This window comes from Lampris incognitus, chromosome 4 (assembly GCF_029633865.1).
Source record: "Lampris incognitus isolate fLamInc1 chromosome 4, fLamInc1.hap2, whole genome shotgun sequence".
In the NCBI taxonomy this organism is placed as follows: domain Eukaryota; kingdom Metazoa; phylum Chordata; class Actinopteri; order Lampriformes; family Lampridae; genus Lampris; species Lampris incognitus.
In genome coordinates, this window is record NC_079214.1 from 47,090,504 (window position 1) to 47,234,682 (window position 144,179).

General features: G+C 44.4%; 3 protein-coding genes and 1 long non-coding RNA gene across 6 annotated transcripts; 3 read left to right on the plus strand and 1 right to left on the minus strand.

The window, feature by feature from the left end:
* Nucleotides 1-31,086: 31,086 nt before the first annotated feature.
* On the plus strand, nt 31,087-56,110 carry ero1a (endoplasmic reticulum oxidoreductase 1 alpha). Its single transcript, XM_056278980.1, has 15 exons — nt 31,087-31,292; nt 33,299-33,418; nt 33,507-33,590; nt 33,680-33,721; nt 34,493-34,569; nt 35,586-35,659; nt 36,430-36,550; nt 50,704-50,765; nt 50,864-50,890; nt 51,079-51,171; nt 51,759-52,005; nt 53,126-53,195; nt 53,720-53,806; nt 54,669-54,805; nt 55,167-56,110. Exons 1-15 carry the CDS (start codon nt 31,203-31,205, stop codon nt 55,225-55,227), a joined length of 1,392 nt encoding a protein of 463 aa, XP_056134955.1. The 5' UTR covers nt 31,087-31,202; the 3' UTR covers nt 55,228-56,110.
* A 7,097-nt stretch (nt 56,111-63,207) lies between these two features.
* Nucleotides 63,208-101,181, plus strand: pacsin3 (protein kinase C and casein kinase substrate in neurons 3). 3 transcript variants are annotated; one of them, XM_056278342.1, is made up of 10 exons: nt 63,208-63,318; nt 75,462-75,562; nt 76,324-76,480; nt 77,065-77,300; nt 77,886-78,041; nt 79,723-79,898; nt 88,983-89,103; nt 95,032-95,174; nt 97,181-97,350; nt 101,040-101,181. In XM_056278342.1, the coding sequence occupies exons 2-10, from the start codon at nt 75,509-75,511 to the stop codon at nt 101,153-101,155; spliced, it is 1,329 nt and encodes a 442-aa protein (XP_056134317.1). In that variant the 5' UTR covers nt 63,208-63,318; nt 75,462-75,508; the 3' UTR covers nt 101,156-101,181. The 3 variants fall into 3 exon arrangements, with proteins under 3 accessions (XP_056134317.1, XP_056134316.1, XP_056134318.1); XM_056278341.1 differs by lacking the exon at nt 63,208-63,318 and adding an exon at nt 65,512-65,586; XM_056278343.1 differs by lacking the exons at nt 63,208-63,318; nt 101,040-101,181 and adding exons at nt 65,512-65,586; nt 99,108-99,575.
* Nucleotides 82,902-84,219, minus strand: LOC130111236 (uncharacterized). The gene is made up of 3 exons (XR_008810154.1): nt 84,208-84,219; nt 83,981-84,105; nt 82,902-83,018 (listed from the first exon to the last, which is right to left on the minus strand). It is a non-coding gene; the product is annotated as an uncharacterized LOC130111236 (long non-coding RNA).
* Nucleotides 101,182-106,609: 5,428 nt separating the features above from the next.
* Nucleotides 106,610-114,189, plus strand: LOC130111432 (hatching enzyme 1.2-like). The gene is made up of 9 exons (XM_056278621.1): nt 106,610-106,749; nt 108,882-108,924; nt 110,214-110,270; nt 110,617-110,766; nt 111,095-111,212; nt 111,676-111,854; nt 112,318-112,399; nt 112,520-112,650; nt 113,676-114,189. The coding sequence occupies exons 1-9, from the start codon at nt 106,684-106,686 to the stop codon at nt 113,678-113,680; spliced, it is 831 nt and encodes a 276-aa protein (XP_056134596.1). The 5' UTR covers nt 106,610-106,683; the 3' UTR covers nt 113,681-114,189.
* The last annotated feature ends 29,990 nt before the right edge of the window (nt 114,190-144,179 follow it).

Below are 144,179 nucleotides of genomic sequence, written 5' to 3' on the forward strand. Positions count from 1 at the left end.
TTTCATAAAACGTTTTAACAAAAGAAGAGATATCTTTTTGATTTTCGGAAATGTGTGTTAGGGTTTGTGGAAGACCCCAAGCGCACGACACCAAGCAGAGATAGAGTTCGTCGAAACTGGCGTACTTTATTAACAGTTCATACAAAGGTCCAACGGGACAACATGCAAGGCAACGAAAAGAGTCCGGCGAGTCGCTTCGCTGGTAGTCACCAACGAACAGAGAAAATACGGGAAAACTCACGGGTAATCCAAATTGCGGACGCGGCAGGATGATTCCGCAGGGAAAAAAACTCCGCAGAGAAAATAGCAAACCACTTCAACGAGGATGTTACGGCACGAACTGGCAACGGGCTCTGGGAGACCAGCAAACTTAAGCCCAGCTCTGACGAGCTGATTGGCTGCAGGCACGGGATGGGCGAGCCGTAACAGTACCCCCCCCCTCCACGGGAGCCATCAGGCGACTTGCCAGGCTTGTCGGGATGGGAACGATGAAACTCCGTGAGCAGCCCAGGGTCCAGGATGAGCTGACGGGAGACCCAGCTACGTTCCTCCGGACCGTAGCCTTCCCAGTCCACCAAATACTGGAACCCCCGTCCTCGGCGCCGGACTCCATCAGCCGGCGGACCTTCAACTGGGGGTGCCCATCCACGATCTCAGGGGGAGGCGGAGCTGGGGCCGGAGGCATCAGAGGACTGTGGGAGACAGGCTTAACCTGAGACACATGAAAAACAGGATGGATCTTCATGGAAGCCGGAAGCTTCAGACTCACCACCGCGGGACTGAGCACCTTCCTGATCTCAAAGGGCCCGACGAACGGGGGTTCAGCTTCTTCGCGGTGGGCTGAAGCGGGAGATCCTTCGAGGTCAGCCACACCCTTTGGCCTGGTTGGTACGTAGGCGCTGGGGACAGGCGTCGGTTGGCTCCCCGACTGGCGCGCTCAACTGACCGGAGCAGAGCAGCTCTGGTCACCTCCCAGACGCGACGACACCGGTTCAGGTGGGCCTGCACGGAGGGAACTGCCACTTCCGACTCCTGCGCAGCAAAGAGAGGCAGCTGGTAGCCCAGGGACGCCTCAAAAGGTGAGAGGCCGGTGGCAGAGCTGACCAGGGAGTTGATGGCATACTCGACCCAGGGGAGGAATGGGCTCCAGGAGCTGGGCTTCTTGGCAGCAACGCACCGGAGGGCGGACTCCACGCTCTGGTTCATCCTCTCCGTCTGCCCATTAGTCTGTGGGTGATATCCAGAGGAGATACTAACAGAGGCACCCAACCCCTTACAAAAGGCCCGCCATACCTAGGAGACGAACTGGGGCCCTCGGTCCGAGACAATGTCCAGGGGAAGGCTGTGGAGACGGAACACGTGGCTCGTCAGGAGGTCCGCCGTCTCAGAAGCCAATGGGAGTTTGGGGAGGGCCACCAGGTGCACGCCCTTACTGAAGCGGTCCACCACTGTCAGGATCACAGTGTTACCCTGGGAGGGAGGCAGTCCGGAGACGAAATCCAACGCCATATGGGACCAGGGCCGGCTTGGAGTTTGGAGGGGCTGCAGCAGACCCGCGGGTGCCTGGCGAGAGGCCTTGCTGCGAGCACAGGCGGAGCAGGCCTTTACGAACTCCCTGACGTCGTTCTTCATGGTGGGCCACCAGAAAAGCCGAGCAAGGAAGGTGAAGGTGCGGTGGACACCCGGGTGGCTCGCAAACTGACTGGCATGGCCCCACTGAAGAATCCGGGGCCAGACTGAGTCTGGGACGAACATACGGCGTGGAGGCATGTGGCTCGGGGCGGAATGGGAGCGCAACGCCTGCCTGACCACGGTCTCGATGCCCCAGGTAACCACGCCCACCACCCTGGCCTCAGGAAGGATGGGAGCCGGCTCCTCTGTAGCTGGCCGGGAGCAGCCTGGAGACATTGGGCATGACAGGAGGAGCTCCACTCCATGATGGTACCGGAGGCCCAGGCGATGTGTGGCTCATGCTGCACAAACCAGGGGCGCCCTAGGATCACAGGGATTAACGGGGACTGGATAATAAAGAACTGAAGTCTCTCCACATGGTTCCCGGCTATGGTGAGAGAGACAGGGTGGGTGCGTTGGGTGACACTGGCCAGGCAGCGCTCGTCCAGCGCGAAGGCCTCCATGGGCTTCTCCAGCGTCTCTAGCGGGATGTTGGCCTGGGCAGCAAATTTGGAGTCCAGGAAACATTCATCAGCTCCCGAGTCGAGGAGTGCACCCATCATGAGCCACTGGTCAGCCCAGGCCAGGGTAACGCTAACCAGATGGTTCTGTGGGGCAGGACGGCGGGAACAGGGTAGGCGGCTCACTAGGATCTCCCGGGGTCCCAGTGAGCCTAGTCTTTTGGCGGAGTGGGGCAACTGCTGATCAGATGTCCCTTCTGGCCGCAGTAGAGGCATTGACCCGCCTTGAACCGGGCCTCCTGTTCAGCCGTACTAAGGCGCGTGCGCCCCAGCTGCATAGGTTCCTCCCCCGTCGTGGTCTGGGGCGCGGAGGGAGAAACGGCCACAGGGAACATGGGGCAAGCAGGAGTAGGGGTCCTGTCAGGAGTGCTGGATGACTGGGGAATGGACGGGGATCCACACAGGGCTCGCTCGCGCCTCCTCTCCCGGAGGCGTCCATCGATGCGGATGGCGAGCTTGATCGGGTCATCGAGGGAGGTGGGCTCCTCCCGGGTGGCTAGCTGGTCCTTGACAGCCTCACTGAGACCTCGCCGGAAGGTGACCCGAAGTGACTGGTCGTTCCAGCCGCTTTCAGCTGCGGCCAGCCTGAACTCCACTGAGTAGTCCGTGACACTGCCACTGCCCTGCTGGATATTGCTCAGCCGAGCACCAGGGTCCTGGCCACAGACTGGATGGTGGAATACCTTCCGTAGTTCCACCACAAAGTCCTCGTAGGTGAAGCAGAAACTGGCCCTCATGGACCAGGAAGCAGTGGCCCACTGAGCTGCTCGGCCTGTGAGCAGGTTGGTCACGTAAGTGACACGGGCAGCATCAGACGTGAACAGGCTAGGTTGGTGCATGAAGACCAGCTCACACTGCATGATGAACATGGCACAGGTCTCGAAGTTGCCATCAAATGGTCGTGGACTGGAGAGGCAGGGCTCCCGGGGAACTGGGTTGAGCCCCACAGGGTTGACTGGGGCAGTGGGCCCAGGGGGCGGGTTACCCAAGACTCCAGGAGCAGGCTGGCCCGGCGGCTCGGTGGCGAGAGCCGCCGTGATGGTCTGCAATGGCGGCAGGATCTCTGCTTGTTGGCTCACCAACGCCACCTGCTGGCCCGTTAGGTTATCCACAGAGGCCTAGAGGGGCTGGACCCGAGTCTGGAGATCCCTCACAGTGACAGAGGCCACCTCTAACTGCAGGGTGTGGAAGTTGGTCAGGCGGATCTGTTCGATGAGAGCTGCTTGAACCGGACTGGTCGGTACGCTCTCTGTGCCGGCAGGGGTTGTCATGGCCAGTTCGTACTGTTAGGGTTTGTGGAAGACCCCAAGCGCACGACACCAAGCAGAGATAGAGTTCGCCGAAACTGGCGTACTTTATTAACAGTTCATACAAAGGTCCAACGGGACAACATGCAAGGCAATGAAAAGAGTCCGGCGAGTCGCTTTGCGGGTAGTCACCAACGAACAGAGAAAATACAGGAAAACTCACGGGTAATCCAAATTGCGGACGCGGCAGGATGATTCCGCAGGGGGAAAACTCTGCAGAGAAAATAGCAAATCCATGGGTTGAGATAAACTCGAAGAGAATACACAGGGAGGGAAGCGTAACCACTTCAACGAGGATGTTGCGGCACGAACTGGCAACGGGCTCCGGGAGACCAGCAAACTTAAGCCCAGCCCTGACGACTAAACCCAGCCCTGACGAGCTGATTGGCTGCAGGCGTGGGATGGGCGAGCCGTAACAATGTGGCCGTTAATATTGAGTTTGATCAGGGGGGAAAGTTATGCATTGCATTTTTCCAAATTGAAAAAATATTTTGTATTCTTTTCTCCTTCCAACCATTTCCTCCTAGATCTAAGAAAAGCTCCTCTTGCTTTATCTTCATAAATTTGGTCTAATTCCCACTGTAATTTGGTTAAATTATCCTTATCTTGTAGACAAATCTTCTTTTTCATATATTGCAATTATTTCTTTGGTTATAATATCCTCTCTTAAACGTTTGGCCTTTGCTATTTCTTTTCCTCTCTGGATAGCCAATCTTCTGATTTTATATTTCATAAATTCCCATTGTCTGCCGTAGGATTTCAATACATTAGCCTTATTACAACTCTCCATAATAATCGGTTTAGCATCATCTATAAATTGTTTGTCACCTAAAAGGGTATTGTTTAATTGCCAATAACTTATGTTGGGATTCTTTCCTTCCGTTGTGTTATCAAGGCTAACTGATATTTAAATACACTTATGGTCAGTGAGTACAGAGGGTTCAATATGAACATCCAATACTTGTTTTTCTAATTCTCTAGATATTAACCAAAAATCAATCCTTGAATGTTTAGCGATATCTTTGGTACACCATGTAAAATCCTTTTTATCAGGATTCCTCTGTCTCCATATATCAAAACAGTTTAGACCTATAAGCACAAGTTATCAAAATCTGCAGCATTATTCACTCTTGCGGGTCGAGGAGGTATAAAATCCAGCTGTGGATCTTTAATGGAATTCCAAACTCCGATTAATTTAGCATTAAGAAAAGTTCCCAAGAATGTAGAAATTTCCTCCTCAAACTCTTGGAAAAGAACTATATTTCTAGAATTATTATTAGTGGCATAAATATTTCCCAAAATGAAAAGGACATCCTTCACTTCTACAACTAAGAATAACAATCTACCAAAAGCATGAGCTTTAATTTTCAAGACTCTACCGTTAAACTTTCCTCTCATAATGGCAACACCTGCAGACGTATTACTACCATACGACATCCAAATATTGTCACCCAATTGGATCTTCCAATAATTAAAATCAGATACTGACGCATGTGTCTCTTGTATAAAATAAAAATCAGTCTTAAATCTTTTACAAAACAAAAAATAGCCTTTCTTTTCAACAGATCTCTGATACCCCTAACATTGATTGAACATATTGATAACGACAACTACTCTCAACATAAAGATTAACAATACCTGTTAATAAGATGAAAAATATTCAAAAATGAAATACCTGACCATATCGAATTGTCCATAAACACTGGCTTAGTGTTCAACGTTCAAGTCCAATCGTTAGCGCTGTCATCTTTAGGCACAGAACTCCTTCCCATCGATGACTGCTTTCGCTCCAACGAAGAAAGCTTTCTTCCCTTCTTTGCGCGCGGCCTCCAGCAGGGGCCACAACTTGTTGCGAGCATCCTTGTCCTTTGCTGTCAAATCTTCCCAAACCCTTAGCTTCCTGGACCTGAGGTACTCGGATCCCTTCGCATTTGGTTGATCTGGATGTGAATCTTGTGATCACTGGTCGAATCTTGTCACCATTCCTCCTTCCAACTCTGTGACTGACGTCGATGAGGAAGTGAAGATTATCACCAGCCTCTGGAATGACGGCCCGGCAGATGTCGATCATACGCCTTTTGACATCTTCACCTTCTTGTTCTTGTAACCCATAAAGCCTCAGATTCCATCTTCTTTGATAGCGCTCAGCCTCATTCACCTTGTCTTCACGCTCCAAACCCTCTTCTCGTGGTCGACGGCTGCCGTCTTCACTGCTGTGACATCTTCTTTCATATCTTGGATCTCTTTGAAGAGAAATTCTGAGTTTTCTTTCAAGGCGTCAATAGTATCTGAATTTTTCTTGATCAGCTTCTCCACATCATCACTCTTCTTTTCTAAACCATCGGCCCTCTCGTTTATTTTGTCCACCAGTAGCCTCACAACATTGTCTTGCACTTCAGCAAGGGTTGGTTCAGACTTCCCTTTTTTCTGCGCGGGAGAGCTGGGCACGGAGTCAGGAAACGAGAAGTCAGAAAACGGCACACATTCACGGCTAATGTGGCGTGCATAAGAGTGCGTATCTACAGAGGTGACTTCCATCTCAGGATCGATAGTCTTATCTGTCTTGTTTTTTCTATCCATTCCCTTGTCGCGTCCTCTTTTCTCAGACATTGTCGTATTTTCAGTTGCATGAGCGAAGACAGTTAATCACAGAGCTAGCTAGCAAGCCAGTTAATTCAAGGGCTAACGTTAACTGAGAGTTCAGTCAGCTAAAGACTCAAGTTGAAAAGGTATAAGATGTTAGCTCCTGTGTTTTCTGCTTCAATACAGCCTCAATACAACTTCATATCATATATGTGGTCATATACTAATCAAAAGATTGCTAACAGGATTGAAAATCAAAGAAACTTCTTCAACCACGAGTGAATGCTACCGGAGTGGTCGCCATGCTTTCCTCTATCATGGGACATTAGCTTCTATCCGGACTTTAGCACTGACGTAGTGCGGAAGAGAGCTGAGTTTAATCCGGTAAAGAAAATGCCTCGCGAAGCCGGCCTGAAATACTCCCTCCATATCCTGCAATGCTCCGGTTCACATTTGAAGGGTCCAAACAAGAGTTCAAGTCACCGTTGGATGCGTCTACCTTTGTTAAGGCTAATATCGGCAGGACTCTGGAAGCGCCGAGAGGCACGGGGAGTGAAGATATGACCCTGCTGGAGAAATAGCCGGCTACCTGTCCATTGAAGTGCAGACGGTCCGTCACAATATGTGCACGGGTAAAAAAATAATTTCCTCGTCATCACCTAGACAATGATTTGTAAATTGTGCCTATTCCCTATGTCAGACACTTGCCAATAATAGATCTGTAAGATTTGTTTGAGTCTTTGACAGCCTTTTTCAGTTCACAATTGTAATTTGTGTTTATTATCCATGCCAGACTGTTGCAAATGACATGATCCAGTCTTAGATATATGTTAATTCTCACTTGTTCCTATGTTTGAAGGCTGCCACTAATAGCGAAGGCTGGGTGTTCTGTTCTAGTTTATTTTCTCCGATGCTATAAGTTTACACCTCCATTTCTGGTATTTAGTGAGGCGTGCCAAGATGCAAGTGTTAAGGCATCTTAAGCGGTTGTGTACTATGTGGGGCTTTATAGCACTTAATTTGGGTAAGAGCTATGGGGGCGGGGCGTATCCCATTGTCTGAATTTTGTTTACCTTTTCGTAGTTTTTTGCCTTGTATTTTGTAAAGTTCACCATTACAACTTCAACCATCTTCACCTAGATCAGTCTCTCTTTGAGCAAAAGGCTTTTCCTTCCCTGGATTTAACCAATCTATATGGTTCCACTGCCCTCATTAATGAATAAAGTTAGGAATAGAAAGCTTAATCTGATCTCTTGGAATGTGAGGGGCCTAAACAACCAAGTGAAAAGAAACAGCATATTAGCTCACCTCTCAGTTAAACGTGAGTATATCATTTCTTAAATAAAAACACTTTCGTAACGCTGATGTCAACAAAAGTCAGAAAAGCTGGGTAGGAAAGGTTTTTCATTCGAAATTTAAGTCAAGGGCCAGGGTAACTGCTATAATTATACACAAAGATATTTCATTTGAAACTAAAAGAGTTGTAGCTGACCCGAATGGTACATCTGTGCTAGTTACTGGCAAACTTTTAAACAAACATATGCACCTAACTGGGATGACGATGCTTTTGTTATTTATTTTTTCTCAGCTCTACACAATGTGGACAGCCATTTTTTAATTATTGGTGGAGAGTTTAATTGTGCCCTTAATTCCATGTTATATCGCTCCGCCACCAGACTTGTACCACTGTGCAAGACAGCTAAAGTAATTAATAATTGCATTGAACAATATGGGTTATTTGACCCCTGGAGGTTTAGTTTCCCACCCAGAAGAGCATTTTCTTTTTTCTCGCTGGTTCACCACATCTATTGCCGAATTGAGTATTATCTTCTTGACACTCGGCTTATACCGGTCATCGACCACATTAAGTGTCATAGTAATGTAATTTCTGATCATGCCCCCTTTCCTTTGAATTGTCTTTCCCTGAACAACCCACGCCATGCAGAGAATGGCGCCTGAATTCTCATTCAGTTTAAGCTTGTTGACCGTGTCCACCTTACCAAAGGTAAACTGGCCAAAATTTACCCCAACATCGACCTCACTTGTGACAGATGTAAACATGCACCAGCTACCTTGTTGCATGTTCTGGGCATGCCCTGATATACAGTGCATCCGGAAAGTATTCACACTCCTTCAGTTTCCCCACATTTTGTTATGTTACAGCCTTATTCCAAAATGGATTAAATTCCTTTTTTTTTCTCATCAATCTACACACAACACCCCATAATGACAAAATGAAAAAGGTTTTGTAGAAATTTTTGCAAATTTATTAAAAATAAAAAACTGTAATATTGCATGTACATAAGTATTCACACCCTTTGCTATGACACTCAAAATTGAGCCCAGGTTCATCCTGTTTCCACTGATCCTCCTTGAGATGTTTCTACATCTTGATTGGAGTCCACCTGTAGTAAATTCAAATGATCGGACATGATTTGTAAAGGCACACACCTGTCTATATAAGGTCCCACTGTTGACAGTGCATGTCAGAGCAGAAACCAAGCCATGAAGTCAAAGGAATTGTCTGTGGACCTCCGAGACAGGATTGTATCGAGGCACAGATCTGGGGAAGGGTACAAAAAAATTTCTACAGCTTTGAAGGTCCCGAAGAGCACAGTGGTCTCCATCATTCATAAATGGAAGAAGTTTGAATCCACCAGGACTCTTCCTAGAGCTGGCCGCCCAGCCAAACTGAGCAATCGGGGGAGAAGGGCCTTGGTCAGGGAGGTGACCAAGAACCCGATGGTCACTCTGACAGAACTCCATCGTTCCTCTGTGGAGATGGGAGGACCTTCCAGAAGGACAACCATATCTGCAGCACTCCACCAATCAGGCCTTTATGGTAGAGTGGCCAGACGGAAGCTTCTGCTCAGTAAAAGGCACATGACAGACCGCTTGGAGTTTGCCAGAAAGCACCTAAAGGACTCTCAGACCATGAGAAACAAGATTCTCTGATCTGATGAAACCAAGATTGAACTCTTTGGCCTGAACGCCAAACGTCACGTCTGGAGGAAACCAGGCACCCCTCATCACCTTGCTAATACCATCCCTACAGTGAAGCATGGTGGTGGCAGCATCATGCTGTGGGGATGTTTTTCAGCGGCAGGAACTGGGAGACTAGTCAGGATTGAGGGAAAGTTGAATGGAGCAAAGTACAGAGAGATCCTTGATGAAAACCTGCTCCAGAGCACTCAGGACCTCAGACTGGGGCGAAGGTTTACCTTTCAACATGACAACGACCCTAAGCACACAGCCAAGACAATGAAGGAGTGGCTTCGAGACAAGTCTGTGAATGTCCTTGAGTGGCCCAGCCAGAGCCCAGACTTGAACCCCATTGAACATCTCTGGAAAGACCTGAAAATAGCTGTGCAGCGACGCTCCCCATCTAACCTTACAGAGCTCGAGAGGATCTGCAGAGAAGAATAGAAGAAATACCCCAAATATAGGTGTGCCAAGCTTGTAGCTTCATACCCAAGAAGACTTGAGGCTGTAATCACTGCCGAGGGTGCCGCAACCAAGTACTGGGTAAAGGGTGTGAATACTTGTGTACATGCAATATCTCAGATTTATATTTTTAATAAATTTGCAAAAATTTCTACAAAACCTTTTTCGCTTTATCATTATGGGGTATTGTATGTAGATTGACGAGAAAAAAAGGAATTTAATCAATTTTGGAATAAGGCTGTAACATAACAAAATGTGGGGAAAGTGAAGGGGTGTGAATACTTTCCGGATGCACTGTACATATATTTTGGTCAGAAATATCTAAATCCTTAAGCGAAATTTTTAGTACAACTATTGAGCCGCATCCTTTAATTGCCATACTTGGTGTGAGACTGGAAGACTGTGACTGGCCATCTAACATGTATAAATTGCTGGCCTTCACTACATTACTAGCTCGGTGCCTAATCCTCTTAAATTAGAAGAGCTCAAGACCCCCATCCCATGTCAGATGGATCAGGGATAATATGTTTTATCTCAATTTGGAAAAGCTAAAATTTACCATAAGGGGTAACAGGGACAAGTTCGAGAAAGTCTGGATGCCTTTTCTGACTTACTTTGACACTTTAACCAGTATAACAGACTGGGATGCCTCTTGACTCGAGTCAGAAACTGCCCAACTAGTATAGACTGTAAACCGAGAGATTTTTTTTTTGTGTATAGGTGAACCATGCTGATTATTTATTTTTCTTTAACTTTTTTTTTTGTCTTCGATTTAGTTGTATGTAATTTCATTATTTCTTTAATCTCTCTTTAAGTTGTCAATCATTGATGATTGACAACTGGAAATTCCTTAATGACCCAGAATCCTAGATGTTATGTTGCAGGCTAGTGACGTGATGAGGTCAGGAGGTACGAACACGGAGTCTGGCATGTGGGATAAATAAAAGCTTCGACGTGAATTTGGAAAAGGTCACGGTCCATTCATTTTAAAACAACAAACAAAACACTAAGTACACCGGCAAATCAGACTGGGAGGCTTTCCATGCCGAATTGGAACTGTTAGCCTGGGCAAGCACTTGATCGGATGAACAGAAACCCCTCCAACTTGCTCGCTGTTTGACAGACGATGCGCTGTCTCGTCTGCTGTTGTTGGATCCTATCGAGTGGACTGATTACGATGAGTTAACCAGCGCGCTGGAGTGACATTTAGGACAGGCCCTCGACCAGAGCGGGGAGGAGGGAGGCGCGGTCCTGTTACAGGTGTGGCCAGATGGAGAGAAAGTTGTGGCCTATTACAGCAAAACACTGAGCAAAGCTGAACGGCGCTATTGTGTCACGTGCAGGGAGCTGCTGGCAGTAGTCTTTGCCATCCAGCACTTTAAATATTACCTGTGTGGCCGGTCTTTCACTATACACACTGATCATGCCTCTTTGCAGTGGCTGATAACATTCAAGGAGCCAGAGGGGCAGTTGACAGGAGAACGGCATGGCAATGCAGATGTGCTGTCTCGTCGGCCATGCAGCTCAGAGGGCTGCCACATTGTGATCGCAGAGAAGCCAGGGAACATGAGCTAGTCCTGGAGGCATATGGGCAGGACAGAGAAGCGCATTAGGTAACAATACTGGTGAGTATAGAACTGCAGGTGGTGGATGTTACGTACTGGTCTACAGAGCAGAGATGGGACCGGAACCTGCAGCCTGTAATGCTGTGGGTGGGTGCGCAGTGGCGACTGCCATGGTTACAGCTCTCTCCATGTACAAAAGGGCTGTGGGCCAAATTCAAGACTCTGCCGCTGCTAGATGGGGTCCTTCAACGAGCTTGGGTGGAACCAGTAACTGATGAGAAGAGGTGGCAAGTGGTGGTGCCCAGAGGGATGCAGGAGGCGGTTCTCAAAAGACATGCATGGCTCTGCAGGCTCAGGTCACTTTGGGGTGACGAAGACGCTCCACTGGCAAGTCAAGCCTTCTACTGGGGACATCTGAGGAGGGACATTGATGACTTTTGCAGGCACTGCGACCTCTGCACAGCTCACAAAGGGCCACATGACCGGTTGAGAGCTGACCTACAGCAGTTTCCAGTGGGAGAGCTCATGCAGCTAGTGGGTGTTGACATTGTCGGGCCATTCCCACGCACAGCACGGGGGAACTGCTTCATACTCACTGCTGTGGACTACTTCACTAAATGGCCACAGGCCTATGCACTCCCAGACCAGGAGGCCAAGACTGTCGTGAATATCCTGATTGAAAGGATGTTTAGCAGGCTGGGGGTCCTGGAGTCCATTCATAATGACCAGGGGAGAAATTTTGAATCCAGAGTTTTCTCCACCATGTGTGAGTGGCTGGGAATTACTAACCACACCCTAGTTGAACAGTTTTCTATCCTAACATCCACCCATCAGCTCGACTGGGATATGCACTTACCCCTTGTCCTCATGACATGCCGCTCTGTGGTCAGGACTCCACTTCATGCACATCGAGCCTCCTCATGTTGGGCAGGGTTTCATAAAGAATTTACTTGACTCACTGGATTATATATCTCATCTCATCTCATCTTCAGCCGCTTTTCCGGGGTCGGGTCGCGGTGGCAGCAAGCTCAGTAGGGCACTCCAGATGTCCCTGTCCCCAGCAACGCCCTCCAGCTCCTCCTAGATAGATTAAAATAAATTTAGAGTGTGGCTATTTCTGTTAAAAATATAAATACCAAGATCTGTGTAAACACTGCCATTTTTTAAAGAAATGTACACTACCGTTCAAAAGTTTGGGATCACCCAAACAATTTTGTGTTTTCCATGAAAAGTCACACTTATTCACCACCATATGTTGTGAAATGAATAGAAAATAGAGTCAAGACATTGACAAGGTTAGAAATAATGATTTGTATTTGAAATAAGATTTTTTTTACATCAAACTTTGCTTTCGTCAAAGAATCCTCCATTTGCAGCAATTACAGCATTGCAGACCTTTGGCATTCTAGCTGTTAATTTGTTGAGGTAATCTGGAGAAATTGCACCCCACGCTTCCAGAAGCAGCTCCCACAAGTTGGATTGGTTGGATGGGCACTTCTTTGAGCAGATTGAGTTTCTGGAGCATCACATTTGTGGGGTCAATTAAACGCTCAAAATGGCCAGAAAAAGAGAACTTTCATCTGAAACTCGACAGTCTATTCTTGTTCTTAGAAATGAAGGCTATTCCATGCGAGAAATTGCTAAGAAATTGAAGATTTCCTACACCGGTGTGTACTACTCCCTTCAGAGGACAGCACAAACAGGCTCTAACCAGAGTAGAAAAAGAAGTGGGAGGCCGCGTTGCACAACTGAGCAAGAAGATAAGTACATTAGAGTCTCTAGTTTGAGAAACAGACGCCTCACAGGTCCCCAACTGGCATCTTCATTAAATAGTACCTGTTAGAGCCTGTTTGTGCTGTCCTCTGAAGGGAGTAGTACACACCGGTGTAGGAAATCTTCAATTTCTTAGCAATTTCTCGCATGGAATAGCCTTCATTTCTAAGAACAAGAATAGACTGTCGAGTTTCAGATGAAAGTTCTCTTTTTCTGGCCATTTTGAGCGTTTAATTGACCCCACAAATGTGATGCTCCAGAAACTCAATCTGCTCAAAGAAGTGCCCATCCAACCAATCCAACTTGTGGGAGCTGCTTCTGGAAGCGTGGGGTGCAATTTCTCCAGATTACCTCAACAAATTAACAGCTAGAATGCCAAAGGTCTGCAATGCTGTAATTGCTGCAAATGGAGGATTCTTTAACGAAAGCAAAGTTTGATGTAAAAAAAATTTATTTCAAATAAAAATCATTATTTCTAACCTTGTCAATGTCTTGACTCTATTTTCTATTCATTTCACAGCATATGGTGGTGAATAAGTGTGACTTTTCATGGAAAACATGAAATTGTTTGGGTGATCCCAAACTTTTGAACGGTAGTGTATTTGTGGTGTCCAGGTAGCGTAGCGGTCTATTCCGTTGCCTACCAACACAGGGATCTCTGGTTCAAATCCCCGTGTTGCCTCTGGCTTGGTTGGGCATCTCTACAGAAACAATTGGCTGTGTCTGCGGGTGGGAAGCCGGATGTGGTTATGTGTCCCGGTCGCTGCACTAGCGCCTCCTCTGGTCGGTCGGGGCGCCTGGGTTGTGCTGGGTTGTGGCTAGATGGGTTGCAGCCACGAACGAAAGCGACGCAAAATCTCGCCGGGCGTATTTCGTTGCCATGGTGATAGCTAACCTAGCTAACCTCCTGAGCTACCGCGAGTTTGGACTTTGGTTTTAAAGCCAGCTGAATGATGAGTCGGATGAATTAGTTCTACTTAAAATAACTACAATTTCACTTAATAAAAACTGGTAATTGTGTATTTTAAATGAAATATCACTGTTGCTTGTGTGTAGATACTGCTTCCCAATGCTAGCAAGCCAGCTAAATCTTTTTATAATGGTAGCTAACGTTAGCTAATGTCTGCGACACTGTAGCTATTTATCCACAGAGATAACATTATATTTAAAATGTTAATTCTGTGCATTTATCCCTATTAAGTAATCGCGTTTGCCACGCTCCGCCAGGAATGAGGGGTGGGAAATACACTACAATGTATCAGATTCATCGCCAGCGCATGGACACCGTATAACCAAACATTTGTTCTGCTAAGTTACATGCCTAATGTAGTCTGTCAAAGTAAAACAGCCCTACATTTATTACCATCTGTTATCTGCACATACTGCCATACCTTGCATGGTTCAGCCAGAGAGTCAGACGTATACGTATCTTTGGTTCGGCTCATTCCTTCAGATGGATGGCATTGCATGTCATGCTCTCCACAATATCCAAAAACATCAGAACATATCAAGATAATAATTTATTTCTTTTATAGACTGTAATATAACAGACCATAAAATAAAAATAAATTAATAAAATATCAAGCAAACAAAATGAGACTGTTAAGAAGAGAAAGAACAAATGAGATTAAAGTTTATTATAGGCTATTCTATAAAAATGTGTGTTAAGTTGGGTTTTTTTTTTTTTTTAATTTTATTTCTGATTTTTCCCTTTTTTTCTCCCAATTTAGTGGCCAATTGATCCCTATTTTAATTCAAACACCCACCCTCGTATTGCATGCGTTCGCCAACTGCATCTCTCCGGCCGGCAGTCTCGAAGGAAAGCGCCTCCCCACTTTCGTGACAAGGCGAATCCAAGCCGAACCACTGTTTTTCCGACACACACAGAGACGCATTCACATGACGAACACAAGCCGACTCCGCCCCCCTCCCGAAGACAGCGTTGCCAATGATTGCTGCTTCATCGAGTCCGGCCATAGTCGGATCTGACGAGACCGGGGCGCGAACCCCAGTCCCCAGTGGGCAACTGCATCGACACCAAGCCGACGCTTAGACCGCTACGCCACCGCGGACCCAAGTTGGGTTTTAAAAGACGACAATGACACAGCTGATCTAATTTCCAAAGGAAGGTTGTTACAGAGCCTAGGAGCTGTGATCAAGAAAACATGATCACCTTCCATTTTCAACCTAGACTTTGGAACAACCAACAGTGCTTTATGTTTATATGTGGATCAAGGTTGTAGAGTCATTTCGGTGGATTGCATGACCTCTATTGTCATCCCAGCCTGACCTCCTTGGGAGGGGAGGGGGTATTATTTTTTTTAATGTCTTAGTAAGTACTGGTGTTCACGATGTCATCTATCTTAAAAGGTCCTCCAGGGCCTGTAGACGCAAAACAAAAAAACGAATCATAAATTAGTCATCAATTTAAAAAAAATGGATGGACCTGTAGATGCAAAAAAAAAAGACCACCTGCCATATTTCAGTCTAGGCATGGGGTCTATTTAAACATCAGTTTCACCTCATTGGCATGAATGAAATAGATCCCATGCCTAGACTAAAATATGGCAGGTGGTCTATTTTTTGTTTGTTTTGCATCTACAGGTCCATGCATTTAAAAAAAAAATGATGATGACTGACTAATGGTTTCTTATGTGTGTTGCATCCTTTTGCAACACACATTAACACAGGTGGTCCTAACACAGGTGGTCCTAACACAGGTGGTCTCCATTTAAGCTTTAGTGTGATCTCTCAGGGAAATTGGATGTATCTGAGCTTATTTTAAGGCGTTGCAGCAAAGGGGTGAATACTTATGTAAATGGGATATTTCAGTTTTTTTTATTTTTAATAAATTTCCAAAAAAATTTTAAACTGTGTTTCAGTGGAGGGGGGGGGTTGAGGAATTCAGAGATGTTGCTGTGCTTGCCTGATTATTTAGCGCATCTCTCAGTCACTCAAATGGAGGACTTACTGCATCTCGTGGACTCGCACTAAGCATTGTTACCCTCGTGGAGCATGAAATGTTAGAAAGAAAACCAAAAATTTGTGTGATGAACATTTTTATTGTCATGGATCATTGGCTTCCGTGTTTGCCAGGTACTGACAGGAGGTGTGACAAGAACGCTGATCCATTGCTACTCAAAAAAACTGACTGTATAAAAATCCTCAAGGTTTGACAAAAACTGATTATGTAAAAATCCTCAAGGTTAGACAAAAACTGATTGTATGAAAATCCTCAATGTTTAAAAGTTTAAAGCCTGAAACTTAAATGTTTCAGCACGACGGCCAACCCTACCAGAGAAGGGGTGTTTTTTGGGGACTATGTTGAGAGGTTTGAGGTGTCTTGCTTTTTTAGCTGGTGGCGTGTAAGAGACAGGAATTAATTCAATTATGTGATCTTGAGATTTGGTCTGCTTGCTAGCTACAATGTTTTTCCATTTCGTTTCAAGCGTCATAGCTTATGTAACATTATATTAGAGAAAATGTGAACTAACATTAGCAGTAGAATACTACAGTGACTACAGTAGGACATGACATCTTATGTGTGTATGGAGTTGATGATAGTCAACACTCCACCCCACCCTCCTCTCCTCATCCCACTCACCTCCACAGCACCCTCCTCTCCTCATCCCACTCACCTCCACAGCTGCTCACGCCCATAATACACATCATTTGAAAACCTGGAATCTGATTTCCAGCATGAAAACAGAGGGTTTCATCCCCCTTTGATGAATTCAAATTCTTACCTTGGAACTCTGCCTCCAAGGCACCAATCTCTGCCTCACTGAAGTCGACCATGAAGTGGCTCGGCTTCCAATTAGGGTTCCACTCCCTGAACACAGCAAGAGCCTCCCTAATGTCGGCTGTTGTTTCTGTTTGGGTGACAAATACACCAACCACAGCATAGCTGACGTTGGTGCAAACACACAAAAAGAAAAGGGGCACAGAATACTGACAGGTGCAGTAAGTGGCATCAAGGAGGCACATCTGTTGCCCATATAGATGCAGCAGCCTTTGCTGCTATACGGTCTGTCGGCAGAAGAGCAGCTTAGTAGAGGAGCCATCATCATCTTCCTTACTGGGTCGGTATTTGATCAAGCAGTCATGGTGTGTTGTCCACGTGCCCACTAGCCCCTATAAATTCATGTAACAAGGCTTGTCTTATTATAGGCACCAAAATACTGGCTCTGTTCACATCCTGGTTCAAACATATTCTACCTAATAAGGGGTGAGTGGCCTACATTATTCAGTGGCATGGAGGTTAAAGCTAAATGCAACCAATGTTGTCTCAATGCTATAAAAACATCTCATTACATAACTTAATATTTTCCCTATTTTACATCCCTATTTTCTTACATTTTCTTACTTACATCCCCATTTTCCTCAACATGCATGGCCAGTCTGTATAGTTAGCATTAAGTTACTTTACATAGTTTCAAACAGATAGCTAGCTAGCTATGTAGCGTACCTTAATAAAATGAAATGAAATCATGAACCGTGTGATGTAGCTACGTGTGATGTAACGTTTATCTTACAAATCCACTTCAAACGTTTAGCTAACGTTAGCTAATGTAACGTCACATTTGTAACATTAGCTAAGCTATCGACAGCTATGCTAACTAGCGAAATAATTAACGTTACCTAGCTATGAAAACTCACCCTCCTAACCAAAAGCCTTGTTTTTGTCAAAACAACGAATTTCGCGGTTAGCTAACGTAACGTCACATTTGTAACATTAGCTAAGCTATCAGTTATGCTAACTAGCTAGATTATTAACGTTAGCTTGCTATGAAAAACTCACCCTCCTGACCAAAAGCCTTGTCTTTTGTCGAAACAATGAATTTCGTCAGTGTGTCCTCCTCATATTTTTTTTTAAAATCCCCTCAAAAGATCTATGTGAAGGGAAACAGTGAAAATAGCTTTCGTGGGCTTCTTCTGAATTTGCCGCCATATCTCCCGGGAGGTTGGCTAGGGTTGTGGCTAGACGGGGTGCCAGGCAAGATTTTACGTCACTTTCGTCCGCGGCTGCACCCCATCTAGCCGCTGTAGGTAGACGATCGGTATATCTTAGACCAGGGGTCTCAAACTCAACTTACCTGGGGACCGCTGGAGGTAGAGTTTGGGTGAGGCTGGGCCGCAAGTATTCACAAAAAAAGTACAACCGATCCAATGTTCTCAATCTTTTTTTATTTTCTATTTTTATTTATATATACAGGTGATCAAAACAAGACAGGTAACAGTACAAGTGCAGGAACAAAAACGAACAGTGTGAGACAAAAAGGGGACACCAGGTTCTGTTATGACAAGATGGAATACTAATAAGCTAATAAGCTAAAAAACAAAACAAAACAACAAAAACAAACAAACTATCAAATAAGCTGCAGGTCAATGAGCTCCATTTGAAGCACAGGAGGGGCATCTTGCACATCAAAGGAGAAGGGGTCAGCAAAAATTTGAAAAGTGGCTCTGTGTGTCTTGAACTCTGCAAACCTGTGATCAAATTGCTCCTGTAGCTTCACAATGGCATCAGCATACTTCTCACCACTGAATGGTGTGCCTGCATCCATGAGTGCCTTGCATGCTGGGAAATGGCAGAGGTTTGTCTGAGAGAGCTGGGCTTTCCATAACACAAGTTTTGTGGAGAATGACCTCACGCTGTCATAGGCAGCACTGACAAGCTGCCCCTGGTTTTGTAATTTCTTGTTCAGTACATTCAGCTCATATGTGATGTCAACAAGGAAAGCTAAGTCCATGAGCCATTTGGGATCACTTAGCACAGGAACAGCCATCCCAGCCTTCTCCATGAAGGCTTTCACTTCTGCTCTCAACTCAAAAAACCTCTTCAAGACGTTTCCCCTGCTGAGCCAACGTACCTCAGTGAAGTAGAGCACATCATCATATGCTGACTCTATTTCCTCCAAAAGGCGCGGAACTTCCGGTGCTTTAAACCCCTGGATCTGATATGGTTGATGCATTTCACAACGACAGACATCACATTGTCAACTTCAGGCATTTGCTGCAAAGGGCCTGCTGACGGATAATGCAGTGCAGAGCAATGGCCTCCTCCACACCCTCCTCTTCCAGTTTTTTTTTTAACAAATGCCACCACTCCATTTCTCCTCCCTGTCATTGATGGCGCTCCGTCGGTTGTTATTCCAGCAAACCTCTTCCATGGCAAACCCGCATGCACAATGGCATCACACAGCTGGCGGAATATCTCCTGAGAGGTGGTCTGGCCACGCATTGGAATCACTGTGAGCAACTCCTCCATCACTTCAAAATTGTCGTCAACACCGCGCCATAGGTTGCGAGCTGCGCAGTGTCAATGATGTCTGTGCTCTCATCAAGAGCGACTGAATATGCACAGAAACGTTTGGCTTTCTCACGCAGTTGATCATATATGTTACCTGACAGGTCAGAAATGCGCTCTGCCACTGTGTTGGCTGAAAGGCCGATGTTGCTAAACTGACCCTTCTTTTCCGGACAGACTATACTTGCAGCCTGTAACATGCACTTTTTAACAAACTCCCCTTCTTTGAATGGCTTTTCCGACTTACCAATCATCCCACTCACCACGTAGCTAGCTCCGACTGCTGCATCATTATCTTTGCTAGCTTTCTTGAAGAAATCTTGTCGCTTCGGTAAACATGTTTTAAGATTGGCGACCCGTTTCTCTCTCTCGTCTCCCTGGTATTTTGTATACTCATCATCAGCATGTCTAGTCGAGTAATGACGTCTGATGTTGTATTCCTTGTGCACCGTAACTTTCTCGGTGCATATAAGACACGTCGGGCTGCCTCTGTGCTCAACAAAAAAATATGCCGTCTCCCACTTTTCCTGAAATTGTCTGTGCTCGTCACCAACTTTTCTCTTCACGGCAGGTTTTGAGAAAGACATAACTGGGGCTTGCTGACAGGATATATTGTCCTTCCACTTGGTGTCGCTCCGGAATCAAGTTTCAACCAAGTTTCAACCGTTGCTAATTCGCGCTGCCCATTATGGTGCGTTCAAGTTGTGCTCGGAAGTCGGACTTTCTGAGCTCCGAGTTGGACATTTCAACTGGAAGTCTGAAATCCGAGTCGTTTCAATTTACAACTTCCAACGTTAACGGGAACGCACCATGACTTGACAACAAACGCGACACCGGAAGCTGTCATGAGTCTGCGCTATGGTAGCTCATAAGTGAAAAATAAAAGCCCAGGGCAAGCGCGGGCCGCACTAACACTAAACTTTGATGTCAAGTAGGGGGCCACAAAATAACGTCCCGCGAGTTTGAGACCCATGTCTTAGACGATCCGTATACCCTTAGGGTTAGGGTCTCGGTCCTACTGTGCCTTAACGTTATTAATAGCATTACACGATTACCATTATTATTATTGTTATTGTTAGTATTATACTATTAATGTGCCGTTGGCTACTACTACTACTTTGCCGCCAACGTGACAGTTTAAACACAGGTAGCAACCGTTCAAAGTAGGCTGGAAGGCCCCTTTAACCGACTGACCAATAGAATTGCTTCATAACAACTTCGACAGTAAAGCTGTGCTCACGGTCGGGTATCCAAAGGAGTTGAATCAAGTGCAACTGGACTTGGTATATATCCGTGAAGACGTTTCGCCTCTCACGGTCGGGATCCTTAAAGAGACAGAGTCCTATTGTAGCGAATTCGGGGGACAACGCAACCACAGGAACTGCCACGGCCGGGAAGCGAATCCGTGTCGCCCGCACCGCAGGAGGCATCGCTAACCGCTCGACTAAATGGTCAGACCCGCGAGCCAGCGGCCAGCATGTCTTCTTATCCGTGCTCATCACAGTACCCCCCTCCTTCGGGAAGAGCGTCCCGCGCTTAAGCATACCAGCTCCTTCACGCCTCAGGGCGCCTACGCTTCCGATGGCCTTACGGTCCCCCATCCCACTTCTGACACCAATGTAGCGAATTCGGGGGACAACGTAACCACAGGAGCTGCTGCGGCCGGGAAGCGAACTCGTGTCGCCCGCACCGCAGGAGGCATCGCTAACCGCTCGACTAAAGGGTCAGGCCCGCGAGCCAGCGGCCAGCGTGTCTTCTTATCCGTGCACGTTACACTATTAACGCTGAATCGACTGACTAAGTAACTGCTGGGTTACATGTACAGTATGTCGGGGTCCCCCCTATGGGGTCCTCCCTATAGTCCCCGGGTCCTATAGGACCCGGGTCCTATGTTCCCCGCTTTGTATGAGACCGGGGAATATCGGACCTTTTTAGGGGAAAACGGGGAATATGGGACCCTTTTTTTTTCGAAAGGGTGAATATAGGACCCGGGGACTATAGGCACGGCCCCAATAAAGCTGAGCGATAGAGACACAGAGAGAGAGAGAGAGAGAGAGAGAGAGAGAGAGAGAGAGAGAGAGAGAGAGAGAGAGAGAGAGAGAGAGAGAGAGAGAGAGAGAGAGAGAGAGAGAGAGAGAGAGAGAGAGAGAGAGAGAGAGAGAGAGAGAGAGAGAGAGAGAGAGAGAGAGAAAGAGAAAGAGAGACTGTCTGGCTCCACTCTCATACTTGGCCTGACTAACCGGATTAATCTGGATATTTCTTACTAAACTAAACTTGACCAGAATGCAATTCTTACATCTGATGACAATAAAGTCCTATCTTCAAATAAAAGTCCCCTATACTATGTCATACTAATATCATCTAAAAACGAACTCTACACATGAAATCACTGTCTAATCAATAAACAGGAATTATTTCTTAAAATTTTATCTCCTGCAAATACTATACTGTATCTATTTATTATCATGAATTATCTTATTTAAATCCCATGAACTAAATGTACAAAATTATTTTCTTATTCATAAGAAATCTTGTAAATGAACTTAAATTATTTTTATTTATACAAACTATGCATTTAGGCACCTACACTACCAGCCCCTAATTGTTATCAACGGCCTTGAAACAATTACTAAAACATCAATTTAAGGCGTCTAAATGCCATCCAATTTAAATATCACCTATCTAAAGTCTCTAAATTAAACTAGACTGAAGAGGTGAAGCTCTTGATCTTCGCCCTGCCTGAGACGAGGACTTTACTTCGGTTCATCATCTACTCCCCACCCGAGGTGAGGCTTTGCCTTCAGATACAGTTCATCAAAGTCCTCGGACTCATGAAGAAGGACAAGCTTTGTTACAGGGCGACAAAGCTCGTTGGCCTTGGTCTTGACTCTCACTTGGCGAACGAAACCCTTCTTGTCCGGAAAGGTCTCAACAATCCTCCCAAGTGGCCATGAATTTCTGGGTGAAGTGTCGTCCACGATCAGCACCACACCACCTTCACTGAAGTTTCTTCTAGGTGTGGCCCACCTTTGTCGTTCTTGGAGCTGTGTAAGGTACTCCTTGCACCAGCGTTTCCAGAAGACATCTGTGATGTACTGAACTCGCCGCCACCTGCGGCTAGCGTACTGATCATCTTTGTTGAACACTCCAGGTGGTAGCTCGGGCTTGACCTTGAGTAGCAACAAGTGGTTGGGCGTTAAAGCCTCCAGGTCGTTGAGGTCTGGCGATGCCTTTGTGATGGGTCTGCTGTTTATGATGGCTTCGGCTTCACACAGCAGGGTATGAAGCCCCTCCTCATCCAAAGTTTTTTCCTTCACTGTGGTGTTCAGAACTGTCCGCACAGAACCGATCATCCTTTCCCAGCTCCCTCCGTGGTGAGAGCCCACTGGTGGGTTGAAGCGTCACTGGATACCTTTCTAGTGCAAGGTTTTTTCGATCTTGCTGGTATTCAACGCCTTCAACGCTTTCTTCAACTCAGTGTCAGCTGACCTGAAGTTGGTTCCGTTATCTGAGTACATCTCTCTTACTTGTCCTCTTCTCGCAAGGAATCTCCTGATTGCATTAAGGCATGCATCTGTGTCGAGTGAAGGCGCTACTTCTAGATGTACGGCTCGTATGGCGAGATACGTAAAGATGACTCCATATCTCTTTGCCTCCCCTCTTCCTCTTTTCACCAGGAATGGGCCGAAGTAGTCGACGCAACTCTAGTAAAGGGGGGGTCGACTGGCAGGACCCTGTAGGTCTGCCATGAGTTGTTGTCCTGTTGTTCGTGTAGTCTTTTGCAAGTGACGCACTTGAGCAAAAAACATCTGATGGCTCCATTTGCTCCAGGTATCCAGAACCTTTGACGTAGCTGAGCCAACATGTGATTCCTTCCTGCGTGAGCTGTGGTGTCGTGGATATGTCTCAGCACAAGCCTTGTGATGTGCGAGTCCTTGGGCAAGATTACTTGCTGCTTGGCTTCATCAGGCATTGCCGCTCGGCTCAACCTTCCTCCTACTTTCATGATTCCATCCTCCAGTATTGGATTCAACTTGAAGAGTGAGCTACTTTTCTTCACCCTTCCTTGTTCCTGTAGCATTGTCAGGTCTTCCTCGAAGGTTTGTTTCTGGTAGTACTTGACAATTTCCTTTTCCATCACGGCTAGATCTTCACAGTTGAGACCTGTTCCTTGGAAAGCCCTTTTGAACCGTCTCACTCTGCTTTCTCCATCTGTTGCCTTTCTTTCTTCTTTCAGCTCTTTAAGCAGTCCCTTAAGCTCTTCCACCTGGATGACATGCACTTGAGCTACTCTTTTGATCTCCAGATCATCAACATCCAGCATTCCAGAATCTGGATTCTTGGGCCACTGGTCTTGTTAGCAGTGGTCCTGACAGCCAGCTTTCTTCTTTCAGGAATGCGTCAACAGTCTGTCCTCTTGAGACGAGATCTGCGGGATTCAGAGCGGTATTGACATACCTCCACTGTGAGGTCTGAGAGTGTTCCAGGATAGCTGTGACTCTATTAGCCACGAATGTCTTTCACTGTTCAAGTACTTCAGCACAGCCGTGCTGTCTGTCCAAAAGATAGAATCGTGCAGCTCGAGTTCAAGCTCTTTCTTGAGAAACTTGTCCATCTTGACTGTGACCGTGGCTGCGGTCAACTCCATCCTTGGTATGGTTGGAGACTTTAAGGGTGCGACCCTCGCCTTGGCCATCATCAGGGCAGTCTGAGCTTCGCCAGTCACGTCGCGCAGCAGCAGGTAGCTTGTAGTTCCGTAAGCCTCTTGACTTGCGTCGGCGAAATGGTGGAGCTGTGCGGAGACTGGAGCTCCAAACTGCTTTGTCTTGATGCATCGGTCCACTCCGAAGTTCTTGAGCCTTTGCAGTCCTGAGATCCACTTTTCCCAAGTCTGGATGAAGTTGTCTGGTAGCTCCTCGTCCCAGCCATACTTCTGCCTGCAGAGATCTTGTAGGAGTATCTTCGCGGGCAGCACCACTGGAGTGAGAAACCCCAACGGGTTGAAGATGGAACTGACGAGGAAAAGCAGGCCTCTCCTAGTGTGCGGGCGCTCTTTGAGGTCGATCTTGAACCTGAACTGGTCTGATTCGGCGCACAACTGGATCCCCAATGCTCTCTCCATCGGCAGGTTGTCTTCGTCCAAGTCCAGGTCTTGAAACCCTTGGGCTCTTTCCTCTTCGGGGGTTGAGTTGAGAAACTTCTGGCTATTGCTTGACCATTTCGTTAAACGAAATCCACCTTTTGCCAACATCTTCCTCAAGTCGGCACAAAGAGCGATTGCTGTCTCTTCATCAGCGGTCGACTTAAGACAGTCGTCTACGTAGAAGTTTTTCTTGACTGTTTAGCAGCTTCATGGCCAAACTCATCCTCCTGGTCTGTTTCACATTTCTGCAGCGCAAACGTTGCAACACTTGGCGATGATGTTGCACCGAAGATGTGGACCAACATCTTGTGTTCAACGAGTTCCTGTTCGTAGTTCCCTTCAGGCCACCAAAGGAATCTGAAGAGATCTGTGTCTTCATCACTGACTCTGACCTGGTCGAACATAGCCTCCACGTCGGCCATGACCGCCACGGTCTCTTGTCTGAACCTTGTCAGGACCCCCACTAGGGAGCTTGTCAGGTCCGGTCCCTGCAGAAGCTGCTGCTTCAGCGATGTTCCTTGAAGGCTTGCTGCGCAGTCGAAGACAACGCGCAGTTTTTGTTTGACTGGATGTCTGACTCCGTGGTGAGGCAGATACCACTTTCTTCCCTTTTCTGACTCCTGATCAGCATTGTCAAGTCTCACGGCATAGCCCTTCTTGAGGACATCATCCATGAATGCCACGTATTCTGTGCGAAACTTGTCATCTTTGCAGAATCTTTTCCGTAGGTTCAGTGCACGTTGCTCGGCGACTGATCTATTGTTGGGAAAGCACAGTGTGTTGATCTTGACTAGCAGGCAAACACTGTAATGTCCATCCACGAGTTTTGAGGATTGTGACACCATGTTCATGAACTGGTGATCCTCCTTTGACATCTCGATGTCTTCATCTTGTCCTGCGTCCGGAAAGTCCAGTTTGAACTGCTGCTGCCAAAGCTCGTCAAGCCTGGCGACAGAGATCCAATTTGCAGTCACTGCTGTCCACTTGCTCTTCTGCCTTGTGTCGCTTCCGCCTCTGAGTGGTCCATTTACTGTCCAGCCTAGGATCATCCTGACGGCATATGGTCCTTCGTGCATGCTGCTCACCACTTGGAGCGGCTCCATTGCCTTTGGGAGGTTTGCTCCTATGAGCAATCCAACCTGGGCGTGGATAGTGGGAAGCTTCACCTCCTTTAGGTGAGGCCATTGGCTGACATCCTCTTGCCGGGGGATGTTATCCTTGGAGACGTGGATGGGTTTCTGAGAAAACACCTCTGGAAGCTCAATGAATTGTTTTCCATCCAGGCTGCTTATTTCCAGTCCAGTAACAATACTTGTGCTCATAACAGATTCCGATCCCATTGTTCGCAGCAAGATGCCTGCTTTGCGTCCATCCATATTCAGTTGTGCTATCAGTTACTCTGCAGCAAAAGTAGCCGAGCTACCCGGGTCCAGAAACGCGTACGTCATGACTTCTTTGGTTCCCTTTTGTGCCTTGACACGCACTGGAATAATTGAGATAGCACAATCTTCTCTTCCGGCCCCTGTGACACCAAAAGTCTCCATCATTTGTACAAGAGCACTTGTCACCTCTTGTTCAGTACTTTCCTTCGTTGCTTCTTCTTCTTGAGAGTCTTTAGAGTCGTCTTTAGAGTCGTAGTGCAGCAGCGTAGGGTGTTGTTGAGAGCATTCTTGACACTGCACTTTGTTTGTGCAGCTGATACTCATGTAACCGTGTTTCAGACATGCAAAACACAGACCTTTGCTTTTTAGGAAGTCTATCTTCTCTTTGTGTGGTTTGCTCCTGAGTTTTATACAAACGGTTAGGCTGTGCTGCTCTCCGTTGCAATAGCCACAGGGCCTGCTGTTTGCATCCACTGCAGCTGTTGGTGTTTTTGGCGACGCTTGTTTGTCGCTCTCTTTCTTGGCTTTAGACTTTTCAGCCTTGGGGGAATCGACTGCTGTCGCGAACACTTTCTGCGACTTGTGTGTCTTTGTCTTGTGTGGTTTTGATTTCTGTTGGCCTGGTTCTTTTGTGGCTGGAGTGTTGTCTTTTATGTTTCCGTAGAGTGGGTGTAGAACGTATCTAACTTGCTTGTTGACAAAGTCTATGAAATCCTTGAACCTTGCTCTTTGGTTTGTTTTGTCTTGTAAGTCACAGGCGTGTCTTCTCCATGTTTCTTTGAGTTTGTACGGTAGCTTGTTAGCCAGCGCCCTTATGTTAGATGCGTGTCTGTGAATGTTCTCATTCATCCAGGTCATGGTTATCCAAAGGAGTTGAAGTGCAACTGGACTTGGTATATATCCGTGAAGACGTTTCGCCTCTCATTCAAGAGGCTTCCTCAGTTCGTGCCTTTCTGACTAGACCAAGCTAGTCTGACTGGCTGGTGATGAGACTCAGAATTTATCCTCTAGGAGTCGTTGTCAGAGCTATTGATATGCGTGGCTCTTTGTGATCCGAAGTTACCAACGCCCGTTGCTAACAGAGCCATAGATATGGGTGGCTCTTTTGTGTACCGATGTTTGGCCGCGCCCGTCGTTATCGGAGCTATTGATATGCGCGGCTCTCCTGTGCTCCGATGTCCAGCCGCGCCCGTCGCCATCGGAGCTATTGATTTGCATTTGTTTAGCAGCGACGGTCGTTGGGGGTGTTGGATTCGACTTCATTATTCAGTGGTCATGAGAGTCGTTGGAGCCGTTAGTGACCGACTGTTGTTCTTGGAGGCTAGGCTTCTTGAGTCTCCTGGGTAGAGATGAAAGGACGCCATTGTAAGTGGGAGATAGGTGGTGTCGCAGACCTACTCGTCTGTTGAGGGATGGTTTTTCCAGTTTCGCATAGATGGCTTCCTTCACCCCTCTTTCAAACCATCTATCTTCTCTGTCCAATATGTGTACGTTGCTGTCGGATGCGTTTTCCATGTAGCTAATATCTGTCATTGTGTTGGAGCAGCCTGTGAGAAACAATGCAAAGGACTGCAATGCTGCACCATCTTCTGGCTTGATTGTCTGCCACTCCAGAGCCTCTTTTATGTAGGCTTCCGCTCGCTTGAAGTCATCGCCGAAGAACTGTCACAGCATTTGTTTCGCTTTGGCGTAGCCTGCTGTCGGTTCCATGTGAATGCAGCTTTTAACCAGCTCATGTGGTTGTCCACTTGTGTACTGCAACAGAAACTGTAGGCGGTCACGATTGTCACTGGTGAGGTCTTCAATTCCATGTTCCATAGATCTGATGAATGTCTTGTATTCGAGATGGTTACCAGTGAACGTTGGAATGGTGAGATCAGGAAGTAATGACGCTTTGTGATTCTTCAGGAGGTATTTGGTGACGTTGGCCTGTTGATAGATAGCCTTGCTCAGACTATGAAGCTCCAATCCATCATTGACTTCCCTTTTTGGTGCCTTTAATGTGCTGGTCGTTGGTGGCGCTGCTTGAGGCTGCACATCGTGTTTGATACTGGGAGGAGGTGGTGAGGCATGTTGATATTGTGGTTGGAAGTTCGCATTCTCTTTCGTTTCTTCAGCCTTTGCCATGTTTAAGACAGTCCTGTCTATTGAAGTATATTCATATTTTTTCAGAACTCCCACTTTTGCGTCTGACTCAGCAAGAGCTGTCTCCATTGCATGTATTTCTTTCCTTCTTTTTTGTTCTGCCTCGAACCTCATTTCCTCAGCTTGTAGTTGAGCCTCCCTGCATCGCTTTTGTGCTAACCAGTCTGCTTCTTCCTGCTCAATAGCTAACTTTTCCTTTAAAGCTGCAGCCTTTGCTTGTAGAGCTGCACGCTCCATCTCTGTATTCAGTCTGACTGTGTGTGTTGTGTCTTACTGATCCAGAGGCTTTACCTGATTATCACACTCTTCAGCCTGCTCAGAGCGTTTTGCGACCTCTTTCATCCATTCCTCACATTTCCAGAAGAACTCATTCAGTGATTTAATTTTAGGATCAAACAAATTCGTCTGATCATCTTCATAGTCTTCTGCAGACATAAAACGACCCAGTTCAGCATTTAGTTGTGTGATTTCTTGTTGCAAACCACTGAAGTCAACACGCACTTTATTATTAACAATGCCGACCTTTGCATCGTCTTCCATTAACGTCTCTATCTCTTTCATCATGCTAGTTAGCTGAGATAACTTGTGCCTGCGTGCTTGTACATGTTTAATGCCTGCTCTGCCATGGCTTTCTGAGTAATTTTTACTATCCGTCTTCCAATTCCAGTGCCTTTATCTTGATCCGCCATCGTAATAAATCAACACTCAAACTTTCCACACTTAATTAGTAAATATGTCGAATCGCCGTAGCGCGAGCAGGCTAGCTAGCATTTTTACTTTCACTTTCAGACCGCATGAGCCTACCGTCCACGTGTGGGCTATTTTCCATCAACAATCCGTTGCTAGCTTCAATCGGCAGTTCCAGGCAATATAGAAAAGATACGACTTACAGATTGACGTCTTCTCTTTCATTAAACGACCAAATGTCCGTGAAAAGTTTCCTCCTGAGTCAGGCCAGTCCACTTGAGTTCCAATTTTCCCACGAAGAGCGAGTCTTTTGACTAGAATGTAGGTTCCAAACAACGATGCCATTAGCTTCTGACGCTCCCAATGCGAAACTTCAATCTCCCGTGTTCCATTTCCACGTAAAAGGAAATCCACTGACCACGAAGTAAAATTAACTGTTTAATTATCAAAATCAAAAAGGTTCATGCATATTTTCACGATTCCTAAACTTAAAGAGAGGGGGGTAAATAAAGCTGAGCGATAGAGAGAGAGAGAGAGAGAGAGAGAGAGAGAGAGAGAGAGAGAGAGAGAGAGAGAGAGAGAGAGAGAGAGAGAGAGAGAGAGAGAGAGAGAGAGAGAGAGAGAGAGAGAGAGAGAGAGAGAGAGAGAGAGAGAGAGACTGTCCGGCTCCACTCTCATACTTGGCCTGACTAACCGGATTAATCTGGATATTTCTCACTAAACCAAACTTGACCAGAATGCAATTCTTACATCTGACGACAATAAAGTCGTATCTTCAAAATAAAAGTCCCCTTTACTATGTCATACTAATATCATCTAAAAACGAACTCTACACATGAAATCAATGTCTAATCAATAAACATGAATTATTTCTTTTTTAAAAATTTATTTCTGATTTTTCCCTTTTTCTCCCACTTTAGTGGCAGATCGATTCCTATTTTTAATTCAAACACCCACCCTCGAACTGCATGCGTTCGCTAACTGCATCTCTCCGGCCGGCAGTCTCGAAGGAGACCGCCTCTTCACTTTCGTGACAAGGCGACTCCAGGCCGAACCACTGTTTTTTTCCGACACACACAGAGACGCATTCACGTGACGAACACAAGCCGACTCCGCCCCCTCCCGAAGACAGCGTTGCCAATGATTGCTGCTTCATCGAGCCCGGCCATAGTCGGATCTGACGAGACCGTGGCGCGAACCCCAGTCCCCAGTGGGCAACTGCATCGACACAACGCCGATGCTTAGACCGCTACACCACCGCGGACTCCCCACATGAATTATTTCTTAGCATTTTATCTCCTGTAAATACTATACTGTATCTATTTATTATCATGAATTATCTTATTTAAATTCCATGAACTAAATGTACAAAATTATTTTCTTATTCATAAGAAATCTTGTAAATGAACTTACATTATTTTCATTTATACAAACTATGCATTTAGGCACCTACACTGAGTCTGTACATGGTCAAAGATGTCCTTCGTTTTTGATCAGTCACAATGCTCGGATATTCTGCCACTCTGTTAAGGGCCAAATATCATTCCAATTTGCCCCCCCCCCATAACACACACACACATACATACACTAACACATTTATGAAACTTCTCTCTCTCTCTCTCTCTCTCTCTCTCTCTCTCTCTCTCTCTCTCTCTCTCTCTCTCTCTCTCTCTCTCTCTCTCTCTCTCACACACACACACACACACACACACATACACATACACACATACCCTCTCCTCTCACTCTCGCCCTCTCTCTCTCTCTCTCTCTCACACACACACACACACACACACATGCACCCATACACAAAAACACAGACATTTCCTGGCTGTATTGCCGAGGAGTAACAGCATTTCAATAGTCTCACAGGTATGATCCATCCATCCATTATCTGAACCGCTTATCCTGCTCTCAGTGTCGCGGGGACGCTGGAGCCTTTTCCGGCAGTCACTGGGCGGCAGGCGGGGAGACACCCTGGACAGGCCGCCAGGCCATCACAGGGCCCCACATGTATGATGCACAGGCCAAATGACATGGGAAATTTCATAGAAATAGTGAGTGTGAGTACTACATGGATGGTCACAGTGATGAACACACTGTGTGAAAAACGATTATTGGGGCATTTAAATGTTAATTTGGCTGGAAAAAAAGCCAGACATATAAAGCCATGGGACCGCGGTGTCGTTTCCCAATGTTGGTGGTAGTTAACAAGTTTTAATATACGCCACCAGTTGTGAATTTAACATTTCTACTGCCATCTTGTGGATGATCGATGGCGCTACATCGATCAGATGGAGAAGCGCTAAACAGGCTAGTGTGCTGTACAAAACACAGCACCACATATGAAAAACTAAGGTTATTATACGATAAACAAGGAATGTATCTAATTTTTATATCAGCCACAAAGAACGTTTAAGCCCACTTAGCGGTGCACCAGATTTCCCTACAACGTGTAGTTGCAAGTCAACTTGTCACGTATTTCACGTAGTCCAGCACAAATGAGGCAATATCAGGAAGCGATTCTGACACACTTGGCACGTATGAACAATAACGCCCATCAGCGGCTGACGGTGTTCCTGTGAAAAGAAAACCAGGCAAGTGTCACGCCACTGTATCTTCAGCTCCGATTCGTACTTCTGTAGGGCAAAAAAAGAGGTACATTTGGTTTGATATGAAGTTATCGGTCTTCCTAACTACTGTATCGCTGAGCATCCTTCCGGTGTCTGGTTCGACTCCAGCGGAGCGCGGGTGTTTCTGCCAGGTGAGTGGGAATCAGTCAAAGAGCCGCTTAAAAACCTTACAAATAGCCTATCCCGTGTTACTAGATAAATAACAAAGTGTTGGGTTTTTTTTAAAATGCATGAAAATGATACCCATGCTTTCAAAGCCTATGTAAACTTAAGGGAGTTGGGACGAACAGCACAGCCGTGCGGATCACGATTTTGGAAGGGTCACAGATTTTACCATAACACCCTTTTCAGCTTTTCCTCAGCGGGTAGTTTCATGAGTAGTTTGTGAACCAGTGATATTTGTCAAACTTTTATAAATGAGAGACACCGCCGCTGTAAAACACGTTTATTGATTGAAACCGATCGTTGTTACTACTACTACTACTACTACTACTACTACTTAATAATAATAATAAACGTTTTATTTAAAGTTTAGTTTAGTTTTGTTTATTGTTTATTTGACAGGGGCAACGCACAATTTTACAATTGCACCAGAGTTAGCTGGCAGCTAATTTGCATCTGCAGTCCCTAAAAGCACCTTTCATGACACTCAGTGTCACCTTACATCAAATAGAATAAAACAAAGCAGTAAAAAACATGAGTTCAATCAACAATAAAACACACAATAAGCTATAGAGCACACATCAGCAAGGAGTTAAAACAAGATGAAGATGATGCAGTTAATACTGTTAAAGTGAGTATGCTAGTTTGAATAGGTGGGTTTTAGGAGCAGTTTTGAATTCTGTAATGGAGTCCAGTAAGCGGATGTGATGGGGAATGGAGTTCCAGAGTTTGGGTGCAGCATAAGAGAAAGCCCTAGCACCCATTGTGCTGAGGTTGATGGCTGATAGTGCCAATAGACCTGCTGGTGAAGACCCCAGGGAGCAAGATGGAGTGTAAGTCTGAAGGAGGTCTGTGAGATAGGCCGGGGATACATTATGAAGAGCTTTGAATGTTGATAATAAAACTTTCAAGTTAATCCGCTGTGACACAGGAAGCCAGTGTAATTGTATCAGCAGGGGAGAGACATGTTCTGTGGCCTTTGAACGTGTAATAATCCATGCTGCAGAATTCTGGATAAGTTGAAGTCGGTGAATAAGTTTGTTGGGGATGCCTGCCAGGATCGCATTGCAGTAGTCAATGCATGATGTGACCAAAGCATTGACTAAGACTTCTGTGGAGTGTTGTGTTTAAACAGGGCGTAGTCTGGAGATGTTTACTCAAGGTAAAGTCAAGCCATATAAAAAACAGCCTATAGGTTCTGTAAAAAGGGACTCATACTGAAACTGATATCAAAAAGGACTCAGTGAGTTATTTCGACCAGCATATCAGGGGTTAATTGATCTTGTTCCACCCTACAAATCCACATTAAATACTAATATTGATAGGATTATGTTTTGAGCTGGACCCAAAGGAGTCGTCATTCTCTAACTGACAGCTGAAAAGTCTTATCTGATTCTTATCTGCCTTTACTGACAGAGAAAAATATTGGCCTGCAGCTGGCCTGGGTCCTAATAACCAATTTCATGACATGGTTCGGAGCCTTTATTCAATTTAGGCCACCAATATCGAAGTTTCATTATATAGAGCATCTCCTAAAAGATGCTCTGTATAAAACATGTGATTTCCCCTTGTCCATGTGTAAGTTATTTTGAAGTGCATCTCTGGTGCACTTAAAGGCCACTTATTAGTTAGAATAATTTTTTTTTAAATTGGGTCACACATTACACTAGATCTTCAGCAATATGTCTGTCAGAATCTTGCAATCCTTTTTAAATGAACATGTAAAGACCATGTCTGGCTTTTTTCAGAACAAAGTACAGACCAGCTAATAACTGAAATCTCCTGTTACCTCAAATTCTATGAGGACCGCCATCACATTGCTCTCTTCATTGCAAAAGAAGCCAGCAGTAACTACAGCTTTTTTATGCTCATTTCATCATGTGAATTTGTCAAAATGACATGTACTGCAACCTGTGTATGGTTCAAGATTTCATTTATTAAGATGCGAGACAAACGGTTTGCCCACTTCGATCAGGTTACCGGCAGCCTTGATGACTGCGCATGTGATGTCGAGACCATTGATGCCTTCAACAACAACCAGCTCTACCCCAAACTTCAGAGTCTGCTGGAGTCCGACTACTTCAGATTCTATAAGGTCACTCATATGGGCTTAAAAGAGATTAACTAACATCCTTGCATTCCAGTGATGCTGTGCTAACGCAGGGTCATCCTTTATGCTGCAGGTGAACTTGAATAAAGCGTGTCCTTTCTGGACAGACAACAGCCACTGTGGTCTGAGTGACTGTGCCGTGAAGCCCTGCTCTCCCGTAAGTTACTTTGCAAACCCACCTGCTGTGATGAGCAAATCCCCGCATGTATTCAAGTCTGTGTCAACCATCTGCCCGCTGTTTCACAGGATGAGGTGCCAGAGGGAATCAGATCCGGCAGACACAACAAGGTGAGCTAATGCAAAGGACACAAGGTTTAGTTTAGTGAGACAGAGCCATTGTGTTTTGTGTTTGTCTGCACGTTTTTACTCGCCAAGCAACATTTTCTTTTATTTCTGCAACGAAGTCTACCAGCCAGACCAAAAATAACAAATCTCTCTATCCCATCATCTAGCTGTGCAGAATCCTCAGGGTATTTGTACAATTTTTGCTACAATTTTGTTTTCTTTTTTAAGATAGTTTACATTTATTTACATTTTTGTAAACCCTTAATGGCCAAGAGTGGAGAAATGCTGGTGATGCCAAATTGTCAGTGCACTTCATACGTTTCCTTTATGTTTTCAATGGATTGGATGCTTTGAGGTACTGATTTAGTCGCTAATTCTTCTCCAAATTATATGGAAGCTGTCTACTCCTGCATCTTAGTTCAGCAACTGGGACTTGGAAAAACGCAGTCCTTGTACACAGCAGTCTTTTCATGATGCTTAAATTGTGATACATTTTTAATAAGAATAGTAGCCAAAATATTTTCCTCCCAAAAGCCATTCCTCAAAGTTTAACAAGCCCTTTCAGAGTCTAAAATTATTCTATGATCTTAACTTCCTGAGCTATAAATTATTTAGTACACTGTAATCCTCTGTTGTAATTTTAACAAATTATACTTCTTTCTTTCTCTGCACCCTGCCCGTATTCAACCCCAATGTCTTTGGTCATGTGTTTGGTCGTGTCTGTATCTGTATCTGTGTTTGTGTTTGTGTGTATGCATGTGTATGTGCATACAGTATTCAGCAGAAGCTAATGAGCAGCTGGACGACTGCGAGAAAGCCAAGCATCTGGGAGCGGTAAACGTCTCTCTCAGGTGTGTGTGTGTGTATATATGTGTGTGTGTGTGTACCAGGTTTTTCTATCCTAATGAGGACATTTGGTCCCCATTAGGATAGAAAAACCTGAAACCACCTACCTTGTGGGGACAGTTTATGGGTCCCCATGAGGAAAATTGTCTATTTTAGGGTTAGGATTTGGGGTTAAAACTTGGTTTTAGGGTTAAAATTGGAATTAGGATTAGGTTAAGATTAGGGTAAGGATTAAGGGCTAGGGAATGAATGTGTTAATTTATAATTTCATTTAGCAGACGCTTTTATCCAAAGCGACAAACATCTGAGAGGTAGTAGTCAATGAGGGGTCCCCGAAAGTATAGGGTGACACAGTGTGTGTGTGTGTGTGTGAGACGTATATCATTGTGTTTTAAGAACAGACATTTCAGCCGAACAAAACATTGCGTCTTCAAAAAATTAATCGAGAAAAATGTTATCACTGTGCATGTGTACAATGAGCTTTCAGTGGGATTTTAAATTCGAGGACAAGATTAATTTGCTCATGGGGGAATATATAAATCTTCAGACATTTTAAATTAAGGCGTGGGTATCGATTAACTTCAATGTCAGTTAATGCAGACAGTAAATTGGGCTGTAGATTCAACAGAACATGAATACCAAGGGAACCAACTAACCAACTGGTTTATCTTTTTGTATACTTTAAGTCAACACTTCTTATTCCCAAATTTTAACTGATCTTTGCTTCTTAAAGAGTCATCACTTAGCCAGCTTTATTGCATTTCAGATGTATGAATTCACATTGATAAACCATGCCATATTGACTAAATTGATCCTGGAAGAATAACGCCAAGTCAAGTAGATAAATAGATCAGGCTGTGCTTTCTGCCTGAATGACCCCAGTGTTGAGATACCTGCATCAAGTAAAAGTAAACCTATTCAAGTTTAGTGCTCATTCTGACCAAACTGTCATTCATAATAGTAAGCACTCCATGCCATTGGTGTTTATGATGTTCTTTTTTTTTTTAATGGTCTTTTGCAGCAAGGAGACCCGAGAGGCTCTGCAGGACTGGAACAAACATGATGATGAGGCGGAGCGTTTCTGTGTGACTGATGGTAGTATTCAGCCAATCAAAATCAAATGAGTCAGTTATAGTTACAGTCAACCTGTAACTGTAACTAAGTTTACCATGAGATGATTTACTAAGCACTGTAAAACACAGGCACTAAATCTATTGAAGTAAAAATGAATAAATGTAGAAATATTGGGAATTCTGTTTTAAAGTATAGGAGGCATGATTGTTTATTGGTTAGTACTGTCATCTCACAGCAAGAGTCGTGGATTCAATCCCAGCCCTTGTGTGTGTGTGTGTGTGGGGGGGTGTTCTCTCTGTGTGGTTGCATCTGCTGGTACTTGGATCTGTGGGCAGAGGTTCCTCTCACAGTCCAAAGACATGCATGTCAGGTGAATCAGAGACTCTGAATTGCCTATATTTATGAATGGTGTGTGATCCAAAGGAATGGTGTGTCAGTTTGTGTGCCAGCAAGGGCCCTGTGATGGACTGGCGACCTGTCTAAGGTGTCTCCCTGCCTTCCTCCCAATGTCTCTTGGGGTAGATAGGTTCCAATGACCCTTAGTTGGTAGAGTCAGAAAATGAATGAATACATTTCGTTCAACTACATTTACATATGAACCGCTTTTTGCTGGGGGTATTGTATGCCATTTTTCCACTTCCTTTGAGTCAGCCTCCCTACTGAGCCACGTTGCATCACTCCTATGGTCTTTCAGTGTTCTTTGGTTCATGCTCATACAACAAGATATGTACTAATCCAGGAATGACTAGGACTGAGTAACACCACACATGTTGTATGTTGTTGTGTTACAGATGAGGCGTCCCCAGACTCCCAGTATGTGGACTTGCTGCTCAACCCAGAGCGCTACACTGGTTACAAAGGACCAGAGGCCTGGAAGATCTGGAACAGCATCTACGAGGAAAACTGCTTCAAGTGAGACTGACAGCACAGATTAAGACCACAGAACACAACACTGTTCAGTCATGTGCCATGGAGGGCTGTGTGTGTCCAGGTTTTCTTTCCAACACAACACTACACCAGCTTATTTCAATGATTAGTCATCTCATGTCTCCTGGTTGAATGTGTTTTAATTAATAAAACTGGCCCTGCATGGTACATGATTAGATATCCTTGCTATAAACATTAAACTTCATTGGTGAAGTTTGAATGTATGAGCTATATCTTACAAAAATTGGTAATGGGAGCCAAAGGGCCTGCAATCAATTCCACAGGGCATAGATAGAGTATGGTTTTCCCACTGGTTGGTGGCACTGGGTCAACAAGCTAGACCTCATTTACACCTGCTTTTAACTTGAAACGTGTATCCAAATATTTATCTTGATAAGAAAAAAAGCTCATTAATGTAAGATGTAAACATACGCAACACGTTCATGTTGGTGTAAGGCTACATGGGAACAACACTACACTGTCGCTTTAAGACTACACTGGAAGCATGGATTCCTCTATAATTTGATTTAAGAAAAGCACCGATGAAATGTTAAGCAGTATAGTACAAATCAATATTTTAGCGAATAAAATGTGTAAATTTATCACGCTGAGCCAATGTATTTTTTGGTGGACGGTATAGTCTACATGAATTTGTCTATGGAAGTACAGCCTGTAGAAACCTATTGAAGCTGAGCTTCAATTGCATCCTATAATAATAATAATAATAATAAAAAATAATAATTTTATTTATATAGCACCTTTCTAAAACAGTTACAAAGTGCTTCACAAAAAAAAACAGACAAGGCAGGAATAAGAGTAAGATCAAATAAGAGTAAAAATAAAAACAGTAAAAATAAAATCAAAAAATTGTAAAATCTTTCATAAAAAGAAAAGTTTTAAGACGAGATTTAAAAGAAGCTAGAAACTTAGTTTGTCTTAGCTCAGCAGGGAGAGTTCCATAGTGTGGGGGCTCTAACAACTCTAACCTACACTAGATTCAACCTATGGTAGATTCAACCTATGGTAGATTCAAGTATGTAGACAGGAGGTGAGTGAGTCATATTAGTTAACAAGATTGGAAGAATTATCAGACAGCAGGAGAGGGGAGGCAGACATTTTACTGGCTAGGGAGGCAGTAAGAGCTAAGGAGGAGATGGATTTGAGATTTCTGATGGATATTATGTGTTTGAATTTTGAGATGTCAGTGTCCGTGATGATAGTTAGGTGGTCAGAGATATTGAGATTGAGGCTGGAGATTTGATGTATTGTGAGACCAGTGGAGCAGACCAAATCCAGGATGTGGCCACGGCTGTGAATGGGGAAGTTGATATGTTGTATAAAGTTGAAGCACTGTCACAGTTCCAGAAATTCTGTGTCAGATTAACACAGTGTCATCAATTAGGAGATTAAAATCACACAGGAGGAGACCAGAAGGTGAGATGGCACATAGCTGAGTCAGAAAATCAGAGAGAAAGGAGGGGTTTGGCTTTTTTTGGGGGGGGGGGTAGATAATGACAGTGACCAAGGGAGTGGGACCAGAGAGTTTGGAGGTAAGGCGTTCGAAAGAATGAGTGGCAGGAATGGAAATGGTGGTTGTTTTAATGTCCTTCCTGTAAACAGCAGCCACACTACCTCCCCGCCTCTCAAGAGGAGGTTTATCAGAGTATGTGAATCCTGTGGGTGTGGTCTGGTTTAGTGAGAAATAGTCCAGGGGCTTATGCCAGGTACAGTGCAGCAGAGGAAATTACTGACAGTTATGAATTAATTCAGAATGAGGCTTTTGTTACTGAGTTTCAGATGACGTTGCTTTATGAATGGTTGTGAGAACTGAGGAAGGGGGCGGAGACTGGACTGATTCACGGTGTCGTTTGTTGTGGTGGCGGCGAGGGTAAAAATGTCTGACGGTAATACGGTCAGGAATGGGGAGAGGTTGACCTGCAGTGTGATCACACGACAAGGGGGAGCTAGCGTAAGCAAAGGACGTGACAATAGTTGTGGGCAAGGGGGAAGATGAGGGTTCAGGAAGTCACGTTTGTGACGTAAATAGTCATAAATACTCATTGACGGTGTGAAGGACCGGATTGGACTTTGGACAATACCAACAGGAGTTTCTTCGTCATGGGGAATTTTTAGACTACATACATCCCTTCAGATAATTATAACATGCGATAGATATAACAAACTACTCATTTAAAAACAGTTTTCCAAGACAGGAAAGAAAGCAGACTAAAAATTGTGTAATCTCAGTTAATAGAGTTTGCTTTAATTGATAAGACTACCTCAGAAACCTACTTGGTTACCTATCTTAACAGGTACAGAATTGTGGCGACGTCCCATAAGGACGTTTCACCATGGTTTCCCAGATTTATTAAGACTCAAAATGCCTAGGATTTTTTCCAAGTCCCCTCTCACTACCATGATTTGATCAAAAGTGTTGAATATTAGGCGTATGCTGGCTGACCTCATGCAAAAAGAAAGGGCATAACATTCAACTAGACAAGTTAGATTTCAGATAGAGTGATTGGGTAACTAGTAGTAGTAGTAGTAATAGTGTTTTTATTCAGTCATCACACACAATACAATAAGTATAAACAGCATACACAATATACAATCTAATATACAATATGTCTAAACAGTTAAGATGGTACAATCAAAGTCAACAGTCTATGTATCGAGTAGTGACTGAAAAGGCACAGGCAGAGAAGCATAGTGCTTATATATGCCTATCCTACATTCTTATAAATTTAAGTTACCCTCCTGAAATAAAAAATAAAATAAAAATCATTCACACTTGTAACCCTCAAAAATAGCTTTATCAACCATTATTTTGTAAAACCAAAAGCAAGTTATGTAATGTCCGTAGACGCCTTATCTTACTGACATAAGAATAATTCAAGAATGAGCCGACTTCGTAGGTTCTTAACTGTGTAACTTTTACTAGCGTTCGTTCAACATACAACCTTCATAACGTGAGCGTCTAACTTCCTGTATACGTCACACGCACTGCACGTACACCCGTGAGTAGGTCAAGTTAAACAAGTGACAGGACCTTCAAAATAATGTCTTTCATTCATTACATCTCCCCCTCTAAGATGATTTTCTAAACATTTCTCTGAACATTTACTGACAGGCCTGGGGTGTAAGCTTTAAAGAGTCCATAACTCAACTGAAATATTTATATTTTAATTCCAACCTGTATATCACCCCACCTTTTCACAAAAAAAATAAAAAAAATCTCCCACTGTACACAAGTCCATATGCCTCACAAATCCAGCCGAATTGCTGGCTTGCTCACCTTGCCAGAGCGAGTAACATATGGTGTGGAAGTTGGCATTTCTGCTGCTCGGGACTCATCCGTGTTTCCACTCTCCCCTGGAGTGACATGGTCAGGATCCCTGCTGACAAAGGTGAGTGTTTTGGGTGTGGCCAACAGGTGGCGCCTGTTCCTTCTGTAATGTTCACCTTGAGCTGTCTCAACTATGTAGGATCTGGGAGTGGAGCTCTGACTGGGAGCAACTGCTGGCATTGTCCATGTTTTCTGTCCATCAAGTTTGGTGAGCACTGCGTCACCCGAGTTCAGTGGGCGCAGTGTCCGCACGCCGTTCCTGCGGTTGTAGTAGAAAGCCTGCCTCGATTTTGCTGTGGTGTCAGCGGTTTTGATCAGTTCCTCTTTAGGCCAGGCCGGTTTCAGGTTATGCTGCAATGCGGGTAAGGTGGTTCTGATTCTCCTACCCATGAGCAATTCCGCTAGACTGGCTCCAGTGGAAGAAGAGGGTGTAGCTCTGTATGTCAACAGGGCGAGGAGAGGGTCTTCCTGTCTTAATATGCTTTTGGCTATCTGAACAGCCCTCTCTGCCTGTCCATTACTCTGGGGGTAGTGTGGGCTTGAAGTCACATGGATGAAATTATAATCCTCACTGAACCTCCTCATCTCTTCTGAAACTAACTGTGGCCCATTATCGCTAACTACAATTTCAGGGATACCATAACGTGCAAATGTAGCCTTCAGCCTAGCTACAACCTGACTGCTAGTAGTTGTTGGTAGATTTAGGATCTCCAAAAACCTGGAATAATAGTCAGACACTATCAAGTAGTTTTGCTTTTTGTACTCACACAGGTCTATGCCAACTTTCTGCCATGGTCTGGATGGGAGCTCACTTGACATTAAAGGCTCTTATCTCTGTGTGTTCTTGTGTTCTCTGCAGAATTGACATTGCTGTATCTTTGTTGTAATGTGCTCCGTCATTTTGGGCCACCACCCTGATTGGCTAGCTCTCTCTCTCTGCACTTAACTATCCCCTGGTGCCCGTCGTGTATTCTCTCTAAGATCACCTCCCTCATCTCTGTGGGAATGACGATACAACTGCCTCTGATGACTAAACCATCTACCTCAGATAACTCCCCTCTCACCTGATAAAAGTCTCTGACTGTCTCCGGCACTTTATCGACATATTCAGGCCAGCCGTGTCTGATGAAGCCAAACACTGTCTGGAGCTGCAGATCCCCATCCGTGCTCTGTTTTATCTCCTGCATCCTTTGAGGTGTGGCAGGCACCTGGCACACGACGGCATCGATGTGCGCCGCAACATCATCATGAGAAGCACCATCTCCGTAGCGCTGCTCTGGGCCTCTGGAGAGTGCGTCAGCCACAGCTAACGTTTTGCCTGGTGCGTATTCAGCCACTGCATTGAAACGCATCAGCCTCATTAACAGTCTCTGGCACCTAATGGGCACATTATCCAAGTCTTTGCTGTTCATGAGAGGCACTAGTGGTTTATGATCGGTGACAAGTCTGAAATTGTCAAGCCCAAACAAGTACTTCTCGAACCTTTCACATGCCCAGACGCTGGCTAAGCACTCTTTCTCGATCTGTGCGTACCTTGTCTCTGCGTCACTCAGCCGTCGGGAGCAGTAGGCCACGGGCTTCCAGTGTTCCCCGTGCTGCTGGAGCAGAACGCCCCCAAGCCCGTAGCTGCTGGCATCTGCCGACACCACCGTAGCCTTAGTGACATCATAAAAGGTGAGTACCGGGGCGGTGGCGAGTGCTGCTTTAAGGTCTTGGAATGCTGTGTTCTGTGCAGGTCCCCACAACCACTCTGTCGTTGCTTTAAGCAGTCCATAAAGCGGCTGACCTACCGTGGACAGCTCTGGGACGTATTTTGCCAAATAGTTCACCATCCCGAGGAACCTCTTGAGTTCCGTCACGTTCTGGGGCTGAGGAAAGTTCTCTATTCCGGCCACTTTGTCCGGGTCAGGTCTGATGCCTGCCTCGTCGATGACGTGACCAAGGAAGCGGACTTGTTTCTGTTTGAACTTGCATTTCGCTTGGTTCAGTTTGAGACCTGCTGTTTCAATGACCCCCAGCGCCTCTGCTAGGCGCCGGTCATGGATTTCCTCAGTCTCTCCATGTATAAGGATGTCATCCATGTACACCTCTGTGCCCTCTAGCCCGGTCAGAGTTTCCGCCATCTTTCTCTGGAAAATCTCTGGAGCACTCGTTATACCAAATGGAAGGCGGCAGAAAGCATACCTCCCAAATGGGGTGATGAAAGTGGTGAGCCCCCTGCTGTCTTCATGCAAGGGGATCTGGTAAAACCCACTTGCTGCATCCAACGTTGTGAAGAACTTTGACCCTGCAAGCCTTGGCATTATTTCCTCCATAGTGGGCAGCACGTATTTCTCACGTTTCACCGCTCGATTCAGCCTCCTGAGGTCAGCGCAGCAGCGAACCTCTTTCTTGTTCGGTTTCAGCACCGGCACCATAGCGGCGCACCATTCTGTGGGCTGAGTCACTTTTTCAATAATGCCCTCATTTTCCATGCGCTGCAGTTCTTTCTTAACCAGTGGTACAAGTGGCAGCGGTATCCGTCTGGCTGTATGCACCGCGTATGGCTGGGCACCCTCCGCCAGAGCTATTTTCACTGGGTCTGTTTTCAGCAGTCCACTTGAACCGAAAACTCCACTGACCTCATCCATCCGCTTCACTAGACCCATCTCCACTGCCTCTGGACGACTCAGCAGACAGCTGCCTCTCCCATTGATCACATACACTGGAAAGGAGTATTGTTTCTCCTTGTAGTTGGTTGTGGCTTGAAACTGTCCTATGCAGCTGATGTTTCCACCTGGGCTTATGAAGCATGTGTCAGGAGGTCCCAGTTTTATGTTTGGCTTCAGCTTTTTAAATGTCCCTTGGTTGTTAACAGTAGCGTCAGCCCCCGTATCAATTTTAAAGGTTATTGGTACATCACTTATTGTTAAACTAACAGTCCAATCCTCTTGACTGCTCTCTTTGCCAACTTCTCCCAGAAAGTACTGCTGTTTAACCTCTTCAGTGACTTCTCTCACCACTTTAGAGTGACATACATGCTCCCAATGTCCCTTTTTATGACACTTGTTGCACTTACTGTTCATTGCAGGACACTTCCGCTCATCGGTGTGCTGCGTCTTGCCGCACCTCCCGCATTCATCTACTTTGTTGATTGCAGGACTGCTGCCACCATGACGCTGTCCGCCCTTTTTCTTTTGGTGTCCGTCCCGCCGTCGGACAACATTGACGTTAGCCAGCTGGGCCTCTGGTTGGTTAGCTTGGAGGCTGAGCTGCTTTGTTATTGCCTCCGCCTGGCGCACTTGTTCAATGACTTTCACCAGAGTAAGGTCCGCTGTGAGCTGGAACTGACGGGAGAGCACTTTGTCTTTTATGCCCACTACCAGACGATCTCTGATATGTTCATCCCTCTTGTCCCCAAACTCACAGTGTTCAGACAGCTCACACAATGTCCGGATGTACATCTCCGCTGTCTCTCCTGGCTGCTGGCTACGTTGATATAAGCCCGCCCTCTCATGTATGATGTTACGGCGGAGAATAAAGTAGTCGTCGAACTTTTTCAGTACGATATCATAGTCCACTTTATCATCTTCCGCCGCGAAGTCAAACGAGCTGAATATCTTTTCAGCCTCGCTTCCCATTGCATAAATCAGCGAACTCACCTGAATCTCCCCGTCGTCTTTATCCAGCTTTGTCGCGAGCCTGAAGCGCGAAAACCGTTGTTTCCACTCCGGCCATTCAACGGGGCAGTCAAACTTGAATTCACTCGGCGGATTAAACTTCGGCATGACCGCTCGTGTTCAGATACACAGACTATTCTGACACCATGTAATGTCCGTAGACGCATTATCTTACTGACATAAGAATAACTGAAGAATGGGCCGACTTCGTAGGTTCTTAACTGTGTAGCTTTTACTAGCGTTCGTTCAACGTACAACCTTCATAACATGAGCGTCTAACTTCCTGTATACGTCACACGCACTGCACGTACACTCGTGAGTAGGTCAAGTTAAACAAGTGACAGGACCTTCAAAATAGTAACGTCTTTCATTCATTACAAGTTACACATTCTTGAACTTATATCAGCATTGTTCCATAATTTCACCCCAACAATAGAAATGCATCTCCTTTTAATAAATGTTTTAGCCTTTTGTATGGTAAACTTACAAACATCTCTCGAATCATATTTGCACTCCTGTATTGGGAAAATTAATTAGGATAATATCTACCCAGCGGTATAGAGACGTTATCCTGCAGTCAGTAGTTTTAATGAATTGTGGCTGATATTGAGGGTTGCCATTTACTCAAACTTACCAAACACTGGCCAAATCAAACATTCATAGTGGTTGTTAACATGACTGCAGTAAAATGACCTATGTCCGATGCCTCAGAATTTTGAAAAGGACCTATTGTATTTAGAAATCACGTCAGGACACAGCGCTGTCGCTCGACACAACCTCTCCGTGGCATTCTTTATTTAGACTGAGACAGCATCAAAGGCAGACCCGATCAAACAACCCAGAGCCCGCAGGCATCACCAATCGATCCCAGCACAATAGAACAGCACCAAATCAAATGCAGCACTGTCGATGTGTGCATACATAACATCCCCCCCCCCCCGGCAGGATTTAAAACATGAAAGGTTGACACAAAGTCCTCTAGGTGGCCAGGGCGTAAACGTGTGCGAACAGGTCGCGGGGCGGCCTGAGGCTGGGCAGGCCGAGGTGGGGAGGGAGATGGCAGGGGAAGCTGAGGCCCAGAAATGTCTGGGGCCCGTGTAGGAGCTGCATGAAGCCCCGGGGCGTCTCGCCATGCTGAGGGAATGGCTATGGTTGTGTCACCAGCTGTGTGTGGCGGAGCTGACACCTTCCGTAGACGACTGGAGTGCCACCGAGTGCCATCGCTGAGGAGGTAAGTGGCTGGGCCCAGCTGACGGGTGACTTGGAGAGGAGAGGACCAGTATGAAGCCATTTTATTGTCCCTGTGGGGCCTGCGGACCCTGACCCAGTCTGACACATTGATGTCTGGCACCCTGGTTCGTTTTGACTGGTCAAACCGTTGCTTCATCCGCGTCTGCTGACGAGTGACTGAGGCTCTGACCCCTGAGGGAGGTGCCTGAGGTGTGGAGGGGCGGAGCCTGTCAAGGGGCATGCACAGTTCCCGGCCTAGCATGAGAGAGGCTGGGGAGACGCCTGTGGTCGAGTGCTGTGTGGCCCGATAGTGCAGCAGAGTGTGACGGGTGGCCTGCGTGAAAGAGCACCCTTGGGCCATGTGTGCTCTGAGGCCGTTCTTCAGTGACTGGTGAAAACGTTCAACGCCGCCATTGGCCTGGGGGTGGTAGTACGCAGTGCGTATATGACGGATGCCCTTGCTTTCGAGATAAGCAGTGAACTCAGCAGAGACCAGCTGAGGGCTGTTGTCAGTGGTGATGGCCTTTGGGAGGCCCCAGCGAGAGAAAAGAGAGTCCAGGAAGTCGATGATGATCTGTGAGGTCACAGTGCCGGAAGTGGTGAGTCCAGGCCATTTTGAGTGTAGATCGTAGGCGACCACCATGAAGCGTTGGTGGTGGGGAACTCCATGGATCTCACCACAAATGTCCAACTGCAGGTGTTCCCAGGGCTGAGAGGGCCAGGCGAGAGGTTGCAGGGGTGGGGGAGCCTGGCGGCCAGTCTTGCCACTCACAAGGCAGGCAGAACAGTCCTTCACCAGAGCCTCAATATCTCTGTCTATCCCCGGCCACCACACCAGGTCTCGGCAGCGCTGTTTCAGTTTCACAATGCCCAGGTGGCCTTCATGCGCCGTATTCAAAACACGTGCACGGAGAGCAGCTGGGACCACTGTGCAAAACCCACGTGCCACGCAGGTGTCGTTCCAGCAGGAGAGCTCCTGTCTGACTCGGGCGAACGCAGCCAGCTCCTCTGGGACCTTGTGAGGCCAGCCGTTCTGGATGTAGGTGCGGAGCTGGGAGAGGACAGGGTCCTGTTCGGAGGCTGCCCTCAGCTCCTGCAGAGAGACAGTGGCCTGGAGGGGTGTGTGTAGCATTTGGACAATGTCCTTTTCCACACAGTCAGTGTCCGTCTGTGGAGCTGGGGTGGAGACAGAGCGAGAGAGCAGGTCGGCGACAACATTTTCTCTGCCTGGGGTGAACTGCAGGCTGAAGTTGTACTGGCGGAGGCGGTCAGACCAGCGGTGCAGCCTCAGGGGTTTGTGGCCTGTCCCAGATGTGGACAGCAGCGCTGTCAGGGCCTGGTGATCTGTCCTGAGGGTGAAGGAGCGGCCATAGAGGTAGAGGTGCCACCTTTCACAAGCCCAGATACAGGCTAACGCCTCACGCTCACCCACGGAGTACCGCTGCTCGGTCAGGTTGAGGGCACGGGAGGCGAAGGCAATGGGCTTCTCCACACCGTTCTGGGTTTGAGACAGCACGGCCCCTATCGCTGTGGCTGATGCGTCACAGGTCACAAAGGTGGAGCTGGAGATGTCGAAGTGAGCCAACACTGGTGGTGAAGTCAGTTGAGTCTTGAGATCACGCACAGCGTCACTGCATGCCTTTGACCACACCCATGGCTCGTCCTTACGCAGCAGCTGGCGCAGGGGGGCTGTGGTCACAGAGTACTGGGGAAGAAACCTCAGGTAACTTGTCATACCCAGGAAGGAGGCGACCTGGGCGGCCGAGCTGGGCTCAGGGATGGCCTGAATGGCGTCCACGTTGGATTGTAGTGGAGTTAAACTGCTCGCTGACAGCCGGAACCCCACGAAGTCGATGGCTGGCACAGAGAGGACACATTTCTCAGCATTGAGAGTTAGCTTGTGCTTGGACAGGGCTGCGAAGACCATGTTAAGGCGCTTGTCGTGGATTTCACTGGTGGGCCCGTGTACCACTATATCATCCAGATAAATGGCCACGCCCAGTATGCCAGCCAGCACGGAGACCATGATTTTCTGGAAGCAGCTAGGGGCGGAGCTGAGACCGAAAGGCATCCTGGTGTAGCGAAACACTCCTGCATGTGTCACAAAGGCTGTGAGGTTTCGGCTGCTGGGGTGGAGGGGCACCTGTAAGTACCCCTGTCTGAGGTCGAGCTTGGAGAACACCTCAGAGCCATAGAACTGAGCAGTGAGTTCTTCTGAGGTGGGCAGTGGATACTTATCAGGGACCACTGCCTTATTTACTGCACGTAGATCGACGCAGACACGCAGGCCCCCCGACTTCTTCTTAGCCACCACGAGGTTTGAGACCCAAGGTGACACTTCCACCGGTTCAATGATGCCAGCTTCCAGCAGTTGTTGCAGCTCGGCGGAGACCCCATCACGGAGAGCCAACGGGATGCGGCGCAGTGGTTGGATGACAGATTTCACAGCAGGGTTGAGGAGAGGTTGATGGGTGAAGGCGGAGAGGCAGCCCAGCCCCATAAACAGCGATGGCCACTTCTGCTGCCAAGGTGTGGCGTCAGTCAGGATTGCTGCCCCCCTTGTGTCTAAGAGGGAGAACCCCAGAGCGGAGAACAGGTCCAGGCCCATCAGGTTGGCCCCACGGCGTGCCACATGAAAAACTGCATTGGGCACCAGCTTGGTTCCATAGCGGACAGTCAGTTGGAGAGAGCCAACCAGATCGATTTTGGAGTCACCATACCCACAGAGGACAGCTGAGGGTGCGGACAGTGGCAGTGAACCGAAAAATTGACTGTAGGTATCAACATTCAGGAGAGACACACTTGCACCGGTGTCCAACAGCAGGGGGATGCACACATCATTAATGTTGACTGTGCATGATTTGAATGACACTGGCCCAGAGCTCACCTTGTGAATGACGGCGGTTGAAGACTGGGGGGTGTGGCCCTCTGACCCAGCCGGGGAAGATCGACAGACGTTGGCAAAGTGATTGTGCTTACCGCAGCTACGGCATGTCTGGCCACGGGCAGGGCAGTTCTGAGCCCTTGAAACATGAGACCGAGACCCACAGTTACCACAGGACTGTTGAGGGCGGGGCCGAGAACGCCGTCGTTGCAGTTGCAAGACGTCCCCAGTGGAGTCGGCGCCCGCCTCGCTCTGGTTGGGTTGCGTCCCGAGGGGCAGCCGTGAGTAGAGGGAGGAGTCGTTGGCAGCTTGACTGGAGGTGGCCACTTGCTGTGTATTTAGCATAGCAGCACACTCAGCTGCTCCCTCAACCTGTAGTGCGATGGTAATTGCTCTGGACAGCAGCAGATCGTCTTTTTCCAGCAGGAGAGTCTCACGCACCTTTGCGTTGTTGGTGTGTTCGATTAGCTGGTCGCGAACCATCTCGTCCTGAAGCGCGCCAAACTTGCATGAGCTAGCTAGCCCTCGCAAATTAGCTACGTACTGCCGCACAGACTCACCAGGCAGTTGGTGTCGCTGACGGATATAAATCGCCGAAGGAGGGCACTCTGTGGAGCAGCGAAATGGGTGCTCATAAGTCCCACAGCTTCGGCAAAGCTTGTGACGTTCCCCAGAGACCCGAGCACACGATGACCCTCTGCTCCCAAGCAGTGTAGCAACAGAGCCGTCTTCCTAGCCTGGCTCACGTCGTCGTGCCCTGAGGCGATGATGTAATTTTCAAAACTATGTAGCCAGCGAGTCTATGGTACCGGAGGCTCGCCAGGTAATGCCAGGAAGGGGGCAGGTGGTGGGAGGGAGATATCAGCCATCCTCGTCGCCAATATTGTATTTAGAAATCACGTCAGGACACAGCGCTGTCGCTCGACACAACCTCTCCGTGGCATTCTTTATTTAGACTGACACAGCATCAAAGGCAGACCCGATCAAACAACCCAGAGCCCGCAGGCATCACCAATCGATCCCAGCACAATAGAACAGCACCAAATCAAATGCAGCACTGTCGATGTGTGCATACATAACAGGACCCTTTCAATTAACAATCTTAAAATAGCTTGATTTAACTATTACTTATGATGACAACGATAACAGGTTTTCCACCCTCCCAAGTAACTTGTTTTCATAGCATGTGTAACGGGGGCAGTCCTATGGTGTTCTATGCTGGTCAGCCTGCTGCACGCCCGTCACTCTCATCATTAGCTCTGCGTTGTGTTCTATTTTGGGTGGGGCCCCAGGTGTTGTGGGGGGCCCTCAGTCTCTCATCATCATCATCGTCATCATGATCAAGGAAGGAGGGGGGACACACAGGACTCTATTTGGCCCACCTTGCCATTTATTTTGGTTTCAAACCCTTCGACAAACGTCCAGTCCTTCAGCTGGAGCGGTGTTTCTTACGGACGTGGGGGTCGAAGCTCAACCACTGCCCGGACTTCACTTGTGTGCGTTAGAAGGAGAAACCGTCCACGGGACTCCGATGTAAGAAAGGATAAACAAGTATTTTATCCTACAGCTTGCAGTATCTTCTTACAGGGATACTCAAGGTTACGTTCTCCTCAACAAGCAAAACTGCGCTACGGTAAGAAACACGCGTGGCTCGGCTCGATCGCTGCTTGAGACTCCCCCCACAAAACAAAAATGGCCTCTCCCGCGTTCCCTGTTCCGTGTACCCACAAGACCTCTCTCTTAAAGCGACAGTACATGTATATGACGGTCGTTGTAAAACATACATAAAAGTAAATAATGCCATAAAATAAAATGTAGTAAACACAAATAACAGCACACAGACAGGATTTGGTGATATTTCATACTCAAACAAAATAAAATAAAAACATTAATTTTAACCTGGTTACACATGCATGAAAAATAAAATCTAATCCCAATGCAGATGCCGTCCAGACATGAACAGTTAAAAATATCAAGTGCAAATGCAAAGGGTGTGATTAGGTTGTTCAGTATCCAGATAGATATCCAGACACAGGTTGAATGGTTGAATGTTAGAAACAGCTGTATGTGGCATCGTTATGACGCTTTGACAGGTGTCTCACCCAGGGCTCTCCGGTTGGGGGACTACCTCACCAACTAGTAATCTATCCTGCTGGATCCCAGAATGTCTGTCTTAAGGGAGCTCTACAGGATTAGTTATCAATAGGATAATTAACAGGTTAATGCAGGAACGTTTATCATGTAATTTATAGAGAAACACGGCTAACTTTTTGAGGATGACATTCACACTGCTTTACCTTTCCATCCTCAACACTGTTTTTTTTTTTTACAGTTATCTATACCAAACTATCGCACTGGCACTGTTTTATTGACATTTTTGTGTTCGTATCGATCTCAGTCTCCTGTGCAAAGTCGTTATACTTTTTGTCTAAAATGTTTATATTTGTTTTGGGGGGGGGTTGGACGCCCCCCTTTTCTCCCCAGTTGTATCTGACCAATTACCCCATTTTTCCGAGCCATCTCGGTCGCTGCTCCACCCCCTCTGCCAAACCAAGGAAGTCTGCAGACTACCACATGCCTCCTCCAATACATGTGGAGTTGCCAGCCACTTCTTTTCACCTAACAGTGAGGAATTTTGCTGGGTGGACATGGTGCGTGGGAGGATCACGCTATTCCCCCCATTTTCCCTCCCCCCAAACAGGCACCCCAACCAACCAGAGGAGGTGCTAGTGCAGCGACCAGGACACATACCCACATCTGGCTTCCCAACCGCAGACACGGCCAACTGTGTCTTTAGGGACGCCTGGCCAAGCCAGAGGTAACATGGGGATTCGAACTGGCGATCCCCATGTTGGTAGGCAACGGAATAGACCGCTATGCCACCCGAACGGCCCACGTTTATATTTATTAATGTCATTTCCTTGGCCAGGTCTCCCTTGACAATGCAAAGACTCTTTATATCAAGGTGACTTCCTGGTTAAATGTAACTTAATATATAAGCAGTGTTTGCCATCCACAGACCTCATATTATGAAACGGCCACTAAATCCTGTGACATTCTACAGTGGTAAAGGGAGTGAAGGTAGGAGATCTTTACATTTCAATTGCATCTTGATTCACTGCCATTGAACCATTTATGTACAGTGTATATCTAATGTAATCTATGGTCTTATTTCTCAGTGAAGACCTTCAACAGCTGGTTGGAAGGTAGGCCACTGGTGACACGCACCCTATAAGAGCAGGAATTAGGGAGATTTTGTCAACAAGTATAAAATGATAACAGACCCATTAACCAACAGCCAGATAACATTTCCACTAATGGTATGCTTTGGACTGTTGCTCTATAATGAGTTAATGAAGGACAGTAAGGCTGATTTTCTCCCTGCTTCTCCCAGGCCAATGTGTGGAGAAGAGGACTTTCTTTCGGTTAATCTCTGGCCTCCACTCCAGCATCAACATACACATGAGTGCCAGATACCTTCTGGGTGGTGAGACACAGACACACACACACAGACACACACACACACAGACACACAGACACACACACACACACACACACACACACACACATGCACGCACACCAAGTTGAAAACAACCTACTCTTCTGTATGTTACAAGAGTATTGTGATTTTTATTTTTATTTACACTTGCTTTTAACATTTATCTTAAGAAAAAACCTCATTAATGCGAGATGTAAACGTACACGTTTACTTTGTACACAACACGTTCACTTTGCAGTCAGACAAGATGGGAACAAGACTACATGATTGCTTTAAGACTACACAGAAAATATGGCTTCCCCTAAAATTTGATAACAAAAATGTACTAATAAAATGTTTTGCAATGTGTCTATATTACTCATTATTCATGGTGCAATTCAATATTTTAGCAAATAAAAAGTGTAAAATATCTGTACTATCTCACTGCTCTATCACATTAACCCAATCTGTTTTCAGTGGACAGCGTAGTCTACATGAATTTTTCTGTAAAGAGTTTTTCTGTAAATAGTTGTCTGATTTTGTATAATTTAATCCTTTGCGCTCTTCTCTCCATTGATTTTCCCTCTTCTTCTCAGAAAATTGGTTCCAGAGAGAATGGGGTCACAACGTGTCGGCATTCCAGCAGCGTTTTGACTCAGAGCTGACGAGTGGCGAGGGCCCCAAGAGGCTCCGTAATCTCTACTTCCTGTACTTGATAGAGCTGCGCGTCCTGGCCAAAGTTCTGCCCTTCTTTCAGCAGCCTTCCTTCCGCCTTTACACTGGGCAGCTGGAGCAGGACCAGAAACACAAAGACCTGCTGACAGACGTCCTCCAACTGGCAAAGTAAATTATTGGATTTGTAACATTATTATCTTTGAGATCAGACCACAATACAATTCAAGCCTTTTAAGCACAGATCTCTAAAGTTAACCCCAAGTGGTTAAATTGGTTTCAACAATAATGCTTAAAGAGTAACTAAACCGGGCGGCATGATGGCGCAGGTTAGCGCAGTCACCTAACAGCAAGAAGATCCTGGGTTTGAGCCCCGGGGTAGTCCAACCTTGGTGGGTCATCCCGGGTCATCCTCTGTGTGGAGTTTTCATGTTCTCCCCATGTCTGCATGGGTTTTTTCCGGGTGCTCCAGTTTCCTCCCACAGTCCAAAGACATGTAGGTCAGGTGAATCGGCTGTACTAAATTGTCCCTAGATGTAAATGTGTGTGTGTGTGTGTGTGTGTGTGTGTGTGTGTGTGTGTGCGTGCGTGCGTGCGTGCGTGTGTGTGTGTCTCGGCCCTGTGATGGACTGGCGGCCTGTACAGGGTGTCTCCCTGCCTGCCGCTCAATGACTGCTGGGATAGGCTCCAGCATCCCTACGACCCTGTGAGCAGGATAAGCCATTTTAGTGAGTTTGCTGACATCTGGTTAAAAAAATGTTAAAAACATGCTAGGCTGGTCTGGGCACTCTGTGATGTTAGCATAGCAGGATAGACACAGGCGCAGCTAATAACATGAATAATGGGTCTGTTGGATGCAGGTGTGCCAAAGAACCAGCATTGACAGTACTATTGACAATTGTGTGACGTCAATGCCGATAGGTGTGCTGGCATGCCGAAATCAAACACACCCATTATTATGTGCAGTTGTGTTTATCCTGCTATGCTAACATCACAGGGTACCAGGACCAGCCTGGCATATTTTTAACCTTTAGATGGGTTGTAGCCCATAGATGTCAGCAAACTCACTGAAATTGTCTAGGATTTGGTTACTCTTTAATATACTAGGTATAATACAGTTTCATAATTCTTGGGTCCATAATTTCCAATAAATAATTGATTATTAGTAATGAGTACTTTACTTACTTATTTAGCATACACTTGGTTCATAATGTCTAATTATTGAATAAATTATAAGAAAATAGTGTCCTAAATTGTACAAAAAAATATGCCTTCTTTTACCCTTTTTCAGCTCTTTTCCTCTTCATTTTGATGAGACCTCTCTGTTTGCTGGGGATAAAATGGAAGCAGCTAAATTAAAGGTCTGACACCATATTTAATTACTGTTGAGCCTTAGTGGGTAGGTTTATCATATCTTTTGATGGAGGCATGGCAAAGTTTAAAGGTGCAATGTGTAAATTCTACCTGTATGTTGAACACTGTCATTCGGAGATATGGATAACAACGGTACATCAAGAAACAAACCGCTTAGAAAGCAAGCAAGACAAACTATTTCAAATAGAATAGCACATTTGCTGATGTCTGCTATTTCTCAATGCCTTCATTATCAGCTGGGATCACTGTACAGTTCTCTGAGGACTTATGAGGTTGAGCCAAATCTTTGGGGAGTCAGGGCATCAAACTACAACACAGACACTTGCTGCCAAGCTCCAGTATTTCTGAATGCAGAACTCCATGCAGTTTTACTGTTTTAATCATCCACCCCTGCTGATATATTATGATTTATAGGAACGCTGTCTTACAAAGACTCAGTTTGGCTGTGTTATGTTAACCAACAACATAAAAATGACTCTCTCTTTGTTTTCCTATGTGCAATTGAACACAGGAGGACATCAGGCTTGCTTTCATGAACATCTCGAGGATCATGGACTGTATGGGCTGCTTCAAATGTCGGCTGTGGGGCAAACTGCAGGCGAGTCAAGAGGCTTCACTCACTATCCACCCACCACTTCTTTAAAACCATTCTATTAAAAGACCAAAAAAAAGCAAAAAGAAATGGCAAACCAGAGTTTATAAAAATACAGTTGCAATTAAGAGCAAAACTGTCACTTCCTCTTTAATGGCTATACTTGAGTATTACAATATGTGAATATGTTTAAATATGAGTGTACAGTGGTGCAGATTTAGTCAGCACCCTGTTCAGAGTGGGAATTCTTCACTCTTGTTGAGGGGTGAGTGATGCTGCAATCAAGTCATTTGGTGGATTTACTGCCCCCTATGGCGATACTAGTAACTGCATTGATGTTTGACCACTCAAATTCCAATTGAAAACAGACAGGAGTTTCAAGTGCTGTTGTCAGCCCCCCCCCCCCCTTGAACAAATAAAATGTGGGTAAACCTAGGTTTTCCTTGTTGATGTTGAGGTATTTGTTGGTTAGTCTCCAATGAGTTCTGGTCTGCCATATCTGCTTGTTAACAACAACAACTTTGCTTCTGCCTCAAAGTCACCACTACCTGCCGCCTTCATCCACATTTGACTACTGGTTTAGATGTTAAATGTTATATGCTCTATAATTTTTTTTTCAAGAAAGTCACACCAGACTGGAACCATCGAAATGAGGAACTACACAATTGTTGATGATTTGTACATTTGCGGATTAGCTATTGTGTTAAATACACCAGCAACACAGAGTATCTAATAGTAAAATTGTTTGCATGCACATCTCAAGCATTATAACTTTAATGGGAAATCAGGGGGATCCTGCTGGTTTGTTAATCATCAAGTTGTCATGTTTATTTGTTGATTTTGATCTCTCTCTCTCTCCTCCTCTCAGACTCAGGGATTAGGCACAGCTCTAAAGGTCTTGTTTTCAGAGCGACAGATTGAGGCTTTGCCCAGATCTAGCATCCGTCAGCCCACTTTCCAGCTCAACCGCCAGGAAATAGTCTCCCTCTTCAATGCCTTTGGAAGGTAGCGCTGTCTGACCATGACAATATCATTATGATAACACAGAACATCTGCCAACTGTTTTCTTTTCTCTTAAAACACTGAATTTTAGAAGGCTGTTCTGTTTGAATTAGCTAAAACAGAGAAGTATATCTAATGTATCTAAGATGGATGGAAGGCTGTCATTCTAAAACACTAGATTTATTTTGGAATACACGAAATCCTATATTAAACATTTCAAAAACACAGATAAATTTACCTCGAAAGACAAAGCTATTTTGACCGCAGAGATCTCACGATACCTCATAATTTGGAGTTATCGACAAATTCGAGAAACAGAAATTAAACGGATAAAAATAATATTGCGAAAATCTCTTTCCTGCAGAATTTCAACGAGTATCAGGGAGTTGAAAACCTTCAGATCACTGCTAGCAAAGATGCACTGACAGCATCGAGAGAGAGGACTGGCTTCACCATCACCGCTAGCCCTGGAATCTATTAGTTTCACATTGGAAACATTAGGCCTCCTTGAGCCACTATTGGACTCTTCAGACTGCCTTTACTGACTGGTTTTATTGAGGATTCCTTTTAAAATGGCAGTGGCCACCAAATTACCAGCTGCTTTTGAAGAATGGGAGCTTGACTGTTTTTCCAAGAATCCCTTAAGGCGTATTTGCACCTAAATGAATCGTGGACCTTACTTTTAACAGACATGTGAATTATCAACAATGTGCTCAACTTCCAGATTACTTTCATTGTTGATATGGTCCAAAAGGCATTTTGTAATCCAAACCTTATTCATCCACTGATGTCGTGTCTAAAATACTTTTGTGCTGCCACTGATTCTCAATGATTAACTCTTTGTTTTGTGAATCCGAATATGTGGATTTCTGTAACGAGCTTGCTTTTGAATAATAAAATCACTTCAAGAAAGAAAAGAAAGCCACATTATTTTGTCATTGTACAGGTTACAGTGAAATTTGTTTTCTGCATTTAACCCATCCTATTGTGTAGGAGCAGGGGACCAACTCCAGTTCTTTTTCCTATTGCCTTGGTCAGGGGCACAAGTTCAAATAAACTTAATGAATCAAATGCTATTAAAGGCAGAGATGGGCAGTATTTCTGTTACTTTAATTTGAAATACGTATTTCAATTACGTTTGAGTATTTTGTAATTGGTATCTGACAGAGCTGGGAAAAAAATCAAATTTAATTTGTAACATACGAAGATACTCGAGTGGAGTAATTTTGTATTTTCAAAATACTTGAAATAGTTTATCCATGATTCCTAAAACAAAAAAAACCAATTTCAATGCATCTTAAAATGAAGCACAATACACTCAGGCACACAGTCATTTTGTAAGCCCACATTACTCAATATTTCGGTAATAAAGTTAACCTTCTGTGACCCCCCCCCCCAAAATAAAAGCAAGCCTGTCCACATGTTGTGTAGTTTATTCAGTATAAGACATCAACACACGAAACAAAAGAACAGGGGAGCATGTACTTTACTTAGCAGTTTTTCATCAACACGTTTTCTTCTTCTACTTCTACACATGCGTAACTCACATTTACCTGGAACATATAAACCATAGTAGTGCCACCTAGCGGTCTCCAACGTAAATAGCATTAACAGAACACAATGCATCACTATGTATGTATATGGACACAACATCTTCCCCTTTTGAACAAAGAATACTTCTAGTACCTTAGATTAGAACTGACAGTATTACACTCTGAATAATGTATGTAACCCAATAACATCATTCACTTTTTACATTTTCTTTTTCCTTCCCACATTAGTCAGCAGTATTTTTTTTCCACTTTCCGATGACAAAGTCTTTGGTCCAGCTAGGTGGATTTCTAATCCTGGTAAACCTTAGCTGGTTATCAGAATTAGAGTCAGGTGGTTTATCAGTCTCTGGTTTAGCATAGTCCACTGCTCTGTCAGAGTCAGTATCCGGGATCAACACTGGCAGTGCAGATAAGCGAGAGGCGTTCCAAATCCTTCCATCATCCAGCAAGTAAGTGTTTGGTCCTTTCTTTGTCACAACAGTCCTTGGTTTTGTGAACTTCAGTTCTACTTTCTTTACTTTCCATGGCTTCCTAATCCGTACTTTGTCAATGGACTGGGAGTCAGTTGATTTAGCGTGTCTGTGAGCATCTGTGTATTCTTTCGTCTTCACTTGTTTTTGCTTCACTCTTTCACGCACAGCATGTCCTTCTTTTAGAGGTACAGGCATCTCCATCACCTGTAGCTTTGTTCTCATTCGTCAACCATGGAGCAGTTCTGAAGGGGATACTCCAGTCGTAGAATGAGGCGTTGCTCTGTAATCCATCAGGTAAATTCGCAGGAATGATTTCCAGGGTTCTCTTTGGATTGATGTGGTCTGTAGGCAGTCTTTAAGGCTTCTGTTGAATCTCTCAATTTCTCCACTGGCTCTTGGATACTAAACTGAAGATCTCAGGTGTCTGATTTCTCTCTTTTTGAGAAAGTCAGAGAACTCAAAGGAGAGGAATTGAGGTCCATTATCACTGACCAGTTCTTTTGGATTCCCTTCTCGAGAGAAAGCAGTGTTTAGGAACTTGATGACAGTAGCTGTGTCAGCACGGGGAGCAAAGGCTACTTCAGGCCATTTACTATAGTAGTCTACCAGTGTTATGGCATATCTGCAATCAAAAGGTGCTATCTCAAATGGACCTACGATGTCCACGGAAACCTTTTCCCAGGCAGCAGCTGGTAGGGGAACGGTTTGGTGTGGAGCATCATGGGTTACAGTCGACTTATCATTCTGTCTGCAGGTTGTACAATTCTTAATCAATGTCTCTATCTGGGAGTCCATTTTGGGCCACCAATACAGTTCTCTGAGGCGTTGCTTAGTGCGCACAATGCCTTGGTGGGTTTCATGAGCGATATTAATCAGTCTTTTCTGCAATGACTCAGGCACCAGCAACCGATGAGTACCTCTGACAATACAGTCATCAATGACTGCAAGCTCATGGCGGATCAGGAAGAATGGCTGTAAGTCAGGCTCAGTTGCTTTCTTTCGTGAGGGCCAGCCCTTCCGTATCTGTGCACGGAGCTTTGTGAGCACTGGGCAGTCACAGCACTCAGACTGGAAGTCATCCACAGACACAGCACTCAGATCAGCGAGAATGGTTGCAACGGATTCCACATTCTCTGCACATGCAGTGTCTATCTTGGGAAGTGGGAGTCTAGATAGACAGTCAGCAACATAGTTCAAAGATCCAGTTCTGTATTCAACATCATAGTCAAACTTCATCAGGCGAGCAGACCATCTGGCTATCCGAAGACCAGCGCAGTTATTGCCTTTGGTAGTCAGGAGTGTTTTAAGTGCTTGATGATCGGTGCGTAACAGGAATTTCCTTCCCCAGAGGCATGTACGCCATTTCTCAGCAGACCAGATGCAGGGCAGCGCTTCCTTCTCGATGATGGAATATTTTCTCTCAGCGTTCGACAGACTGCGAGATGCAAAAGCAACAGTCTGTTCTTCGTCAGTACTGTCCAGCTGAGTCAAGACGGCACCTAGCCCATAGTCTGAAGCGTCTGTAGAGACTATGGTAGGCTTGTTGGGGTCGAACAGCACTAGAGCAGGGCTATTCACGATCATCCTCTTGACTCGGTCAAATGCTGCTTGAGCTGCATCATTCCACTGGAATGAACCGTCCTTTCGCAGCATAGCTCTCATAGGTTCAACAACAGTTGCGTAGTTGGGCACAATCTTGCAGTACCATGCACTCAGACCAAGAAATGAGCACAGGGTTGCAGGATCAGTAGGGGGCGAGGCATTCAGGATAGCAGTGACATGAGAGTCATCTGGCTGCAGACCTTCTGTACTGATCTTTTGGCCAAGAAAGCTCAGAGTGGTTTGACAGAGCTGACATTTGTCAACATTGAGTTTCAGTCCCGCTTCACTGATTTTGTGCAGCACAGCACGGAGATTGGCCTCATGTTCAGCTTCTGAGGATCCGTAGATGATTACATCATCGAGGCAACATTGCACCCCTTTGAGGCCACTGAGGATCATTGTCATCATCTTCTGAAATGTAGCAGGGGCAGAACTCAGTCCATATGGAACTCTGCAGTACTGGTACAGGCCTTCATGTGTAATGAAAGCGGTGAGCCCTCTGCTCTCTTCATGCAGCTTCAGTTGATGGTATGCAGATTTGAGATCCAGCGTAGAGAACATGACAGATCCACGCAGCTCAGACAGTATGTCCTCAATCAGTGGTAATGGATGGCTGTCAACGACTGCTGCTTTGTTAGGTTCCCTCAAATCGATGCATATGCGTATGCCACCTGTCTTCTTCTTGGTGACTACAATTGGGGATATCCATTCAGACGCATCAACTTTCTCCATTATCCCATTTTCCTCCAGATTGAGTTCATTGGAAACGGCATCACGGACTGAAAGTGGTAAGCGTCGAAGCTTTTGTTGTACCGGCTTCACTTCTGGTCGTACCTTCACTTTGGGTACAAAGTGAAAGTACATCCAAACGCAGCTGGAGTCTCACTTTTCTGTTTGCTGGTAGAGGGCAGAGCCTCGGTTTGGCGGAGTGTCGCACAGACATTGGCAGTCTCAGGTATTAACTGTCCTCCTTTGATCTGTAGCTGGAGAGCAGTCACCAGGTCCATACCTAGCATAGGTGTCCCCGTTTTCACTATGTAAAAGTCTGTGGAGGCACTCTTGTCATTGTACGTAATGTCAGCTTTAAGACATCCTAGCACATTTAACTTCTCTCTGGAATATGTAACAAGCTGCATTCTAGGTTCACTTAGCTTACTTGAACCAAAATATTCACTGTAAACATTCTCAGGCAGTATAGAAACACCAGACCCTGTATCAACAAGTAACTCAACAGTGCATGCCTGTGCAGTAGTAGGTACAGTAATAGTAGCAGTATACATTAGCTTAGCAGCTGTTTCAGTAGTAGAACTATCAGTTAAGACAGTAATATCAGGCACAGTCACTTCATTAACAGACTTTTGGGAGGATTTGCACACTCTAGAAAAATGTCCCATCTTACCACATGTTTTACATTTGCAGTCCTTCGCAGGGCAGGATTTATTGTTGGCTAGGTGGTCAGCTGAACCACAACGATAGCATGTGTGGGTTGCATCCGTTTTCTGAACGGTCTTGTACTTTGGCTTGCGCGCCTTCTTTTGCACTTGAATGGCGGCGACGTGCTTTGTGTCACCATCAGCAATGACTTTTGCATCAGCTATAGCAGTTTCAGTACGCCTAGCTACTTCCAAAGCTCTATCAAGTGTCAGGTCCTCCTCCATTAACAGTCTCTCACGCAGCATTTCACTTTCCATATTGCCAAACTTACATTTCTTCACGAGCTCGCGCAGCGCTGCCACATAGTGATCAGTTGACTCACCCACAGCTTGAGCTCGTTGCCTAAAGCGGTACCTCTCGGTGACAACGTTCAGTTTCGGGGTGAAATACGTCTCCAAAGCCTGCACAGATCCATCGTAGGTATCAGCCGTGATCGGCAAGGTGCTGTAGATTCTTTGTCCCTCTGTTCATAAGCAGTGAACAAGCAAGGCTCTCTTTCTCTCAGCAGGAAAGTCACTTCCCCCGATAGCAAGCAGGTAATTGTCGAACAACTTTTTCCACCCAGCAGATGCGGTTTTCGGTTCATCTGGGCACTCCAGGAACACGGCAGGAGGTTGCAAGGAGAGCAAAGCCATTTCTTCGTCACTACTACTCTCGTCGCCACTTTGTTGTGTGGTTGGTTCAGTATCAGACATCAACACACGAAGCAGAGGAACAGGGGAGCATGTACTTTACTTAGCAGTTTTTCATCAACACGTTTTCTTCTCTACTCCTTCTATACATGCGTAACTCACAGTACCTGGAACATATAAACCACAGTAGTGCCACCTAGCGGTCTCTAACGTAAATAGCATTAACAGAACACTGCATCACTATGTATGTATATGGACACAACACCACACTTCCTGCCTCACCCTGTACAGTGAACTGTCCGTCAATGTAAACCTTTTATCTTAACTGCAATAATCATATAAAATATCTTATTTTTTTAGAACTTACACATATTGAACGCCATAGATAAATGCTAAATATAAAAGCGGTCGATACATGTGGCCCGTTGGCTAAAAGAAGTGAGTGAGCCAGCAAGCTAGCTAGGGATGTGTGCTTGACTGGCGGCGGCGGTAGCTGAGCTGTCTGTGGAAGGGTAAGACTGTAAACAATCTTGTGTTAGTAACTGTAGCTTGCAAGGACAGACTATGTTGTTAGGAGTTACGCTGAAGCGCCAGGACTTCGCCATTTGGGTGGTCTTAACAGTTTTGGGTACTACTAGTATTTTAGCGGCAGTGTGCAGGCTAACGGCAAACTGGCTAAAGGCAAACTAACGATTGTGATTGAACGTGCGAACGGCAGTGAGGGAGCGGCGGTGTGGCTGCTACAGATATAGTGAGGTGCGCTGCTCGGCTCAGAGCTGGGTGAGCAGTAGAAACTGTGAATGTAGCTGTACATTTTGCGATAGAAATAAATTATGCGAGCAAAACGAGAGTTCCTTGGTACGTTTTGCTGATTGTAGTGACACGAATGAGCTGCAGTTTACTCCAAGGAGCAGTAAAGGTGTCCGAGCTTTTCAACCACCTATGGAGGATGAAGCAGGGCACTGTTTGAATTTTCAATCATTTATATTAAGAAATTACCAATTTGTATGGGAACTGACAAAAAGGGTAACGCTTAAAAATTTGTTATTATGGCGCCAAAAGGCGCGGTGAAACATTTTCAAGTGCACCTAAATTATGTGCAAGTGCACATAAATGAAAAAATTAGGAGCACTAGTGCAACCAGTGTAGTAAGTTAGTCTGCAGCCCTGCTTTGGCGCATAGTTAGTGGTTTCGAATATATAAAATACGTGTCTTTTATCTTGATACATTTTCTGGTACCAGTATTTTGTATTTTATTTTGGTACTTTTATTTGAGGGGTATTTTGTAACAAGAATACATTTTGATCTGTCTTTTCCCATCTCTGATAAAGGACTTTATGAACAACCAGCCCTTTGCTCAAATCGTTCTGTGTCCTGAGGGTGGCGCTACAAAATTAATGTTGATTTGGGTAGCTTTGCAAACGGTACAATTTAAAATTTCGTACTTGCGCTAAAGCTTTGGTTTTCGAAATTAACCTCGAATTTACTAAATTGAGATGCTGTGTGTGAACTGCGGACATGACCCCCCCCCCAAAAAAAACAAATAGTTACACTTGCGAGTTTCACACATTGATTAAAACTCGCAGTAATCTCCAAAATTGCGGCGTGTGATTTATTTCTGTCTTTTTCATTTCTCTCTGCGTGACTGAGATGAATCGGTGGGGCTGAACTGGGAACTGGATGAGCGGGTGCCTGGACGGTTTGTGCCGGACAGTGAAGGGTTAAAGTCTAATAGGATGAATGGATATTTTGGAGCAGCATCTGATTACAGAGAGAGAGAGAGAGAGAGAGAGAGAGAGAGAGAGAGAGAGAGAGAGAGAGAGAGCTCTCGAACGACGCGAACAGACTTTCAAGGGGTGCAGACTTACCTGCTCTACGGTCAAAGAAAAAAAGAAAAGAAAGAGTCTGATGCATGTTTTTTCCAATTTAAAGACTCTCGTCGTGTTTATGGCGGACAGAGAGAGGATCGCGGATCACATGTCGGCGAATTGCTATGAGAGACTTGTCGGATCCGGATCTTTTCGGGGGGGATGGACCCGCGGCCCACGGCTGACTTCGAAGTAATCTCGCGCAGCGGAACGTTTCACCTCGGATAGAAATAGAGGAAGTACCAGTGTTGAAATTCACCAAAACGACAGTTAAATGCTTAACTAAACACCTTTTTTTGCGTGAGGAAATTAAAAGGATAATCGCAATACAAGTGGGATTTTGGGAGTTTATCACCCCCCCCCCCAGCTGCTCGGGGTGAAGTGACCGGAGTCGCAACAGGTAAAATGTGGGTTTTTTAACAGTCACAAATGAGCTGCATATTTATCTCATACTCCGTTGGAGGCGTTGAACTGAACAGCTAGACATATATATTCATCCCAGTCCATCGTGTCGGTGTAGCCTAATAATTTGTAATAGTCTGTCGGTCGCACGTTGTAGCTGTGCCCATTCGTTTGTGGATAGCCTGAAGGAAAAGGGAGTATTATCAGCCGGAATCTTTTGACAACACTCACCGGTTTCCAGTTGGGATGTGCTCAGAGGCTGTTATAACTGCCAGGGCGTTGACACAGACAAGATTCGGTACCATGAGTCCCCCCCCCAACTATCCCCAAACTCCAACCATTGTGATGTGAATGAAATTTCAAAGGGACATGACACATGTCAACTTCTAGTGTGACATACAAGTTTGTTGGCACCCCTAGTCGTTAGTCCACTCTGGTGTTGCTGGTTTTAGACATAGATTTTGTTAAAACTTGTGTTTTACAGCTACAATAACAATATGCACAAATTTTATGGAAATACGTTCCGGAATCTGAGCCTGTGGCGCTGATTCGGTGAGGTCTCTCCTGTAACGATGAAAAGATCTCAAATTGTTGTGCAGAAAGGCTGGCATTACCCAGACTTTACACTTAGAAGTTGTATAGCATAGCTAAACTCAGTCTTTTGGGAATCAACATTTTATATATTTGGTTGTGTAGAACCGCAAAAAAAAAAAATAGTGATTTTCTGATGTCTTAATTTACCAGCAAAATTGGACACATCATGATGTTTTTCCAGACACAAAACTATCCATCAGTGGTTTTTGCAGGATAGTATGGAGAGATGGCTGTCTTATTTACTTTGGGCCATTCTGAGTAAATATTTTTATGAAAAGGGAACGTCCGACTCCCTGTTGATATGAACCACAACATATGTTGTCTTTTTTAGTACAGCTCCTCGATGTTCCCCAAGTACCGTGTTCATATTAATAGTGGGAAATGTTTAAAAAAGGGTTAGAGTTAATATTTGGCAGTACTCGACATGTAACACATCGGGCCCACATCGGGCCCAACCAGAGTTTCCCTCGCAGGCTGCACTTCTCTGTGGAGCTCAGGGAGCTGGCATTGGACCCATGCTGGCCCACTGATGTGGTTTAGAAATAAGAGCCTCTAGCTGGCTGTAAGCACAGCTGTTCTTTGGAACAAGGCTGAGTTGTCCCTCTCTTTACTCCATCTCTCCTTGCATGTTCCTCTTTCTCTCTGTGATTCTGTGATTTGATTTTTGCTTCTTTCCTTCCCAGTCTATACTCAGATATACAATGATCAGCTAGACAAAACCTAGACTGCTATTGTTAGCAGACATCACAGTTTGAGAGAATACCATATGAAATTAACTTTTTCCCCAAGTGCCAACTGGTTGCCAGCTCGATGCCAACTGGAGCATTCAGGGTACACTGCTGCAGCGCAGATCAATACACTAACCATTGCAATCCCTCTCTCTCGATCTGTTCAATATATTGTCCCCGTTCAGGGGCACCATTTTATTGTCCACCAGTGCTCAAGTGAAATCATAGTTGGGTGGCACGGTGGCCCAGTGGTTAGCGCTGTGGCCTCACAGCAAAAAGGTCCTGGGTTTGAACCCCAGGGTTGTCCAACTTTGGGGGTCATCCCAGGTCGTCCTCTGTGTGGAGTTTGCATGTTCTCCCCGTGTCTGCAGTGGCTTTTCTCCGGGTGCTCCAGTTTCCCCCACCATAAAAAGAAACATGCATGTTTGAGTTTATACTCCTGACTGTGCCCCTGACCAAGGCAATGGGAAAAGAACAGGAGTTGGTCTCCAGGTGCAGCATGAAGGTGGCAGTCCACTGCTCCTAGCTACACAGATCACAGCTAGGATGGGTTAATTTGCAGTAACTCAATTTTCCCAAGGGGATTAATAAAGAAAACTCAATAATTAATAATTTAATAGTTGTATTTTTGGAAAAGAGGTCTGTGCATGTGTGAGGGGTGGGGGGTAGGGTGTGTGTGTGGGGGGCATAGAGCATAATGGTGGTTCTCCTTTGGTTAATGAAAAAATTGGAATTGGTGCAAATCTGTTGCAGTAACAAAAAAAATAATCGTAATTTTTAACATAAAGGGAAGATCGGTAGAATGTTATAATTGTTACGTGATGACTAATTTGTAAATCTTTATATTGGAATCAGGATTCAGAGAACATTCACTGGACCAGGCGGTAACATATTTGTAAAAGCTCATATTGACTTGATGTGTTGACGTCTGTATGACTCAGACACAGTCCCTCTTCCACCCCAGGTAAATTTAGAAGTGTGAGGTGTCTCTTTTGACCTCACACAGGGGTCCCAATAGCCCTATGAAAAGCTGTTTCATGTGTGGCATTTCACTGTAAAACCCAGAATGTGCCACCTTCCAGCCGTCAGGCCTTATAACAGGGCAGTTAGTCCAGAGCCGCTTGGTCTTCTGAGCAGGCCTGATCCTGAGCAGCAGGCAGATATACAAGGAATGGAACCACATGCTGGTGGCTGTAACGCTTTCTAACAAACCTCTCTCTCGCTCTCTCTCTCTCTCTCTCTCTCTCTCTCTCTCTCTCTCTCTCTCTCTCTCTCTCTCTCTCTCTCTCTCTCTCTCTCTCTCTCTCTCTCTCTCTCTCTCTCTCTCTCTCTCTCTTTCTGGCCATTTTTTCTCCTCCATCGGTCCCTCTGCTTGTCCCTCCATTGCTGAGGGACTTTCCAGTCTCTGTCTCAACGTTTGCCGTTCTCTTAGACCTTGGTAAACACTACCTGCCTTCCATTTGGACATCTGTCCATCTCTGTGTTCATCTTTCAGAAGGTAAGTCTCTCTCTCTCTCTCTCTGGGCTCTACTGTTCATACTGTCTACTCTGGGTCTGTGCTATGCGTCTGGCCATATAGTGCTCATGTCACATAGACTATGCCTAATAACAGGAATTTTATGTCTTGAGCACAAAATATAACGTTAGATATATTTTTTTTGTAACAGCCACATAGCCATCTATGTCTGTGTGCTAGCCACCAGCCTGTTCCTGTCGAAATAGTACTTTAACTCTCAGTGGTATTTGTGGGTTTGCGGTTGTTGGGAATATTTGTGTGGGAGTAGCCTTGATGTAGCTGGCTGTGAAAATAGATCGGTCCTACTATCACTGTCCTTCTAATCTTTAACCCCTGTGTGTGTGTGTGTGTGTGTGTGTGTGTGTGTGTGTGTGTGTGTGTGTGTGTTTGTGTTTGTGTGTGTGCTTTTCTATCCTTGTGAGGACATAATGTACTGTTAAAGATATTAGAATTGGAAACCACCTACCTTCCATTGCGGTGCCTTTTTTTAGGTCCCTGCAAGGAAAAGGGTTATTTCTGGGCTAGGGGTTAGGTCTAGGGATAGAATTAGCATTAGAGTTAGAGTTAGGCTTCGGTCTACTATTAAAGTCACACTAAAACTAGGCTCAGGATTAGGTTCAAATTTGGGTTTTTTTTTTCTCATCATCTTAGGTTTGAATTTTGGGGTTATGGTTAGGGGTAGTGTTAATTGCACGAAATTAACATTGGCGAATATTCGCCTCCTATTCACTTCCATTTTATTCGATTGAATGGGCAAATAAAAAAATTTCCTTCCTGTGGCGAAAAAAATTTGCGTCTTTGCTTCACGAGGAGTTCAACTTTGGTTAACTTTGACCGGTGAATCTACAGCCTCAACCAATGGCAACGAAGTGTGTGTGGTTGAGCCCACTTGGCTGTAGTTTTCTCAGTGAGTCAGGATGGAGGAGACTTTGATTGTTGCTTGTCTAACCATCTGGTATTGTATGACATTGCCCATGAAAACTACAAACTGCCCCACAAGAGATGCTGCCTGGCCGGCAGTGAGTTGGAAAACAGGCATTGAAAATTTATTCAATTCATATTTCGCGGTATACATATATATAACTTGTACACCAATATTCTTCCTCTATATTTGTCCATGAAACTATAATAACATGTACAAGTAAGACAATTAAGTAAAACATTTAATTATCCTTCTCTGGACTTCAGTGTCCATTTTCCCATTGCAAAACCAACAACCACTCATGTGTGACCGACAACCACAACCAATAAAATGGACCTACAAACCAACAAACTGATTTCCATGTGCGCCACATCTTGTGCTGCCCACATTCAGCACAACAAGATACGAATCCCCCACCCTCTTTTCTCCCCAATTGTATCCAGCCAATTACCCTGCTCTTCCGAGCTGTCCCGGTTGCTGCTGCACCCACCCCCATGCCGATCCTGGGAGGGCTGCAGACTACCACATGTCTCCTCCAATACACGTGGAGTTGCCAGCCTCTTCTTTTCACCTGACAGTGAGGAGTTTCACCAGGGAGACATAGCATATGGGAGGATCATGCTATTCCCCCCAGTTCCCCCTCCCCCCCGAACAGGCGCCCCAACCGACCAGAGGAGGTGCTAGTGCAGTGACCGGGACACACACCCAAATCTGGCTTCCCACCCGCAGACACGGCCAATTGTCTGTTGGGATGCCCGATCAAGCCAGAGGTAACACGGGGATCGCAGGATCGAATCCCCGTGTTGATAGGCAATGGAATAGACCATCACGCTACCCGGATGCCCCAAGATACAAATTTTGCCTAGCAGGTGATGGTCATTCACCTGCATTCACGCATGTGTGACTGTAGCATTAGTGTTAAGGTAAGGGTTAGGGTTAATTTTAGTGTTTGGGGTTAGGAAAGTTGGATTTTCACTCATAACATAAATTTGTGTGTGTGTGTGTTTGTTTGCGCAAGTACTTTCCCAGTGGCTTTGATGACAATGGTAACAGAGCAGCATTCAGAATCAAGTCCTGTTGGCTTTTAAAAGACACCCACACATAGCCAACTTTTGAAGGGTGTGTATAGTGCCATGGGAACAAGGATAATAAATCTGAGGCGTGTGCTTTTCCCCACACAAAGGTATGGAGGGTTTTGTCTCAAAGCATGACATGACCATTGAATATAAAACTTTTGTTAGTGGAAATTCATTAGAATTCCAAGAACGCTCCACTTCAGTGGTAACCTGTAATTTGCTCAACTTCCGTTTCAGCGTTCGTTTTAATAGTACAGGCTCACTTTTTGAAGCCATAATTTTTTGAAATGGTGGGTCCTTCTCATTTTATAATGAGATTGACATGGTTACACAATACTAAGAAATGAAATGACACATATAACAGTGTTGTTTTACAACCAGTTCTCAAGCACCATTGCTTGGCTAGCCATTAACTGATTATCAGCTGCTTGTTGCCATAGTGGTTCAATAATTTCAAAAAGGAGGTTGATTTGATATGACCCTAGAGAAAAACTGAGAAGTCGTTATGGCCACTATTGCCTAAGTAGTAGGTCTAAATTGGCATTCCTGTGAATAAAGGTTTTAATGACTCTTGGTGTGTAGCAACATGGTAAATAATGTAGCAGAGGCTTATGTTGGTGGAGACTTCCACTAGCCAGCTGAAGGCATGGTGCAGGCTTAGTTTTAGAGAAACTGTCGGCATACATTAATCAGATTAATGACCGTGAGTTTCCAGCGGAGCTTACAAGGCCTGGACCTGCCTGTTTGCCTGTCTCCTCCCTCCTCCTCCCCACCCCTCACCCGCCTGCCCTGACCCACTTCTGCATAAATCCACAGCCAGATTCTCTCTCTGTCTTCATCTTTGTTTCACTCATCCTCCTTCTCTCACGTATGTCTAGATTGAGTTTAAATGGTACTGTTAAATGCATTTGGCAGCTGATTGATTGATCGATTGAAATTGTCGTTGTGTGTGTGTGTGTGTGTTTTCAGACTGTTAATGAGCACATGCAGAATGTACACAGTTCCCTTTTTCATTGTGGGTCTAAGATAGTAAGATGAGATCCATGTGCTTCAAAGTTGTGTGTGTCTGCTTGAATGTGTCTCTGACAGTGTTTCCATGTTTGACATACTACTTTCTGAATGTTCTGCTCTGTTCTCATCCCACAGTCACACACACATACACACACGCACACTCCCCACCACCCTATTGTGGGTTGTTAACGGGAAAACCTGTTCCAAGATATGTGCCTGTTCCTTTTCTTTCCCATGGAGAAAAAAATAATCGGGATCACCTCCTTCCTGTCATCCCTCGCTTTTTCCTCTCATCCTCTGCCCCTTCCTCAGTGCTGCTGCTGTGTTTGGTTAGTCGAGCTTGACAATTCTCTGTCCACCAGAGGGTTGTGTCCCTAAGGCTGCACCCAGAAACATCTCCCACCACCACCACCACCACCCCTTTGTCCTGGCCCGCGAGCCAGCTAGTATTTCTGCATTTAACCGGTTCGTAGGCTGTTTAACCGGTGGTTGTTTTCAGATTGCTGAGGTACTAGATGGGCTGTACAGAGCAGGGTCCTAGTGGTCTGGTGGCCAGTTAGCAATTAGATTTTATTTGAAACATAAAATTCCATGTATCAGGACTTTGTCTTGATGCTTTACTCATTGTGACATTCATTGTGGCACAAATTTTATAAAACACACTACAAAAGGTTAAAACCAATGCAAATAAAGAAATAGAGCAAAGTAAGTAAAATAGAAAAGTAATGTAATGCTGCTGTCCCTTGTCTTCTTGTGTGAAGTCAAGACTTCTGTCCCCTGGTTGGTGTGACACCACCTCTTTATCCCTTCTGCAGTCGCTCTCCATCATTCCCACTAGACACGTCAGGTTGCTGTCTCCCCACACAGGTCTTGAAAATGTGGATTAATGTAGAAAACGTTTGACAAATCAAAGGTAATGAAGTATTGGAGATACCGAGACAAAGGTAGAAAAAGAGGGAGCAAATATAATTAACAAGTTAACAAAACTATAGTGCTATGAATTGTTTGATTCCTCAGTAGTCTTCTCTGACTGTTTCAAGGTGTACAACAAAAACTTATGATTCTGTATCTCAAATCATAGGTCTGGAAAAGCAAGTATAATATTTGTTGGATTGATGGCTGCTTCATCTGTTAATTTAAAACATGCATTTTATTTGTTTTAAGACTAAAATCAAGCTAAAATTCTGATTTGTTTTCAGAATCAGCAGGTCAGTTTTACTTTGTGTTATTCTCTTTGACATTTCAAAAGTAGACTTAATTTCCATTATCCCATGGTGTAGATATTTATTTCACTTTCTTTTATGATTATTTTAGTCAGAAGAACCCTTTTTTAAGAAATAAGGACCCGGTAGCTTCCTAACTTCAGATCCCCACGCTTCATCCTACATCCCATTGGCACCCCCTCAGTCCAGGGGTCACATCCCACAGTCCCCCTAGATTCCCCCCACAGCTGCTGGTTTCCTCCTCTTCTGGCCGGTCCCTGTGGTCTGGGGTGGTCTGTGGTCCTGGAAGTTCCAAACTGAGGGAACTAAACCCAAGTATCAGGTCACTGACAGAGGGAATGTAAACATCTTCTGAGGAGACACACACACACACACACACACACACACACACACAGGCACACATAAACACAAAAGGTATACTCATACAGAGACACACAACAAACGGGGCCATGGGAGGGTGGGAAGGTCTTGTTAATCTCGGTGGGCGTTGATTGGTAACCCACACACACACTCCACGCATGTCAAGTTTTTCCATTAAACGAAGGCCAGCTGTCTGTTGTATGAACTGGTTCTCTTTAAAGGCTCATTTTAAAAGCAAAGTGAGTGTGTGCTGAATGGGTAGTTGGCATGCGGGAGGGCAGAAAGTAGAGGGTAGGAGAGTGATAGGGGTCAGGAAGAGAGGGGTAGAAGTGTTGCTAAGAACAAGTCTAGTTGACAGTGAAGATGGAAAGGTATTGCTTGCAGGCAGCTTTTGTGTGTATGTGTTTGTGTTTGCATACATTGTTAATGTGCTAATATGGCTTTTTAACCTGGGTACCATTCAGCCTCTTTGTCTGAGTTAATCTTACTGGCACCTCAACTGTAAGTCATTGCATTCAATATGTTGTATCTGACCACATTCAGAGTTGATTAAATGTAATTGATACACGTGGTATTGAAATCCAACGTATAGTGATGATTTATGACATGCATCCTGGAATTTGCACAAAAGGGCTTTGACCTGGTGGGCTGCTCACTGCCTGTCTCTCTCTGTCTCTTAGGTCAAAGCATCTCACGTATTAAGTAGTTCTGAATAATGTGTTATGGTCTGTTTCTGTGTGTGCAGAATGTGTGTGTCTGTGTGTGTCTGTCCTGTAGCCAGGCCTGGTGTTTGGTAGTACACGTTCAGCATCTGGTACAATGTGTGTGAGGACAGTGACCTAGTCAGGGACCAAATGAGCTCTGCTGTACTGTCTGCCTGTCAATCAACTGGACAACATACATCCTAATCCCTCTTCTGCTGGCCACTAATACCCTTTTCCCACTGGCCAAAAAACCCGCAAAAAACCCGCTAATGTCCGCCTTTGGTCAATGTAAAAAGGTGGATGTTAGCGGAATTTTTGGCCAGTGGGAAAAGGGTTAATGTCACATGCATACTCTCACACAAACGGACACACACACACACACACACAATCCTGGGAGCTTTCACGATAATCCAAACATTGAATAACTGAAGGTTTGTAGAGCTGTGTGCCTGATAATTAGGTACATTGACTCTTTTTAAGAAAGATAGCTGTGCGCCGTTACAGTGTGCATTACAAGTGGAAATTGACAGATATGTTGGAAAGTCACACTATCAAAAGTTACTGTGCCTTGGCCTTCCATTATTAAAAGCTGTATTTGTGTTTAGGTGAAGAGAGAGTTTTGTAGTACGTATAGTTTGGCTCCTCTGCCTATGGCAGGTCTAGCACAAATAAACAACATCTATATGCTTTTACTAGGTTGAGAACGAGTAAAGGCACTAGCAGATATTAATTCGGCTTGTTCCCAATTAGACATACACACATGCCCACACCCACATGCACCCTGCTGCCCCTTAGGATTTAAGAGGAATAATTAGCACGTCCTGGTGAAGTGCACTTCTCACACTCATGTAGTAGCATGCTGGTGGCAGATGCCCTCTGCCGCTAGCATACTTTCCACTCACCTCTGACTTTTTCTTCAACACACATACATAGATACATACATACATACATGCATACATACGTAAAAGAAGAAATACAGGGAAATACTATGGTTTTGCTCTCAGCTGAAGATTCGGCTGCTTTAGGTGCAGTCTTGTCGCTTAGTCAGAGGCTAATGCTAAACCTCACTTTAGTTCTGACTCACTCCTATGGACACGACACACACACACATCACACACAGGCTTACACAAGGCCAGTGTTATCCAATAGTACATGTCAGTGCATGCTTGCTGCTCTCCCATTGGTGTGTCTATCATGACAATAATAGTGTTTTAGTCTGTGTTGGTTACACAAGCTTTGTTACTACTCACTCCCACAGGCCTTTAATGGGCTCACCAAGGCTACTGTTGTAGACTGCATCTAATTTAACACCAACCTGCTCTTAAGCTGCTATTTGGGCTTGTATTTACTGCCTTACTAAACCTCTTGATGTTTAATTTGGAGGCGTCACAGTTTGAACATCATGGTTATATGTAGCACGAGGGAGCTTCTAATGGTTATGCATTGGCAGCAACGCTCAGCTAGCTAAATCATGTTTTTTGTCCCCCAGTTTTTATTATCTCAACAAGTCCTAAATCATGTCAGCCCAGAGGTACTCTTATTGTATGCCAATCAGACATATCCCCTATTTCTGACTGGTACATCCAACGTGTCTGATTGGATACGTCTGGTTAGATATTGTCCCCAATAGGCTACTTGGGCTTGAAAGCTGAAAAAGTGCTTGTTTATAATGATTCCTGAGGAGTTTTACAGTGACTTTCAGCTTTCCATTGCATATTCTGGTTTTTTTTTGGGGGGGGGGGGGGTTGGAATGAGTCTGGTGCTTGGGGTCACTTCACATACAGGGCCGAGTTCCAGTTGAGAATAGCCTTTGTTCAATGTATTTCAACAATTCAAGTCAACAATCCAAGGCCTTGACACGCACGCACGCACGCACGCACGCATGCACACACACACACAAACCTTGATGAGCCACTTGCTCTTCCTCCCAGGTTGTTGTGTCTGGCACAGGAAGTTATTTGGCCTTGGCACCGAGGTTTGTCCAATGAGAGGGCAGCAAGGAGGAAGTTACTGTATAGAGTATAGAGAAGTGAGGTCATTGTGAACTGTGCACAAGGTTCATCAGCAGATCCTGTAGAATACTGCAGTTTTAAGATGTCTCCCCTCCGCCTCCTTTAAATGGTACCGAAGGACTATTCCGGGACGACTTATGGCCATACTTGCCAAGTCTATGGCATACCTAACTATCTTTTTTTTTCTCTCTAGCTTTGTTGTATTGACACCATGTCAAGATAAAGTGTCACCATAAGGTACTAAGCCATGTTTAATCAAGAGCCATAGACATGCAAAGACTAGGACAAGGTTCCCAACATGGTCATGTGCCATACTAAAGGGTGACACTAATGGTATTATTATGTATCCGGCTGGTGATGTGTGAGGTCATTCTAAAGTTTTTTTTTTTAGTTTTTTTTTTTAACCATATTCAGGGTCATTATAAACTTCATTTTACACTATTGGGTCAATTCCTTTGGAAGCAACCTCCAGAGATGCTTTTAAAATGCCGGTTTGTTGATACCCCTTCAGATTTCATATAACTGAAAGTGAATGTGTGACAGATTAATGAACACATTGGCTCTGGTAAAATGATTGCTTGTCATAGTCACAATGTAAACCTGTTAAGTGAAATTCAATTAGACTAAACCAAAACAAACCACACAAAGACCCAAATAGTCGAGCTCCTGGTTAGTTGTATTCCCAGGCAAGGTTTATAGGCTTGTCGGTGCATTGAAGTGGTGAGTTTTTGAACTAAGCCTATAAGTTGGCTCCTTTACGGCCTTGTTTGTTGTTGTTGATGTGGCTGAAATATGTACATGCATGTGAACAAAATGGCCTATCATCATCTGTTCAGCCTAGGTGTGTGGGTGACACTTGTCTCTATCTTCTCTCTGCCTCTCACAGCACCCTCCCTCATCACTGTTTCTTTTTCTTTATCTTCTTTGCTACCCTGTCTTTCCACCTTCTCCTTGTACATATACTGTACATGTCTCTCTCTACGGGATTGTCTTGCACAAGGCAGTGTAGGTGTGATGATGTGGCAGTAGTTTCTAGACATTGCAGCTTGGCAAGCAGCATATTGCAGCAACATTTGGCTTGTCACTGTAAACGTATCAAATTACTTGAATAGTGGGGCGCCCGGGTGGCATTAGGGTCTATTCCATTGCTTACCAACACAGGGATCGTTCGAATCAGTGTTACCTAGTTAGAATCCCCATGTTACCTCCAGCTTGGTTGGGCGTCCCAACAAACACAATTGGCCGTGTCTACGGGTGGGAAGCTGAATGTGGGTATGTGTCCTGGTCGCTGCACTAGCTCCTCCTCTGGTCGGTCGGGGCGCCTGTTCAGGGGGGAGGGAGAACTGGTGGGAATGGCGTGATCCTCCCACACGCTATGTCCCCGTGGTGAAACTCTTCACTGTCAGGTGAAAAGAAGAGGCTGGGGACTCCACATGTATCAGAGGAGGCATGTGGTAGTTTGCAGCCCTCCCCAGATCGGCAGAGGGGGTGGAGCAGCGACCGGGACGGCTCAGAAGAGTGGGATAGTTGGCTGGATACAATTGGGGAGAAAAGGGGAGAAAATCCCCCCCCCCCCCAAAAAATCAATTTATTAGAATAGTATAATGATATTGCGCAGTAATTTGTTTTATTAACAAAGCTTTAAATGACTTATCTGCCTCACTAACCAGTGAGGTCCAAGGTTTCGTGAATGCTATAACTAAGAGTGTGAAATTTGGAAACGAATTCATATAAAAATGAATCAAATTTAGTATTCAGAGCAGTTAAATGGCGCTGACAGTTTTCAGCACATTTTAATAGTGTATAATTTTCATCAACGATGTACTCTGTCCCAATATTTGTCTAATTCTGGCTGATGAATGAAAACCATTGTGTGTTTGTACAGGGCCTGATGACACAGATTCCTGCTTTAGCAATAGAGCGGATGTATGTGACAGTGCGTCACTGTTGTGTCTGACACAAACGCTTCAGTTGTGTCTGAAGAAAAGCTGGCATGTGAAAGGGAGAATGTGGCCTTGCGGGCAGCGTTTGCTGAGGGTTCATTACCAGGAGTCCTGCCCTGTACTAGCTGACGTGGAACTGATGTGGGCTAGAGTTTGAATGAGGCTTGTACAAGGGCATACAGTGGACCAGTAAGAAAGCAAGTCTCTACCACTTGAGACTTGGGGTCCAAACAAACCATGCTTCGAAGGTCACAAACTGGAACCTGGCGATAGCAAGAAGGGTCCCTTCCTTTCCTCCTCTGAAGTTTCTTTGAAGAAACAGCAAAATAACACGAGCCCTTTCCCCTACAGTGCACAAAGATTGAGACTGGTCTCTGGCCCTTCTGTTGAAAAGGTCAAGGCCTTTGTATTCGCCCACATGTATCTGGACAGAATACGACAAAGTATTACATTTCAATCTAATTCATTCTATTGTGTGCAGTAAAATGGTTGTTGGATGTTTCATAAAACTTCTTTGTAGTCTTTTGTTCATTAGTGTGTGTGTGTGTGTGTGTGTGTGTGTGTGCATGTCTGTGTCTGTCCCTCTAACTATCTCCATCTTTCCAGCCGCCCCTCCAGCCGCCACCATTCTGTGCTGCAAGGCAGACCCCAAGATGTCCTCCAATGGAGACCTCAGTGATCTGGGGAGCTGTGACAGCTTCTGGGAGGTACCAAACATACATACACATGCACGCACACACACACAAAGGTAGAGGTATACTCTAATACAGGCACACACACACACACACATGCGCGTGCACACACACACACACACACCTCATCATGCAAGCCTTATAAAGCTGGCATTCTAACCTGAGAATGTGACATTATGCTTATTGTATCCTGTCCACTGTATCGTAGGGGCATAATTTCTAAGAACTGTCCAGCTTGAATAACTATGAATAAAAATACACTGAAAAGACGTTGTGAGATGTAGTTTCACAATAATCAACAATTAATAAAAGACAATAATCGGTTAACTTAAGTAGAAGAACAACCACAGCAGTGGGAGCTGGACAGCTGGATGTGGTTGTTTGATAAAACAGTTTAGATCGTTAGATTTATAATGAGTCCCTGCTGACTGACTCATTGGCTTCTTTCCGACCATAAGCCAACCTCTCTTGTTCTCTCTTGTCTTTCAGCAAACCCATTTCCCTTATTCTATTTCTCTCCTTAGTCGATCTCACCCTTCCCACTATCTGCTCCCTCTTCTTTCATCTCTTTCACCCTTTTCTCCGCTTTCTCACAAATTCACTCATTTCACACACCAGCTCTTTCTCCCACACGAGCACACGCTGCTGAGAACCCGGCCCCCCTTTAAATCACTCCAGTAATTTAACATGTCCCACAGGCCAACGTCGGCCTGGTTCCTGTGTCCCTCTCTCATTCTGTGTGTGTGTGTGTGTGTGTGTGTCTGCCTGCATCACAGCCGGGGAATTACAAGCGGACTGTGAAGCGGATTGATGATGGCCACAGGCTATGTAGTGACCTGGTCAGCTGCTTCCAGGAGCGGGCCAAGATCGAAAGGAGCTACGCCCTGCAGCTCAGCGACTGGGCTAAGAAATGGAGAGGGGCTGTCGAGAAAGGTGAAGGGAATTCAACACTTATTTGGCTGAAATCTCAGCAGATCAACACAACTTCCCCATATTAAAAAAAGTTTTCACCATGAGTAATGTATGCCACGTCACAAATAAAGACAAAGTAACCGTCAAAAGACGAGAATACTGTAATGGAGAAAAAAAATTGGTAGCATCTCAACAATGTCCACCCAATGAGTGAAAACTACTGTTGTAAAACTGTATTATCCAGTTGAATAATGGTCTGGATTTGTACTTGGTATTGACAGAACAGTAAAGACTTGTTTTCGGAATGCATAACAGAAGTGGAAAAACAATTAATCCTTGACATTTAAACACTAATACACACACACACACACACACACACACACACACACACACCAATGCGGACACACAAACACATACACATGCATAAATACATACAGCACAGACAAACCAATACAGATGTGCAGACAGATGCAAACACACACAGATGCAGACACGTACACACAGGCACACATACACAAGCTTATAAGGAAAAACTCCAAATATTAGGTTTGTGGAAACAACAAGGTTTTGTCGATACTCCCTCTCCTTCCTCCCCCCACCCTCAGGCCCTCAGTATGGGACTCTGGAGAAGGCATGGCATGCCTTCATGCAGGCAGCAGAGCGTTTGAGCGAGCTCCACATGGATCTGCGAGAGCACCTGGCGGGGGAGGACAGCGAAAAGGTGCGCAGCTGGCAGAAGGAAGGCTTTCACAAACAGATGATGGGAGGCTTCAGGGAGACCAAGGACGCTGACGATGGCTTCCGCAAAGCCCAGAAGCCATGGGTCCGCAAACTGAAGGAGGTGAGGGACTTGTCCAATGGCTTCTCCAGTGCCGGTGGATGGAAAGTTGAGATTTTGCAGAAGCACACCATAGTATAGCCACATCTTCCTCTGTCAGCCTTACCACTGCTGGCTGTGTAGCCAAAGATTTTTTTTTAATGTGAATTGAAAGTTGCGAATAAGAAAATGTATAGTTTAAGGGGCTTAACCAATCCAAAAATTAGAAAACAATGGAATCCATTTTAAAGACAGCTCAGTCATGGATTGAGTATATATTTGGGGAGATGTCCTTATTCAAGCTAAATTAAGATCGGTTTAAATTAAAGAGCCATCAACCCTGTTTGCAGTCGACAAATGTTTGAAATCGTGGCTGGTTTAATGGCTAACCATGGTCACAAGGATGTCACACATTCATTTGTGGATGCGAGTCATTTCAGATCTGGGGTCTGTTGTCACTGAAATATGGGTCACTTTCAAACATGAATGTGAACAGCAAGACAAAAAAAACAAAACAAAAAAATCAGATTCGGTTGAGATTCAAAGAAACTAAGCATTGCTGTCTGCCAGATAAGCAAAGACCCCAAACAAATAAGATTGTGTGTGTAGGTGGAGTCCAGTAAGAAGAGTTATCACCAGGCTAGGAAGGAGGAGCGTACGGCGATCACCAGGGAGACACATGCCAAGGCCGACCCCTCCAAGTCCCAGGAGGAAGTCCGCAAGTACACCGCCCGGGTGGAGCGCTGCAGCCAGGAGGCCGAGAAGGTACACAAAGGCACATATACTCACGCACCAGTGTTAATGTCCTTGTCAAAAGAAATGTTTGTCCATGACTTACTTCCCTGCCTGTTTTGGAGGAAAACGAGGCAATGGCAAAATTAAAACTAAAATTTTGTAGAGGAAAATATATGAGGAAAAAAATGTCTTTACATTTTATCATTTTGTCTGGTTGTTCACAACCATTAATCTGTTATTATTGCCACCATGTCTGTCTGACCCCCCTTTTTTTCTGAGAACCCATTAGAAGCACAGGTGTACTTGAATTTAGTTATAAGCACATTTTACATTTTCACCATGAGGAAAAAAAATGTTGATGTTTTAGTCATGCATATGCATACACATGGAGCAGAGTACTCCGCTCATCCATAAGTATAATAATAATAATAATAATAATAATACATTTTATTTGTGGGCGCCTTTCAGAGCACTCAAGGACACCTTACAGAACACAGTTAAAAAAAACAAAAACAAGCAGCACTGTATCAGACGGCATAAAATCAAAACAAAGCAGGGTTGACAATAAAAAGTTAATATAACAGATAAGTATAAAATCATCCTCTGCACAAAACTCAATGAAGCGTGGATCAGACTGAATATGCCAGTTTGAAAAGGCGCGTTTTGAGATGGGATTTGAAGGTTGATAGAGAGTCAATGTTGTGAATTTCTTGTGGGAGAGGGTTCCATAGGCGGGGGGCATAACGACTGAAGGCTCTAGTCCCCATGGTAGTCAAGCGGGACAATGGTGCAGTGAGTTGGAGAGCAGAAGAGGATCTGAGAGTGCGGGGGGGGGGGGGGGCGTGTGGATATGAAGGAGTTCAGAAAGATATGAAGAAGCTCATTTATTAAGGACCTTAATGGTGAGGAGCAGGATCTTGAAGTCAACATGGTATTTAACAGAACCAATGGAGTTGCTGAAGAACAGGAGTGATATGATCTCAGATAATGTACACTCAAGTAGTGATGACTGCACACACAGTCAGCATCCATGTGTGCGTGTGCACACAGACACACACAGGGTGACTTACTCCAGTGTGGGTGTGTCATGGAGTCCAGCAGTACATACCTTTGTGTGTGTGTGTGTGTGTGTGTGTGTGTGTGTGTGTGTGTGTGTGTGTGTGTGTGTGCTGTCAGTGAGACATGACCAGGCTTGCCAGCTGGTAGGCGTGTTAGCATCTTCACTGTACAGTAGCTTTATAACTGAACCCAGCTACCACTGAATAATGCTCTGGACTTCATCGAGAGCAGTGATTCCGTACAACAACAAAAAAGAAGGTTCTTCTTCCATGTTTTTTTTCTTGACAAATTCAGAACAAGGTATAGTCAGCACATGGGCTCATTATCTAGGATGCAAATTAGTCTAGAACTAATTTGGTCTAAAGAATTTCTATGTACGTGACCTTGTTTTTGCACATGTAGTCCGTAGTATCTTGTTTTATCTTTACTTCCAACCTATTGTGAGTGCATTTTTTTTATTTTTTGTGTTTATGTGGTTGCGTGTATGTGTGTGTGTGGTTGTGTACGTGTTTGCATTCCTCTGTATGGGTGTTTGTAACTGTGTTTATGTACATGTGTGGGTTTGTGTGTGCATGCAAAAGTATTTGTGTTGACATGCCATGTGTGTTCATATTTGTGAATGTATGCACAAACGTATATGTCTGATTGTCAGGCCAAGGACCGCTATGACAAGGCCCTAGAGGAGTTGAATCGTTGTAACCCGCGGTACATGGAGGACATGGAGCAGGTGTTTGATCTTACCCAGGAGGCTGAGCGCAAGAGGCTGTGCTTCTTTAAAGAGGTTCTTCTGGACATCCACACACACCTGGACCTTTCCTGCAAAGATGGGTAGGTAGGACAGATACAGAACATGTCTGTTTTGAGCTGACTGCTCCTATGTCTTGCCTGATGGGAATTACAGAGGGTGAGCCTCTGTAGGAAGGAGAGTCCAACAGCCTCTCCTTCAAGTAGAGTTAAGAGGGTAACCTTGTCACCAGACTCCAAGGCCCAGGCATTTGGTGTAATCACCTTGGTCTCTTTTCCAAGTAAGGTTACTTCCAAAGATTTGAGAGTATTTGCAGCATTTTTCATCAGCTTAATAGCTGATGATGTCTCACCTGAGGCCAGTTTGGATGTATGATTATAAGGAGCAGAAGGCTCTGGGAACAAGGTCAGATCCACTGAGGCACACAAATTCCTCCACCCTGACAGAGTTGTGGCCTCAAGGAAAAGAGCAAGTTGAGTTGGTTTCACCCGTCTGGTGGATAGGCCCTCTTGGCAACATCCTTTTGGAAGTATACCAACATTGCTATCTAGGAGGAGCCCCTTGGATCAGATCCAGGACATGCTGGAGATATTACATCTCTGCTGGGGGAAGTTGCTGAGGAAAAGCAAATTTAGATTGTTTTGCTCGCTCTGTTGTCATAGCAACCCCGGCTGGTAAAGTGGAGTTTTAGATGGGTGGAAGGAGTTATCCGCTGCCATGATGCAAAACACCTCCCCCACCCTAAGATATTTGTGTTACCACGCCTCAGTTTAACTCTTACATCAGCAGATTAACCCGACATCACCAATTAACCCAACAAATCAAGTTTGTCTAGCTCTTAAAGACAGTAATGGGCTCAGAAGCCTTCACATTTACCACTGAAAAACAGGTAGATACGGTAAACAACAATGTATTACACCCCTTATTGTTGTTCCCTCAATTCAGATTAAAAAAAAACCTCAACACCAAAAAAAACAAAACCCACCTTTTTCATGAAATAATAGTGGAAAACTCAGTGGGAGTATTGGAGAGGGGATCCTTCTTCTGTGATGAAATGGCGTGTAATAGGTCCTGAGTGTGCTGAGTATACAATGCTGTACAGATTTATAAATGAAATGCATTATGAAAAGCTATCAATGAATATACTTGTTGATAATGCAGATAAGGGAGTGGATGCTGGGACAGCACTGCATGCAAAAACAAATAAAGATTCATTCATTCATTCATTCATTCATTATCTTAACCGCTTATCCTGCTCTCAGGGTCGCGGGGATGCTGGAGCCTATTCCAGCAGTCATTGGGCGGCAGGCGGGGATACACCCTGGACAGGCCGCCAGGCCATCACAGGGCCCACACACACACACACACACACACACACACACACACACACACACACACACACACACACACACCACACACCAATTCATTCCTAGGGACAATTTAGTACGGCCAATCCACCTGACTTACATGTCTTTGGACTGTGGGAGGAAATCGGAGCCCCTGGAGGAAACCCACGCAGACACAGGGAGGACATGCAAACTCCACATGGAGGATGACCCGGGATGACCCACCAAGGTTGGACTACCCCGGTGCTCAAACTCCAGGACCTTCTTGCTGTGAGGTGACTGCGCTAACCACTGCGCCACCGTGCCGCCCAGCAAGTAAAGAATCCTCAATTATTGCCACAGAACAGCACTGTCCCATTTGGCATTACTGCCCAGGTGTCACAGAGCCCTGAAGAAACAAGAATAGCGCTCTTGTGCCTGAAGGAAGCAGACCCAGACACATCACTCACACAGCCAGAAGGTAGAAGAAGGCAGTAGGTACCAGCCAAGTACATTTTTCCACATACCCAAAGTTTGTCCCCTGCTTTTAACCCATCCTAACTAGCAGGAGCAGTTAGGATGACTAAATAGAGTTGAAAGTGAAAATGATGTGTAGCTGGAGGGAAGAAGCAGTCATGAACAAAAAAAAACAAAAAAACAACACAACGCTTTGAGACCAAGATGCAATACAGACACAAGGTCTAGTCCTGAATAAGGATATGTGGGTGGGTGGGGGTTCACATTGGTAGACCAACAATTTAGCACTACTTAGAAAGCCTAACCTAACCTTGAGTTGAGACTTAACACCCTCCCACGGGGGGCGTTTTAAAGTTAGTCATTGAGGAAGCCATCAGACTCAGAGGTGCTGCTTGTCAAACACTAATGAGAATAACTACTTTTTCAGTTTTGAGTTGTAGCAGGACGAGACAGTGTTCAAAGAAAAGAGTTGCCGTCTTTGTTGTGTACATATATCTGGGAGGTTGAATAAATAAAAACATGCATGCAGGCACACACACAAATGCACACACATACACATACGGAGAAATACAAAAAGGTACAAATTGGTGTGTGGAGTTAAGAATAATTAGTTAAATCTAATTCAGAGCAAAGGCATTCAGGAATGTTATCTCAGAACGTGTGTGTGTGTGTGTGTGTGTGTGTGTGTGTGTGTGTGTGTGTGTGTGTGTGTGTGTGTGTGTGTGTGTGTGTGCGTGTGTGCGTGTGTGTGTGTACACAGGAGTTAGTGGACAACTCATGATATTTGTCCATTAACCATGCACTTCTCTTCCTCTACCAATCTATTTGAACAGCTTGTAGTTACTATGGTAACACTGCATGGTAAAGTCCATCAGCCACTGTCCAAATATTGTGTGGAGCCTTATCGTTTTCTAATCTAATTTATTATACATGCAGGTATTCATTATACCTTTATAGAAACTTTTTCTTTCATGTCCTGGTACATTTCTTTGAAAAAGCGACTTCAAGTAGCAATCTGTAAAATCATTTGTGTTAAGTCTACCGAGACACCTGGGATAGTAGGTGATAACGAACCACTCCAGATCGGACATCCATTGGAAATCAAACGCTGTCATTTACAATGGCAATGAAACTTACTCACTGCAAAACAAATATGTTTGCCTCTAAGCTAAAGGAAGATGAACAGGTTTTTTAACAAGAAGTGTGGTTTCGTTCAAAGAGGCCTCAGGCGGGGAGTCCCAGCCCCAGCCAATAATGGATACTCCTGGATGGTCAAAGGCTTCCCCTCCCTCATTTGGTCTTGATGTGTAAACACACCAGTGCAGAGCAAATATCACCTCTGGTCCATATGCGAAATGTTTAAAGCTCAATTATCAGGAAATCCACCTCATTCAATGCAGCCTGGGGGAATTTAGAGCACAAGCCACAATGAGTGTAAATAACATGTTTATAAACGTTTGTGGTGGATTTCAAGTTTGTTTGGCATGTGAAGTTACACACAGTACCAGCAATTGTTTTCAACAAAGAAATTTAGTAAAAAGAGAGAACAATAGCAAATATATAAAAAAAAGTAAAACTATATTGGAACTTGCTACTGTGAAAACATTCAGAGTACAGTAAACGTTGTTTAAGATGAGGTCAGGTCCTGTTATCTACATTTTCCAGGACCTGTGCTCTGTGACGCTGGTTAGGTTTTATGTCTTGTGTAGGCTTGTGGGCTGCCCTTGCACCTTTAACCGTTAAACTGAACTGTTAAATAGAATTATTCTACTGTGATGGGTCGAGACTAGCCCATCATTTTTTTCACAGAAGGAGTCTTCAAGTTCCTTGTCATTTTAGAGCCTCATTATTTTGATTGCTGTGCTTACTCATTTATCTTACTCACATTTATAACGGGTATTTCTTGCCAACCATTCTGATTGGTCAAAACAAGCATTCCAGCTGTGCTCAAATCATATTAGACCACACCTAAAATGAAACATGCATCATCACGAAATATCACTCCACCATTGATCAAAATGATTAGGCTATGCATCGCCATGTTGACAGAGAAGCTATCCAGAGAATATTTAGAGAGACGTTGATGCGAGCTGTCTTAAGAATGACTTTGTGGTTAATTTTGATCTGTATGCTGGACTTAGTTTTTATGGTTGGTGTGACTTGGCACACAGAACCAAAAAAAGCAAGTAAGAGATTTGTTGCATTGATCAATGAAACACTGAACCAATTGGAGAAGTCAAGAAATGAGCTTACAACATCATGCTCAACATCTTGAGTTGACAAACTTCTGAACAAATTTTGAAAACACTGAAATCAAGATGTAGATTAAGCAAATGTCAAAAAATAATTTTTTAACAACATACTGCATGAAGTTTATGGTTCAATGGGAAACAGCCAGGGTCAACACGACTCCATCAGCACCTATATTGGTATACATGCTGGCATAAACTGCTTTATCAGGGATCCCCCTCTGAGTCAGGCCTGGTGTCTAAAGGAAGACAATTTATTTCACAACTTCTAGCAACGTCTTTAGTGGAATGATATAGGATTTGCGATGAGAAGGCCGATACAAAACTGAGCAACACCTTACCATCACCGAAAATCTGGCCATACTGAAGAATTCGCCAACTGTGAATCCAAACACGCCATGGGGCCTGGTAAAGAAAAGTTTGGTTTGATTTACAGCTGCATTTTGGGATGAGAGGAAATTAAGCTCTTGAGAAATCTTGAGCCTGAGTCTTTCAACATCAAGCATGACTCAGGTAGGTTAGAAATATGGAATGATGGAATGTTATCAATAATAATAATAACAGCAAGAAATGGCCCCAGCCTTTACTTAATGTTTTCCATATTTTCCCCACATCTGCACTAACTGCTTTTAGGCAACAAATACGTAACACTTGCCTATAATAAGAGCAAGGATCATGAAAAGCTCCATGAGTTGGATTGTCAAAGCAGGAAGGGGACCATGTTTTAAGATCCGGGAAAAGAACTGTGTCCAGTCACATCATTTGAGAAATACTTTTCCTAAAAATATCCAAAAGCCTTTTACCTCCATCCAGAAAAAGGGGTGAATTTGGGAGACGTGGTACTCCTTGGAGGCCGTGGGGATCAATTTCTATGGCTCTATTCTTATACCGAGCTCTAAAGAAGTAGGCACGTTGTCTGTTTGCACAAATCACTGCGTCCGGAGCAATACCATCCAAAAGTTAGGCAACAGGGAGATGGAGTTCACAAATTATGTCCATTAGTGGACATAAATCAGAGAGTTCCCTACAGAGCTACAAGGCACCTTCTATAGATGAACCAAAACAGTGGAGCAACATGCTGTGCAGTGGTAAAGTCAGGCAGCCTCTGGTAGACAGACCTTCAAACAGCAACCCGGCATCACAGTCTAAACTGCAGAAATCACATGACATGGATTTTGTGGACAGTTATTTCAGCAACTGTTAATTTGACGGTAATGTTCAAATCAACGTCTAAAGTGACAAAAAGGCAACCCTCGCTGCCTGAAAATGTTTCCTCACTAACTCAGATGAAATCTTTGTGTAACTAACGAAGTCTCTCTTTTTTTTTTTTAACAAACTCACAAGTTCTTTATCTGAATATTTTGTGGGATAACATCAATAAATGAATAAAAAACTAGGCCTAATATTTATTTATTTATTTTTGGGATTTTACCCCTTTTTTCTCCCCAATTGTACTTGGCCAACTACCCCACTCTTCCAAGTTGTCCCAGTCGCTGCTCCACCCCCTCTGCTGATCTGGGGAGGGCTGCAGTCGCCAGCCGCTTTTTTTTTTTCACCTGACAGTGAGGCGTTTTGCCAGGGGGACGTAACATGTGGGAGGATCACGCTATTCTCCCCCTCCCCCCTGAACAGGTGCCCCAACCAATCAGAGGAGAAGCTAGTGCAGCGACCAGGACACATACTCACATCCGGCTTCCCTCCCGCAGACATGGCCAATTGTGTCTGTAGAGACACCTGACCAAGCCAGAGGTAACACAGGGATTCGAACCGGAGATTCCTGTGTTGGTAGGCAATGGAATAGACCGCTACGCTACTTGGACACTGTCCAATTTTTATTTGGAGACTTTTGTATAATCACAATACGGGAGAAGGTGTTCCTTATTGTTATTATTGCCACGACAGTGATGAGGTCAGGAATGAGGCATTTGGACAGCACTGCATGCAAAAACACATGAAGAATACTCCTCAGATGTCACACAGAACAGTGCTGTCCCATGTGGCATCACCAGCCGAGTGCCACAGAGCCCTAAAAAAAGAAGAAGAGAGCTCTTATTCCCAAAGCAAGCAGACCCAGACACATCCTAGACACAGACAGTTGAGTGATGTGTAGCTGGAGCTGTCACAAATGGTGACGGATAGTGAAGAAGCAATCATGAACAAAAGAGATAACACCAAGCAGACATCTCCAAACAAACCATGGCTGGGGAAATGGAAACAGAGGATGCAATGCAGACAGAAGACTCGTCCACTCCATCGTTGCCCCAAGCAGCACTAAAGGACTTAGACTAGACCTTCTAGTCCTGAATAAGGATAGGTAGAAGAGAGAGCCCAGAAACAAGACTAAAGATATCATATGCTCACAGCCTGCAACCATGCAGAAAAAAAGTGGGTTAAAGTTTGCAAAAGCCTTCAGAGGGGATATGTGGGGGGATTCACGTTGGCAGGACCGATGTTTTACCACTACCTAGAAAGACTAACCGAACCTTGCACTGAGACTGAAACTCCCCAAGTGAGGACGTTTCAAGGTTAAGAGTTTAGGAAACCATCAAACTCAGAGTTAACTGCTAGTCAAACGCTAATGAGAATAGGTAGGTTTTTAGTTTTGAATTGCAGCAGGACAACCGTTCCAAAGCAAAGGGGTTCAGTCTTTGCCATGTATTGCTGAAGGGTGAATAAATACACACAAGCTTGCGCGTGCACACAAACACACATGCAGACAAATGCACTTAAAGGTAGATGTGGAGGTAAGGAGGATTAGTTAATATAATTCAGAACAAAGGCATTCAGGAATGTTACTTTATCTTAGAACATGTGTATGTGTGTGTCTTTGTGTGTGTGTGTGTGTGTACATACACACAGGGTGTTGTGATGCGTCTAGTGCAGCAGTGTGTAGTTAGAGGGAAGGTGCATGTGTTCTTCCAACCCGCTTTTGTCCTTCCTGCCCTTAGCTTGCTGCCGCTGGCTAGCCTTTGTGGCGAATAGGGAAGCATCCTAGCGTGTAAGCCTTCCCTTGCCAGTACATAGCCTCTCCTTCACCAAGACTCCTGCCAGGCCTCCCTGTGGCCACACGTGGTAACTGGGGTCTTGCGACCCCAGGCTAACTTGGCAGGGGATCTCGGAGCAGCAGTGGGCCGCAGAGATATGGTGCACAGGCCCACCCTGGAAGACATGCCCTGGCACCTATCAACCACTGCCCTGCTGCCTTATGGGTGAGTCTGGGAAGACATAAGGCTAAGGGAGCTTACCCCAACAGAAAAGCAAGCTGTGGCGGTACGCTTCGAGGCGGTTTCCGAAAAACTGGATTTCCGGCAGCCCCCCGCAGTTGTGTGGAGATGCCAGTTGTCTAGGGATCCCCCTTGCCATCGGAACCATCTCCTCTACAATCAAGTCATGTGGCGTTGGGAGAAGCGCACCCCCCATGCCACTTTAAAAACCATCTCTGCGCAGGTATCTTCTGCTATCTTGAGTCCTCAAAGGACCCACAAATAGAAGAAGATGGTCATCATCGGGCACGATGGACAACCAGCAAGCAAAGCAAGTGTGTGTGTATGAACACACAGGAGTTAATGGACAACTTGACTAGTATTTGTCCTTTAACCATGCACTTCTCTTCCTCTCCCACTCTATTTGAACAGCTCATAGTTACCATGGTAATGCTGATTGGTCAAGTCCATCAGAGTCACTGTCCAAATATTTTGTGGAGCTTGTTCATATTCTGATGTAATTTACTACACCTGCAGCTATTCAGTAGACCTTTTTAGAAACTCTCTCTGTCATGTTACATTTCTTTGAAAAAGCAACTTCAAGCGGTAATCCTGTAATTATCAAAATCTATTTTTAACCTACTGATGCCTATGGTGTTACATGGTAACTGCAACGGACTGCTTCAGATCGGACATCCATTAGAAATGAAATGGAGGCATTTACAATGGAAATGAAACATCCCTGCTGTGAAAAAAATATCTTTGGCCCTATGCTAGAAGAAGATGAACAGGGTTTTTGGTAAGAAGTGTGGTTTAGTTCAAAGAGGCCTCGGGCGGAGAGTCCCAGCCCCAGCCAATAATGGATACTCCTGGATGGTCAAAGACTTCCCCTCCCTCGTTTGGTCTTGATGTGTAAACACACCAGTGCTGAGCAAATATCACCTCTGGTCCATATGCGAAATGTTTAAAGCTCAATTATCAGGAAATCTACCTCATTCAATGTAGCCTGGGGGAATTTAGTGCACAAGCCACAATGAGTGTAAATAACATGTTTATAAAAGTTTGTGGTGGATTTCAAGTTTCTCATGTGCAGTTACACACTGCTGGTGATTGTTCTCATTAATGAAATTTAGCCAATGAACAGTAGAAAATATATAAAAAGATAAAAATTAGTGGAACTTGCTATTGTGAGTACATACCTTTATCATCCTCGTTCAGTTAGAAAAATCATGCGGTCATCAGTGCAAAACACATATACATTTATGCTGCAATATCCTGCCTCTCTGACTTTATTTCAAAATTCTGTTGTAAAGGATGTGTAAAATCATTCAGCGTACAGGAGACCTTGTTTAAGATGAGGTCGGGTCCTGTTATTTACATGTGCCAGCAGTTGTACTCTGTGAAGCCGGTTTGGTTTTAGTGTCTTGTGTCGGCTTGTGGGCTGCCAGGGCACCTTTTAACCGTCAAACCAAACCGTTAAATAAAATTATTTTGCTAACCCGTCATCTGTTCACAGAAGAATTCTTGGAGTTCCTTGTTATTTCAGAGCCTCTATGTTTAGATTGCCGTGCTAACTCATATATCTTTTTCACTTACAAAACATGAGTTTACAGCAATGAAATCATGAACATTAAGAGTCAGTGTTGTGAATGATTTGAGGGTGACACATTGATCAGAGATGTCATAAAAAACAAGAGGTTTTCAACCAATGTTGGTATGTTTAGCACAGAAATTTGTTTAACCACTTTCATTAATTAGCAGTGGCAAAAGAAAATATATCTGGAGGAAAAAAAGCAAGCAAGCAATAACTTTACCCTAAGGCTCTTCTTTCAAAATCCATGTGGAAGTACTGACATTTTGGAGGAGGGTGTGTGCATCGTGTGACATTGATTGACAGCCACGTTGTCCACTAGGTTCAAAGGCCTGTACCGCGACCTTGGTCAGACCATCAATGCAGCCAATGATGTGGAAGATCTGAGATGGTGGAGGAACACCCATGGACCTGGCATGAGCATGAACTGGCCTCAGTTTGAGGTACAGTGGAAACACACACGCACACACACATGAATACATGGAAAATTCACATCATTCCTAAACAGGACTTCACAAACAGCCCAAGATGTATTCAATTTTTTGTCCAAGGTGGTAGGATTCTAACAAATTCATTCATCCATATTTACAGTTTTATTGAAAACTATTTGTAAAACATTACAGTACTGTATGAGTTGTGAAAGGTGTGTTTGTGGCAGGGAGACATCTTGAATCTTAAACAGCTGCTATTCAAAGCCCTGTTGTGTGACTGAGAGTCTTGAGTGGGCTGAGGAATGTTAGCTGACTGAATTAGTAAAAGACAGTCTTCCCAATATGCACACATTACAACCACAAGGCAGCAAAGAGCACTGCTTGGTTGTCAATGGAAAGCTGCAAGCTGTCTTACTGAATGTCTTCTGTTTCTCCACTCTCCACAAGCAATGCAACACTTACACCAAGAGATCGCTTTTCTACACAAGTTTACACGGTTCTCCAATGAAAACAATTATTCTGAGCAGTGGTTTTCAAAGTGTGAGGCCCGCCTCCACTAGAGGGCGCCAGAGAGTTTCTGGGGAGGCGTGGGAAAAAAGCAGGGAACTACAAGTAAAGGTCTTAACCCTGCAGAAATTATGAAGATGTATATTTAAAGTTGGGATTTTCTTGGACACAGACTCTCTGCTGCCATTAAGGTGGAGAAGGCTATGCAGGCTACCCATGGTTGGGTTAAAAAGAGTGAACAACATGTATTTTTCTTGAGCGCATTTTAAACTTTATTTAACAGGTCAGGTTAAGCCATCACGCATGGTGTCGGGAAGCAGCATTGTGGACCAATGGGTTGTATACATTTTAAATGTTCCCCATTCTGTTTTGTTAAAAGGTGACAGATATGTGTTCAGTTTTGCTTTCTTTTTTACTTCAGAAACATGCACAATTAGGCATTGACCTATATACTAATTCTTAACCACTTTTATTGATTTGCATTAAAATGTGGGGATTGTATTAGGTCTGAGTGTTCAAAATAAATATTTGCAAACCCTTTATGGTTACAACTCTTTATTTTAAAACAGTAGATTATTATTATTATTATTGCTATTATTATTATTATTATTATTCCCTTTATTAAAATGGGTTAGGCCCCAGTCACTTGATGTTCCCGAAGGGAGGCTCACTGTGTTACACTTTGAAAAACCCTGTTCTAAAGAAAGGTTATGAAAGTCAGAAATGTATCTTTTTGTCATCAAAACCATTGTATCCCATAATAATGCGGCTAAATTGAGCAACATCAGACTATGATGACTATCCGGGACCAGTTACATGCACCACTTCCTGTTTCACAATCTAAGTAAGGTGCTGTAATCTTATTTCTTGGTTGATGGGCAACTCTGTATTGTAACTATGGTTTTTCTTCTAAAAAGCTCCATAGACTGGACTTAGAACAACTATGTAGTAAAACACATATTTCACATCGCTGATTATACACAATTTTACCCATGCTACTCAAGATGCCACAACCGAAACTTAAAGAGCCCATCGAAAGTCTTCTTTTTTTGTTTTGCACTGGTCAGAAACATGCTGGTGAGAAAAGAAATTGACATCTATACTGAGGGAATATGACCTGACCTGTGTGGTTTTGAAGAACCTTGCTTTTAAATATAGTACAGTATGCAGTTACGATATAGTACAAGTTAAGACTGGCTACATAATAGGTATAATATTCATTTCATCCGCCCACTTGCTGATTATGTGTAAAATGAAACGTTAGAGCATTTTCAAAGAAGGTTAAATCAGTTCATCTGGATACAATGTTTATGGACAGATACGTATCTGTCCATAAACATTGTATCCAGATGAGCTGATTCAACCTTCTTTGATTTTCTTACCTGGATTATTGATCATGCATCAAGATGTTAGAGCATTTGCTTTGCAACTGCAAACTCTTTGACAGTTTGAAAATGTTCAGAGTGCAGCTCCATGGTTGTTGTTGCTAGTTTTAATTGGTCAAGCTTTTATTGTGCAAACATTATGAGAAAAGGTTCACAGGCACATTTGGACTGGACATCAGCTGACCCCTCAGAGCGCTGCTGTTGTGCCAAAGTTTACACGTAAAGCTTAGTACAAATAGCTTAGGGATAATTTTTTTTTTAAAGGATAATGTTTGTTTTTGTCATACGGATGACTGTCGGGTGGTTATTTGTGTAATGATGATGATGGTAATAATAGTCATGCTAACAGAAGCATATTTTAGATGTGTATTTTGTGTTTCTAACCCGAAGTGCTGGTTTGGGTAAAAATATGTTGTCTTCGAGACCGAATACAATATATTTTTATGGATTTTTTCCCCCCTTTTTCTCCAAATTGTACTTGGCCAGTCACCCCACTCTTCTGAGCTGTTCCAGTCGGTGCTCCACCTCCTCTGCCGATCCAGGGAGGGCTGCAGACTACCACGTGCCTCATCCAATACATGTGGAGTCGCCAGCTGCTTCTTTTCACCTGACAGTGAGGAGTTTCGCCAGGGGGTCATAGCGCATAGGAGGATCGCACTATCCCCCCCCCCCCGAACAGGCGCCCTGACCGACCAGAGGAGGCGCTAGTGCAGTGATCAGGACTCATACCCACATCTGGCTTCCCACCTGCAGACACGGCTAGTTGTGTTTGTAGGAAAGCCCGACCAAGCCAGAGGTAAAACGGGGATTCGAACCAGCGATCCCTGTGCTGGCAGGCAAAGGAATAGACCGTCAAGCCACCCAGATGCCTCCTAAGGTTTTTTTTTAAATGACTAAACATAGTATTTAGGCTTTTGATGAAATGCAGTTGTCTACTTGGTGTGTCATCAGGACAGAGGAAGGAAGACAAGGAGACTTGGTGGTGGAATGAGGAAGTACAGCAAATTATACAGAGGAAAAGGTTGGCAAAGAAGAAGTGGGATAGTCAGAGAGATGAAGAAAGTAGACAGGAGTACAAGGAGATGCAGCGTAAAGCAAAGAGAGAGGTGGCAAAGGCAAAGGAAAAGGCGTATGGTGAGTTGTATGACAGATTAGACACTAAGGAAGGAGAAAAGGACTTGTACCGATTGGCTAGACAGAGGGACCAAGCTGCAAAGGATGTGCAGCAAGTTAGGGCGATCAAGGATAGAGATGGAAATGTGCTGACAAGCGAGGAGAGTGTGCTAAGAAGGTGGAAGGAATACTTTGAGGGGCTGATGAATGAAGAAAATGAGAGAGAGAGAAGGTTGGATGATGTAGGGATAGTGAATCAGGAAGTTCAGCGGATTAGCAAGGAGGAAGTGAGGGCAGCTATGAAGAGGATGAAGAATGGAAAGGCAGTTGGTCCTGATGACATACCTGTGGAGGCATGGAGATGTTTAGGAGAGATGGCAGTGGAGTTTCTAACTAGATTGTTTAACACAATCCTGGAAAGTGAGAGGATGCCTGAGGAGTGGAGAAGAAGCATACTGGTACCGATTTTCAAGAACAAGGGCGATGTGCAGAACTGTAACAACTACAGAGGTATAAAGTTGATCAGCCACAGCATGAAGATTTGGGAAAGAGTAATAGAAGCTAGGTTAAGAGGAGAGGTGACGATCAGCGAGCAGCAGTATGGTTTCATGCCACGAAAGAGCACCACAGATGTGATGTTTGCTTTGAGAATGTTGATTGAGAAGTATAGAGAAGGCCAGAAAGAGTTGCATTGTGTCTTTGTAGATTTAGAGAAAGCTTATGACAGAGTACCGAGAGAGGAGGTGTGGTATTGTATGAGGAAGTCAGGAGTTGCAGAGAAGTATGTAGGAGTGGTGCAGGATATGTATGAGGGAAGTGTGACAATGGTGAGGTGTGCGGTTGGAATGACGGATGGGTTCAAGGTGGAGGTGGGATTACATCAAGGATCGGCTCTTAGCCCTTTCTTGTTTGCAATGGTGATGGACAGGTTGACGGACAAGATCAGGCAGGAGTCTCCATGGACGATGATGTTCGCGGATGACATTGTGATCTGTAGTGAGAGTAGGGTGCAGGTTGAGGAGAGCCTGGAGAGGTGGAGGTATGCACTAGAGAGAAGAGGAATGAAAGTCAGTAGGAGCAAGACGGAATACCTATGCGTGAATGAGAGAGAGGACAGTGGAATGGTCAGGATGCAAGGAGTGGAGGTGACAAAGACATCTGAGTTTAAATACTTGGGGTCAACTGTCCAAAGTAATGGGGAGTGCAGTAGAGAGGTGAAAAAGAGAGTGCAGGCAGGTTGGAGTGGGTGGAGAAGTGTGTCAGGAGTGATTTGCGACAGAAGGGTACCAGCAAGAATTAAAGGGAAAGTTTACAAGATGGTTGTGAGACCAGCTATGTTATATGGTTTGGAGACAGTGGCACTGACGAAAAGACAGGAGGCGGAGCTGGAGGTGGCAGAGTTGAAGATGCTAAGATTTTCACTGGGAGTAACGAAGAAGGACAGGATTAGGAACTATTATATTAGAGGGACCGCTCAGGTTGGACGGTTTGGAGACAAAGCAAGAGAGGCAAGATTGAGATGGCTTGGACATGTGTGGAGGAGAGATGCTGAGTATATTGGGAGAAGGATGCTGAATATGGAGCTGCCAGGGAAGAGGAGAAGAGGAAGGCCAAAGAGGAGGTTTATGGATGTGGTGAGGGAAGACATGCAGGTGGCTGGTGTGACAGAGGAAGACGCAGAAGACAGGAAGAAATGGAAACGGATGATCCGCTGTGGCGACCCCTAACGGGAGCAGCCGAAAGTAGTAGATGAAATGCAGTTGTCAATTTAGGATGAACATTGCCTGATACCAGACAGAATTGTGAAGTCGTTACTCTCCATTTCCATCTTCAGTCTGACATTGCCTTCACTCTCACTGATTTCCATCAGGGAGGGGGATTCGATTTTCTCTAATCAGTCATTAGATACCAACGTATCTGCCTGAAGCTAACGTCTTTTTTAGGTCAACACTGATGCGGTGCCATGCCAATATATTGGTTTTGCCGGCATTTTAAGAGTGGAGCAAAGTAAAATCAAATTACGATGTCAGGCAATATTGAGACGCATCCTGTCGATATAAAATAAATTTGTTAATCAAGGGTGTCGTATTAAATTCAAGAATATTATTCAGGGGCCCAAATGCGAAAGAGAAGCCATTAAGTGAACATTTCTGCGATGTCGCAAAGCTTGACAACGGCGTTAGTCCCGCCTCCAGCGCTCATTGGATAATTGCTTTTTCAGCCAAGAAACCAGTTTCATGTCATGATGCCAGACCACCAAAATCAGATAACTCAGTGGAGTGGGTGGATTCAAAGGTCTGGACCCAGGCAAGGATATAGTATGTCTTTTTTTAAACTACTAAACCTTGTAGTTCACAATATTTAGCTGTATCCAAATATGGGATGAGAGAGCATGAGAGAGGGAGAGAGACACACACTTGACATGAGCAAGCATGTGAGAGGCTAGACGTGTGTTTAGGGGAGAGAGAGGTTGGCAGGGAGAGTTGCATCTCCGCTGTCCTCACAGGAATCTCCCAGCATTCTCACAGCGCTCCATGACACTCACACAGAGGACCATTGTGCTAGTGCTACACACACACACACACACACACACACACACACACACACACACACACACACACACACACACACACACACACACACAAGCTGTATGTTAGTTAAGCCCAGTATGACCCTGTGAACACAGTAACTAAATCCCTCAACCATCTAGTTCTGTCAGCACCCTGGTATTATGTCCAGTGTGTGTTTGTATGTGGGGGGCATGCGTGTGTGTGCGTCTGTTTGTGTCGGCTGGGTGAGGTCAGGTGTGTGTGTGTTGTGTTCAACTGATTATTTACAAGGTGGGTCAGTCTAGTAGGACACAGGACTAAAGAAAGTTGGTTCTCAAAAAGGTGTGCATGTGTGCGCTTGTGTTTGTGTGTGCCCTTGTGTGTAGGAGTGGTCTCCGGAAGCCAGTCGTTCCATCAGCAGGAAGGACAGGAGTGGTCACGAGGATGAGAACGTGGTCACACTCACCAACATTGTGTCCTCCGGGGGAGAAGAGGCTCCACCCAGCCCCTGCATTCAGGACACTGGCAGGTAGGACGCCTCAGTTAGCCCTCATCCTCAATTAGCCTTCATCCTCAATTAGCATCTAACTTGGCTTCAATATTCAGATGTCGAGAGGAGTTTTTAGTGACATCAGACTCATTCATATTTCGGTTTACATGCAACAGATCATAATAACTATGAATGTATGAGCACCCCTTCATTGGCGGGCCCTAAACATGCCCCTACATGCAAGTTGCCCTTCTGTTTTTGAAGCCCTTGACACAATCTCTGTTGGATACATATCAATTACAGTCAAACTGTGAGCGTAAGAACATTTTTATGATATTAGGATGTTTTTGTTTTTTTGCATTTCAGTTCAGCCCTTTGGTAAATGGACTGCTATTTACCAGCCTACAGGTAGCTGTACGTAAAATGTCAATTTTTGATACAGAAATTGACATTTTAACAAAGGTGGGACAGATAAATCCCATACAGGGGATGGGTCTAGTCCTGACCCCTGGCCTCTGTGTCTTATTGATCTTATTCGAAGGAGAAAATGACATTGCTTCACGAACTTGTTCAGTTGGGGGAAGGGGGGGGTTCTTGTGTCTGTACATCCATGCAAGTAGGCAAAAGAGCAATAAATAGATCTGTTATTTGGGAGTTTGTGTGAGTGTTTTGACAGATCGTTAAGCACTCCAGCTCTGTGTGTGCGTGCGTGCGTGCATGCGTGTGTGTGTGTGTGTGTGTGTGTGACTCACATTGGGTTTTTTTCCTTTGGATTTTAACAGGTACCTGTAGGCTGTTTAGACCAGATTACACACAACACTACTATTATCTCCCATTGAAACACCTGTGTGTGTGTGTGTGTGTGTGTGTGTGTGTGTGTGTGTGTGTGTGTGTGTGTGTGTGTGTGTGTGTGGGTGGGTGTATGTGTATGTGTGTTCTTACTCACATGTGGTTGCGTTCCTTTGGTTTTTAACAGGTACCTGTACGCTGTATAGCCCAGATTACCCACAACTACTATTATCTCCCATTCAACTGTGTGTGTGTGTGTGTGTGTGTGTGTGTGTGTGTGTGTGTGTGTGTGTGTGTGTGTGTGTGTGTGTGTGTTGTTCCCCTGCAGCCTCCCTTAGAAGTTAACATCCTGTACCTAGCATGCTACAGGACCCAGAGAACTGACCCGCTGTTTGTGTGTGTATGAGTGTTTGTTTTTTGTTTAAGCATGTATGTATGTCTATTTGTATGTCTTTGAGTGTGTGTGTGTGTATATGTGTGTGCATGGGCTTGGTCCCTGTGAGTATCATTTGGCAGTTGTTAGAAGAATACAAGAAAAATATGGTCCCAGAATTCAAAAGCAGCAGCTCCTCCCACAAAGTCATCACTGGCATTTGTGTTATTTATTGTTGTGCTGTTCTGTTGACAAAACTCTCTCTGACATTGATGGCAGTTTAAATATTTGTATTTTCATAACAGTGTACTTAATACTGATATTTAAAATGCAACATTCTCCTGACTCACAAGTAATTTGTGTGTCAAGTGTGTGTCATTTGTTCTCCCCACCTCACGATGTCAACAATTTCCCCAAGTGGGGCGTTAAGGAAGATACATTTTTTCCAGAAGATCTCTCTGCTATCCAGAGCCACCGTGTCCTGTACCATCATAGGCTGTGTATGAAGGATTTCAGTATGACCATACACAAATTAATAGTCATGCTGAAGCGATGCCAAGAGGTGAAAATCAGCTTGAGACACGACTGATTAGAATAAAGATTGAAATAATCCAGAATTGTTTGATGGCACATGGATGAGCAGGTGAATGAAAGCCTCTCTCTGTACGAGGAGAGGTTGAGATGCTTGTGTGTGTGGGCGTTTGTTCACCTAAAACATGGTGAATTTTGTAGGTGATTTTCAGTAACGCTAACCCTGTCCTATATCCATGTCTGTCTGACAATTTGTTTCTCTCTCTCTCTCTCTCTCTCTCTCTCTCTCTCTCTCTCTCTCTCTCTCTCTCTCTCTCTCTCTCTCTCTCTCTCTCTCTCTCTCTCTCTCTAGGGAGAAAGACTATTCATCAGACTGGTCGGACGATGACAGTCCTAAGAAGGCTCTCGCTGTGAACGGTGTGGGCGAGCAGGAGGATGGTGGGGTGAAGGTAGTGGGAGTGCGCGTACGTGCACTCTATGATTACAGCGGCCAGGAGGCTGATGAGCTCAGCTTTAGAGCAGGTATTAACCCTTACTAATGCTTATTAATCACTTACCTGCAGGCATGTGCACACAGAGACCTACACACAGTCATGACACACACATATACAGTCACGTACGCATAGTCACATTTCTTTTTTGCCTCTGCATGGCTGCCAAGTGCTTTTGCTGGTTTATATATAAGGAGAACTCGGGATTCTCCTGGAGGGTCCTCTAAATGTCACTGTATTATCCATACAGCACATATAAGTGTGAAGTGTGACCAGTGATACCTCTGGATGGCTTTTTTTTAGTACTGCTTGGATGAAAAAGCCATTTTTATTCCAGCTTCAATTCAAATGATTATTTCCTTTTTCACAAAGTGAATGTTTCATTTGCAATCATACGATGAAAGCTTTTTTTTTTTTGAGGATGAAAATAGATCTTTCATCTCATTTTGCTCTCTTGATGGAGGTCGTGAGAAACTCTGCTCTGTCAAACACTGACTGGTCTCACTCAGGAACCAAACACAGCGGTATTGCTGTTGGGAATATGCCTTTTTTTTGAGTGTTCATCTTCTGACCTATCAAATATTTGACACTCAAACCTTTTTTTTAAGAACACGAATGCTGTCTTGGTTCCTTTTAATCTGAGAGATTATTTTAAAAGAATAACGTGACTCCAAACTCATGTCAGTTATTAGTACGTCAGGTGTGCATGCGTGCGTGCATGCATGTGTGTGTGTGGTGGACGTGCAATTAATGTAAAAAATATTTTGAGGATTAATAAGACATTTGTTTGGTGGATATTTGGCAAATAAGATAATCAACTTTCTGCGTTAAGTCAAGAGGTTTTTTTCTTTAGGTTTTTAACAGGATGTAAATGGGGTACCATATTACATGCTAACATGTTAGCACACTCAAAAATTATGTTGTGTATCAAATGAAAATATGTATAGATGAAAAAACAGTCATAATGCAGGATAGTAACTTGACCAAAGGACAATAAAAATGGGATATTACTTTCACTGTTACCTACTGCTACTACTACTACTACTTTCGGCTGCTCGCTCAAAATTATTATAAGAACAAAAGAGATCATTTCTCTTGCCAAGTAAGATGAAAGGAGTATTACAGAGATAACATCATCATCTATGCTTGAAACAAAAGCCTTGAGTTTTTTATTATCACAGAGTATAAGATTGACAGTATATGTCAAATACTCTGTCTTTCAAGACTTAATTGGGTAAATGCATCGAAGTTTGAATGTACTTCAATCAATCCCTCTTTGTCTATCAGCCCAATTCTGGTTTCCTTGCCATTTGCATTGTGTTGCTTATTCTTGACAAGTAGACATAATGCAAAATTGTATTTTGGAATTCTAAAAGGCCTGGCGGGCTGTCCAGGGTGTCTCCCTGCCTGCCGCCCAATGACTGCTGGGATTGGCTCCAGCATCCCCACGACCCTGAGAGCAGGGTAAGCGGTTAAGATAATGGGTGGATGGATGGATAGTATATAATTAATGTCCAAATCTATGCACAGAATCGATCACATGTGAGTGTAACAACTAGTATTACAAGTTAAACAAATAAGATACTCTGTATGAATGAAATAATTATTTGCCACATCAAATTACAGTTGTTACAAATGTATCTAAGCTGCTCAGAGCTGGGCCAGATGATCCATGTATGGCATTGGGCGAGTACCGGGGGACACCAAATGATTAAGACAATGACTAGACTTTTAAAATATTTAGAATATATTTTAAAATATTTGTCATATTTTCTGTGCGTCTTTCAGAACCACGGAGGTGTTGAAGGCGAGAGAGACGCTGTTTTATTTCAGTAACTAGTGCAGAGCCTGTTTGGGTGTAATCCCCCCTCCGACCACAGTGTGGGTTGCAATGGCACCATGGCGCTGTTCGTCCAGTCGCCACGAGGAAGACAGACAGACAGACAGACAGACAGATTTCTTCCATTGTAGTTAGATAATAATAGTAGTACACTTTATTGCTGATAGAAAATATGTTCAAAGACAATTTTACTAATCCACCCTCCCGTGCGGAATAAGTATAATGAGTACTTTTCTATTTTACAAAGGTGAGAGGGAAAATAAAGTCCTTTATAAATGTTGTTTCTGCCTTTTCTGACCAGGAAAACGAAAAATGCCGTATGTGGATTTTGAAATGAAAGTTAAATCACTATTCCGGTTTCATTCCTTTAACTTCTGTTTCTGAAAACAATAAAACGACCACTGCAATCACCTCGCCTGGCGCTCTGATCATTCAGCTGTTGAAATGGTTGCTTGCAACAGTCGTTATTGGGCCTTTCTTATTTGATATATAGGTGTGAGGTTTTTTTTAGACATACTCTGTAATGGTTCTGCATGTAGAAAAACCATTACAGGCCATGTATGATGGAATTAATGATATGTAGATATAATTAATTCCATCATACATGGAATTAATGATATCTACATACCATGGCCTGTAATGCTTTTTCTATGATATTATTGATATGCTACATATCATTAATTCCATCATACAGGCCATGTATGATGAAATTAATGATATGTAGCATGATGTGTAAGGGCTACTATGGCATTTGTAGGCCCATGTCTAGCTATGATGTAAGTTTTTTTTGGTTGGTTTTTACATTTTTCTGTAGTGTGTGTGTTGAGCCTGTACTTTGGCTATAAATTCATTTAAATCTATGGTCTTTATACCCATTGTAAATTTCCCTTTTTTACATAATGTAACAGGGTTGCCACGGGTCTGGAAAGTACTTGAAAGTGCTTGGATAAAAAAAAAATTTTCAAAAAAATCAAGAATTTGAAAGTGTTTGGATTTACCGAGCAATAAAGAGGTCCTTAAAAGTGCTTGGGTTAGGCCTATTGGAACCTCTGAGCCTTGTGCACTCCGTCGTCTCAGAATTCACCCGATACCATTTTTATAGATCTGGAGTGTTGGGCCAAGCTTGATACACTTTCTTCCTATCTATCACACTCAATTTGCTGATTGCTGCGCTGTGTCATTGGCTGTTTTGCTCTTTCTAAGGTGTTTGTAGCTCAAATATGCAGCTGGTTGCCTAGATAACCTGCAATGTTTAGTCCCCCCTCCCCCTGGTTCAGGACAGGTGACACACACAGCCCATGGTGGCACAAGCTATCATTAAATATGCCAACCACAACCAGCTATCGGGAGAAAATAATGAATTAATGTGTGTGCTCACTGTTGAAATGATTAATTATACAATATGTTCAGATCTAAATTTAATTATTTGTATATAATGTTCTATGTGGATTGCATGAAGGGATGATTCGTGATGGTTTATAGCTAATTGTACTGGGTTCTGTTGGTTGTTTGACTTTTGAAAAAAATACAACATTGTGCATTGTATTTAGTGTATTTGTGTCTCTGGCAAATGCCGGCTCAGTGACTTATAGTTTGTTATTCTGAAATAATTTGTCATTGAAAAGTGCTTGAAAAGTCCTTGAAATTATTACAAAAGAATGGCAATCCTGGTGTAAAGTGAGAGAAGGTAGGCACTGTAGGGCACCACACTGTGTTAATCCAGGCCTGGCTCAGAGGCGTAAGCTATACAAGACAAGACATTCATCGTAGTTGTACAAGAACTCCTTTTATGCCCCGTAACATTAATTAGGATTGCATATCTATGTACTGTATATAAAAGGTGATGTGACAAATTTACATCTCTCAAACTTTCCATCCAGGGGAGGAGTTGTTGAAGCTGGGAGAGGAAGATGAACAAGGCTGGTGTAAAGGTCAGCTGACCAGTGGCCAGGTGGGGCTCTACCCTGCCAACTACGTCCAGGTCATCACTTCCTGATGACCTGCTTCTCCTGCTGTTCACCCTGATGCAAGGACCAATCACCAGCTATTACTGCTAGCACGTTGTGAAAAACTGGACAGTGATTGGCTGTGACACTTTGCCACTCAGCGTTTTAAAGAGTAGTACTTTGGAGCACAGCCAGCAGAAAGCTGACACATCAGAAAACACGTTTACTTGGCCTCAGGCCAACTAATGTACAAAAGGTTTTGGAAAATAGGTCAGAATAAGAAGACACCTGAAGACACCTCGTCCAGCATTGGCAGAGCTTTATCAAAAAATAGGAAGACCCAATGTGAGACATTGCTAACAGAAACCCAGTGCCTTACTATGGCGATCTGAAACAACTGCGCAGCCCACCCTCCTGTGTTCCTGGGGAGCTCCCTGGTGGACTACTGTTGACATTGCAGATGACTCTGCCTGGATAGTGACCCTGCCCCCCTAATATGAGTGCTGATGGACTGCTGCATTTTGCCCAGTCAGTGTGGCAAGGTCACTTGTCACTGGGATGTTGTTTGTCATGTCTGTTTAAAATTAGTCGAAAATCATTGTCATCGTGCACAAAGCACTTGGTCATCTGGGAGAGTGAAACCCACCTTGTCTTTATATCCCCTGGTCATTTAGTTTGGCAGTGATATGCTTAGAATTTTCTGTGAAATGTGGATTTGTAGGTATGGCGGTGCATTCAGATTCATGTTGTCTTATTCTGTTCACGTGTAAGACTTTTTTTCTGTTATGGCCATATGTTTATTTCAGTTATTTCCTCTTTAAAAACTTATGGTCAAAACCATTATTGCCTGTTTGTCAGAAATGTCCTCCTTTATAAGATTATAATTTTTACATGTTGACATTTATTTTGCTTTTTAAATTATTTCTTTGTTTAAATCATTTAATCTTTTCCTTCCTGACGGGAACTAAAGTGAAGCAAGTGACTCACAACTTAGCTAGCAGGTTTGAGATGTTTAACTGGTAGGGTGAAGATTTGTTTATTAGTTTTGTCTGGCTAAACAGGCTTTCGCTAGGATTCCTTCTTCTAAATTCCCTGCATTCTTAAATTCAACGATCCAAGTTAACCTTTGTTGTTTTGTTTTGCCTAAAGATATAAGATTTTCAGGTTTCAGTGTTTAGTAAAGTTATAATCCGGTGGCTTAGTGAAATGATCGTTACGGAGCGGATAAAAGCGCCATTTTTGTTAGGATGGTTCCTTAGGGTCAGTTATTGGATTTTAGGGTAGGAGCGCCTGGAAAATCTCAATTTAAAATATCAAATTGCAACACTGTCAATGTCAATGAAGTATCTGAAAATCCCCCTAGTATTTTTCAGACAATATGCATCATAAAATCATCAAATCACTTCCAAATGTGATAACGTTGGCCAACTTTTACAGAAATAAAGTCCCCAAACATTAAGTATTATCAACAACACATTTAATGCAATGATGAATACAATGATGAAACTGCTGGCTATCTATGTTTAGTTGCTGGAAGGGATGCTTTGCCAGGTCGATGAATGTTTCTGTGGCAGCATCATAGGCTTGCCAGGCCCGCCAAGCTGACTTTTTACCTTTTCCATTGAAGGCAGATGTAGTGCCACAGCCGAAATACGCATGAAACATAGGCAGAGCTCTGGATTTAGGTTCCCCCAGGCTTTTGCACATGCTGTTGATGTGGTAAAATCTGTACTTTTTGCCCATCCCAAAAGCCACCCAGATGTCAGTCAGGGGTTGAATTACCAGTAAATCATGAAACAAGCCTGCAAGGATGACGATGACATCAGTGTCCACAGTGCGCACAAGGACAGTTTTCGCTCCATGCTCCAGTGTATGTTGTACATGGACCACAATCCTAGTGTCAGCCTCCTCATGATTGCAAGAGTTCATTGTGCTACTGGAACCAAAAGACGACACAGCTTGCCCTGATGTGACATGCAAAGCTTTGGTTTGTGGCCAGCTAAACAGTTCAATCTTGGATGTCAAATAGTCAAACAGCTCCTTCTTATTGCTTGGATCACGGAAAAAATCCATCCAATTTCCGGGCAGCTTTGTCGGGCCTGACACTTTTCTGCGAACACCTTGTCCTCTCTTTTCGCGGGTGGACTCCTTCAAACTGTCTGGGATGTATGTGTCCCATACAACATCCAGCCGCTTGGTATTATGTAGCTGCTTCTGTAAGTAAGGGATGAAAACCTCATCTGCATAGGTATCAAATGTGGTCACTCTCACAGTGGGCAGGCAGTGGACAATGACTGCTCCATCAAGGACTTTGCAGTCATAGGTTGAGGGTGGCTCTGGTTGCCCTGGGTGCTCAAGACATTGCAGCAGGTCAGATTTGGTGCCGGTCGGATGAAGTTTCCCAAAGTCTGAGAGGGAAGGAGGGAAGGACTGTACCTCATGTGTGAAGAATTCATCCAAGTTACTCTCACGGCTTTGCATAGCTATATATAGCTGGCCAAAGAGTGCCATGTTGTTCTGAAGCACTTTGATCTTTTTCCCATGTTTTGCCATTGTCTTGCGTCGAGGTTGCCTGAAGAGTGCCAAGGCATTCCTCTTGATTGGATCATGGATGGAGCGTGTCCGTTCTTCAAGCACCTTCTTGACAAACTCCTGATATTGTCTCTTTCCTGTCTCTTCCAAGATGAGTACTGTATTCACGACGGATTTATCTGTGCAGTTCCGGCTGTCAAGAGTCACAAGATCTTTGAAGTCATCCAAGAAAGGATTTCCCATTCTTTTCATGGTTTCAGATAGACTTTTGACTTGTCTCTGAAAGGTCTTCTGCGTTGCAAGACCCTGCTCGTGGTGCTGGAAGTTCTCTTCATTATCTTCTTTGAGATATCCATCTTCAAATTCCCTTAGCAATCTTGCCAACTCTGGGCCACACAACAACAACAACACAACAACTATTCCAGATTGCACCAGCTAACATTTCTGACAAGCCCTAGCTAGTTGCTAGCTGAAAAACAGACCTCTGTGCTAGCATTAGCTGTTTAATGGAGATAGCTTAGCTAATCATCTTTACTTCCATATGCTCATTTAGCAACATACAGCACATTTTCATTGATTATTATTATGATATTTACCTGAATTTCACTTGTTTGGTTGCAGCTCTGTGTGAGACTGTGTTGCATTGAGACAATGCTGATATGTGATGAGTTAAGGAGGGAAACTCATTTTGACAGTTGAGCTTATTTTGTGTAGCGCCATCTGGTGGTCTGAATGTATAGTGACAGTATTTGTATATTTGAACAACTTGATGCTAAAATCTAAAACAAAAATTAAAGAGATAACAGTCTCCATGATGAACAGGGCATTGTTCTCACTTTTTTTTTTAAAATTTCCGCCTATTGTGTGCAGGGCTATATGGAAGATGTACAGGCACCAGGTGTCTTTGTACTCCATTTTACACATCATTAGGGGGGGTTTAATTATCGGGACAATTAAAAATCAGTTTCAACTTCTTTTGTGTGCAATAAATAACAATTTATCATCAATGTCCTCTTTATTACTCAGAAAAAATATTTTTTTTGAATACAAGAACAACTTTTGTGTTCTGTATGGGTATTTTTAATATTTTTGTGGGGCTCCTACCCTAAAATCCTTAAGTTGGTCCTAGAGAAGCCTCATGCAAAATTTGGTGCTTTTATCCGCTCCGTAACGGAACGCACTAATATGTGCGCTAACCCTCTGGACTATGTCCTGGGTGTGTGTGTGTGTGTGTGTGTGTGTGTGCGCGTGTGCGCGCGCATGTGCGTGCGTGTGTGTGTGTGGGGGGGGGGTGGGTAGCACATGGGCCTTCCCTCAGCCTCCCCTTGACAACATAGACACGAGGTCACTGAACCAGAAGCACAATTGGACTGAACCCACAAAGGCTTCAAAATTAAAACAGAAGTAAAATCTGAAATGACTGTGCTGTTCACATGTTTTATTTCACTTTCACTTTTCTGGAACTTGTACTGTCAGTTTGAGTGACGGGCAAAGGATGGGTTTTTCCACATCCTCCACATTTCAACTGAAATCATTGGTAGATGGTGAGGTCTCCGTAGCCTGGGAACCAGACAAATCTGCCAGCTCATGATGCAAATCTGTTGTACACAGCATTTTTTCACCTGGAATTTAATCTGTATATTTGCTATAAGGCACCAAACTGAACAGCAGAATGGAAGTTACAATCTTTTTTTTCTTTTTTTTTAGTGGAAATGTGACAAGTTTTGCACGTGAACGTAAACAAGCTTGTAAAGAGACAGGTTTGTTTCAAGGATTGCTGTCATTGCTAATTTCACCTAATATATATATTTTTAAATACATTACTAGTAAGGTAATAAAAGCACCTTTGCCTCAGACTCTTTGCTCCAGGATTGATAGAAGCATGTTCACGTGCCACTTGGATTGTAACAAGGAAGACCCAATAAATCTATAAATCGTGGTTTGATATCTTCACCAATGAATGTTTATTGCCTTTGCTTACTAATCAGTTTGTACAACTTGAAGATTAATGATTGCCAATTAAGTTTCAGCATATGCGGAGTTTGTCTTGGTGGGATACTGAACAGAAAAACAGAAGGGGGGGGTTAATGTGTCACATTATTTACTGGAAGTATTGAGAACCACAAATATGTAAGAGTTTTATATAGTGGGACTCTGCTATACTATAGGCCGTAACCCCATATAATGACCATAATAAGACTATGATGTCCTCACATGCCAGTTTAAACCTACTCGACAGGAACAGAAGAGTTTCTCGTCATTAATATGTACTTGAATGACTCGCAGGAGCAAATGTTCTCATTTGTGTCCTACCACATCAGTTGGCATATAATGTGTTTCATAATGCAACTATTGTTTAGTGATCCAAAAATAACAGCTCACATAAAAACATTCCTCAGGTCAATATTCTGGGAGATTGCCTTCGTAGATGTACACATGCTTACTTCCTTGTGTTGCTAGTTGACAGACATTGAATGATGGATGTCAACCAGAAAATGCATTTAATCCCATGAAGTACATTTAACACACACACACACACACATTTGGTTATTAAAAGCTGTCTTTTGACAGGACATGTGCATAAAAGCCACCTTTTAAAGGTTTCTTATCCTCTATAGATGAAGAGATGAAGACACCTGACATAACTCTTTTTCCACCTAGATGCTTCTCATCTAATGCATTCAAAGTTTGCTGTGAACCGAAGATGAGTGATAGGAATTCGATTAGAATTGCACCTTTGTCTGACAGGTCTTTACTGGTTTGTTTTTGTTTTTTGGGGGGAGGGATGTGTGTACATCAATCTGTCTTCACTAGAATAATGTTTCCTTCTGGAAATTCTCTTGTGTGAGCCAACCTTTTCGTGTTTGGTTGATGAACAATCTTGAAAGCTTGAGATAGGCGGGTGTCTCGGACACACCCTGCATTTACTGTGTATAAAATGCAAAGAGCCATAAGAGTGAACACCGAGTGACTACCGATCGTAGTGCTTTGACTTTTGCTGTCGTCTAAGATTTGCAGAAAGCACTGAGCTGAGAGAACATACATCATGACCTCGGCTCTCCTCTTCCTCCTCCTTTCGCTCATGAGCAGCGCTGTCTTCTCCCTTCCTCCGGTAAGAACATCTTTGAATGAATGAATGAATGAATGAATGAATGAATGAATGAATGAATGAATGATGATTTATTTCGAACCTGTAAATAAGCAGGATATACAGATAAGCCATTGCCAATAATCTGAAGTGATCAACAAATCCACACATCAAACTCAGCGAACAAATCTCTGTATGCATCAGATTATTTGTTACATGGTCGAAAAGGAGTAGGAGGAAGTACACACTTATTTTTTCCTACCCCTTCTCATCTACTCTTAAGTTAGTTCAGCTACTATACATTACCAACTCAATTCCCACTGTACTGTAGAGTTCAAATTCAACGCAAGTTGTGCTGCAGAATACAAACTCAACTACTGCAAACAATAAGAAAAAAAATCAATAACACAAAGAAAAAAAGAAAAACATTCTAATGTCATGTACCAAGAATAAACGGATGTAATAAGAAATGTTTAGAGATAAATAAAACAGACAGTTAACTAGTACTGGGTTTTGGTAAGGACCTCGCGATACGATACGTATCACGATACATGGGTCACACTGCAATTGTATCACAATACATTGCGATACAAAACATATGGCGATACATTGCAATACTCTACATAATTTTACTGAAAATGTAAAAATACAGCAGAAAATACAACTTGCTGTGTACCACCTGGGTAGTCGATCACATTATATTTTGATAACAGCAGACAAATTGAGTCAAAAATATTTAATTCAAAATTTCTATTCCAATTTATTAGAATGCTATCTCCGTATTGCATAGTGCACACTGTGTCACTGAACACTGAACTGAACTGTAGATGCCGTCCATCCATCCATTATCAAAACCGCTTACCCTACTCAGGGTCGCGGGGATGCTGGAGCCTATCTCAGCAGTCATTGGGCAGCAGGCGGGGAGACACCCTGGACAGGCCGCCAGTCCATCACAGGGCCATGCCATATCATATGAAAATAAAGTGTGCATATTAAGTGTTCTTGTTGTGTCACAGAAAACACTGAACTCAACTGCAATGTTGATGCCATAACATAAAATAAAGTGCATATTAAGTATTCATCCATCCATTCATCCATTATCCAAGCCACTTATCTGAAGTTGGGTGAACAAAAATCATAAAATTGAACTAGTATGCTGTAAATAAACTGTAAACATTAACAATGATAATGTTAGAGTTGTGTTTACTGAGTTAACACTACTCTTCATCATCCCTATATCTCCTGATAATCAGTCCTTTGTACTTCTTCTTGAACTGCATATTGTTTGTACTTTGGTTGAGTTCTGTGCTCACTGTTTTTACCCCCATCCTGACATGCCCATGCTCTTCAAAGCTGTACAAACACATAATTTCTTGAAGTTTATTTTCCCTCTCAAATTATATTTCCCTTCTCTATCTGAGAAGTTTTTTTCTTGTTGTACTTGGCCAATTACCCTATTTTCCAAGCCATCCCCGTCGCTGCTCCACCCCCTCTGGCAATCCGGGGAGGGCTGCAGACTACCACATGCCTCCTCTGATACATGTGGCGTCGCCAGCTGCTTCTTTTCACCTGACAGTGAGGAGTTTCACCAGGAGGATGTAGTGTGCGTGGGAGGATCATGCTATTCCCCCCAGTTCCCCCTCACCCCTGAACAGGCGCCCTGACCGACCAAAGGAGGCGCTAGTGCAGCGACACAGGACACATACCCACAATCCAGCTTCCCACCCACAGACATGGGCAATTATGTCTGTAGAGATGCCCGACCAAGCCGGAGGTAACACGGGGATTCGAACCAGTGATCCCCGTGTTGGTAGGCAACAGAATAGACTGCCATGCCACCCGGATGCCCCTCTGAGAATATTTTTTGTATATTACTCGGTAGTAGATTGTTTCCTGCTTTGAACATTGTTTGTGCTGTGTCAAATTCTACTAATTCCCTGAACTTCAAGGCACTTGACTTTAAAAATTGCTTGTTAGTGTGTTCACAATATCCTACGTTATTAACTATGCTTATAGCTCTTTTACCACAAAACATCACAGGATCATTGGCTCTTGAACTTTTATGTTCATCTAGCAGGCTATGTTAAACAGTGTGGATGGTGTAGTATTTCATTTTTGGAAATAACTGAATTATGCAAATTTTGCACGTGTTGCAGGGGGCGACCAACAAAATGGGTGGAACCAAAGAGAATCTAATAGGTCAGTTTACATTTATATATAAATATACACTACCGTTCAAAAGTTTGGGATCACCCAAACAATTTTGTGTTTTCCATGAAAAGTCACACTTATTCACCACCATATGTTGTGAAATGAATAGAAAATAGAGTCAAGACATTGACAAGGTTAGAAATAATGATTTGTATTTGAAATAAGATTTTTTTTATATCAAACTTTGCTTTCGTCAAAGAATCCTCCATTTGCAGCAATTACAGCATTGCAGACCTTTGGCATTCTAGCTGTTAATTTGTTGAGGTAATCTGGAGAAATTGCACCCCACGCTTCCAGAAGCAGCTCCCACAAGTTGGATTGGTTGGATGGGCACTTCTTTGAGCAGATTGAGTTTCTGGAGCATCACATTTGTGGGGTCAATTAAACGCTCAAAATGGCCAGAAAAAGAGAACTTTCATCTGAAACTCGACAGTCTATTCTTGTTCTTAGAAATGAAGGCTATTCCATGCGAGAAATTGCTAAGAAATTGAAGATTTCCTACACCGGTGTGCACTACTCCCTTCAGAGGACAGCACAAACAGGCTCTAACCAGAGTAGAAAAAGAAGTGGGAGGCCGCGTTGCACAACTGAGCAAGAAGATAAGTACATTAGAGTCTCTAGTTTGAGAAACAGACGCCTCACAGGTCCCCAACTGGCATCTTCATTAAATAGTACCTGTTAGAGCCTGTTTGTGCTGTCCTCTGAAGGGAGTAGTACACACCGGTGTAGGAAATCTTCAATTTCTTAGCAATTTCTCGCATGGAATAGCCTTCATTTCTAAGAACAAGAATAGACTGTCGAGTTTCAGATGAAAGTTCTCTTTTTCTGGCCATTTTGAGCGTTTAATTGACCCCACAAATGTGATGCTCCAGAAACTCAATCTGCTCAAAGAAGTGCCCATCCAACCAATCCAACTTGTGGGAGCTGCTTCTGGAAGCGTGGGGTGCAATTTCTCCAGATTACCTCAACAAATTAACAGCTAGAATGCCAAAGGTCTGCAATGCTGTAATTGCTGCAAATGGAGGATTCTTTGACGAAAGCAAAGTTTGATGTAAAAAAAAATCTTATTTCAAATACAAATCATTATTTCTAACCTTGTCAAATGTCTTGACTCTATTTTCTATTCATTTCACAACATATGGTGGTGAATAAGTGTGACTTTTCATGGAAAACACGAAATTGTTTGGGTGATCCCAAACTTTTGAACGGTAGTGTATGTATGGAATTTGTTCCAATGCTCTCCTGTAAAATAATATGTTCTATCTCTGCATTTTCAGATGAAAGTGAGGAGTCAAGTGTCTCAGACATGATCGAGGCAGTAAATGCTAACCTGGGTGAGAAAGACCAAGGCAAACTCATCTAGATAAATGGTTAACAGGATAATAATCATGAAAACCATAGTGTAGCTCTTGAGATTTATGAGATTATACTGTTATTATACTAGCATAGGAGTTTTTTCAGTATACGTTTTGGGAAAAAATAAAGATTGAACATAAGCTTGTATTATGAAATAATTTTGTAAAATCGCATTAACTGATAACATTTTATCATAAGCAATTCTATTTCATTGTTTTATCATTGTTGTTCTTTATGTAAACTACTTTGTAAATTTGAAAAGTTTGATACAAATCAATTTTTTCATTATTATCATTATTATTTTCTGTTTTGAATCCTTTTTAGGAAATGTCCGGGGAGGCCCTCGCATCATTTACGGTGACATCGCCATGAGTACCAGCTCACGAAACGCAGTTCCATGCACAGCCAAAGGCTGCAAGTGGCGAAAATATGGCCGTTATGTCTACGTGCCCGTCTTTATCTCTTATTCATACTGTAAGTCACTGTCTGGTAGCCCTGACCTATGCCCTTTAAACTCTTTGCATAAACCCATGACCTTACTACCAAAAAATAATTGTTTTCGTTTTTGACATCATGTGCATTATTTAAATCTCGAGGTGTTATTATATCTGAAAAGAAATGATCATCCAAAATCCTTTCTGGATTAGAATAAAAGAGCACGCCCTCTTGAATTATGTTTGCTAGCATGGTAATTCATAGCGTTGAGGAACAGCCACAAGTTTTGCTAGCTTTTTTTGGAATGATTAAGTGCTATGATAAGCTGGAAGAGCTGTACATATCTCATCTCATTCTCTGTCTGCAGCCAGGGCCGAACGCAACGTCATCATCCGAGCCCTGGTATCCTTCCACAGAACGAGCTGCATTCGCTTTGTGTGGCGGAAAAGACAAAGGGACTACATCTATTTCTACCCAGGCAATGGGTAGGAACACACACCTAGGAGAACAAGATGAAAGGCACTCTATCTCTGTCTGTCTGTATATGACCATTTGCACACTTGTGTCCGTTGTGTATGTGATGTTTAAGTTGAAAAGAAACAAGATGAGGTGTGTATGTGCGCACGTATCGCTATACTTGTTAGGTCTGACCTTTGACAGCCTGCCCTCCTTGTGAGACAAACTTGGTTTGTGAGGCCATTTTGTTGTTCTTCCCTTCTTTAGGGTTAAGACTTGAGTTTAGAGTTAAGGCTAGAAAAAGGATCAGATTAAGGTTAGCCATGTACTTTTAAATGTTAGGGTTAGGGGCTAGGGAATGAAGTAGTCAATTATCTGTGTGTGTGTGTGTGTGTGTGTGTGTGTGTGTGTGGTAAATGTACTTCATGCGTGTGTGTGTGTGTGTGTGTGTGTGTGTGTGTGTGTGTGTGTGTGTGTGTGTGTGTGTCTCAGGTGCTGGTCCCGTCTGGGCCGTCAAGGTAGATGGCAGTTAATCTCTCTTCAGAAGCGGGGATGTGTGAACCATGGAACGGTCCAACATGAGGTGCTCCACGCCCTGGGTTTCCACCACGAGCAGGTCCGCTCAGACAGGGACCGATATGTCACCATCAAAACGGAGAACATCCTGCCAGGTCAGCTCATTTGGAAACATTTCTTTAATATCTTGGATGGATGTGTGGGAGTCGATTTTTATGGTACTTGGATTTCTCTGTCGGGTAGAGAGAGAGGGGGTTTGTTTGGATCTTGTATGTTCGTTCATTTTTTATGAGTTTCAAAAAAGTTCAATCATGAAATTCTTACTCCTTGCTGACCCGGTTGGACTGGTATGTACGCTTTGCCCCTTAACTGTACGGGGGCTCTCTGCTCAGAGATTTGATAGATAATAGTTCACTCTAGATGCAGTCAACACATACAAGCAGTACGTACTGCTCATTACCATTCGCCACCAGAGCTAAAAAATATTGCTACTCTAATTGGGGGAAAAAAATGTATATTTTCCAAGTACATGAGTTGTCCTTACTGAACTGTTATCATGGGATGGTGTTCTGGGATGTCCACTGTGATGTCTGATGACTCCTCTGTTTCTCATTTTAGGAAGAGAGCATAACTTTAGGAAGGTGCAGACAAATAACCTAGCTACACCCTATGACTACAACTCTGTCATGCACTACGGCAGGTTAGTGTGTATGTGTGTGTGTGTGTGTCCACATGCTTTTGATGCTGCTTATATCTAAGTTCTCATGACGAGCTCAAGGTGTTCATTCCATGCGTTGCTGTCTTTTGTGTTATTTTGAAGATACGCATTCTCTAAGGCCCGTGGCAGACTGCCCACCATCGTCCCAAAGCCCAACCCCAATGTCAGCATTGGAGGAGCCCGAGCAATGAGCCGAAATGACATTAACCGTGTCAACAGGCTCTACCAATGCTGTGAGTCTAAAAATAAATATGAAACTAGTCATTTTTTTTCTCATGTGTTCTTTCATGTTCTTCTTCCATCTTATGGATACGATATTATAAGACTGAACGGGACAAAGGTATTGTCTGCAAAGTCTTAAGGAACTTAAGGTCCCGTGTACTTTATTCATAATTATACCTAGTTAGCCCTTAACCTAACCTCGCCTTGATGGCTATGTCTTTGTTTTTGCCTGTGTCCTTTTTGCTGAAACTTTGACTCTGCCTTTTTGTTTGTCTTAAAGGACAAACTGTTTTGTTAGTTACATATAAAGTTGTTATTGTTCTTATTATCAATAGTAGTAGCAGTTGTCGTAATGGCAGTAAAAATCTACTGTATTTTCACAATGTGTGTCTGGTGTGTGGTGTGTGTCTGTGTGAGAGTCTATAAACGGCCAAACTAAAGCACTTGGGGCCTTGATTCTTTTTGGAGGTTATTGGGGATGATCAGGGGCACCTATAAAAAATAGCAGAACATTAAAATTATGCATAATGAATTATGCATAAATATGCAAAATATGCATTTTTCTGAAAATGGCTAAAAAACCACTTTTCTCGGCATTTCAGATGATTCTGAGCATCTTTGATTTTTTTCACCTATATAAAAAAAAATTCTGGGACTTAGAAATGTTTTGGCATTATGCAAAATATGCATTTTTGCAAAAATGCACTTATGATCCTCATTTTTTTTGGAGGTGGTAGGTATTGTTCCAGAGAGGACCAGAAAAATAGCAGAAATTTAAAATAATTATAATAATTATGCAAAATATGCATTTTCTAAAAATGGCTAAAAACCACTTTTCTCAGCGTTTCAGATGATTCTGAGCATTTGGGGGGAGGGAGTTGGAGTGGGGGGGGGGTTAGGGGCAGGGGGAAGGCGGTTAGCTGGCAGGATGAAGAGGAGGGAGATTTAGACGGGTGGATAACCAAACCGCTACATTGTAGCGGGGTTCTTCTAGTAATAATATAATCTCATAATCCTTGTTTTCTTTGTTTATTAGGGTGATGATGAAAGGCAGGTTTTGGCCTCCAGACACGGAGTGGTGTGGATCCTCTTGCTTGGGACGATTCGTCTTTCTGCTCTTTCAATGTACAAACATAGTCAGTATCATACACATGAATTGTTACACTTAGACTGAAACACAAGATTGCACACGGTGCTGCTTTCTCTTTGAGCAGATCAGCTTGTAGTTTTGATGGCTTTATCATCTAAGGCCCTTTGGCAGGACTGATGTTGTATAACATTGATATAACCAGCGGGTATCATTTCTCCATCTCATAATCAAATTAAACCTTTCCCTTGGTGTTAGGGATTACACTAGCAACTTCTCATGGTATTTGTCATTCTGTAATTTGGCCAAATTGCCACCCCAAATGTTTCAACCATGATACAGCCTCCTCATCCTCATTTTCTGTAGTTGCTATTTGGGGTTTTTTTTCCTTTGTATTTTTACATTATCAGTCTTACTTTTGTATTTTTTACATGCTTTTTCCTGCTGAATAAAATATCTTCTAAGCACATACGTGCGTAATCTATGATTTTTATATCTCCACCAATAGGGAGCAGTAGCTTCCCATTATACCAACAGGGATTTTGGGTATAATATTGTTGCACGCACACAACTTTTGCAGTAGTGGAGGGAGTACCCAAATTCCACAGTTGAGTGAAAGTAAAGATACTTCACTAGGAAATAATTTTTAAGGGTGAAAGTCAACTTTAAGAATATACTTGAATTAAAGTCTTAAAGTATCTGATATTAAATGTCGGTAAGTATCAAAAGTAATTTTCTGGGATCAAGCGTACTTAAGTAAAGTACCTACAAGTAAAAGTAAATGCTGCTTATCCATAATAAGAAGCAGGCACATCGTTATCATTATTACAGCTCTGAGCTAATGGGGAAAACCTCCCATCCCTATATCTTTTCAGATGTGAAGCACCTCAGGGACCCCTATAAACAGTTTCAAGCATTTTAATCTCTCTCTCTCTCTCTCTCTCTCTCTCTCTCTCTCTCTCTCTCTCTCTCTCTCTCTCTCTCTCTCTCTCTCTCTCTCTCTCTCTCTCTCTCTCTCTCTCTCTCTCTCTCTCTCTCTCTCTCTCTCTCTCCCCCCCCCCTCCCTCTGCCATTCTGGTAGTGCTGTCATTCTCAGACATATCTTGGAGGAACTATGCTCGGTTCTCTTCCAGTAATGTGCTTAGGCCATTCACCATGTAACAGTTTGTATGAATCCGTTACAGTAAATTAACCCAATATTGAATTAACTAAATATGTTTAGAAGACAGGAGTACCCCCCCTCCCACTTAATTCTCAAAAAACAACTGCCTGATTGTTAAATTAGTTAATAAATTGAGTTATTGATTTGATATCCCCCAACACACACACACACACACAGTGCTTAAGTACAGTAACAAAGTATTTTTACTTGCTCACATTACACAAGTACACATGTGTGTGTTTTACATGGGTAAACAAAATCACAGCATACATTGCAAGCAAAGCCCACAGTGTTGTATGATGGTGTGAAACCAACAACCCAGTGGTTAGCACTTACCTCGCAGGAAGAAGGTCCTGGGTTCAAACCCCAGGCCATCATCCCAAGTACTTTCTGTGCGGAGTTTGCATGTTCTCCCCATGTCTGCATGGGTTTCCTCCGGGTGCTCCGGTTTCCTCCCACCATCAAAGAGACATGCATGTTAGGGTTAGTACTCCTGTCTGTGCCCCTGACCAAGGCAATGGAAAGAAGAACCGGAGTTGGTTCCTGGGTGCTGCAGCTGCCCACTGCTTCTATACAATAGGATGGCTTAAATGCAGAGAACACATTCATTGTAAGAATACAATGACAAAATAAAGTGTCTTTCTTTCTTCTAATTCTAGTTTGAGCCAAGTTTTCAATAGTTTCAAATAGTTTCTTGGAGCAGAATGGTGTAATATAGGAATTTGATGCCCCAGTTCAAAGACATTGTGGAAGTTGTAAAGATTCGCAGCTTCAGAGATCAAATCAGGAACTCTTGACCATGGACAATTTGCCCAAACCACACCTGCTTCCCAGATGCAAAAATATACCGTACAAAATTCACATTCGACTATCATGAGTAGAGGGTAAACTTGTGTTTCCAACTATACAATTAAACAACGAAGTATTCAGGAAACCTTATTAAGGTGCACAGGGACTTTACTTGCCACCAGCAAACAGACAGTGCCACGACTGAATGGTTTCATTAGTAGGCAGTAGCAGACTTTGCCAGTAGGACATGGGAGGGTGACATTGAGGCTGTTTATTTTGGGTGGAGGCTGGGAGAGATCACAGTGGTAGGTGTTGTCAGGAAACTCTCAGGAAGTAACAGGCCAGAAAAACACTTTGCTATCATTAGACACCACCAGTCCCACTGCTCAGGGCCCCCTGCTGTGTGTCTACAACCCGCCTTTGCACTCTTTGACCTTGTCTGTCTGTCTTCCTCCTGCTATACGATATATATATATATTTCTCTGTCTGTCTGTCTCTCTCAGTTCATGTTTAACCGGCATTGTTGTTCATCCTAAAACCAAAGTTCATCACCATGGCAGTGCTGGAGTCCGTCTGTCCCGGCTGGTTTCACCACTTACACATCACCCATCAGGGATTCAATGGAAAGTGTTTCTTCGCCGAAACATCTTATTTTAGAGATGTCCCTCCCCTTCACCTGATGCATTGAAAACACAAAGCTCTTTCAGCTACACTCCCACGCAGTCACATGTGAGAATGAACACATGCAAAAATATTCACACATTCTTCGATAATAATGACACGTGTGTTCGTACAAGTGAGACTGAGGTAGAGAGTGTTATAACCTTCAGCGCTGCAGTTGATAAATGACTCAGCCTACGTTATCAATGGTTTTGCTGGAGTGTGTTTGGGAATAAGCGAACAAGGAAGTTGGGAGTATTGTTTGACAAACGAGCGCATGTTATCTATGGGGTGACATAATCCAACCTCTTTTTTTATTTTCTAAAAAGGAGATATGTCATGTAAAAATCTTGCCACTCAGGTGGCATGGTGGTCTATTCCGTTGCCTACCAACATGAGGATCGCCGGTTCGAATCCCAGTGTTACCTCCGGTTTGGTCGGGCGTTCCTACAAACACAATTGCTGCACTAGTGCCTGCACCATCCGAACTGACCACAAGCCCCTACTGAGTCTACTAGGTGAGCTAAAAAACATTCAGCCAGCTGCATCACCGCACCGTCAACGCTGGGCACCACTACTGGCTCAATATCAGTACGTCCTCAGATACAGGCCAGGACCCTCCATTGCAAATGCTGATAGCCTCAGCAGGCTTTCCCTCCCAGAAAGGCCCAGGGACACACACAGGCCAACCGAGCTGACATGCTTACTGAAAGAGCTTCAGACTGCTCCTATTACCAGTCATCAGCTGAAGCAGTGGACTTGTACGGATCCTTTGCTTGCTAAAGTGTGTCGCTTCATCAAAGAGGGATGGCCTGCCACCTGCCCTGTTGAGGTTTTATGTCCGTTCTTCAGAAGGCAGGCTGAGCTCTGTGTAGGAGATGGTATGCTACTCTGGGAGGTCCGTGTTGTGGTGCCACCACAAGCTTGTGAAACCCTGCTGGAGGAGCTTCATGAACCACACCAAGGAATCTCGAGAATGAAGGCAACAGCCAGAGCTCATATGTGGTGGCCTGGATTGGATAATGAAATAGAATTTAAAGTGCAAGCCTGTACCACATGTCAACAGGTACGCAACACCCCTCCCCAAGCATCAGTCTCACCTCGGGAATGGCCTGGCAAACCATGGACGCATTCACATAGACTATGCAGGTCCATTTTTGGGGGAGATGTTCCTAATAGCAGTAGACGCGTATTCAAAATGGCTTGACGTTTACCCTGTCTGAATAGCCACGTCAGCAGCAACAACTGGGCACCCAAGGGAGATGTTCAGCACTCATGGCCTTCCCCATACGGTCGTGTCAGACAATGCAGCAATTTTCATGTGCTGAGTTAAAGAGATTTTTGACATCCAATGGCGTAAGACACATAACATCTGTCCCCTACAAGCCTTCCACAAATGGGTTAGTTGAAAAAGCTGTCCAAACAGTTAAGAAGGCCCTGAAGAAAACCGTGGGATCAGGAGGATCGCTAAATATGCGCATATCAAGGTTCTTGGCAGCATACAGATCAACACCACATGCAACAACAGGCAGGTCACCAGCAGACATGTTATTCGGCCATCCTGTCAGAACCAGGTTTGACCTGCTAAGACCGGATGCTCATGCTAAAGTATTCCAGAACCAAGAGCGCATGATCTGTAGAAAAAACAGCACCAGGCCAACCAGAACACTGGCATCAGGTGCAGAAGTGTGGGTAAGGGATTTCACAAGCCATAAGAAATGGCTACCCGGGGTGGTGATCACCAGCACAGGTCCTCTCTCCTACAGAGTGGAGTTGGAAAACCAGGTGCTTAGACGTCCACTTATTACTAAGAAGAGAGTCAGACAGACGCCACCCGCTCAATGAAGACCAGCGGCAAAACCCAGAAGCCGACTGGGACACTGATGGCTATGGAGCTGAGCAGTCAACTCAGCCACCGTATACAGAGCCTGAGGACCAGGTACAATGACCACAAGCTGTCGGGGGGGATGGTAGAAGTGAAGCTGAGCAGCCGCCTCAGCCACCCGATACTGAGCCTGATGTTAGGGACGAGGAAATAGGGTACGAGAGCATTCGCCTTTCCTGTAGGTCAAGGAAAACCCCCCGAAAAACTTGATTCATAGTTAGAGTGGCCAGAACTTTTTGGGGCACAATAATCCCTGTTCTGAGTCCACCAGAGCTGGGGCAGTCTACCCTCACTCTGAGTTAGCTGCTTTTATATTGTTCTCTCAGTGAATATGTTATTTGGTTAGACACATATTTACTCATCTGTGAGTGTTTGTGGGAGTTTATTTCAAAGTAATGGTTATGCTCAACGAGGGGTGGAGGGATGTTATATCTTGTAGTTAGTCTGCCACCCACGGGGGGGGGGGGCAATAGAAGGGAAAAGTAAGAAAATGACATGTAAAAAAGAAAGAAGAACAGAGGACGGCTGACGTGGACAGTTACTGAGCGAGTCGTGTAATTTCTGCTGTATAATATGTGTATAAATATCAAACGCATTAGCTCTTCTGTGTTGTGCCATCCTCTTCGCCAGCGTCTGTTGTGTTTCCCCGATGTATAAGTCATGGCAATCCTCCTGGCACTTAACAGCGTACACTATATCGCTCTGTTTGTGCCAGGGGACCCGATCCTTGGGGTGGACCAACTTCTGATCCAGCGTGTTTTGGGGTTTGAAAGCAACCGAGACACAGTGTTTGGAAAATACGTGTCTCAACTGTTCCGACACTCCCGCCACATACGGAATCACCACTGGTTTTACGCTTAGGCAGCTGTTGTCCTCCTCTCTTTGATCGGCTGGTGCACTGTTCGGGCATCTTCCTGGCTTTGACAAACGCCCAGTTAGGATAACCACGCTTAACCAGGGCCTGCTTAATATGGGATTTCTCCCTTTCTCCGGCTGCTGTGTCGGTGGGGATGTTGTCAGCTCAGTGGTACAACGTCCCGATGACTCCTAGTTTGTTCTCCAGTGGATGATGAGAGTCAAACCTTAAGTACTGATCAGTATGTGTTAGTTCACAGTAAACTTCATACGTGTCAAATATGATACTTTGACACGATGTTACTTTGACGTACGTGTCAAAGTAACATCCACATGAATGCCAGGACCTAAGGTTTCCCAGCAGAACGTTGCCCAGAGCATCACATTGCTTCCACCGGCTTGCCTTCTTCCCATAGTGCATCCTGGTGCCATCTCTTTCCCAGCTAAACAACGTACACGCACCTGGCCGTCCACATGATGTAAAAGAAAACGTGATTCATCAGACCAGGCCACCTTCTTCCATTGCTCCATGGTCCAGTTCTGGTGTTCACGTGGCCATTGTAGGTGCTTTTGATGGTGGACAAGGGCCCTCTGACCAGTCTGTGGCTACGCAGCCCCCTACACTTCAAGCTGCAACGCACTGTGTGTTCTGACACCTGTCTATCATAGCCTGCAGTAACTTTTTCAGCAATTTGAGCTATAGTAGTTCTTCAGACCAGACGGGCTAGCCTTCACTCCCCATACACATCAGTGAGCCTTGGGCGCCCATGACCCTGTCGCCGGTTAACCGGTTGTCCTTCCTAGGACCACTTTTGGTAGGTACTGACCACTGCATACCAGGAACAACCCACAAGACCTGTCATTTTGGAGACGCTCTGACCCAGATAGCCATCAAAATTTAGCCCTTGTCAAAGTTGCTCAGATCCTTATGCTTGCCCGTTTTTCCTGCTTCCAACACATAAGAACTGACTGTTCACTTGCTGTCTAACATATCCCACCCCTTGACAGGAACTATTGTAACAAGAAAATCAATGTTATCCACTTACCTGTCAGTGGTTTTAATGTTTTGGCTGATCAGTGTATAAACGTGGCACACAAACATTTACACACATACATCTACACACAAATAGACACACACAGAAATTGTATCTCACACATTTGTATGAATTATTGAGAGGTACTGTACTATGATGTGTGTGCTAGTATTGGATTTCTACTGGGGGGCATATGCTGGAGTTACTGGAGTCAAAGAACACACACACACACACACACACACACACACACACACACACACACACACACACACACACACACACACACACACACACACACACACATCCTCCACATTCAGTGACTTTAGATGGCTGTATTAAATTGCATTTGATGCCATTTTGTTTATGGAGTTGCTTTTGTTCTTGGGTCATTTTGTTGCCCATGTTAGGTTTGCCCTCAATTTTCAGAGCCAGAGGAGGAATGGTGTCAAGAAGGAAACACAAGGTGGGGAAAAAACCTTTCACCCACATCAAACAATGACCTTTCAGGTGGCAGATGGCTGTAGAGGTATGATCTATACATAAGTGTGTTTTATGTGTATGTGTTCGTGTTTTATGTGTCAAGAATGGTCAGGGGGAGTGGAGAGATCTCTTTCTCTCTCTCTCTCTCTCTCTCTCTCTCTCTCTCTCTCTCTCTCTCTCTCTCTCTCTCTCTCTCTCTCTCTCTCTCTCTCTCTCTCTCTGTCTGTGTCTGTCTGTCTGTCTCACACACACACACACACACACACACACACACACACACACACACACACACACACACACACACACACACACACACACACACACACACAGGCTGGGTTTGTGTGGGAGTGAAGATGAGCGGCTGGTATCTTAGCAACAGCACGATAGTGGAGGAGAGGGGAGAATGTGTTGGTGAAGGTGGATGTTAAACCGAACTATCAAGAGACTTTGCGTGCACGCACGCACGTACACACACACACACACACACACACACACACACACACACACACACACACATACACACACACACACACACACACACACAAACACACATTAATGGGCTTGTTAGACAGTGGCTTCAGACAAAAAGCCACTTAGATGCTGTTTACTAACATTCAGTTATCATGTGTATTATGAAGAACTGCCATACATGAGACGTGTGTGTGTGTGTGTGTGTGTGTGTGTGTGTGTTTGTGTGTGTGTGTGTGTTAGAGAGAGCGAGAACTCCATAGTGCATGTGGGTTGTGTACTCACCTTTCTCAAGGGCAGAATTCATGGCAGTGCACGGCAGAAAGAAATACGGGTGGGGAGGGAGGGGGGGGTAAATGAGGGAGAGAGAGAGAAGAGGGAGAAAGGTGAAGACTTGCAGCCTTCTTTAACATCAGCTGCTGAACCAAACCCTTTAATCCCTTTTTTTTTCTTCCCGAGACCAATCCCATCCCTACCCACCCTCACCGCATCGAAATATGTACCTTTGCTCCATCTCATTTTGATAATACCTCTCTCTCTCTCTCTCTCTCTCTCTCTCTCTCTCTCTCTCTCTCTCTCTCTCTCTCTCTCTCTCTCTCTCTCTCTCTCTCTCTCTCTCTCTCTCTCTCTCTCTCTCTCTCTCTCTCTCTCTCTCTCTCTCTCTCTCTCTCTCTCTCTCTCTCTCTCTCTGTTGACACTCTCACACTTCTGCTTCTCCTCTCCGGGGTGTGAATGAGAATGGAGCCATGAGGGACAAAGATTGATGGGTAGATTTGAAAAGAGGTAGGTAAGTAGGGGTACTGTGGTCGGGGGGGTACAGAGAACAGTTGAGGGGATATTGGATGATGGATAGAATAGAAAGAACTTTTGAGGTGAAGAGGGGGAGGAGAGGAGAGACGGTTGTACCTCTGGGTTCAGCTGTGTTGTCCCACTGACCTGCACAGACCGCTTATTAGAACAAACACACCTGGGTCAGACAGTGGGTGGGGGTGACATGGGAGGGAAGGGACAGGAGACATGGAAAGGGGATCAAAAATGGAGGGAGAAAACAGACGGGAGGAGGGGAGAGGGTTAGGGGAAAATAAGGGAGAGAGAGAGAGAAATGTGGAAGGGACGCTGAGAGAAAGATGGAAGTTTCAAGGCAGAAGACAAAAAGGAAAAGGTAGGGAGAGAAGGGGACAGAGAAAGAGAGTGAACAAAATCTTTAAAAAGACAGGTGGTAAAAAAGATGGAGGGTCTGGCAGAAGATGAGATATGAAGAAGGACTGAGAGGTCAATGCCGGTTTGTCCTCAGTGTTAACACTGGGCAGCAATCTTGTTCCCGTTGGGCGTGATTACAGTGGCATTGGTTCTGCTTTGCTGGCTTAAAGACTCCCAGGATGATTCTCCCTGAACTGAGCCTCACATCGCCTGCCTGCTCTTAATATAACAAAAGAAATATTGAAACAAATCAATTTTACTCCCCCTCCAGAGTGTTCTTTCACCTGCTGCTATTCCCAGCTTTCTGTTTTCAACATTTAGACATTTCAACTATTGCTATTTTAATGTTTGTGAAAGAACTGAGGGGATCTATCAGAACAAAAAAGACTGTTGACAGTCATGGAATTATTTTCAGACTGATGCACAATTTCCAATTTAGTTTTCTTCAGAAAAAAATAGCTTTTCTTTTAGTACCTTCCTTCCTTTCTTTTGTTCCACAATACTGTCCTTTGTGTGTGTTTGTGTGTGTTCTCTGTGGATCATCACCTTGTCATGGTGGAGAAGCTTGCGTGGTCCTGAGATCCTGAGAGCAATGCCGTCTGGAGCTATGCTCCTGGTAGGGTCACCTAAGGTAGTAAGGGCAAGGGGGAAGTCCCTGACAAAGAGCAATCCAACCAAGATCTCAACGGTGGACCAGGCAGAGGATGATGGCTGACTTTAGGGAAGCATCACAATGGCTGGGAAGGCAGATAAAGGCTGCAGCAGAAATGTGCCCTCAGTCATCTTGGACTCCATGCTACCCGATCCTGACCCAGATCTGTCAAGGACTGTGCGGTGGCTGTCTGTGCACCAGTCTCCTCATGTTAAACAAAGTCATGCACTGTCCTCTATAAAGGGAATCCACCCTAACATCCCGGATTAAGTCCTCTGGTGACTGGCAAATGGCGACGTGGGCAGGATTGTGAGATCTGGAAGCCCCTAGCCATGAGCCAGCACATCAGGTGGTGGGTGCTAGATTCAGTCGCTGGGCTCTTGGAACAAGGTAGAAAGAACCCTTCAGTAGCTGCACCCATGACTGAGCAGCCCTCTTTAGGATCCACTCTGCTCATCCCACCTGGGGAAGGGGCTAGAAAAGGTGCCCTAAAATAGCCTGCCTCAAACCTCCTGACTGGAGTACCACGTCCAGAGGGGATCACCACATGCGGTTTGGAGCCTGAAATGTGTGCACACTGATGGATAGTGCAACCAGTGACAGACTGGAGAGGATAACTGTGATCATTGCTAGAGAACTGAAGAGGTGACAGATTGACATAGCTGCCCTTTCTGAAACCTGATGGGCAGATGAAGGACAACTGAAGGAGGAGAAGGTGGCTACACTTTGTTCTGGAAAGAAAAAGCTGCTGATGAGCCCAGGATCCATGGATTTGCCATCAGGAACCAGATCATCAGCCACTTGTCTGAACTTCCTGTGGGGATCAGTGAGCATCTCATGACCATCTGTCTCGTGCTTTCCAAAACAAGATGGCAACAGTTGTGAGTGCCTAAGCCCCTACTTTAGACTCTGAAGACAAAATAAAAGAGAACTTCTGCACCTGCTTAGACGAAACACTGTCAAGAATCCCAATGGAGGATAAGCTTATTCTTCCAGGAGACTTCAACGCCAGGGTCGAACGCCAGGGTCGTCCGGGATCAATACCTCTGGAAGGGCACTATAGGAAAGGAAGACATCAGGAACATCAACTCCAAAGGAGTTCTGCTACTTCGCAAATCTGCTCAGTATGACTTCACCATCACTAACACTCTGTTTCATCATAAAAACAAATTCAAAAGCATCTTGAGACACCTTCACTTCAAACAGTGGCATCTCCTTGACTATGTCATTGTACGAACCAGGGACCACCATGATGTGAAAATCATGAGGACGATGATCGATGCAGATGACTGCTGGACAGATCATCACCTCATCCATTCTATGATGTCCATCAAACCCAAGAGGAAGAGGAGGGTTCAAAAGAAGCAGATACGGCCAAGATTGAACCTTGAAAGCCTGAATGAAACTGCCACCCAGCAGCGACTCCAGGCCTCTTGGGGAAACCCTCCAACAGGAGTATCCTGATGACATTGAGAAGCACTTGAACGTGCTCATATCCACCATCCTCGACACCTGCAAAACCACCCTTGGGTACAAGTTCAGAAAACACCAGGACTGGTTTGATGAGAATGACACAGAGGGGGGCATCTGGGTAGTATAGCAGTCTATTCCGTTGCCTACCAACACAGGGATTGCTGGTTCAAATCCCAATTTTACCTCTGGCTTGGTCGGGTGCAGAGGTGGACATCCCGGCTTCAGAAAGTAAAATTCCTACCATGTATTTGTTCTAACCATTCACTAAACAATTTCACTCTACCTGGCCGAAGATTTGTGCTAATTAAATTCAGCTGGTGTAGTGCATGGGTGGAACAAATATGTGGTAGGACTTTTACTTTCTGAAGACAGGTTGTCCACCTCTGGTCGGGTGTCCCGACAGACACAATTGGCCATGTTTGTGGGTGGGAAGTCGGATGTGTGTATGTGTCCTGGTCGCTGTACTAGTGCCTCCTCTGGTCAGTGGGGATGCCTGTTCAGGGGGGAGGGGGAACTGGGTGGAATAGCGTGATCCTCACACGTACTACGTCACCCTGGTGCAACTCCTCACTGTCAGGTGAAAAGAAGCAGCTGGTGACTCCATATGTATCGGAGGAGGCATGTGGTAGTCTGCAGCCCTTCCCGGCTCGGCAGAGGGGATGGAGCAGCGGCCAGCACACTCGGAAGAGTGGGGTAATTGGCCGGATACAATCGGGGAGAAAAAGGGGGAAAATGAGAATGATACAGCGATAGAACAGCTAATTTCCAAGAAAAGGAAAGCCTTTTGTGCCTGGCAAAATGATGATGAAAAGAGCTCACTCCAGAGCCAAGGTAGATGTCGAGAGATGGGTGAGGGAGCTTAAGATTTTTTTGTGGATAGAAAAGGCTCTGGAAATCCAGTGACTGGCAGACTCAGGTGACACCAGAGGCTTTTTCAGCGCTACTGAGGCCATCTATGGTCCACACAACTACGGCTTAAACCCCCTGTGCTCAAAGGATGGCCAGGAGCTGCTGAAGGACAAAAAGTCCATTAAAGTCTGATGGAAGGAGCACATACAGGGACTCCTCAACTGCAAAAGCAGAGCTGAACCAGACATTGCCAGCCACATTCCCTGGGGTTCCATCAGAGAAGACATTGGGGAACCTCCCGCCATGACAGGTTCAAGACACCATCAGGAGCCTTAAGAACAACAAGCCTGCCATTCCACTTGGGACCTCAACTGAGATCTTAAAAGAAGGTGGACCAGAGCTCCTATACCACAGCCACGCCTTCTTCCTCAAGGTCTGGGAAAAAGGACTTCCCTCAGAGCTCAGAGATGCTCTAATAGTGGCCATATTCAAGAAAGGAGGCAAGGTGGATTAAGGAAACTACAGGGGCATTCCTGTCAACAACAGCCAAAGTCATCGCTTGCGTCCTTGCAAACCGACTGCTTCTACTGGCTGAGAAAGTATTCCCAGAACCTCAGTGAGGTTTTTACAGCATTTATATTTACAGCATGCCAACTTCAGGAAAAATGCCATGAACAAAGGCAGCCTTTGTACATGGCTTTCATAGACTCAACAAAGGCCTTTGACTCAGTAGACCGCCAGGCTCTGTGGAGCATACTATCAAGATATGGCTGCTCTGACAAATAAATCAGAATATTGCGGCTTCTACATGACGACATGTCAGTCACAGTGCTCAGCAACAGCTGCTCTGAGTCAGAGCCCTTCACTGTGGAAACAGGGGTCAAACAGGGATGCATCATCGCACCCACCCTGTTTGCCATCTTTATTGCTGTCATACTCCACCTCATTGGCGGAGAGCTGCCACAGGGCATCCCAATCCTATACAGAACTGACGGCAGGCTCTTCAACCTTAATAGGTTCAAGGCCAAGAGCAAAGTCTGCAACACTGTCATCATAGAGCTTCAACGCAATCGTAACACACTCCGCAGAAGACCTCCAAGATATTCTGAATGCCTCTGCCAAGGCATACAGAGCCCCGGGTCTAGCATTAAACATTAAGAAGACCCAGGTCCTATATCAACCTTCACCCAACCAGCCATCTATCCATCCCACCATAAAAGTGAACAACAAAATTCTTGAAAAAGTTGATTACTTCCTCTATCTTGGCAGCCTTCTCAATCAATCAATCAATCAAGTTGCATTTTATATAGCGCTTTTCTAGCTGCAACAGCCACTCAAAGCGCTTTACATTTCTGGTCAAATCTCAATTTCCGACACCTGTTATAATAGAACTCAAGCCATTTTCTGTACAATCGCTACCCATTTCTTATGCGTAAGGCCACCAAATTGTGATTTACACCGATTGATTTATTCACATGTGCATCAACATGCATCCAAACAGCATCTGTAAATGTGAGCAGCTTTTATAGCCTCCAGAGATGTGCAACATGATCCAGAAAGGGTCAGTGTGGGTGCAGGTCCTCGCTCCAACCAAGCAGCCACACATCCAAGTCTATAAATCAAGGTCCTTGGCAAAGACTATTGGTTGACTAATAGAATCAGTTGTGCAACTGCTTGGTTGGAACAAGACTATTGTTTGACTAATAGAATCAGGTGTGTGGTGTGTAACTGCTTGGTTGGAACAAAGACCCGCACCCACACCGGCCCCCTCTGGATCATGCTGCCTACCTCTAATTTAACCTGACTAAGCATGCCCAAGCATGCCTAAAACAACATTTCTCTCCTCAAAAGCTGACATTGACTCTGAGGTCAACCATCGCTTGAGTTGTGCCAGTGGCACTTATGCCAGACTCAGGAAAAGAGTCTTTGAAGACCAAGCCCTAAAGGCCCAAACAAAAACTCCAGGTCTACAGTGCTGTTGTTCTCCTCCACCCTGCTGTATGGAGCAGAGTTATGGACCACCTACAGCAGGCACCCGAGAGCCCTGAAACAATGCCACCAAAGATCCTTATGCAAGAACCTGAGGATCAGCTGGAAGGACAGATGCACCAACATCAGCGTTCTGGAAGAAACGAACATGACTAGCATCACCACCACAATAATGCAGCACCAACTCTGATGGACAGGCCATGTCGTTCGCACGTCCAATACATGTCTCCCCAAACAAATCCTGTACAACTGAAGGAAGGTCAGTGAGCTTCTGGCGGGCAAAGGAAATGTTTCAAGGGCAATATCAAAACCAGTCTGAATAAATGCAACATCACATTGAGCAACTGGGAACACACTGCACTGGACAGACGCTCCTGGAAGAAATCTGTGCAGGAAGGAGCTGCACATCATGAAATGGAGCTCTACTGTGCCGCAGAGTGAAAGCGACGGCACTGCAAGGAGAGAGAGAGAAAAAGACTCAAACACCACCAGCACGTTCCCCTGTCCACACTGCACCAAAGTATGTGGATTATGGATCAGCCTCTACAGCCATGACCCACAAGTAGACAACCCAACAGAGAGGACAGTCATACTCGCTTCAAGTGACCGCTGATGATGATGTGTGTATGTGGGTGTAAGTATGTGTGAGTGTGTGTGTGTGTGTGTGTGTGTGTGTGTGTGTGTGTGTGTGTGTGTGTGTGTGTGTGTGTGTGTGTGTGTGTGTGTGTGTGTGTGTTTGCGGGGGGAAAGACAGAGAGAGTGCGAGAGAGAGAGAGAGAGAATCCTTTGCAGCATGGTTGGAGGGGGAAACCCTACGCTCATAAATATTAAATAGGTTCTACCTTATTAATTTGACATTTCATGAATACTTGGGGTTTAAAACAGTTTCCCTGGCAGCCATGCCTCTTGTTAAATTCGAACAAATTGCTAACCCTTTTTATTTATGCACCAGTGTGTGTGTGTGTGTGTGTGTGTGTGTGTGTGTGTGTGTGTGTGTGTGTGTGTGTGTGTGTGTGTGTGTGTGTGTGTGTATCCAGTGGGTAACGGAGTAAAGACTAGAGAAGTAGTTGGCTAAAACTGTCTGCATCTCTAACAGGGCCTGGCTACACACAGAGCACACACCCTATAATTGGACTCCGAGGAACCAGATGAGACACCCACAGGCTTAGGGCTTTGCTGAAATTTGGAATACATATAATGCCATCATTAGACTCTGAAATCATATCTCTACTTTTTAGGAGCTGGAACTAAGAACAGACACAAAGTAAAATTAAAAAGAATAAAGTGGAAAAAAATTCCAGCGGGATAAAAGTGCTGTGAGCACCATCATATCAGGCTATTACCAAAAAAAAGGTGTTTTCATGATTCCTTTTTCTTCACCGATATTATTTCAACTGACATATTTACATCAAACAATGACAAAACGTTCACAACGCAGTTGACATCTACAGCTTGCACAAAGACACACACACACACACACACACACACACAAGCTGACACACAAGCATAGACATATAACCCCTAACTTCTTCCAATGAGTTTGTTGGTGCCTTGCATGGCTGACAACACCGTCGGTGTGTGTGTGTGTGTGTGTGTGTGTGTGTGTGTGTGTGTGTGTGTGGTTGAATGTGAGGCAGTCATTGATTATAAAGTGCTTTGAGTGGCTGTTGTAGCTAGAAAAGCGCTATATAAATGCAGTACATTTATACCATTTACACAGGATTAAGATAATACGCTGATAGAAGTTTATGGTAACATTACACTATCAAACACTTCTATCAGCCAATGCAATTAGCATTTAATCTTGGATCTTGGTCAATGATTTTTTAGTAAGTGGTCTTTCTTTGCATAGTAATTTCCTCCTCCATACTCCATGTTGGTGAAAGTTACTCATTTCAAATCAGGAGAAATAGAGGACAGGTACAAATAGTGATGGCTCTCACAAAGGACCTGCTTTGGCACTGGGTCATCTTTGCACGAAGGACCATGTGGTCTGCCAGAAGTGAGTCTCAAAAACATACGTCCAAAGGAGGGATTGTCTTTTTTAGCATTCAAAAGAAAACGAAAGCAGAAGGCTGCAGGTACATTTCTGAGTCTCTGTGGCACCTTCTAAATCCAGCACAGTGAGTCAGACTGTGAGGATGTTAGAGTTAGACAATTATCAATGTAATTAGTTACAATTGTCAGTTAACATTGTAATTGATTAGTAGTAGACGTTCTGTTCTCTGTCACAGGTGGTTATGCTGAACATACTGCAGCTACCTACAGGTGTTTGTGATTTGAGTTAATTTGATCTAAAATTTATTTAATGATGTTATTGATGTTAACTGATTTGATTTAATTTGAATTTATTTGATGTAATGATATACAGCTGTTAACCTAATGACAAGTAGGAATTACCAGCAAGTGCAGTGCCAAGGCACAACTGACCCGGATGACTGGCAGGATGGTTGAGCAGAAGACCTCAGCTATGAACCCCCGTGTGTCACTTCCTTCATCAGGGACTTCTCAGAGCTCAGTTGACTGAATGACTGATGTAGATAAGTTTTTTCCCCCACTTTTTTCTCCCCAATTGTACCCGGCCAATTACCCCACTCCTCCGAGCTGTCCCAGTCACTGCTCCACCCCCTCTGTCGATCTGGTGGGGGGCTGCAGACTACCACGTCTCCTCCGATACATGCGAAGTCGCCAGCTGCTTCTTTTCACCTGACAGTGATGAGCCTCGCCAGGGGGACGTAGCGTGTGGGAAGATCACGCTATTCCCTCCAGTTCCCCCTCCCCCCCGAACAGGCGCCCCAACTGACCAGAGGAGGTCCTAGTGCAGTGACCAGGACACATACCCACATCCGCTTCCCACCCGCAGACACGGCCAATTGTGTCTGTAGGGACACCCGACCAAGCCAGAGGCAACATGGGGATTCGAACCGGCGATCCCCATGTTGGTGGGCAACGGAATAGACCGCCATGCCACCCGGATGCCCAGATAAGATTTTGATAATAGATTTTCCTTTGCATTGAAGGTAATGGTAAGACACCTCGAGATAATGAACTTCATAGCTTATCAAATGTGATTATCTTCATTTTCCGGGCTCTGACTGAGACCAACCATCCCACCAACTATTCAATTCAAATCATCATGTTTAGGTTAGACAACCGTTCTCATTTGTTTGTGCTCTTCATTTTGTTTATATATGGGCCATGTGTTTTAATATACATTCCTGTTACATTAGTGATAATGCAAAAAAAAAAGTTTAGCATTTGTCAAACAGTATTGCTAACTAGTTCCCCTAAATATTGACTTGTATTTGACTGAAGAGGTGGGTGCTCTGGTTTCCTCCCACAGTCCAAAGACATGTAGATCAGGTGAATCGGCCATACTAAATTGTCCGTAGGTGTTTGTGTGTCAGCCCTTTGATGGTCTGGTGGCCTGTCCAAGGTGTCTCTCCGCCTGCTACCCAATGACTGCTGGGATAGGCTCCAGCATCCCGCGACCCCCAATGCATTGTTCATGTTACAACCATATTTAAATGTTCACTGTTTTTTTTGTTTCTAATGTTACTGTTGACGTAAGTCAGGGGGTTAAAATAAGGTGGGTGGAGAGAAAGAAAAGACATTTTCAGAAACTCTAAAATCAATTTCCAAATCGTACAAATTTAGAAATTGTACAAAACAATGATACCACTACTGTAGTTGAAATACAGTAATCTGCTGTGCGCAAAATTAAAGTAGCTGACTGGGCCCTAGCTTCCATTAAGATAAGATAAGATAAGATACTTAACTGTCATTGTGTACACACAACGAAATTTCATTTGGTGACTCTCAGACCAGCAACACTAGACAAGGTAAATTATTATAAAAAAACCAAGATAAAAACAAGAACAAACAACATTTAGTATAAATAAGTGAGGTAGTAAAAATATGTGAGGTAGCAAAAATTATGATGAGACAATAACAGATAGCAGTGGCTTTTAAAGTTCAAAATTGTGCATGGAGTTATTGCACAGTTGTCCATATTGCAGCGGCTTTAGTACCAGTTAGTCCTCAGCAGCTATAGGCAGGTGTGTGTGTGTGTGTGTGTGTGTGGGGGGGGTGATGGAGGCTACAGCTCAGGGGAAGAAGCTGTTCCTCTGCCTGTTAGTCCAGGTTTTGATGGTGCAGTATCTTTTCCCTGATGGCAAGGGAATGAACAGACAGTGACCTGGGTGTGCTGTGTCTTTGCTGATGTTGCTGGCTTTCCTCTGTAGGCGGCCAGCATATACAGCATCCAGGTCTGGGAGCACAGCTCCCACAATCTCCTGTGCTGTCTTTACCACCCGGGCCAAGTCCTTCCTATTCTCTGCTGTGCAGCTGGCATAACACACTGTGACACATTGACAGAGGATGCTTTCTATTGTACTTCTGTAAAAGTTGACCAGCAGCTGAGAAGGGAGACCGACTTGTTTAAGTTTCCTGAGGAAGAAAAGCCTCTGTTGTGCTTTCTCCACCAAGTGGGAGGTGTTGAGTGACCATGTGAGTTCTTTGGTTTTGTGGATTCCCAGGAATTTGATGTTATCCACAATATGCACCTCTTCACCATTTCTGTGCAGTGGGGGTGTGGTGGTCTTCCTGGATCTCCTAAGGTTCACAATGATCTTCTTGGTTTTAGTGGTGTTCAAGACCAGGTTATTGTCTGAACACTACCCAGCCAGATGTTGGACCTCTTCTCTGTAGTGTGTCTCCTTGTTGTTGGTTGAGTCCCACTATAGTGGTGTCATCAGCAAACTTCACTTTAATGTTGGAGGAGTGAATGGGGGTACAATCGTGGGTGAAAAGGGTGAAGAGGGCTGTACTGAGCACACAGCCCTGCGGCACACCTGTGTTCAGGATGTGGGTTGAATATGTATGGTTACCTATCCTGACATTTTGTGGTCTGTGAGTGAGGAAGTCCATAATCCATGAACAGAGTGAGGTGGTTAATCCTAGGTTGCTGAGTCTGTGTACCAGTTTATGGGGGATTATCATATTGAAAGTGGTGCTGAAGTCAATAAAAAGCATCCTGACATGTGTTTGGATGCTGCAGGTGGGACAGGGCTGTATGAAGTGTAATTAAGACTGTGTCCTCTGTAGATCTGTTCCCCCAATAGGCAAATTGGTGGCTGTCCAGGTCTGTGGGGATGATGTCCTTGATGTGAGAGAGTATAATCCTCTCAAAGCACTTCATAATAATTGGGGTCAGGGCAACTGGGCGATAGTCATTGAGGCAGTTGACTGCTGTCTTCTTGGGTACAGGTACAATGGTGGTGAATTTAAGGCAGGTGGGGACAACAGCCTGTTGTAAGGAGGCTGAACATGTTGGTGAACACCCTGTTAGCTGGTCAGCGCATGTCTGCAGTGTGCGGCCTGACACTCTGTCTGGTCCTGCCGCTTTGGAGATATCGATTCTGCTCAGACTGGATTTCACCTGATGGTGCTGTAGGACAAGTACATGCTCCTCCTTGGGCAGAGTAATTTGGGCCCTCACTCCGCTGAGCTGCGTTTCAAAGCATGCAAAGAACTGGTTAAGCGTGTCGGGGAGTGCGCTGTCACGGATGACATGTGGGGTGCTGCATTTGTAATCCATTATGTTTTTAATACCTCTCCACGTGCTCCAGGGGTTGATGTTGTGTGTGAAGTGCCCCTCAATGCGCTGCTTGTACCTGCGTTTAGCCTCTCTAATGCCCTTTTTCAAGTCCCTCTGGACATTTTTGTTGGCCAGCATGTCACCTGTCCTGAAGGCAGCATCTCGAGCCCTGAGCAGAGACCGCACATTCCTGGCCAGCCATGGCTTCTGGTTCGGAAATATCTTGATGGTTTTGGTGGTTAGTACTGTCTAAGTACAGAAATGAATGTAGGCCAGGATGGCTGAAGTGTATTCCTTTAAGTCTGCTCCCTGTGCAAACACTACCCAGTCTGTGCTTCCAAAGCAGTCCTGCAGTCGTGAGGTAGCTTCCTCACTCCAAACTTGGACAGTTTTAACAGCTGGTCTTGTTCTGCAGATTAGAGGTTTATAGGATGGCGTCATTACCAGTGAGATGTGGTCTGATAAGCTGAGGTGTGACGATGGTGCAGCTTTGTATGCTCCTGGGATGTTGGTGTAAACTTGGTCCAGAATATTTTTGTCCCTGGTTGGGAAGTTGATATTCTTGTGGAGTTTGGGCAGCACTGTCTTTAGTTCTGAGTGGTTAAAGTCTCCTGCCACAATCACAGTTCCCTCTGGATGTGCATTTAGCTGGTTGTTGATAGTGCTGTGCGGGCCCTCCAGCGCTATCTTAGCGTTAGCATGTGGTGGTATGTAAACGGCTGTGACTAAGATGGCAGAAAACTCCCTTGGCATGTAAAATGGCCTGTATATTACATGCACCCATCTGGGTTTGCATATTACATGCAGGCCATAAGTTACTGTAAATTTCACAGCATTTTTTGCAGTGCATTGTACTTTCAAACACGACAATATACTGTGTTTAATGGCAAAGTAATGCAAATAGTACTGTTGATATATCACAGTATTATACTAGTGAACTCAATTACATTATCTTACTGGCCATTAGTTGCCGGTAATTTACTGTAAATATCACAGCACAGTAATCTTTCTTACAGTGTGGCATCAGCTGAAGGCACAAGTAGTACACCACAGAATGGTATAAATAAAATGGAGATTACAAACCATGGCAATAATGTGTGATTTTCCATATGATATACATGTCAACAGGCATAATTTAGGCTCGCAAATATGTACTAGTTTAAAAGAAATGCACAAAAACGTCAAACATCAACTAGAAAAGCACAATGCATGCTGAATGTAACATAACCAAGGAATCAGATACACAAGTCCCATACTTTTTTGTGTACAGCAAATGACAAGGCTATTTTTAGGTATTCCAGTGAACATCACACTGACTGTATGACATATGTAAAGCAACATCATAGCATTGATTTCTGTAATCATAGAAACTTTAAATTTCAATAGAAGACAATGCAGGGCTGAATACAATAGAACAGAGTAGAAGTGAACAGAACACCAATGCATTTACTTGTCTCAGTGCTTATGCATGTATAGTGAAAACACACACACACACACACACACACACACACACACACACACACACACACACACACACACACACACACACACACACACACACACACACACACACACCTACATATACACTGGTGGCATGGTAGCCCAGTGGTTAGCATTGTTGCCTCACAGAAAGCTTGCCTGAAACGTTTGTGTTTGTTATTGATGTCATTCCTTGGCCTGGTCCTTTGACAAAGTAAAATAGTTTCTTAATCTCAAGGAAAAAATCCTGGAAAAAAAAGGTTAGTTAAAAAAAAAAGAAATTATGGTGTAAAAAACTAAAGCAGCACCCACTGTGCTTGTGAGCTACAGCTGGTTCCTCCCCATAATGGACCAACAGTATGCATGTACATACTATGTGATGGACTGACCACTGAGACAAGAGAATTAATTCATTGTAAGGGTGAAATGGTTCAGAAATATTGGTGTTCTACTCTGTTGTGTTGTGTTTTGTTCTGTTCTGTTCGATTCCATTCTATTCTGTTGACCCGATTTATGTTGACTGCAAGTGCATCTGCTGGTGGACCATCTTAGAGACTTACATATTTGACTTGATTTATAAAGGGTGGAGCTGACTGCACACAGACCTTTGATGTGTAACTTGTCTCTGTGCCATGTCTCACACACACACACACACACAAACACACACACATTTAAAATGCATCCAGTGCTCTCGTTTTGCCATTTACTTGTTGTCATAGGCCGCGGAACGCATTTCGAATGGGTAGGGCCACGAATGACGTGACGCCCCCCCCCCCCCAAGCCACACTCGTAACGCATAACTTTATTTATTATTATTTATTATTGACGTTTTTATTTGTCCTGATTATAGCCGACACTTGGGTCACAATCAAATAGTATAATCATTATGATTAGAAAGCATAAATCATTTGACACGTCAAGTCCAGTTGCATAGGATTAAAAAATGTCAACGCTCACCACCCCGTCTTAAACGTTCCCAGAGAAGTTCCTCCGTCTCTCGGTGTGCTGGATGACGTCACTGGCAATGGCGAGACCATCCACATTGGCCGAAGCATCCCTGTGTGTGTGGCTGCACATCAAGTCATTGAGTCTCCTTTGAGTCATGTTGAGTGATATTAAATATAATCCGAGTGTATTTTGTATTACTCAGTATGTAACCAATGTATTACTCCGTATGTAACCAATGTATGTAACCAGAACAGAGGGTGAAGAAGACACCTTCATGTAGACAAATATATTGCAGGTCTCCCACAAGAATGTGGGTAGGGGAGGGGGTCCCCCCCCCCTTGGGCCTTGGGAGAGACACCGTGTCTGGTACGAGGAGGACCCCCTGCTAAGATCAGTAGGTTGAAACAGGATGAGCACTTCTTAAAGCTCAACCACCAAAAGGTTCTATTGATAGGATAATCAAGACCAGAGGTGTCGTAAAGGAGAAGCAGGGGGGTCTATATAACCCACCAGGACACACAAAGAAGTCAGACACACACGATGGATTGGCAGTGTGTCTCCAGATCTGTACTCAATAAATTTATTTTAATCTCCTAAAACGTGGTGGCTGTTTTCTTCACATCAACGGACCCGGGGACGAGGACCACGAAGGTGATTTCTCAACAAATTGGGGGCTTCGTCCGGGATGTGAAGAAGCAGTCCTAATTGGACAGTGTGGCTGCCCGCCGACACCTCCCGAGCTTGGGGTCGACCCACAATACGAATAAGGTAAGCAGAACCTGTTTTAACGAAATCTGCATATTGGACTGAATTACTTAATTGTACTAAGCTCGGGAAGGAGAAGGCGACCAGTTTAACAAAAAAGTAGGGGTTGGAGTCCCCTACGGTAAGAGTAAAAAGGAGATAATCGGTAGAAGAGGTTGGAGTCCTCTGTCTAAGATCCTAGGTAGTGGCGCACCCACTCACTCTCTGACGAGGGGGTGAGATCAAGGCTGGGAAAACTCTCCCGGGGAATTGAGGACCCCCAAAGGAGGGAAGAATAGAGCTCAGTAAGGGTTGGAGTCCCTGAAAAATTGGTTAAATACAGTAAGGGTTGGAGTCCCGGAAAAATTGGTTAAATAGAGCTTAGTAAGGGTTGGAGTCCCTGAACAATTGGTTAAATACAGTAAGGGTTGGAGTACCTGAAAAACTGGTTAAATACAGTAAGGGTTGGAGTCCCTGAACAATTGGTTAAATACAGTAAGGGTTGGAGTCCCTGAAAAATTGGTTAAATACAGTAAGGGTTGGAGTCCCTGAAAAATTGGTTAAATACAGTAAGGGTTGGAGTCCCTGAAAAATTGGTTAAATACAGTAAGGGTTGGAGTCCCTGAACAATTGGTTAAATACAGTAAGGGTTGGAGTCCCTGAAAAATTGGTTAAATACAGTAAGGGTTGGAGTCCCTGAAAAATTGGTTAAATACAGTAAGGGTTGGAGTCCCTGAAAATTGGTTAAATACAGTAAGGGTTGGAGTCCCTGAAAAATTGGTTAAATACAGTAAGGGTTGGAGTCCCTGAACAACTGGTTAAATACAGTAAGGGTTGGAGTCCCTGAAAAATTGGTTAAATACAGTAAGGGTTGGAGTCCCTGAAAAATTGGTTGAATACAGTAAGGGTTGGAGTCCCTGAAAAATTGGTTAAATACAGTAAGGGTTGGAGTCCCTGAACAATTGGTTAAATACAGTAAGGGTTGGAGTCCCTGAAAATTGGTTAAATACAGTAAGGGTTGGAGTCCCTGAAAAATTGGTTAAATACAGTAAGGGTTGGAGTCCCTGAACAATTGGTTAAATACAGTAAGGGTTGGAGTCCCTGAAAAATTGGTTAAATACAGTAAGGGTTGGAGTCCCTGAAAATTGGTTAAATACAGTAAGGGTTGGAGTCCCTGAACAATTGGTTAAATACAGTAAGGGTTGGAGTCCCTGAAAAATTGGTTAAATACAGTAAGGGTTGGAGTCCCTGAAAAATTGGTTAAATACAGTAAGGGTTGGAGTCCCTGAAAAATTGGTTAAATACAGTAAGGGTTGGAGTCCCTGAACAATTGGTTAAATACAGTAAGGGTTGGAGTCCCTGAAAAATTGGTTAAATACAGTAAGGGTTGGAGTCCCTGAAAAATTGGTTAAATACAGTAAGGGTTGGAGTCCCTGAAAATTGGTTAAATACAGTAAGGGTTGGAGTCCCTGAAAAATTGGTTAAATACAGTAAGGGTTGGAGTCCCTGAACAACTGGTTAAATACAGTAAGGGTTGGAGTCCCTGAAAAATTGGTTAAATACAGTAAGGGTTGGAGTCCCTGAAAAATTGGTTGAATACAGTAAGGGTTGGAGTCCCTGAAAAATTGGTTAAATACAGTAAGGGTTGGAGTCCCTGAACAATTGGTTAAATACAGTAAGGGTTGGAGTCCCTGAAAATTGGTTAAATACAGTAAGGGTTGGAGTCCCTGAAAAATTGGTTAAATACAGTAAGGGTTGGAGTCCCTGAACAATTGGTTAAATACAGTAAGGGTTGGAGTCCCTGAAAAATTGGTTAAATACAGTAAGGGTTGGAGTCCCTGAAAATTGGTTAAATACAGTAAGGGTTGGAGTCCCTGAACAATTGGTTAAATACAGTAAGGGTTGGAGTCCCTGAAAATTGGTTAAATACAGTAAGGGTTGGAGTCCCTGAAAAATTGGTTAAATACAGTAAGGGTTGGGGTCCCTGAAAAATTGGTTAAATACAGTAAGGGTTGGAGTCCCTGAAAAATTGGTTAAATACAGTAAGGGTTGGAGTCCCTGAAAATTGGTTAAATACAGTAAGGGTTGGAGTCCCTGAAAAATTGGTTAAATACAGTAAGGGTTGGAGTCCCTGAACAATTGGTTAAGTACAGTAAGGGTTGGAGTCCCTGAAAAATTGGTTAAATACAGTAAGGGTTGGAGTCCCTGAAAAATTGTTTAAATACAGTAAGGGTTGGAGTCCCTGAAAAATTGGTTAAATACAGTAAGGGTTGGAGTCCCTGAAAAATTGGTTAAATACAGTAAGGGTTGGAGTCCCTGAACAATTGGTTAAATAGAGTAAGGGTTGGAGTCCCTAACAGATAGACAGGAGACGTAAAAGGTAGAATGGAAAAAGAAGAAGGAGAAAAAAGCGGGAGCGAACCGCAGTGGAAGTCCCTGCAGAAGCAGAGCGACATACTGATACAAATGATGACGAACCAAAAAAATGAGGGTCCCAAGGCAAAGGCGAGACGAAGGGAGGAAGAACAAAGGAGGTTAGAAGAAGCTATTAGGTTGGGAGAGAGAAGGGCGAAGAGAAGCCCCGGTGGAAGTCCTTACGGGATCAAATAGATGTACTGGTCAGAATAATGTTGAATACTCGGAAAAGAAAGGGTGTGAAAGTAGGGAAAGAAAAAAGCTACAGAGGACTATGACACAAAACCATTGGTACCAAACCGCACTTTGACTGACCCTGACTGACTTCTGTGTTTGACATGACTTGTCTGTGTGTGTGTTCATAGTTTGTTTTGTGGTGTTTGTCCGTCTGGCCATTTTGTGTTGTTTAGAAGTTGCAAGTCCTTGAGAGTGGCTTAAAAGGGGATATAAAAGCTGGGGGAGGTTTTGTTTTGGCTTTTCCAAATCTTTTGTTTTCCTGACAATTGGGGTGTGAGAAGACTCTTCAGAGACCACCTCGTTTAGCATCCTTATCAGACCCAACCCGGCTTTTGTTCTTGTGTGACAAACAACTGGCTTTAGAAAGTCACCAACCTGAAGCATTAATTATTTAAATCCTTTCAAGAAATCTATTTCTTTTCTTTCTGAGGTACCTCATATAAAATGTGATATATCCATTTGGTTTTTGTTTTTTGTTTTTGTTGCATTGAAAAGTTTTTGTGGTGTATTTTTCACATTAAATTGATCCTGTCCTCACTTCTTTTAGGATTCCCCTAAACCGAAGAAATTCCTGTCCCTGTTTCATTTTCTGAACTGTTAAGCAAAACTCTGTTATGTCCAACGCCACAGTTGCAATATTTTTAATTTTACTTGTTCTGTTTTTCTTTCTGTTACTGGGATTTTTTTTAAAGAATAACTGGTGGGAACCAACTGCCTACCCACTTCACACCTTGGGGGGATGGATGGGGGGTTGCCTTGAGAGTAACAGGGACAGTGTAAACCACAGTTATGTTGTTTTAAGCTGTTGTTGTTTTTCTTTCCATTAGAAGACACCCATTGGTTTATTTGTTTTTATGTTGACTTTCCTCTGTGTTAAATTGAACTTGTTTTGTTTTTCAACACTAAGGTGTGAATTTTATGATGTTGTTCTTTTTTTAAAGAGGGTATTCATTTCTTTGACAATTTCTTGTGAGGAGGACGATTACATTTTATTTGAATATGAATGAAACCTACTGAGTCAGGCGTTTTAAAGGTCTATGCTATGGCCATGTTTATGTTATTTTTTACCATGAGTTTAAACCTCCTCATAAGACTAATTTTTGGTTTGATTTATTTGGTTTTAACTGATTACATCAATTTCTTTGTATTGTTAATTGAGCATTTCTTTTCTTTGAAACCCCACCTCCCTCTTTTTGGGGCCTTGAAAAGGGGTTTCTTGTTGTTTAATTTGGTTAAGGTGGGGGGCATTTGTTTCTTCTCTTCAAACAGCTCATTGTTTCAATGATTTACAAGATACCTTATGGTTTTATTCATTTAGGTTTATTTGAACGTTCAGGATCTGAGACAACAACTATCTTTATCATCCCTCGTCTGTTTTAGTTTTAGAGAATTTATTTCAGATAAGTACAACATTACAGACTTCAGAACATTTGTAAACAGCTTGGATGAAATGAAAGTCCGATTCATTCGACTGCATGAAATTGTTTTTGGTTTACTAACAACTAACATACAAACTGATCATATCATACTTTCATTTTTTTTTCTCTTCTCCTTCATGGTTAAATGGGTTGACACAATGTGTTCTGTTCTTGTGTAAAAAGAGGGGTAGTGGGAATGAGGAATTGAAATCTAGAATGGTTGTGAGCCTTCTTCTGTACAGTTTTCTTTGATTTTTACTTCATAAGAAATAAACGGATACAAACTTGGATCATAGCGGAAGTATCTTAAGAACACTGAATCAAGTTGACTACGAATCTTCAGAATCCTAGAATGACAGTGTTTTCAGTGTTGTGCAGTTTCTCTCTGAAGGTTTTTCCCTCCAGATATTGTCACCACCTGCTCCTCCCCCTCCTCCAGACGGGCTGAGTAACACCCCCACTTCCGTGGTACCGGGTCTAGGGGCCCAGGGTATGCTCCACGGGAAGACAACCTCCCGGCTGGACAGAACTAAGAGCAACCCGCCACATAGCGCGGCTGTAGGAGCTGTGTCTGTGTAAGGGTGGTCTCCATGGTGTCCCGGTTAGCTTCCGGGTGAGAGAGGAGGTGAGGGTGGTCTGCTCCTGGCCCAGCCAATCCCACCACACATGAAGACCCCTCTGGTTGTCTAGATGAGACTAGCACCAACTAGCTAGCTCTGGAGACCATAGACTTGGGTTTGGCTTTGAGAGTCCGAAATCGCCTTGCCTCTGTGGAGTCTGTAACCAGTGACAACTTTGAACGTTTAACTGCAGCTGAGTCCACCATCAAAATGGTCCGAACCCAAAACCTGTCTCTGCAGGACCGAATCGACGACCTCGAGAACCGATCTCGGAGGGTCAATCTCCATGTACTGAACATTTTTGAAGGCAGTGAGGCCGGTAGAGATCCGGTGCAGTTCATGTCGGAGATGCTGATGCAAATAATGGGTCCTGATGTCTTTTACTCGCCTGGCCGAAGCAGCATCACTTTTCCTGGGTGTCCTGCTACTCCTCACCTGCTGCATTGTGCCCATAGTTTGGAGTTTGATACACGGCCTTATTGCTACTCAGCTCGTGTATTATCACCTCCTTGCCCAACAGGAAGGGGACCTTGTTTCATCTTCCCCCTCTATGTTACCTTTGGGTGTTCAATGATGAACAAAAGGGGGGAATTGTGGAGTACAAATAGTACTCCATGTGCACTCCGTAGGTACTCTGTAGTTTTCCACTTCTCTGTGTGTATGAAACTTCCCATTCACTGCAGACGACAAATGGTCACTAACACATGAGGGCCTCCCCAGCCTTGGGCAGTAAAGATAACAACTAGGGGTCACTAAAACATGAGGGCCACTCCGGCCTGGGGCAGTAAAAGAGTAAATCTACAGACACTCACCAGGCACAGAATATGACTGATGTTTTCCTGCATTCCTTTGTAAGACAACACCTTGGTTAATGCAGGAAACATAGGGTATGACACGACGGACTGTGCTATAAAAAAACCCTATCTCCAGTATAGGGGCGGAGCATATCCTCACAGACTGACTTCTGTGATTATATGATTCTCCATCTGCAGATGCATTAGAGATTTTCTGTTTGATCCAATATTTGTCCAATGATTGTTCGTCCCAGAGGTTGCTGGGGCAAGAGCCCATTAAGAGGATAAGAAAATCCACAATTTGGTGTCAGAAGTGGGATCTCGCGTCGCTCGCCAAGCGGACAACCGGCGGACTGATCTTCTCGGGAAAAGAACATAGTTACCGATCTCCCAATAACCTAAGAAAGGGAGAGGCGGGTGGTCCGTTTGGTCGGTGGCGCCGAGATTCCTCAGCAAAACCCTGGGAGATTCGTCGCACGCGTAAGATCATTTAAAACGCGCATGAGGTCGTGCACTGACAATAATGCGGCTGTTTACCCTCGGTCTCGCACTAATAAGAGTGCTGGTAGGATTAAGTGAAAAAAAAGAAGAAAAAACAAGGAAAAAAAGGGTAACCATATACTCAGACTCGGAATAGGGCATGTAGGGGCTGTTCAGATGAATCGAAATCTTTGCCATTGGATGCATCCTTTTTTGACCGACATGACTAAATACCACGTCAAGAGTTGCCCCATTTGCACTCAGTATAATCCACGCCCCACCATAAAACCTTTGATGGGGGGATTTCCCCTGATCTCTTGTCCAGGACAAGAGGTGGTATTGGATTATACGGATATGGGGGAAGCCAAGAGGGTGAAAGGATACCAGTATTTGTTGGTGTGTGTGGATCAATTGACAGGGTGGCCGGAGGCATGGCCGGCAAAAAAAGGAAGATAGCGCCACTGTTATAAAATCCTTGATTAACCACTACATACCTCGACATGGATTCCCCTCCAAAATCCGCTCTGACAACGGATCTCATTTAAAGGGGGCCGACCTCAGAAAGGTCGAGAGCCTATTAGGACTGAAACATGCCTTTGGGACCGTATACCATCCACAGTCCCAGGGCAAGGTAGAAAGAATGAATCACAACCTCAAACAAAAACTGGCGAAGATTTGTGCTCAAACTAAAATGAATTGGGTTGAGGCCCTTCCCTTGGCACTAATGACGATTAGGTCATCAATCAATCAGAGGACCGGGTTCACCCCATATGAATTAATGACGGGGCGACAGTTTCCGGGCCCAGGGGCGGCCCCAACGGAGGGACTAGAGTCAATGGGGGGAACTAAAAGCACATGTTTTAAAGAATTACAGGCTTTGGTTTCAGATTTCTCCCGACAGGTTGGCGAAAGACGCACGCCGCCACTGGAATCCACCCTCCCCCAGGCACGGTGGATCCTGTTGCGAGCCATTAAGCGGAAGTGGGCGGAGCCCCGGTGGACCGGACCCTACGAGGTGGTAGAGAGGACGTCTCACGCAGTCCGGCTGAAAGGGAAAGGAGAAGTCTGGTACCACTGGAGCCAGTGTGCTGTCGCGGAGGAGCCCGGACGGACCCTAGACGCTATACAAGAGGGCCTACAGGAGGCAACGTCTCCCCAGGAAGAGAGACCAGATTCCAGCGAAGCACCAAACCACACTGTTAACTTAGAACAGGGTGAAAGTGCTGGTAACCTCTCCCCTAGGTCATAGAGGAGCCCGGCCGGACGATCACATACCCGGCTAGAAGAAGCTGATTCGGGAGGAACGGTCCAGCAGATCGGCGACCCAGCAGCCTGCGCCATGACGGTCAAAAGAATTCACCATCATGTAGCAACTAGACTTGCGGTTGGGGCTCTGGCCGTGGTGATGTGGCTGACCGTGTGCGTCTGGGCTTTTGATTTAACCCAGAGCCGGGCAAAGAGGGATGAGGTAAAAAGGGGGTGTTTGCTCTATGTTTGGGGACCAGTGTTGTACTTCCATTCCCAATAACACCGCCCCAGATGGATCTGTTACACGAGCCCTCGAGGGTCTGAGGGCATTATAACAAACCATGCATGAGTACTCTGGGATTGCCAACCCGTTTGAAAGATGGCTCTTTTCCCTCGCCATATTTCTGGCTATACTAGTAACTTGCGGTTGTTGCTTCATACCCTGCCTGCGTTCCCTGGTAAACCGGCTCATCATCACGGCTATCGAGCATAAAGACGGGGAACTACCGCCCCCTATGATGCCCCTGTTTGTCCTGAACCCCTTAGATCAGGAGTTAGAAGCCTTTTAGTGATCTCCTTAGAGGAGATCAAAAGGGGGAATTGTTGAGTGATATTAAATATAATCCGAGTGTATTTTGTATTACTCAGTATGTAACCAATGTATTACTCAGTATGTAACCAATGTATGTAACCAGAACAGAGGGTGAAGAAGACACCTTCATGTAGACAAATATATTGCAGATCTCCCACAAGAATGTGGGTAGGGGAGGGGGTCCCCCCCCCTTGGGCCTTGGGAGAGACACCGTGTCTGGTACGAGGAGGACCCCCTGCTAAGATCAGTAGGTTGAAACAGGATGAGCACTTCTTAAAGCTCAACCACCAAAAGGTCCTACTGATAGGATAATCAAGACCAGAGGTGTCGTAAAGGAGAAGCAGGGGGGTGTGGTGACCCACATCTATATAACTAGAGACATT

Bases quoted from the DNA above. Each gene is read 5' to 3' on its own strand.
- ero1a (XM_056278980.1), top strand. From the start codon at position 31,203: ATGAAGTTATCGGTCTTCCTAACTACTGTATCGCTGAGCATCCTTCCG. The intron at 33,591-33,679 runs GTAAGTTACTTT...GCTGTTTCACAG, and splicing joins CCGTGAAGCCCTGCTCTCCC to GATGAGGTGCCAGAGGGAAT. The intron at 50,891-51,078 runs GTAGGCCACTGG...TGCTTCTCCCAG, and splicing joins CTTCAACAGCTGGTTGGAAG to GCCAATGTGTGGAGAAGAGG.
- pacsin3 (XM_056278342.1), top strand. From the start codon at position 75,509: ATGTCCTCCAATGGAGACCTCAGTGATCTGGGGAGCTGTGACAGCTTC. The intron at 77,301-77,885 runs GTGAGGGACTTG...TTGTGTGTGTAG, and splicing joins GGGTCCGCAAACTGAAGGAG to GTGGAGTCCAGTAAGAAGAG. The intron at 95,175-97,180 runs GTAGGACGCCTC...CTCTCTCTCTAG, and splicing joins TGCATTCAGGACACTGGCAG to GGAGAAAGACTATTCATCAG.
- LOC130111432 (XM_056278621.1), top strand. From the start codon at position 106,684: ATGACCTCGGCTCTCCTCTTCCTCCTCCTTTCGCTCATGAGCAGCGCT. The intron at 110,271-110,616 runs GTGAGAAAGACC...AATCCTTTTTAG, and splicing joins GGCAGTAAATGCTAACCTGG to GAAATGTCCGGGGAGGCCCT. The intron at 111,855-112,317 runs GTCAGCTCATTT...TTCTCATTTTAG, and splicing joins AACGGAGAACATCCTGCCAG to GAAGAGAGCATAACTTTAGG.